This window comes from Lynx rufus, unplaced genomic scaffold (assembly GCF_022079265.1).
Source record: "Lynx rufus isolate CCGP_SWC_20201006 ecotype Redwood Valley unplaced genomic scaffold, mLynRuf1.p SCAF_2, whole genome shotgun sequence".
Lineage (NCBI taxonomy): Eukaryota > Metazoa > Chordata > Mammalia > Carnivora > Felidae > Lynx > Lynx rufus.
Window position 1 is genome coordinate 18542304 of NW_025814834.1, and position 126935 is coordinate 18669238.

At 47.1% G+C, this 126935-nt stretch overlaps 4 protein-coding genes across 7 annotated transcripts in view; all 4 read left to right on the forward strand.

Annotated features, from left to right (window-relative positions):
• The window catches only part of CNPPD1 (cyclin Pas1/PHO80 domain containing 1), a 6277-nt gene extending 4503 nt beyond the window's left edge, over nt 1–1774 (forward strand). For both annotated transcript variants that reach the window (XM_047083088.1, XM_047083089.1), the window contains exons 8-9: nt 191–308; nt 535–1774. In XM_047083088.1, coding sequence (XP_046939044.1) covers nt 191–308; nt 535–1080 — 664 coding nt within the window. In that variant the 3' untranslated portion in view covers nt 1081–1774. The remainder of the gene's footprint in view (nt 1–190; nt 309–534) is intronic.
• Nucleotides 1775–3526: 1752 nt separating this feature from the next.
• SLC23A3 (solute carrier family 23 member 3) lies at nt 3527–9991 on the forward strand. Of its 2 annotated transcripts, XM_047085853.1 has the most exons (12): nt 3527–3726; nt 3895–4052; nt 4220–4341; nt 4529–4602; nt 4809–4990; nt 5305–5428; nt 5567–5681; nt 6643–6896; nt 7463–7568; nt 7875–8039; nt 9036–9131; nt 9224–9991. In XM_047085853.1, the coding sequence occupies exons 1-12, from the start codon at nt 3547–3549 to the stop codon at nt 9511–9513; spliced, it is 1866 nt and encodes a 621-aa protein (XP_046941809.1). In that variant the 5' UTR covers nt 3527–3546; the 3' UTR covers nt 9514–9991. The 2 variants fall into 2 exon arrangements, with proteins under 2 accessions (XP_046941809.1, XP_046941810.1); XM_047085854.1 differs by lacking the exon at nt 6643–6896 and having other exon boundaries at nt 4220–4317; nt 5336–5428; nt 5636–5681.
• An 812-nt stretch (nt 9992–10803) lies between these two features.
• NHEJ1 (non-homologous end joining factor 1) lies at nt 10804–92509 on the forward strand. 2 transcript variants are annotated; one of them, XM_047084142.1, is made up of 8 exons: nt 10804–10891; nt 13810–13986; nt 14399–14611; nt 21239–21377; nt 21953–22011; nt 90744–90861; nt 91458–91576; nt 91993–92509. In XM_047084142.1, exons 2-8 carry the CDS (start codon nt 13810–13812, stop codon nt 92065–92067), a joined length of 900 nt encoding a protein of 299 aa, XP_046940098.1. In that variant the 5' UTR covers nt 10804–10891; the 3' UTR covers nt 92068–92509. The 2 variants fall into 2 exon arrangements, with proteins under 2 accessions (XP_046940098.1, XP_046940099.1); XM_047084143.1 differs by lacking the exon at nt 10804–10891 and adding an exon at nt 11066–11254.
• A 14941-nt stretch (nt 92510–107450) lies between these two features.
• IHH (Indian hedgehog signaling molecule) lies at nt 107451–112904 on the forward strand. Its single transcript, XM_047082182.1, has 3 exons — nt 107451–107870; nt 110299–110560; nt 112246–112904. The coding sequence occupies exons 1-3, from the start codon at nt 107559–107561 to the stop codon at nt 112902–112904; spliced, it is 1233 nt and encodes a 410-aa protein (XP_046938138.1). The 5' UTR covers nt 107451–107558.
• The last annotated feature ends 14031 nt before the right edge of the window (nt 112905–126935 follow it).

The following is a 126935-nucleotide window of genomic DNA, read 5'->3' on the forward strand; positions in this document are numbered from 1 at the left end:
TTGGAAGGGTGGTAGAACCTTATTTAAAACACAGATCTTAGGCTCGCTCTCCGTTTCTGGACCAACAGGTAGTTTAGGAACCTGTGTGTATAACAGGTTCCCCAGTGTGGGTCCCCAGGGGAGTGAGGGTGCCACTGGGCCAGCAGCAGGAGTGTTGAAGGTGTCCTCTGTCTCTCTCCCCTTCCAACAGTGTGGCTGAGCAGCAGGGACGGCGGCGGGGCTGGTACACCTACACAGACCTGTGTGTGCTGCTGGAGCAGCCGGCCTGGCAGTTGGCCCTGGGCTCCCTCTGCCAGCGGCTGGCAAAGGTGAGGAGGATTGGGAAAGATAGGGGCCTTAACTGGGCTGGTGTGTAAGGTGGGGTGAGCAAATGCTGAAAGTCTCAGGAAATGGGGTTTGAGAGTAGATGGCGACAGAGAGCTCTGACTTGAGCACAAGTTTCCAGACAAGGGATGGATGTGTTGAAGGCAGTCAGAAGCAGGTTTTGGGGGAAGGGTATTTGGGCACTGACTTTTCTTATCTTTGCTCCCACAGCTGTCTTGCCTGTTAGCTATGGCATATGTGAGCAGTGTGGCCTTGGCTGTGGCGTCACTGGCTGTAATTCACCAGTCCTTGGGGCTGCCCTGCAGCCCCTCGCCCGGCCCCCCGGACCTTGGACTGGCCTCCAGGTGCCTCTTGGAACCCTGCATACCTTCTCCCGTGCCACAGTGCCTGCCATGTCCTGTTAACGTCTCCAGCTGCCTGGATGGTGACACAGGGCTGCGTTCACTCTGGGGCAGTCTTCTGGCTTCACTGACTCCTCCACCATTGCCTCCCCCAGACCCTCCTGCCCCTCCCACTCTTTTCCATAACTGTCCCCTTTGCCAGAAGCTCCAGAGAGACTCCCCAAGCTGCCACGCCTGCCACCACTCCAACCATACTGTCTCCACTGGGTCTCCCAGCCCTGGGTACCACTCCCGTGGCCTGGCTCCACCCTGGCTCTGGAGTCCAATGCCCCCCCTGCTCCCCCCGCCCCAGCAGTGTTCCCTTTTCAGTGTCATGGAGCTAGCCCGTCTCAAGTCTTTCATTTTCCCGGGCTAGGCAGGCATTCAACAAATGCATTAAGAGGATTTGGGAATCCCTGAGAACCTAGAGGGGGGAAAGCTTGATTTAGATCCTCTCTACCTCTCTGGGTCCTTGGCTGGTCCCCGTCCTCCTAGGTAATGGAGCTTAAGGGGTTGTGGGGTAGAAGGACTGAAGGTCACTCACTCTCCTAGACCTCAGTGGCTGGCTGCTTGGCCAGAGCAGCGATGGTACCAGGGAAAGCTCCAGCTTGGTGACCAGGGCCACATCACAGCCAGACAGAGGAGAAGCCCCTGTCTCTCCACCTCCCTGGGTTCTAGACTTTTGCTTTTGAGTTCCCTATGACGGAAGGGGAAAAGTGGGGTGAGGGAGGGAGGAAATGTTGATTGGGGGCCTGAGTGATGTCCCTGAAGCAGGAGAGCGAGGGACTGATAGGGCCAAGGTGGGATCTGCCGAGGGAAGGCGGGGTCAGGTGGGAAACCCTCTCCACACCCCATCCCTTGGGTGTAGCCTAAAGGAGCCAGGGACTGCTTCCGCCTTCAGCCCTGCCCTTTTGTCTTCCAACCTCTTCTTAGTACCCTGCTCCTGGGCTTCCCTCTCTTCCAGTTCTTCTCCTGGGTGTTCTCTTCACAGGCCTCTCTGGCCACTGCTTTGTATTTGGGTTTTTCACGCTTTTGTAGAACTGAGGTTTCAATAAACAATTTCAGTTGCATGGCTGGGATTCTTTCTTCCGCGGCAGCCCTGGAAGAATTTCCTTCCCATATCTAGATTCTAAGCTTTTCTACTTCCTGAGCCCATCGTCTTGCAACTCATTTGCTCTGAGCCCCATTTTAGAACTTCCCTGTTGTTTGATGGTTACAGGATTCCATCTCAAACTTACACTCATCCGTGCTCCCAGCACTCAGGGGCCTGTAGCACTGCTTTGACTTGGGTGCTCTGGGTCACAGATGGTGACTCTATCATGCCTGAGGTTGGCCCTGTCACAAGTTCTGGGTGGGCTCCATCCTTGTGGATCCTGAGAAGCCAGGGCGAGTGTCCTGACTTCCAGTCTGGTCTGACACATGGTGGTAGTTGGTGTTAAGTCTAAAGCTGGGTTATCACTGGAAGAAAGTAAACTGTTCTGGCACCTGGACTGAGAGTATTTGGGTGGGACTCCTTAAGATGATCCACAACACAGGTAGTACTGTCCCCTAGGGGGCAGTCGGGAAACTTATGGGGCATTTTTTGATTGCAGCGAAAAATTGAAGGGATGATACTGGCACTTAGCTGGTATGGTCCAGATGCTAGGCATCCTGGAATGCTTGAGACCCCTCCCTTATGAAGAGTTCCCAAGATAACTTTCGAATGCCCTGCTGGACATCATGTATACGAAAAGCCTGTTTATCTGAGCATAGAACTATTTTTAACATGTAAACACGAAATCATTTTTCTACATTTTGGAAAAGACTCAAAGTTTGCCAGGAATGTACCTACGTGTAAATTAAAACTGGACTTTGCTTTGTTCTGCACTTGGCCAAGAACTTGTTCACTACTTTGGAACATCAGGTCACCAATGGCAACACTGCTTGTGATACATGAGTCGCCAGGAAAGCACTAGTATCCGTTGATGTTGTAGTTATCACATCCATGGTTATTCTCTATATGGGGTAGGCAGTGGATGACATTGTCTTCTCCTTTAGCTGGGCCCAAGTTTCACATATGAAATACTTTTTATTTATTTATATTTATTTATTTATTTATTTATTTATTTATTTTTATGTTTATTCATTTTTGAAAGATAGAGACAGAGCACAAGCAGGGGTGGGACAGAGAGAAAGGGGGACACAGAATCTGAAGCAGGCTCCAGGCTCTGAGCTCTCAGCACCAGAGCCCCATGTGGGGCTCAAACTCACGAACCACGAGATCATGACCTGAGCCGAACTGAGCCACCCAGGCACCCCACAAAATACTTTTTATTATCACTTACCTTGATTTCTCCTTTCTGTTGTTACAGTGAGAAAATTATATAGGGTTGTGGTCACTTTTGCCATGCATGATGTAGGGACATTACCCATGCATTTCCTTCCCAGGTAGTCCTGGGGGCTTGACCCTGAAAGGGTTGAGAACTGGTGTAACCATGATCGTTTCAAATGCTGGTGGTGAGGAGGGAACACTAAAACCTCCCCAGGATATTTGATAAGTCTCCTCCCCACCTCTCCTATCCTACTTTCCAAAGCATGAAACAGGGGATCTACATGGGAGATTCTTGCGGGGGAGGGGTCCAGAACGTGGCTCCCCAGTTAATGGGTGATGGAATTTGCACAAGAGCTGGGCAAAGGTGAAAGGGCCTGTCCTGCCCCAAATCCCTCATCCCTTCGCTCCGCTTCACTGATGCCTCCACCCCCTCCCCACTCCAGGCAGCTAACTTCCTCCAAACTCCAACCTCTTACTCTCTCTACTTAACTCTGGCCCAGGGCAGCCAAGACAAGAAGAAAGGCAGTCAGCATGAGCCGATCACACCTCCATCCCGTCCAACTCCAGTCTATGGGCCCCCAGGATGCCCTGACCACACTGCTGCCACCACCACTCCCACCGCAGCCTGCTGTCCGAAATCCCTCCTCTCACCCTTGGGCCTCTCAGTGTGGGCCTCCTCCCTGGGGCCTCAGCTGTCTTCTGGCTCTGCAGGTAGGAGGCAGAGGTGTAGGAGTTAGTCCTAGCTGAAGGGGTGATGGTGGGGGGGGGGCGGCGACAGGTTGGGGGGGAGGGGAGAGTAGGCGTGGCATGAGAAACCCTCGGGAAATAGGCATTTCCACCTGTTTCTGAAGGCTCTCCTTCCCATTTCTTCTCCTGCAGCATATCTTGGTGCTGGCTTCTCTGCTCTGTGTCTCCCACTTGCTCCTGCTTCAAAATCTCCCCCAAGGAGAGCTCTCATATTCCCCTGCCCAACTCCTGGCCTCCAGCCTCTTTTCATGTGGTGTGTCTACCACCCTGCAAATTTGGATAGGCAGCAGGTGAGGGGAACTCCCTGGAGAGAATGGGGCGGGTTCCTGCAAGCGTGTGTGTGTGTGTGTGTGTGTGTGTGTGTGTGTGTGTGTGTGTGTGTGTGTGTGTAGGAGTGGCCTGAGGAGTCCTTTTGGCTGCCACTTGTCTCTAGTAGCCAGGGCTGCTATTCCTACAGGCTGCCTCTTGTCCAGGCTCCGTCCTTAGAGTTCCTTGTCCCTGCTCTGGTGCTGACCAGCCAGAAACTACCTCTGGCCATCCGGACACCTGGAAACTGTGAGCACAGAGCAAGGGCACAGGGTGAGGGTGGAGTGGAGTGCCAGTCTGAGCCTCCAGACCTGGGTGGGCACAGGATTGAGAGTGGGCAGTGGTGGGAACTGCTAGGCTATGGGGTCTTGGAGCTGTGCCCCGGACCAGCAAGGACTGTAGAACAATGGGGCTCTGTCCCACTTACCTCTCTCCTCTCCACACCCCCAACTTTCCCCAGCCTCCCTTGTGCTGCGCCTGTGTGGGGGGCCTGGCTGCCATGGCCTGGCGCCCCGGAACACTTCTCTCCGAGAGGTGAGTGCCTGGGGATGGCGAGCAGGAGGGCTGAAGGTGGTGCCAGGATGGAGGAGGTTCCTGTTTCCATTTGCTGGGGCCTGAGATGATCTGGGGGAAGGAGTTGGGACAGAGACCCACCCCCTGGGATTAGTTGAGAAGTCCAGACTGAGGTCAACTTGATGGAGCAGAATGCATCCTCTTTGTCTTTTTCTCGGCTTCTCCAGGTGTCCGGGGCTGTGGTGGTATCCGGGGTGCTGCAGGGCACGCTGGGGCTGTTGGGGAGTCCCGGCCGTTTGTTCTCCCACTGTGGGCCCCTGGTGCTGGCCCCCAGCCTGGTGGTGGCAGGGTTCTCTGCCCACAGGGAGGTGTCCCTTTTCTGCTCTACTCACTGGGGCCTGGCCTTGCTGTACGTAAGTCCTGAGGGGCATGGGGTGGTGACCAGTGGGCTGTGCGGGACTGGGGGAGGGCAGAGCAGCTGGCCCTACCCGATTCAGCAGCCATCTGAGCAGTGACAATGCTTTGTGGATTTGGAATCCAGGACTTTCGCTGGGTTCATGTGGTCTCCCTGGCTTTTACACCGTGCCCTGCTGCCCCTCCAAGGTGTCCTCCTCCTTCTCTTCTCTGGGATCCCTGTTAGGGAATTCTGCCCCTCCTCTACCTCCCTTACCCCCCTCAGGATGCCTGCTTCCTTTTGCTCCTAAAGCTCTTTCTCTCCCCTAGGCTTATCCTGGTCATGGTGATCTGTTCTCAGCACCTGGGCTCCTGCCAGTTACCTCGGTGCCCCTGGAGGCCAGCTTCAGCCTCCTCGCCTCACACTCACATTCCTGTCTTCCGGCTCCTCTCGGTATGTTGGGGTCTGGGCAGGGCGAGTTGAGGTGAGAAGGGCTGGCATGGAACGCTTGATTGGCCCGCTACCTTTTTGGTTTCTGTCTACCCCTCGAAGGCTGGTTTGGAAGGTTCCGGTCTCAATCTCGCCCCTCAGGTGCTGATACCAGTGGCCTGTGTGTGGATCATCTCTGCCCTTCTGGGGCTGAGCGTCATCCCCCCGGAGCTGTCTGCCTCCCCCAAGGCACCATGGGTTTGGCTGCCTCACCCAGGTAGGTCTGCTCTTCGTCCTTCAGCCTCTTACTCAAATCAGAGGTCTATTTCTTTGAACTCAAGAGTTAGCGAATTTCATTTCTGAGTTAAATCCTGTGCTTTCTCAAAACACCCAGGGGAGAGAAATTGCCAGTCCGAAGGGCAACACCAGCCCCTCACCACAGGTGTTTTATTTAGTGTTAAGAGACATCTGCAAGCCCATCACTCCCTGTTAATAATCCTCATCCGATTTACACACTTATGCTACCTACCCTCACAAGCATTGGAGTTGGTGGCCCTACATATGAAGTTTGCTTTGAGGCATTGTGTACAAAAGTTGTTCATTCGTCAACTTAATAGAGGTCTGTTGAGTGCTGATTATGTGCTGGGCATGTGATAGGGGACGTGGTGTTAAATATGACAGACGCAGTACCTATACTCAGGAAGGTTATATCTGCTAGGGAATGCAGATACTAATTAAACAATTACCCAAGTAAATTGAAAATTACATGTGGTAAGTGTAACAATGGGGAGATGCATTGTGTAATGACAGCTTATAACGGAGAATCTGACTTTACCAGAGAGATCACCAAAACTGTTCTTGAGAAAGTGATCTTTGAGCTGAGATGTGAGAGGTGAGGAGGTGCTAACAAGGTGAAGGCAAGGGAGAAGAGCATTCTAGGTGGGGAGAGCAGCATGTACAAAGGCCCTGTGGTAGCCAGCAACACAGCAAGGATAAGGGCCTGAAACAAGGCCAGTGTTATCTGGAGTGAAGAGAGCAGGGCAGAGTGTGGTGGAAGATGAAGCCTTGTAGACCATGATAAAGGGATGAGTCCTTATCCTGAGTTTGTTGGTTCTGTCAGAAGACATTATCTTCAAAGACAATGGGGTCTCGAGGATTCTTGTGGCGCAGGCCTTTGGAAGCAGGGGGATGCTCCAGACTTGAGTCTGGCCCCAAGGTGGCTTCTTCTCCCTCCCCAGGTGAGTGGGACTGGCCCTTGCTGACACCCAGGGCTGTGGCTGCAGGCATCTCCATGGCTTTGGCAGCCTCCACCAGCTCCCTGGGCTGCTATGCCCTGTGTGGCCGGCTCCTGCAATTGCCTTCCCCACCTCCACATGCCTGCAATCGAGGGCTGAGCCTGGAGGGTCTGGGCAGTGTGCTGGCCGGGCTGTTGGGGAGCCCTCTGGGCACTGCATCCAGCTTCCCCAACGTGGGCACAGTGAGTCTTATCCAGGTATGTGGACAGGGGTGGGGCAGGGGAGTGGAAGTACACGAGAGGGAAGGGAACTCACGCTGACCGGTTGCCATCTGTGTCCAGCATTCTGCCAGGCACGCCTCCTCTATGATCTCATTTAGGGAGGTGCCTAGAAGTGGTAACGGCTAGGACCGTGAGGAAGACACTAAGTCACTACTAAACTCCCATACCTCCGGCACGGTACCCTTGCTGGGGCGTCCGGCGAGATCAAGTCATACAAAGTCCTTGCTCTCTTGGGCACTTCAGAGAGGGAGAGGCAGACAATTAAAAAAAAAAAAAAGTAAGATAAATACAGAGCGTTAAGTGCTATCAAGAAAACAAAGGTAAAAATTGAAAATAAACTCTTAAAAAAAAAGAAAAAGAAAATGAAGCAGGGTAGTAGGGGGATAGTGGTTGAGAAAAGGAGTGTCCTTTAGGTAGAGTGCTTCTCGGAAGGATCACATTTGAGTTGAGATCCAAATGATGAGAAGGGGCCAGCCAGGCAAAACTCTTGAAGAGGCAATCAAGGAGGTGGCTGTGTTTTCTAGCATCTCTGCTTCGCATAGGCTGGATCTCGGCGAGTGGCCCATCTGGTGGGACTGCTCTGCGTGGGGCTTGGGCTCTCCCCGAGGCTGGCCCAGCTCCTCACCACCATCCCGCTGCCTGTACTTGGTGAGTGGACGTATCAGCAGGACTGGTATTGAACCAGTACCCCCCACCCCCACCCCAGGATGGCCAACTGGTTGCTTGTGGCTGGCCCCCTCTCTTTCTGAACAGCACGCCTGACCTACGGGGTGTCAGCTGTGGGTCAGCTGCCCTCATTTTCTCAGCCCAACATCTTGGCCTCTTGACTGGGCTTCCGACATAATGGGAAAATGAGCCTTTGGTTGTCTCTCTCCATCACAACCTGCCCCACCCTGCAATACTCTCTCCTTGCCAGCCCTTCCCAACCCCTTTGATTACTTCCCTACGAGACAGGTGGGGTGCTTGGGGTGACCCAGGCCGTGGTTCTGTCTACTGGATTCTCCAGCTTCCACCTGGCTGACATTGACTCTGGGCGGAACGTCTTCATTGTTGGCTTCTCCGTCTTCATGGCCCTGCTGCTTCCGAGATGGCTTCAGGAAGCCCCTGTGCTGAGCACAGGTGGGGGTGGGGACGGGAAGAGGAGTTGGACAGTACTGGGAAAGCAAGGGCTGGAGGCTGGAGGCTCTCTAGACTCCAGGTCCCACACCCTTTTCTGTGATTTGGTGTAAATAGTTCACCCATTCGTTTAGCAAATATTTATTGAGCACCAGGCTAGCCCCTTCGGATATAAAGAGGCCTCCAGATGTTACGGTCTAACAAAAGAGATGACATGTGTAGGAATGTAACAGAAAAGGCTTAGATAAGGAGCTGGCTGGGGTGCTTGGCAGTGAGAAATGGTTTCTGCTTAAGATGATCCAAGTAAGTTTTACAGAACAAGTTAACACTGAGCTGGTTTAAAGGATGGTAAGATTTGAACATATTTAGTGAGAGGAAGGTCATTTCTGGCGGGGGAACCGTCATAAACAAGGACACAGAAATAGGGTCATAGGGTATGTCTGAGGAGTAGCAAATACATTAGTTAGTGGAGATTAGCAACAAGCAGTGGTACTCAACTGAGGATGATTTTGCCCCACAGGGAATATTTGACAATATCCAGAGATATTTTTGGCCATTACAAACGGAAGAGGGGATTGTTATTGGCATTTAGTGGATAGAGGGATGATGCTAAATATCCTACAATGCACAGGAGAGCCCCCCTCCATCAAAGAATTATCTGGCCCAAAATGTCAGTAGTACTGAGGTTGAGACAACCAGGCTACAGCATAGAATATAGGAAGTGGGAAGTAAGGTTGGGACTTTTAATACCAAGCTTTCCAGAGCCTGGAACTACCAAAGCATATTCAGAGGGCATGTGGATGCTCAGAAGACAGGATGATAGGCAGGGACCTTGTGTGAAGGGCCTGGGTGGGGGAACTAGAGAGTAGGGGTAAAAGGTGGGGGAGATGGGAAAAGATCTGTCCTTAGCCCAAGACTTAGATTTAGGTCTAGAAGTATGACCCATTGGCCTTGCATAGGATCAGAGTTCCCCTCCTGCCTGGCCCCAACTTTCTGTAGGCTGGAGCCCCTTGGATGTATTACTGCGCTCGCTGCTCACAGAGCCCATCTTCCTGGCAGGACTCTTGGGTTTCCTCTTAGAGAACACCATTCCTGGTAAGCTGAGGCCAAGCCCCAGCACTGGGGAGCAGCCCGGATGTTATCACTCCCTGGGTGGTGCAATAGCCTGACCAACCTTTCTTTTGCAGGCACAAGGCTTGAGCGAGGCCTAGGTCAAGGGCTGCCATCTCCTTTCTCTACCCAAGAGGCTCGGGTGCCTCAGAAATCCAGGGAGAAGGCTGCTAAAGAGTACCAACTTCCTTTCCCCACCCCAAATTGGTCTCCCTGTATCCCCCAGCCCCTCCGTTGCCTCTGCCCTCTGCCTGAAGACCCTAGGAATGAGGAAGGAGGGGCCTGTGAGCCAGGAGAGACAGCAGACTTGTTGCTTGGCTTTGGGGAGCAGTGTCCTGAGTCTAGCAGAGAACTTAGGTCCCAGTGATTACCAGGACTCCTACCCCTGTCCTGGTTAGTTTAGCCCTATCTCCCAGCTTGCTGTGTGAGTCAGCTCCCAGGCTCTAATTTCTCCTAGGAAGAAGGGGTGTGTGTGTGTGTGTGTGTGTGTGTGTGTCTGTGAGAGAGAGAGAGAAATGGACCCACCTAAAGGTCTCACTTCCTAATAGGTGTGTTGCCTTTCCTTCTCTTAATTAGGCCTAACTGTTCTGGGCAGGGGCCATGGTTTAGTGGACCATGAATGAATGAATGAGATTTTGTATGTGAACTATCTATAGTCGAACCCCAGCATTCACTTAACAAATATTTATTGAGGGCCTCCCATGTGCAAGGTCTTGGAACTACAGATATGGAGAACACAGGGTCCCTGCCTTCTTAAGGTACCTACCATTTAAAAAGCCTTATGTAGGGGCACCTGGGTGGCTCAGTCGGGTAAGTGTCCAACTCTTGACTTTGGCTCAGGCACCATGTAGGGCTCCGTGCTGAGCGTGGAGCCTGCTTGGGATTCTCTCTGCCTCTCCCCCTGCTTGTGTGCTCTCTCTAAATAAATAAACATTAAAAAAAAAAGACCTATGTAATTATTAATTAAAATCCAAGCCAGAAGGCAGTCTGTATTAAAGATTAAAACAATGCTATGGGAGCAAAAGAGAAGAAACAGTTAATTCTGATTGTGGATCGTGGCAAAGACCTTATGGAAGAAGCAGCACTGAGGCTGGCCTTGAGGAGAGGACTCTGGTTGTGGAAAGCGGATGGGGAGAATATGTCAGGCTCAGGCATGCAGCTGAAGCAAAACCATAAACTGTACAAAGTACAAGATGAGTTGAGGGATTTTAAATTTCTCCGTGGTGATGGAGCAGAAGCATGGGGGTAAAAATGGAAGGAGAAATGAGACAGGAGAGGTAAAGGATGAGGTCAGACCATGGGATTTATGCATGGAAGAATCATCTCTGAAACAACTTGAGCGCTGGTGAGGATCAGAAAATTAGTGAAGTTCAATTTCCTCATTTTATTACAAAAAAAAGGGGGGGGGCTGGAAAGGTAGGGGAGGGAAGTGACCTGAGTTTATTGAAGGGTCCAAATCCTGGGACCCCCTCTCCCGCACCTCATCTGCCACTCTTCCTACTCGGCCAGCGCGATTCCGAGGGGCGCCACTACTACTCCACTTTCCCAGCAGCGGGTCCAGCGGCCCTTTTCCCGCTCTCCCCGAGCGGCGGCCCCCCAGCTCGCTTTCTTCGCCGCGAGGACCCAGATGCCCCGCCCACGTCGGGCCTCGGCCCCGCCCCTAGGTCCCGAAAGGCCTCTACTCTAGGCCTTTCGGTTTGCGCGGTCTGCTGAGAGGACGGTGGGAGCTCTCGCGGCCGCTCACGGTAGGTGGTGTCGGGTTCGAATCAGGGCCGAGGCCTCAGCCGGAGCCAGGCGGCGAGAGGCCCCCCGGGATCCCGCCGGCGTGCCGGGAGCCGCGCGCGGCCCGGGTGCTGCGGCAGGCCTCCGTGGGTGGGCGGGGCGCGTGCGCAGCGCGTGCGCAGCCCGCCTTCCGGTGGCGAGGCGGGTTTGTGTGGCTACTGGTTGGCGGGCTCCTCGGAGCTGCAAAGCGGCCGGTGGTCGGTTTTGTTACCCCCGAGGGGTCCCGAGCCGCGCCTCGGTGCAGCCACAGCTGTCAAAGTGGAGAGGCAGACGGCGAAGTCCCTCGCGGCGAGGGCGGATGGAAACTACGTCAGGCGACTCCTGGGGTGGGGCTGTGGTAAAGGGAGCCAGGGTTGGTCCCCACGGAGGGACGAGGCGTGGTCCAACCCGGACGGTGGCTGGGGCCTTGCTGCCCTCTGCAGGATGGTGGGGGAGCTGCGCCGAGAGAGGGGCTGGGCCGAGGGGCGGGACTCGGTGCGGACCCGGATTCTCAGACTATCGCATCTGACTGTCGGCGCTCCTAAGCGTCATTCAAGAATAATAAATGGATGAATCTTGTTAACATGAAGGTTAAAGACGGCCTTGAAGGGGGGCGGGGGAGGTGGGGAAAGATAAGATTCAGAGGCCTTGAACTCAATAGGACGCGCGTGGTGGGAGCATTGCCAGTCCCAGGTCTGGTGCTGAATGTCTCAGACCTTCCTATGGGGCCTCTTGATCCTGAGCACGTTTTTTTTTTTTTTAATTAAAAAAAAATGTTTATTTATTTTTGAGAGAGAGGAAGAAAGTGACAGAGCGCGAGCAGGGGAGGGGCAGAGAGAGAGGGAGACAGAGAATCCGAAGCAGGCTCAGGCTCTGAGCTGAGCTCTCAGCGTAGACCCCAATATGGGGCTGGAACCTATGAACTGTGAGATCCTGACCTGAGCGAAGTCTGTGGCTTTAACCAACTGAGCCACCCGTGTGCCCCATACCCTGAGCGCATTTTAGACTCCTCTCCCACCCCCAAACAAGACAGAAAACAACTATACAGTTTGAGGGTTTTGAGCTTCCAGGCTTTCTGAAGTGTTAGGCGAGGAGAATCTACCCAATTTTGGCACTCTTAGAGGGTGCACTGAAGGGCTTGGCGACTTCACTTGTTCACTTGACTTTGTGACCTTTGGCAATGTGGAACTCTGGTCTAGTGAGGGCTAGCTTAATCATTCCAAGATCTCCTCCCTGTGGGAGCAGCAGATGGGAAGTGACTGCAGTCCCATCCTCCAAACACAAGGCTGCTGCAAATAAAAATCACAAAATATATTTACTTTTCACCTAACTATTGACTGTACAAATTGAGTTTTGTTACAAGACCCCTCTTCAAAAGCGAGGTTATGGTTGTAAGAATAACGGCTTAGACTGTGATGGAAATGACAGGAGGAATAGAGCCATGTTAATCATGTTAATGAAATCCAAGGAATTTCATTATTTCCTTTATATTCTAAGACGACTCCCTCACTTCACTTTGTATTTATAGACTGAAATAATGAAGGAAATTGTATCACTTTTTTTTTTTTTTTACCCACAGGAAAAATGACCAGACTTCCTGTAAAGTAACCATAGTTACAGAACATCTACTAAGTTAAGACTACAAATTTAGTTGTTGAACTAGAAAAGTTGGCTTCCAGGAGTTCCAGGATATACAGCAGGGCATGACAGTACCTTGGGTTGGGGATCTGGGGGGATGAGTGAAATGGAAGTTAATGAATTGTCTCTACCTCTGTGAAATGCTGTGCCTTGTGTTTATGACTTCTTAGTCACCCATATTCTTCTCAAAATGGGATTTGGGCCTTTTTTGTTTGCTTCTGGACAAACAAAAGAGTTTATTAGGTCTGTATATGTGTGTCATTGATCCCTTTGAGAATTTGACGTAGCTGTGGACTTCTTCCTCCCAAATGGCTATACGCATGTTTGCATAGATTATGCATATAATTTGAGAGGATTCACAAGCACAGACGCTAGATTAAGAATCCCTGTGTTGAGGAATGTTTGTATGTGTATATAAATGTGTATGTATGTATATGTATATGTTTATATGTATGTATATATCTATTTAGAGAATATAAATATATATTTGAAATTCTGAGAGTTTCTAGAGTTTTATTTCTAGATAATGATCAAATAAGTTGAACTTCCTGCTCATGACACTTATGACTTATGATGTTTTATAAGACAAGAACTACTTCTAGAAGTTCTGGGACAGGGTAGCATTGATGTTTTTGTTAGGAATGTGATAAAGATGCAACAAGAGGGGCGCCCGGGTGGCTCAGTCGGTTGGGCGTCCGACTTCAGCTCAGGTCACGATCTCACGGTCCGTGAGTTCAAGCCCCGCATCGGGCTCTGTGCTGACAGCTCAGAGCCTGGAACCTGCTTCAGATTCTGTGTCTCTCTCCCTTTCTGCCCCTCCCCTGCTCAAGCTCTGTCTCTGTCTCTCTCACAAATAAATAAACATTAAAAAAAGAAAATAGATGTAACAAGAATGGTTCAGGTTTCCACATTAAGTTATAATGTTAGCAAGCAGAAATACTCATACCAATATACCAAAGCTTGAACACTATGGAAGAAAGATATTTTATGCCCTTTAGGAACTTAATTAAAAAAAAAATTCTAAATAGGTCTGTAGTGGCCAGGAGGTAGTAAGGTTGTCCAGCTGGTTACATGTGGGGCAGGGGATGGGAGGGGGGGGGTTGTGTGTGTGCGGGGGTGGGAGAGGAGATTAGTCCGTGCCTTCTGTCTTATGAGGGAGGAGTCTTTCACAAGGCTTATTTGATATAGAGCTGTTTGAGTGGTGCCCCCACCCCCAGGCCTGCAGTACCCCGGGGCACTTTCCTAAATTAAGACTTTCCTGCAGATGGAGGAACTGGAGCAAGGTCTGTTGATGCAGCCATGGGCGTGGCTGCCACTCGCCGAGAACTCCCTCTTGGTCAAGGCTTATATCACCAAGCAGGGCTATGCCTTGCTGGTTTCAGATCTGCAACAGGTGTGGCATGAACAGGTGGACGCTAGTGTGGTCAGCCAGAGAGCCAAGGTAAGTGTGACAAGTCCGGCGGTAGGGCGGTCGTGGGTATGATTTCTGTCTCAGTGGAGGTCAGGGTACATTCACACCAACCAGCGTACTGGCCTGTAGGTTGCCAAGGGAGGTCGGATCAGGTTGAGACAGTTCCAATGAGTGTCCTGCACTTCTACCCAAAGCCCTGGGATCTTTCCATTTGGTTGTACGTGTGTTAGTTTCTGCACGGCATGCAGTACACGCACGATTGTGAAGGAGGCCAGTTGCTCTCTCTTTTTGTTTTCTTCTTTCCTGTTCCTGTGTCTTTTTTCCCTCCCTTCTTCTCATGCCCACTGTCTTCATGTTAACGAGCTTTCCTTTGCTGTTACGGAGTGGGGAGTCAGTTTCCTTTTAGCAGTCTCACTCTGTACGACCCCTGCTGTCTTTTTAGGAGCTGAACAAGCGCCTGACTGCCCCCCCTGCAGCTTTTCTCTGTCATTTGGATGATCTGCTTCGCCCATTGTTGAAGGACACTGCTTGCCCTGGCAAAGCTACCTTTTCCTGTGATCGTGTGGACGAGGCAATGATACTACGGGTGCAGAGTGAGCTCTCTGGTCTCCCCTTTTATTGGAATTTCCACTGCATCCTAGCTAACCCTTCCCTGGTGAGTGCAATTCAGATATGGGGTGGGGAAGGGGAATGCCAGCTGCTTTGAAATGAATCTTTAGGTGCTTTTATTTTTTTTGTGGACTCCATTTGAAATTCTTCTCCAGTTGGAAAACTTTCCTTGACTAGACAGAAGGCAAAATGGATTCTTGACTGGTGTATCCTTTACTTGCAGAGTTTGGGTTTACCTGCTTTATTGTGTGTCTTTATTCATTGCTTTATTCATTCAACATTTATTAGGTGTTTACTATGGGCTAATTGTTGGGTGTTTAGATCTAACACAATATAGCCTATTCCTGGAGTTCATAATCTAGTGAGAAGACAGATGGAAAACGGGATAAAGTATGGCAAATTCTCTGATTGAGGTAAGCTCAGGATGATCAAAGGTCCGAAAAACCTTTTTTGGAGAGATGGTTTCTGAGCTGATTTTGAAGGTGAGCAGGAAGTAATTGGGAGAAGATCAGGAGGTCATTCTAGGCCAGAGTGTATTTTGAGAAACAGGGAGATATAGAAGTGTGGGCAAGTGGGGGAACTTCATGACTGCCGGGAGTTGTGGGAAATGAGGTGGGCAGTGACCAGATTTTGAAGGATTCTAATGAGTTTGGATTTTAGCCTAAATGCAACAGGGATACACTGAAAAACTTTAAGCAGGGGTTTAACGTGATCCAATTTGTAATTTATCAAGATCAACCTGGCAACAGGGCAGAGTATGTACAGTGTCATGTACCTTTCTGAACCCTTCTTGTCACTTAATCCTCACCGCTGCCCTGCAAGGTAAGTATTCTTATCCCTGTTTTCAGAGTAGGAAGCTGAGATCGAAGGCAGTCCAGAGTCTTCCAGCTTATAAATGAATGAGCTGGAATTTTACTCCCAGGTAGGTCTGATTCAAGAGCCTATTTTCAGCCGCTAGGAAGATAATGTTCTTTGCTCACTTGTAGCTTTCTAGGCCCCAAGAGCTTTTATTAGGAATTAGCTTGAGAGTAAACACTAAACTTGTTTGCAGGAATTATTGCCACTGGTCCCTTCTACCCTTTTATATAAACGACTTGTTTCAGTCAGTAGCATTAGAGGCTTGCGTCTTCTAAAGGAGGTCTCAGGGTGTAGGTTTATCAGCAGAAGGACCTGAAGACAAGTGGGCATCATTTCCTATAGCCCGTTTTTAGTTTTCCGGAGATGATGTGATGCTTTGGCATCAACAGAGTGGATGTGACAAAGTGCTTTTTGAGAAGCTGTTCTCTCATGTGTTTAAAAAAATTTTTTTTAAATGTTTATTTATTTTTGAGAGAGAGAGAGAGAGAGAGAGAGAGAACGTGATCAGGGGAGGGGAGAGAGATGGAGACACAGAATCCGAAGCAGGCTCCAGGCTCTGAGCTGACAGCACAGAGCCCAAGACAGAGCTCCCACTCACAAACCGCAAGTAGATCATGACGTGAGCCGAAGTCAGATGCTTAACTGCGTGAGCCACCCAGGTGCCCCATTGATCTAGAATCCAGTAAAGCTGGGCTTGGGTGCTGCAGAGAACTACTTCTCATTCACCTCAGACTTCTTAAACATTTTTTTATGTTTATTTATTTTTGAGAGAGAGAGACAGAGTGCGAGTCGGGGGAGGGGCAGAGAGAGGGGGAGACACAGAATCTGAAGCAGGTTCCAGGCTCTGAGCTGTCAGCCCAGAGCCCGACGGGCTCGAACTCATGAACTGTGAGATCATGACCTGATCTGAAGTCACTCGCTTAACCGACTGAGCCACTCAGGCGCCTCTCATCTCAGACTTTCTAAGGTCCATCAGCAGTGCTTAGCAGATAGCAGTCATTGATATCTGTTGTTTTTAATTGAAATTTTTGATGAAAATTTCCATCCTTCTTTAGACGTTGCTCTTTTGTTCAAAACCCTGTTAACTTTTTCTAAGTAACACCAGGGGGCACTGTTCCCTTGATAATGCCTGTTCCGGGACCAAAACATTAAAGCTGCCTTTGGGAAGCGCCAGCTCTAGCTAGTCTCATTTTGCGTCACACAGCCCTAGAAATTCAGAATAGTGAGATTTCGGAGGCAGGTCTCCTAGGAGGCTGGTGGGCTCAAATGTTTTTGTTTTTTGTTTTTTCTCCCTGAAAGAATAAAGAGCACTTATATAATGATATTAGAATGGAAAATACCATGTAAAGGGAAAACTAGCTGTTGTAGGCAAATTTCTCTAATTGGGCAGCTGCAATAAGGAAAGAAGCATTAGTGTTTGGAGTGCAATCAGTCCTGACTGGCCACAGGGAGACGTGAGTATGGATCAGTTGGTGAACAATAGTGCTTTACGGTAAAATAATATATTTATTATTAAAAAAAGAAGAGGCATGCCATCCCAGGGAAACCCCTGAACCTGAGGAGGCTTTACAGGGAAAAAGTTAGAGCCAGTGGACACTGTCAAGGGTGTAGGCGGATACTATTTCAGGCTCGTGTGTGTGTCTGTGAGGTCACACAGTCATAATTTTTGTTTGTTACTCATTGTTGTGATAGTTTTTATTTCATTTTTTTTCAATGAGTAATTCATGCAAAAGACAAACATTTCAAATAGCATTTAAAGGTCTAGTGTGAAAAAATAGGTCTTTCTACTCCTTTTTCTAGTCGCTCCTTTTCCTTCTTTAAAGCAACTACGGATGCCATCTTGTGAATTCTTAAAGCTATACGTAGGTTTGCATATATGTAAGTATATACATACTCAGTCAAATACGTATCTGGGTGTGTGTGTGTGCATTTTCACAAATGGCAGCGTGCTACCCACATAATCCATCACTTAATTCTAGAACTTAGAAATCATTCATAGCAATATATTGAGAAGATCTGCCTTAATATTCTTTAATGGTAACAGAGTTTTATTTAATGAATATATCAACGTGTATTTAATTGATATGCTACTAGTAGACTCTTAAGTTGTTTCCATTCTTTTGTTGTTATGCCTGGTGACTGTCCTTGTATTTACTTTTCCTATGTGTAAACGTGTGAGTAAACTAGCAGTGGAATAGCTAAATCGAGGAATATTTGTAATTTTACTCTTGCTCACATAATGCCAAATTGTCTTCCAGAGAGATTACGCAGCTTGACTCTTACTAGTCATGCAGGAGAACAGGAGGGTACAACACAGGATGTTCACACTAATGACTTACTAGTTCTCAAGGCTCTGCGGGATATCATGGAATATGTAGAGCTTTGGGTCACCGCTTCCTAGCCCATTTCTGCTTCCAGCCAACTCCCTTTATCCCTTCTTCCTTCGTTCTTCCTAGTATCTAATGTAACTTTTTAATTTTAATTTTTATTTATTTTGAGAGAGAGACAGAGAGAGCAAGCAGGGGAAGGGCAAAGAGAGAGGGGGGAGAGGGAGAGAGAATATCTCAAGCAGACTCTGCCCTGACAGAGCCTGCACTCCAACTCATGAACCCTGAGATCACGACCTGAGCTGAAATCAGGAGTCAGACACTTAATTGACTGGGCCACCCAGTTGCCCCAATAATTGAATTTTTACGAGACTTGGTTTCTTCATCTCTAAAGGGGAGATGCCAGTCACAGCCTTACTATGGACTCGTGAAGAGTAAATCGAGAACATATATAGTATTACTGAACTTTTAGCATTATAGTGGACCTGTGAGAGCAAATACTCTGACTCCGTAATTTTCCCTTGAAAAAGATAAGGACCTTGAAGGTGCTTGGGATTAAGCCATTTTCACATCTAGGTGCTCTCAGAACCAGAGCTGGAATCTAGATGTCATTCCCAGTCTGTTGCACTCTTCACTATATCCAAACCTGATAGAATTCATCTCGGGATTGATAACTGCCATTCTGCTCTCCTGCCTCTGACTTGTAAATATTTCAATGGCAAATATGAAGACATCGGGGGAAGTTATAAGTAGCTTTTCCTCTGGAAAAGATCGGCAGCTCCTGCCTCTATATCCACCACACTTCCTGGCCTCCTTAACTGTTGTGAGCTCTTTGAGGGTAGAAGCCTCAAAGGGTCAGAATATGTATGAGGCACACAGTAGTTATTTGTTGAATTGACTTATTGAACTCCTTCTCTTCATATATTGTTGTCTGTAAATGAAGGGGTGGGGTGTTCCTGACCTGAAGTACGTCAAGATTTTTCCTTGTAGTATCTGTGGATTTGCTCTGAAGTCTGTTACTTCAGCCACAGGCCTTGTCATACTTATCTATATTAGTGTTCATCTAACTTTGAAATGAGTTATACCCTGATAATCCAGAGTGGTGTAACCCAATCTTATGAAATTGTTGGAGAAATTGAAATATTTACTGATAAAAAGCTTAAATTTTTTATTTTTATTTTTTTTTGCTATGTAGACATTAGAGTCTGATAGATCATTTCAGATGCTTGGTATGGTATTACCATATTTAATTAGAACATGGCATTGGTTAAAAACAGTTTCTCATTGTGTTTCATGTTGTTATATTTACTACCACTCAAAGAAATTGCTATTAAGGTGGATTCCCAGAGAGAGGCTGGTTACTACGTTAGGAGTTTCTGTTATTTATTTATTTTTTAATTAATTAATTAATTAAAAAATTTTTATTTAATTTTTTTAATGTTTATTTTTGAGAGAGAGAAACAGAGACAGAACATGAGTAGAGGAGGGGCAGAGAGAGAGGGAGACACAGAATCTGAAGCAGGTTCCAGGCTCTGAGCTGTCAGCACAGAGCCTGACACGGGACTCAAACCCGGGAACCATGAGATCATGACCTGAGCCGAAGTCAGATACTTAACTGACTGAGCCACCCAGGCAGCCCAGGAGTTTCTGTTATTTGAAGGCTGTTACCAGATGGACGGTGACACTGTTTGGTTACCAATTGTAATTACTTTCACTTCAACCCCTGCAAACATTGACTTACTTTCATACAAGTATTCACCTATTTTTCCTCCTAATCTACCTTGAACAGGACCAAACCTAAGAAAATAATTCTTAGGAAAGAGGGTTGGGTCTAGAGCAGATTAATTTTCCCGAGGCAGAACTTCTGCCACATTTTGAACAGTACTTCCTGGAGGCTTAAGTTTATCCGAAGGACCTGACCTGAGAAACAGGACCAGGTTGGGATGTACTGTGTGATGGAAAGAAGTGACTGGTATTTACAGCTAGACTTGATTTCTGGCCTTCCACTCTGTGTCAGTACCCTGCACTTCTTGGGTCCTAGTGCTGGTACAAAAGCAGCTGCCACTAATCCTTGTCACCTATGCCTTCCCCCCCCCATCTCTTCTCCTAATTTGTCCTTAGAGAAAGGTGGGGGTTGGTGTACTACGGTCAGTGGGCCACCTCTGGCTTGCTGCCTATTTTTCAGGAGTTACATTGGAACCCCAGCACCCTGATGTATTACACGTTGTCTGTGGGTGCTTTCCTGCTACAATAGCAGAATTGACTATTGTGACAGGGACTGTATGAGCCACAGAGCTGAAAATACTGACTACCTGGCTCATACAGAAAATGTTGCTGACCTCTGATCTAGGGCATTTCTTCTTAGTGCCTCCTTTAGCTCATCTGCTTGGGGGTAGGGAGAGGAACTCTGATAGCATGCACTAGCCACAGAGAGATGATTGATTTTAGCTTTTTTCTTTGGCTATGGCTTTCTCCTTTCTAAAGCTACTGAATACCTTGCGTAGGTGAATTAAATGATTTTCCTATATAGCTGTGTATTATCATGTGAGAATACCATCTTAGCTGCTGGGTGGCGTGGCTATGCTCACGTCCTTCTTATCTCTTGTTAAGAGCAAGGTGTGCTAGTCGGTTTATTCCTTCCCAGGCTGGCCTCTTGGTGACTGGCTGGCTTCTGTTACCATGACCTGAGACTTTGGTGCATTTGTGGGAGCAAATTGAAACTCTGGGCTCATTCTGGGCTATTGGCAGCCCTGAAATGGCTCGTAATCAGTGTCTGGGTTTAATTTGAGACTGACCCAAGGCTCTCTACTCTCTGTTGGTTTTTGTCTTCTGTTATACGCCAGCTAGCTCACTCTGTTTAAGCCACACCTACTTTCCTGAAGGTTACTTGGGTTTCCACTTTTGTCCCTCAGTCTCTGAGGAGAATTGAGGCAACACCTTCCTCTTATCAACTCTGTCACATCCTTCTCTTTATTTTCTTCTTTTTTAAACAAATTTTAAGTTTATTTCTTTATTTTGAGAGAGAGAAAGAGAGAGAGACAAAAAGAGAGAGAGCATGAGTGGGGGAGGGACAGATAGGGAGAGAAAGAGAATCCTAAGCAGGCTCAGTGCTGTAAGCATGGAGCCCAATGTGGGGCTTGAACTCACAAACCGTGAGGTCATGAACTAAGCTGAAATCAAGAGACAATGCTTAACTGACTGAGCCACCCAGGCACCCCACGTCCTTCTCTTTAAATTGCCACTCCAGGTTATCTGTCCCTGTGTTCTCCTCTATTCTTCCCATCCTTTTATCTGTGCTGCGAAGAAAACCCTTGAACTTCTTTCACATACCTATTTAATTATTTTATTACTGTATTTGTGTAGATGGATTGCTTGCCTATGAAACTGTAAGTCCCTGTGAAAACATTTATTTTTCAATATTTTTTTCTAATTCCTAATATAGTATTAGGGAGTACTCTGTAGGCTGATGGATGTCTCTTCTATGAAAGGTCTCCCAGCATTTGATTCGTCCTCTCATGGGCATGAGCCTGGCCTTGCAGTGCCAAGGGAGGGAGCTAGCAACCTTGCTTCGAATGAAAGATCTAGAGATCCAGGACTACCAGGAGAGTGGGGCTGTGCTGAGCCGAGGTGAGAGGGTATTCTTTGGGGGTGTTGCGAGGGGAATGGTTCAGATGGTCAAAGGGCCTCAGAAAAGGGGACAGTCGTTTGCATTAGAGATGGGTTTCCCTGGGGAGATGCTGACCAGATGCTGGGTGACACTTCTCTCTGCCTTGAGGACTTGGCTGGTGTCCAGTAGCCATAGAAGCTGTAACTGAGTCCAGCCATGGCCTAGGTTATGGCAAGGGGGGACTTTGGAAAAGGGCCAACAGCTCTATACAAAATTGTACGAGGGCGACACAGACTTGGGACCTTAGGAAGTGCTAGAGTTTCAGCTTCAGAATAAAAACTCAGTTTGACCTTTGTCTTCGTGGCAGGAAAAACTCCTAAGAGCACATGCTGCCACCGAACATGTCCTGTGTGGCTAATCACCCTTTCCTCCTCCTGTTTGCTCACACACTCTCATCCCTTCTCCTGCTGGACTCTGGGTGTTGCATGTTTATGCTCGTTCCCAAGAAATCTTGGGCTCTGTTTCTTTTCCTTCTCACAGTCAAGAAGCTCATCCTAAGACTAATATTTCTTTTCTGTATCCCTTCTTATTACAGATCGGCTGAAGACAGAGCCATTTGAAGAAAATTCCTTCTTGGAACAATTTATGGTAGAGGTAGTGTATGCAACAATAAGAACTTTCTTTTTCCTTGCGCAACTTTGCTTTATTTTCTCACGCGTTTTGGGTGTTAGCTCGCTTGCGTGGTTGGGAAGTCCTTTCTCTGAAAAAGGTGCCTAGAGAAAATCTGATAAAACTTGAGACGCACATTGGGGAAGATAGGGTGAAATAGGGGGCAAGAATATAAAAGGCGAAAGTGGGCTGGTTAACATTTGTAAAACATCTCTGTTAACGTAGGGATTTCATTTGGAATTCTCTAACCTTGGAAAGTTTGGTTGACCAGTTGGTAAATTTTTGCTTGTTGAGATCAGATCGCAGGTCTGGATTATAGGGTGGGGGGCTAGTTATTATTACTTGTCCAGGCCCCTTCAACATCCCGCAGCAGAGGAAGGTGAAAAGCACAGGGCTACCATTTGGGAACTGTCTTGTGGGCACAGTAGGCTGTGGAAAATCACAGTGTTTATACAAGGGGACTGGCAAAGGAATGAATGGGGAGTAGATAATTGTGGCCTGTCAGAAGCTCCTGCCTAGGTTTCCCTTCTAAGGATTGAGCTTGGCCAAAAGAAACATCTATTAAATGCCAAACAGGGGGAGTATTAATAATAGTGACCTTTGATAATAACAGTCAATATTGATCTTCTCCTTCTCTAACTCTTTTGGGACTGGTTAGTTGTACAGTGAGTACCTTAGTATTATTGCCCTGTTTTCTAATTATATGTGTTACCCAAGTTGGTACTTTACTATGTAAGCAAATAATGCTATTATAATATTGCATTCTGTATAGATTATTCATATTTTTGTCTTGTCATCTAGGCTAATTTGTAAACTCTTTGTGGACAGGGACGGTGACTCATATTTCTTTTGAACATGAAATTAATGTTTTTCACAGGGCTAGGCCTAAAGCAGGTGTTCTTGACTTGGAACCTTCTGTTCTGCCTCTGTGCATTGGCCAAGCCAAGACGCCATGATGCTTGGGGTCTTAACACTAAGAGCAAAAAATGCGAGTTGAGTGCTCAGTCCACCTACTGAAGCAATTTAACTTTGGAGAAGAAGGAAAGCATGTTCTGTTGAGTCCTGAAGCAGAGGAGATTTCAAGTCTTTATGGGGAAAGAGAGACCATTACACTTGCCACAGAGAGATTTCCTAGGCCATTTTTCTGCCAGATAGCTTCCTCTGTCCATAAGTGTAGGTATTAAGGAGGTTAACACAGGCCGGGGGTGACATGCTAATTCCCTGCTTCAGCCCCTTAGTTAAACAATACAAAGCTTCGTCTTAGCCCAGCAGAGAGGTCCCTTCCTGATTTAGTGCCCACATACTTATCCATCTTGATTTCTTAACATTTTTCTTTATGAACTTTATACTTCAGTGACAGACAATGACTTTGAATTGCCAAAGTGCCTTTCTTCAGCCTTTATGTCTTGGCATACATTGTTCCCTTAATCTATAATGCCCAACGCCCTGGCCTTATCTACCTTGTAAACTTCTATTAATCTTTGAAGTGTCAGCTTTGGCTTCTTTGGGAGACCTTTCCAGACTCTCCTTGTAAAGATAGTCCTTCTTCCCGCCACCATAGTACCTTGGTTCCTACCTCTGTTTTACCACTTACAGCTTTGTGATATTACCGTTTATATGTCTGCAAGACTATGCCTTTCTCCTCCATTGATCTGTGGACAGTTTGAGGACAAGGACTGTGTTGAATGCTTTTCTGTATCCCCAGCACTGAACAGAGTGCCTGGGAGTCGTAGGTTCTCACTAAGTTTGTGGATGAAGATGTTGGTAAATCTGTGCTAGGGGAATTTCATGAAAAGTGTGGCGGTGTGGCCTGTGCATACAGTGCTGCTTGTGAGACCTATATTTGGGGTATTCAGTTATACTCTTGGTTTATTTTGCAGCTTCGGATAAATCAGTACTCAGAGCCTCCATTTACTCATTTGTAAAATTGGAAGCTCCTCTCTTCCATGCTTTGGGGTGGGGGCAATCCTGCAGAATCGAATGAGAAAGCATGGAGAGTCCTGGTGCCAACCCAGGAAGAATATTGGTGTTTTGGAACCAATTACTTCAGGAATACTGGTCTTCTAAGTACTGGGTGGATCACACCCAAACCACATAGACTTACGGAATTTTATATATCTGCAAAGGAGCTGAGAGACAAGTGGCTGTAGCTTTCCATTTCATAGATAAGAAATTGGGCCCCAGAGAGGTTAAATGACTTGCCTAAGGTCATGTAGCTGTAGCTGTAGCTGTATGTTTAGGACTGCCTACATTTCTTATCTGGATCATCCCTATTTTGTTTTGCCACGCTAACTGGCTGTATACACCAATTAGAGGAGGGTTAAGGGCTAGGACAATGTGGAATTCTTGTGACCTCTGGGATCACTGCAGTGTCCTCTGGGATCACTGAATGTCCTGCATAGCCGCTAGAACCCGTTTCCTAACGGGACTGCAGAATTTCTTAGGGCCACTGTACCTTTTCAGTTACTCTTCTTGCCTGGGGTCCTACAAACAGGACACAGAAGGGTCATGGGGTCACCCAAGACAGCTGAAAGGATGTGCCATCAAAATAAGCAACATAGGAAGATAAACAAACCGGGGACAGAGAGCTCGGGATGAAGGTAGAGGGGGGCCACGGCTGATGTCAGAGGGCCATGCGGTCAGTGCCTAGGGTCTGTTTTTCCTAGTTCTAGGCTAGGGGCCATAGAGATAGAGCACAGAGGGCAGTAGGGCAGGGAAGTTTCTAGGAGACTAAGGCCAGGAAAAATATTTAAGGGTTGAACAGGGGTTACATCTTCATATTTAGTTCTTTTGTTTTTCCTCTCCCGCCAAGAGCCTTCGATTTCGCATTTCCAGGGAGCCCCAGGGGGCCAATCGATGGTGGCCTGATCGGAGGGGGAGTACTGGCAGTGTTCCTCAAGTTGGCTGGATGGAGTGGCTGCTGGTATGATCTTCATAGAGGGAAGATCCCCATAAAGAGCATTTCTTAGGACTGGGGGCTGGGAGGCACCATCAGGAATGGAAGATGAGTCCAGGAATTGGGGACTATTACCACATGGCAGTAGGAACTGTGTTAAAGAAGTTTAGGAGGATGGGGCTGGCATGGCCCTCTCTCACTCTAGTCCACTGGAGGGAGTTCCTTCCCCTGGCCCTGTCCATGCCTCCCTCTCTCCATCTGGTTGCCATCAGGCTGTGCGGCTGCTGGCGGGCTCTTTATTTATTTATCCCAGTGTAATGGGGTGAGGAGGGAGCTGGCCTGAGGCTGGCATTCCGAGGCCGTGCCACTGAGCCACAGGCGGTTTGCATGGGTGTGTGAGTCACTGGGGCTGCATGCTGCTCAAACCAGACGCGGCCAGGCTCAGGGACAGCAGGCAGCCCAAAATAGAGCCCCGCCCTCTGCAGCTGGCAACCCCTGGCGGGGAATCAGCCCTTAACACCAAAACCTGAGCGGTTGCGTGAAGTTGGCTTCCTTAGGGAGGGGGCCTTAACGGATTCTCTCCTTCCCTATCTTCAGAGGAGAGTATTCAGCATAGCCAGTCATTCCCGTTGCTGCAGGCTGCATGCCTTGTAAGATTTAAATTAATCTGTTCGGTATAGTGCCTTCACCAATGTCTATTATATGGTTATAGTTATGTACCTATAGGTAGCATTGATTTGACTCAGCGTCCTAAATGTAGCCTTGTGTCCTGTCTAGTTTTAAGTTACTGTGTTCATTCTCTGGTTGCAGCCCGATGCTAGAGCAGATGCTTCAAGTTGTGAAGATACTCACTGCTGCTCTTAGAAAGCTAGAGGTTATATCAGTGATCCCTGGGGAAGATGATCTTTTAACCTGGAATCTGCTGTCCTGTTGAGTTCATTCACAGATAGCCTCTGCTTGGTTTCCTTGGCCAGTGTTCCATTCTTTACCTGCCCCTTAAATGTTAGCGTTACTCAAGATCCTGTCCTTATCCACTCACCCTTCCCTCTCTGGGGCATCTCATCCAGACCCCAGTTTCAACTGTCGCAAGTACACCAGTGAGTGCCAATCTTATGTCTCTACTATGCTGCAGCCCATATTTTTTTCTGCACATTTGACATGTCCACCTGGATGCCCCACATGCAATGCCCTAAACTTGTCCAAAAGAAACCATCTACTCCCCTAAACCCATTTCTCTTCCTATATTCCTTATCTTGGGGAATCGTACCAGTATCCGTTCAGCTTTCTAAGCTAGAAACTTGAGAGTTACCCATTTTTCTCTTTGTCCTTACTTTCAAAGCCTAACTTGTCAACTCTCTTTTGAATCTGCTCTATTCTATTCCGGCGTTCATTGCCTTAGATTAGCACCCCCACCCCCGTCCCCCTTTTATTGGTTTGACCTTCCAGTAGCGTCCTAGCTTGTCACTCAGTCAGTCCTTATTCCCCTCCAGTTGAATTTGCGTTCTGTCAGAGTGATCTCTTTGAAACGGAAACAGAAAACTAGATTGCTTAGAGTCATTTAGGGGTTCCCGGTTGCCTACAGGATAAAGTTCAAACTCCTTGCATGGCACACAAGGTCATTCACACAAGGTCATGACATATGATTTGGTCCTCTTGACCTCTGCAGTCTGATCCTCTGTCACTCTCCCACACTGAAGTCTTTATTTTATTTTTTTTATTTAGAAAATTTTAAAAATATTTATTTAGTTTTGGAAGAGTGCAAGCAGGGGAGGGGCAGAGAAAGGGGGACAGGATCCAAAGCGGGCTCTGCACTGACAAGCTGACAGCAGCCAGCCCAATGTGGGGCTTGAACTTACGAACAGTGAGGTCATGACCTGAGCCGAAGCCGAAGTCAGACACTCAACGGACGAAGCCACTCAGGGGCCCCTACCACACTGAAGTCTTAATGCCCATACATCTCTTGACCAACTTGCCTGGTATTCTTTTCTGTCTCATCCTCGTGGCAGATTCCTATTTAGCTTTCCTGACTCTGCACAGACATCACCTCTTTTGTGTTTTCCATGACAGTTTTTCCTTTCCGCAGTCTGCTCTCCTTTCAGGCACAGGGACACTATCCTGCTATTCCCACAGCCTCTTGTACATATCTCTGCCGTGGCATTTGGCATAAGGGAGGATATGGAAATGAAAAAGAAGGATGGGGGGGCAGGGAAAATTGAGTTCGCTGATCTTTTCTCATTTAGGCTTTTCCTTTATAATGCTTGTTAATTCTGCGGCACCTGGGTGGCTCAGTTGGTTACGTGTCCAACTTTGGCTCAGGTCATAATCTCGTGGTTCATGGGGATGAGCCCCACGTCAGGCTCTGTGCTGACAGCTCAGAGCCTGGAGCCTTCGGATTCTGTGTCTCCCTCTCTCTCTGCCCCTCCCCCAATTACGCATTCTCTCTCTCTCTCTCAAAACTAAATAGACATTAAAAAAATTTAAATATAATGCTGGTTAATTCCTTCTCAAGATTTTCTTCACATGGCTTCTGTAGTATGATACTGTCCTGTCCTTCATCCTACTTCATTGGTTGCTCCATCTCCAAACCGCTTGCTGGTTCTTCTCCCTTATTACCTCTTCATGTTGGAGTGCCCAGCATTCAGTCCTTGGTGCTCTTATATTTTTTCACTCACTCCTTTAGTGATCTCATGTAGTCTGTGGCTTTGACCACCTTGTTGATGAATCCCAACTTTAATTTTTATTCTTAGACTTTCCCCCCAGACTCTGGGCTGCCTGCTCAACATATCCGCGCGGAAGTCCGCCAGAGTGTCAAACTCAATGTGTCCAAAACTGAACTCCTAATCTTACCCCCAAATTTGCTTTTCCAACAGCCTCCTCACATCTTAGTTGATGGAAACATCATTCTTTCACTTGCTAGGGCCATAAACTTTGGAGTCATCCTTGACTTCTTTCTCTCACATCCTGCCTCTAGTCCATCAGGATCTCCTGTTGGCTCTTCCTTCAAAACACATGCATACTTTCACCTCTGCTGCTACCCTTCTGGTCTGAGCCATGTTTGTCTCTTTCTTGCATTATTGCAGTAACCTCCTTACTGGTATCTGCTGCTACCTATGCCTCCTTCTGGCCCATTACCAACAAAGCAATCTTATTAAAACACAGATCACATCATGATACTCCCCTGCTCAAAGTCCTTCATATTGGCTTCACATTACACTTATAGAGCAAAATCCTACATGATCTGGACCTTGTTACCTTTCTTTTTTTTTTTTTAATGTTTGTTTATTTTTGAGAGAGAGAGACAGAGCATGAGCAAGGGAGGGGCAGAGAGAGGAGACACAGAATTGGAAGCAGGCTCCAGGCTCTGAGCTGTCAGCACAGAGCCCGACGTGGGGCTCGAACTCATGAACCACAAGATCATGACCTGAGCCGAAGTTGGATGCTTAACCGACTGAGCCACCCAGGTGCCCCATGGACTTTGCTTGTTACCTTTCTGACCTCATCTCCTACCACTTTCTCCTTCTTTTACTCCACTGCATCCACACTGGCCTTGTGCTGTTTTTCTAACTCTCTCTGACTACCACCTGATTTTAGTCCTCTTTGCAGCCTGTTTCCTCTGCCTGGAATGCTCTTTCTTCAGATATTTGTGTGGCCAACTCTCTCACTTCCTTTTTGTCTATATTAATTATCTACTGGGGCGCCTGGGCGGCCCAGTTGGTTAGGCGACCGACTTTGGCTCAGGTCATGATCTCACGGTTCATGGGTTCGAGCCCTGCGTTGGGCTCTGTGTTGACGGCTCAGAGCCTGGAGCCTGCTTCGGATTCTGTGTCTTCCTTTCTCACTGCCCCTCCTCCGCTTGTACTCTGTCTCTCTCTGTCTCTCAAAAATAAATAAATGTAAAAAAAAAATTTAGTTATCTACTTCTTTATAACACATTACTCCAAAATGTCATAGTTTAAAACAACAAACAGTGTTGAGGGTCAGAGATTTGGAAGCAGCTTAAGCTGAGTGATTTCTGGCTCAGGGTCTCCCATGAAGTGGCAGTCAAGGTGTTGGCTGGGAATGCCATTATCATAAGGGGCTGGAGGTTTCACTTCCAAGCTCTCTCATGTGGCTGTTGGCAGGAGGTGCCATTGCCTTGTCATATGGCCTCTCCATAGGGCTGCTCACATTACATGGTCCTGGCTTCCTCCAGAGCAAGTGATCCAAGAGACAGACTAAGACCAAAATGGAAGCTGCAGTCTTTTTACAACCTAATCTCAGAAGTGACAGCCCATCACTATCTTACTGTAATCCCTTCATTAGAAGTGAGTCACTAAGTTCAGGCCACACTCAATGGAAGGGTAATTAAGTTACACCTCTTAAGGGGAGGTGTCTCAAAAATATAATACATGGTTTTGTTCAAATGTCACCTTCACAATGGAGTTTACCCTGAGTATCCTATTTAAAATTGCAAGCCACATCCTTGCCCCTCTGTACATGGCACTCTCATTTTTACCAAGCTCTACTTTTAATTTTTTCCATAGCACTCACTTTCAACATATTACAAAATTTCCTTATTTCATTATATTCATCATTTATGGTATCTTCCCCCTGTTAGAATGTGTAAGCTCAGCAAAGACAAGTATATATGTTTTGTGCACTGGTTTATCCAAAGTGCATAGAACAGTGCCTCTACACACAGTAGGCATGAAATAAATATTTGTTCAATGGATGTATGAATGTTATCTTCCCACTCCTCTTTATTTTCCCTACCTTATGAATAGGCCGTGAAATGATCACCTGTTGGTAGCCCGAGATCTAGATAGCCCTACTATAAATAGATGAGGAGCCTAAGGAAAGAAATGCTGTCTGATTGCCATTCTCTCACCTGCCTGTTTATTGGGAGATAGTCCCAACTTTGGGATGAACTATCAACCTTGAATCTTTCCTTACTGAGTGACCCCAGAACCTCTTTTTTAGACCAGTTAAGAAATTAAATATCACAAAAACCAAAAGAATAAGAACCTACCAAAATCCTGGAAAGAACATTAGTCATACAGCCAAAAGTAAGTTCTTAAGTTTCCTCTTTCCTCAAATTTTCCTCTCTCTGGGCTCTCCCTCCACAGTTAGAAGGGCTGCCCTGCTACCATATGCCTGGTATTCAGTATGTAGAGGAAGGCACAGGACCCAGTATGCCTTCATGGGCATCGTAAAGAAGGATAAGTCTAGATGAAGGAGACTGTCCTCCCTACCAGCATGCATGTCAGTTCTCTGATTGAGAGAACCCTGTGGTTAATTCATTCTCCCAGTATTCTCCGTGATGTATATGCACCATGCCAGGTTCTGTGAGCAGACAGGGTATGAGAATATTATCGTCAAAGAGCTTTTGCTATGCTTAATGAATGGTGATAGGGGCCACAGTAGTGGAGTGATCGGAAGAAGCTTCCTGCAAAAGGCAGGACTTGATCTGGACTTCCATGTTTGTTTTCGGCTTCGGTTTTGCTAGGGAACTCAGTGGAAGACATTTTAGCTGGGAAGCACATGGGTGAAGGCTGTAAAATAATGAGTGGGAGAGGATTAGTAGAAAAAAAGGTTAGCAAGATAATAACTTCAGGCTAGGTTGTTGGGGGGCCTTAAATGCTGCTCTGGAAGATTGGTACTTCATTCTGAAGGTAAATGTGTTTCAGCTTTTTTTTTTTCTGCCGGCATTCCATTTACTTGCCAGTTTGTGTTCAGTTATTAACATCTATCATTACAGGCAGTGATTCTCAAACCGGCACATCTCCTAGGAAGGAGGTGAGCACTTCCTTCTTGTAGTTACTCATTTCTGTCGTAGATAGTGGGAAGCTGTGGAAAGTTTTGGCTGGAGAATTGACATAGGAAAGTGATCTTTGGGAAGATTAGTCTGTCCGTGGTATGCCTATGTGAGCTCAAGAATAGTGGTACTGTTGACAGACTAGGAAAATCATGGGTGGGGCTCAATTAAATCTAATCTTGGGCATACAAAGGAATGGTTTTCCTTATTTAAAACACAAATCCACCAGTATTTGAGCTCTGGAATGAAAATCTCCAGAGAGGAAGGAATGGCTGCATATGTTTCTCAGCTACATTTCTTCGGAATTTTGCCTCCTCTGGGGTTTTCCCAATGTGGTTCCTGTAGTCACTCTTGAGCCCTGCTGCCACCGGCCACCACCTCTTTTCTTTTGGGCCCAAGGATGTATTAAAAGGCCTGTTTCTTTATTTTCCTTTTACAAAGCATTACAGGGGTTGATACTTTCCAAAGAAAATTTATCAAAAACCTGAGGGAAAGCAAAAAGGAAATCAACATAACAAATACAAGTGGAATAAAATCACTCATTTCCAAGAGAAGATTTCTGATTGTGGCAATCCTAATAGTGAAGGACTTCATCAGCCTCTAAATTCTCATATCCAAAAGCCTTGAAATCAAGTGTTACTAACTCCGATGACTACAGGGGACCAGCGTTCAACATAAATATGCGTATCAGGCTGGATAGAAGACAACAGAGATTTGTAGGGGTCTGTGGAAAACTGAATTGCGCATGCCCCCTGTGTCTAGACCCAGATAGGCTAGCACAGTTGAACAGACACTGCTCTGGGGGATTGTGTATCGTACTTCATTCAGAGGAAGTTACCAACTCTTCTAAAATGAAAACTGTTTTTGTTTGTTTGTTTAGCTCCACTGAATCCACCATTAGTCTCTTATTTGGTTTCATTCTTATTTCCAGTCTGAGAAATCCACTTAGTTGAGAATTGAGTTGTGAGGCAGTGATGATGGATATCTTATTTCTGGCAAACATCTAGCCTTCTTAGGCCTAAACTCTAAGCTTCTCATACCTCTGGGACATTTGGCAATGATTCACACAGTTGAATCTCTCTCCTCTTTCCCCAGTAGAGGAAAGGTTTCATCAAAGTCCATTCATTACATTATGGCCATTAAACAGTGCTTTAGTGTATAAAAAATGATGACTTATATATGATCAGAGTTAATGAAAAAATATAAGATGAAAGTCTTTTTCACATACGTGTTGGATTTAAATTGATTGTAGGACCTGTAAGTGGTAATGCTCAGGAAAGCACTGACAAAGTGGGTTTGAAGCTTAGGTTGAAAAGACCTATAGAAATAGATCTGGGAGTCTGCTGCAGAGGAGAGATACCTGAAGTCATGAGAGTGGATGCCTGTTTTGCTGGGAAGAGCATGAAGAAAAGAACAAAAGTCCAATGATTGAGATTTGGAGAAGAGTCATAGTTGGAAGGAGTAGTAGGAGCCAGTGAAGGAAGTGTGAGCAGATAGGAGGAGAATCTGAACACAGTAGTTAATTAACCCAGAAAGGGGAACAGACAGTTATCAAGTACATACGTACATGTGCCAAACACAGTGCCAGGTGGTTTATCTAACTTACGATCCTTAAACAAACCTATGAGGTTGGTGATATTATTTTCATTTGAAAGATAAAGAAGCAGAGGCTCAAGGGCTAAGGAATTTGTTTCAAGTCAACTCACCTGATTTTCTCATATTTGTCTTTACTCAAATCCCGTGCTCTTCTCGTCACCCCAGAGGGTGATCCAGAGCGCCGTCTGCGGGAGAGAGACCAAAGTGAACGAGTGCCTGCCTGCCTGCCTGCCTGCCCTCCAGAGGAAAGTCCATTAGGCAATTTGTGATCTTGGGCAATATCAGCAGATTGCAGGCAGCTAAAGAAGGATCAGTTGATAAGGCAATGGACACAATGGGTATAGAACTCTCATTATTTCATTTCACAATGAAAAGGAATTGAGAGCTGGCTGCTGAGTTAGCTGTGGCTTAGCAGAACCCCTTCTGAAGGTGAGAAGATGCACGTGTGTTTGAAAGCAAAGGAGGAGCCACTGGAACAGCAGCAACGTAAGCTGATAAAGGGAAAATGATAGAGGGAAGCAAGGACCTGTGGAGTTGAGCAGAGTGGGAGAATTAGTACTTCCTCTGAGATTTGCGGATGGCCTGAAGGCGCAGGTGATGTTTTGAGCAGATGACTTGATCTCGGCCTATTTCCATCCTCTTTCCCCAGGAGATGTTGCCTGTTCATTCAGGAATTTTAAATTCCTTCCCAAGGACTTTTAGCATCAGATGGTTCCATGACTTTTCTGTTAATGACCAAAATAGTGAAACAGACAGCAGTGAAAGTATCAGCTGTATTCTTTCCCTCTTCTGAACTCCTGTGTCACTTTGTGTCTTTTCTGTGTCACTTATCACCGTAGTGCCTTGTATATAGGAGGCACACAGTGATGAGTGGTTATAGCTTAAAGGCCGTGGCATTGGAAGATCCTCTCACGTGGGTAAATGTTGTCTCCGGTTATAGAAATGTGGAGGAAAAACAAAAGAATCAAATGACTTACCTTTAAGCTTTCCTGATGTGTTGGCTTCCTAAGTTTAATTTTTTTTTAATGTTTTTTTTGTTTCTGAGAGAGAGAGAGAGAGAGAGAGATAGCACACGAGCAGGGGAGGGGCAGAGAGAGAGAGGGAGACACAGAATCCGAAGCAGGCTCCAGGCTCTGAGCTGTCACTACACTCTGCTTGAACCCACGAACCATAAGATCGTGACCTGAGCCGAAGTCGGATGCTTAACCGATTGAGCCACCCAGGCACCCCGGCTTCCTACCTTTAGCCTTATGCCTAAAGTGTTCTCTTATTATAGCCTTACTCATGGGTGATATTTCTTTTGTATAGTGAGCCACATTGAAAAGTGAGAGACTGAGTCCTGTAGGTTAGCAGTTGAGCAGTCCAGTGTGTAGGGAGCAAGATGTTAGGATTCATGGGTATCCTTGCTTTCTCCCATAAAGGAATTGTCAAGGGAGAGATTGCCATTAAAAATCTCAAGAAACAGTTTTTTCATTTTGTATGGGAAATCTTTAGTCTATTTTTTAAAATTTTATTTGAGAGAGAGAGTGTGTGTGTGAGTGGGGCAGAGGGAAAGAGAGAGAACCTCAAGTAGGCTCCACACTCAGTGCAGAGCCCAATGAGGGGTTCGATCCCATGACCCCGGGATCATGACCTGAGCTGAAATCAAGAGTCAGACACTCAACCAACTGAGCGACCCAGGTGCCCCTAGTCTATTTGTTTTTATATTTAGAGGTTTAAACTCTATGTAGATGGTACATTTTAAGCACCATTGGAAATATGAAACATTGTGGAATCATGCAGAAAAGTGAAAACGTGGTTTCTGCCCTTGAAAGGTGGACTTTTGAGGGAGATCAGACCACTGGAATTTGCATATATACAAAGGATATTCTAAATACTTAAAATATATGTCACCTCAGAGAGAGAAGAAACAGATTCATTTGCATAGCAAGCTAGTTTGGAAGAGGTATTTCCGGAGAGGTAAATCTTTTATTTATTTATTTATTTATTTATTTATTTATTTATTTATTTATTTATTTATCAATGTATGAAATTTATTGTGGGGCGCCTGGGTGGCTCAGTCGGTTAAGCGTCCGACTTCAGCTCAGGTCACGATCTCGCGGTCCATGAGTTCGAGCCCCGCGTCGGGCTCTGGGCTGATGGCTCAGAGCCTGGAGCCTGCTTCCAATTCTGTGTCTCCCTCTCTCTCTGCCCCTCCCCCATTCATGCTCTGTCTCTCTCTGTCTCAAAAATAAATAAAAAACATTAAAAAAAATTTAAAGAGAAAACCTCTTAAAAAAAAAAAGAAATTTATTGTCAAATTGGTTTGCATACAACACCCAGTGCTCATCCCAAAAGGTGCCCTCCTTAATACCCCTCACCCACCCTCCCCTCCCTTCCACCCCCCATCAACCCTCAGTTTGTTCTCAGTTTTTAAGTCTCTTATGCTTTGGCTCTCTCCCACTCTAACCTCTTTCGGAGAGGTAAATCTTGAGCTAAGAGAATGTAGGGATTTCGTGCGGTGAATGGCTACTGAAGGAAAGACACAACTAGGTATTTTATTCAGTTACACAATCTGAGAGGCTCTCCCTAGGTGTGGTGGTTTGAGGGAATCCTTCAAAACACTTTGGCTTCTGTTACTCTTATCCTTGAAGCTTGAGCACCTCTGAAGCTGTACACTGTCCTCTTAGGATCTTTTACTCCACAGAACCCCTTCCAATTTAGTGTGAGTGAAGCTAGGAATGGGGAGGATCTTTGAGATATGAAATGGGTGAGATTAGCTATCTACAGAAATGATTTACCCTACTGTTTGTAAATATATTGCCTATGAGACTAGGTTACAAGTCTCAGCAAGGGCGCAGGCTAGAAACTTAACAAAGGAAATCATGGCGTTTCTAGTATGTGCAGAGAAGATTAGAGCCATAGAATTTGGGGGGCTGGAAGGGTCTTTATCGATTTAAGAATATATCAAATCTCTTTGTTTTACTTTTGGGGAAATTATGGCCTGCAAAGATAAAAGAACTTTATCTTTACCCCTGTAGACCAACTTTACCCCTGTAGACCAACAGGGGTAGGTTTTGGCACCAGGATCCATGGCTCTGAACTTCAGGTCCGGTATTATTCCATCATATTCTATTGCCTTGCCACGTGTTACACAGCGACACTTGGAACTTTATGTGGGCAGTAGGCAGGACTGAGACCCATTTGTGAGCATTATGGAGACCTAGCCTACGTAAGAGATGGGAAAGTGGTCCGTGGCTGGAGTGCTCTGCCTGAGTACTCCTCTCTTCCTCCACATCTTTCTTGTAACCCTTGGTCTTGCACACCTCTGGGCTCTCATAAGCAATTAGAGAAAAACTTATATAATGTATTCATGAGGTCCGAGAAGATGTTCTAGCAGAGGAGCAGAGTTGTATAGAATTTGAAAAAAGAGAAACTAAGGAGTAACAATTTATTAATTTATCTACCACAGTGCCAAAGCAGTGAAATAGAATGGGGACAAATGTCTAGTTTTTTTCCACAGTGTATATGAAGTCTCCCATAAAGTCATTTGCTGTCTTCTGCCTTTTTTTCTGTGTTTGACCAATAGCACTCAGTGTTTATTTGGCTTCCCAGGAAAAATCAGCTGAAGATAGTTCAGTCACTGGAATGGTATAGCCCCCACCTTATAAACTAATACACTGGCATTTTAATTTCTAAAGTAGTGTTCTGTGATTTTAGTTGGCACTTGTCAGTCCTCTGGAATCTGATTATCCCTAAATGAACTAATGAAAACCAAGTTGGGGACTCTGGACTTTTGGTGACCCCTACAAAGTATAGACTTCCCATGAGATGCTGCTTCAACAGCTTCTCAGGGTCTCTCAATCTGTATATCTGGCTGTTTACCTCCCCTAACATTTCTTACTGCAAACGCTGAATCCTGGGGCTCCTCTAACCATCTTAGAGGATCGCGCTGGGTTTAAAAGCACCCAGCTAAGTCCTCAGGTAGTGCTTATTGGACGCTGACCCTCTTGGTCATTGCAGTAGGTGGGCCCGGCCATGCCGCCCCTTTCATCAAACCTGGAAGCGTGTACTTCCAGAAAACGTGCCATCCATTTTGGGGCTTTGCCCAGCTAGAGAAGCCCTTTGGGTGGTGAGTGAAAGTGTGGAAGTTCTGCCTTGGAGGGGGACTCTCTCAGAGCTCTCTAATTTAAACTTTCTCTGACTTCATCTGCCCGTGGTGCAGAGGAAGATTGGCCCTTTTGCTCTCTTTGTTTTCTCACAGCCGTTTTGAGGAAATTTAGTGTCAGAGGACTTCCCAGAGTTTTGTTCCCCGGGTCTAGAGAGCCCTAATTCTTCGCAGTCCAGGGGTTGGTTCTAGTGGCCCTGAACTGGTCAGACCCTCTTGGATCAACCAGCAGTGATATTCAGACCAGTAACCTGTCTCACCTGAAACTGCTTCTCAGGCCTCCAAAGCCTGAATCAAGTGACCATTGTACCAATCTTGTATCGGGGCTCAGAATGTCAGTTTGCCGCTTCTCCTCGTATATAAATATAGGTCTCTCTAGATATAAAAAGTGAGAGAGTCTGTAAGTTGCTTTTTTTTTTTTTTCTATACCCCCTTTCATGGGGCAGGCTAATGAGATGCATATCATTAAAGACCCGATGTTTTGTGGGACGGAGTCTTTTAAACTGGATGTGCCTGGCTTAGTCATAGCAAATATTTACCAAAAGAAAAAAAAAAAAAAAAAAAAGAAAAAAGAAAAGAAAAAAAAAGGGACATACCATATAAAATTAGAGTTCTGAAAATAGTACTCAGAGAGGGAGAAAGAAAAAAAAAAAAAAAAAAAAAAAACCAGGACAGAAAATACAGGCCAGTCTGTTTGGGGAAAAGGGAAAAAGAGATAAAATGAGAGAAACCTCGGCAGTAAAAACAGCATCTTGGTAAACAGACTATAAAAAAAAATTGTGACCTGCTTTCTGGCAGCCCTGGCGGCTGTCGAGCGGGTGAAGGTGGCAGAGCTGGCGTCTGTGTGGACACACGGTGCCCGGGGCGCACGGCTCCCCTGGCCGCGCAGGGCGTTAAATTTAGCCACATAATGATGGGCCTGAGGACAGCCTCTTGTTGACCACACCATAATTACTGCTTCGCTTTATGAATTTTATTTTGCTTATTCTGTTTCCTCCTTCTCTGGCATGAAGGGGGCCTGGAGTGGGGGGAGTCCCGCCCCCACACCCCTCCCCTTTCTGGACAAATGAGTCTTCATAGAAACCTGGGCTCTTGGGCCATTAGGGTAAAAACTAAGCTCTCTTGATTAATCGGAAAGGGAGGAAGGTTTCTGGTCGCGAAGGCTCTTGATTTAACATAGTAAAGTCAGAAGTGGAACTCACTAGCCCTGCTTCTCAGAGCTCTCAGAGAAAATACCCTGAAGTCTTTAGTCTTAGAAGGCACTTTCGTGTGAATCTGAGAGGTTGACACTCTTACTCTGTTTATAAAACCCCAAGAGCTGGCTCCCAAGTGTTGTTGGATTTTTTGGTCTTTGGTCCTAAGCTCCCTAGCTAGCTACTTAGACATTTACTTTTGACAACATTCTGCCTCACAAAGAGGTACATTGTTTTATATATATCTTAGTCTTGGTGATAACTGGGTTCTTGAAGCCGAGGATCTAACATAACTCAACTCTGTTCAGGTAACATATTCTGTTTAGAATGTGTTTAGAATATTCTGTTCAAACCTCAAATATTGTTCTTTTGGGGCACTTGAGTTGATGCTGATCTTCTCAGTTTTGGAGTTAAGACAGCACAGTTCGTTAGAGCACACCCTGGCCTGTGTGAGAACAGTGCCCTTCCTAGCTTTATCTGTTAACTCTAGGGAAGGGGCCAGGAGCCTGTGGTCTCAGACCAAAAGCACCATACTGGGGAGAGAAAGTAAGCTGTGGAAAGAGCATCGGAAGACTTGCATGGCGTAGATACTGGGTCATTGGGGGTGAAGTTCTTGAATGGTGACCTAGGCTGGCAGCTACCTATGGCCCCACAGTGGCCCTCCAACTGAGGAAGTGGTGGAAAAGGAAAAGCAAACAGGGGTTGTGGTCAGGGTACTGGCTTGTCTGTCATTGGCCAGGACTGTCCTGTTTGTGTGTGAGGGGTGGTTGGGCTCCTCCCGAAGCCAGGCAAGAACGTGTCAAGGAGAGGCTTCTTGCGGCTCTTGTTTTCCCCAAACAAAGGAAACTCCTTGCATTGCTGGAAGTCGCGTGCTTGGATGCTGAGTTTGTTATTGCCTGATAACCTGGCCACCAACTCCTGCCCTCCTCTTCACCCCATGCAGCCAGTGGCTTAGTGGGAGCAGCTTCCTGTTCCTCATCCCAGGCAGCAGATTCATCCCTATTGTACCCAGAAAGTGTTTGAGAAAAGGAAGAGTTAGCCCTCCTGTCCCCAGACCTATCCTCTTCTCTTCCCATGGAACCTTCTAGAACAGTGCTTTTCAAAGTGATCTGACCCATGGTCTTACTGTGCATAGCTAATATGCAGCATGTGTCCCATGTGATGATAAGTTCAACAGTACTCAAACCATTTTATACCCTGTTCATTGAGATGAGTCCTCTGAACTAGTGTGTGGATATCATGGCAATGTCAGATGGCTATGAAAATTTTTAAATGCTTATACTTGATTTCTATACTTACCCCATCATGGGCTAGTTACAAGGAGTTCATGGGCCAGCACCAGTTTGCTGATCACACTTTGAATAGCATTGTCCTAAAACTGTAAGACCTAGTGAGTTTGAGCTATTTCCTATTGGTCATAGAGGTCCTACCCTTATGTTCAGTAGGGGTTCAGTAGGGGATGGATAGAAAAAGAAATTCTTAAGGAAATTTCAGGCAGTAAGAAGCAATCTGATCTCAGTTGCCGGGTCATGCCAAAGAGTTCTGGTACTGAGCTGGAAGCTTGAACTTAGCTGATTAAAGGTTTCTTTTCCTGGTGCCAAGGTTCTGTGATTCTAATGCTAAATGATAAGGCCAAGAGGTAAAGTTAATGGTCTTGATGAATCTTAAAAGAGTAGCTTTCGATGACTTACCAAGGTAAAGAAAGAAAAGGAGGGGGATGTTTTTCATAGGGTTCATTTACTAGTCTGTCATTTTCATCTAGATATGAGGTCTTTCTTATACAGATCGATCATGTGTTTGGTCAGCATTATCTTTGTCTTCTGTTAGGAGGCCACCAAATTGTTTCCAGAGGTTGAGAGATCTAGGATTGAGGAGAAAAGTAAATATTGGCAGAGTTGGTGGAATTCAAGTAAGAGATAAGAACTGGGCCTTGGATTAGAACTGTGGCTTACTGGCAGGGTTACTTAACATCCCTAGTTGGAGGGTGGGGGTTCACAGCCCAGGTCTGCAGGACGGCTGGGTAGAGGGGACTGGCCACACAGTGAAAGGTTTGTCTTTGCCAGAGAAAGAGGAATAGGGCACTGAGAGAGAAGACTGGAAAGTAAGCCAGGAATTTAAAGGACTGGAGAGTTCCATGAGGGAGGGAGTGGGAACCTGCTGGGTTCCACCCTTGTTAAGGGAAGAAGGAAGAGAGAAGTCGGCCCAGACTCACCTCTGTGTCTTTTCTCTTTTTAACACCCCACTAACCCTAGGGATCTGCAATCAGGAAGAGAAACCAGATGGAAGCTCCTGATTAAATCTGGTCACATGTCCCTGCTTAAAACTCCTCAGTGGCTCCCTATTGACCTTAGGATAAAGTCCAAACTCCTTAATAAAACCATTAAGGCCCTTTATGATCTGGCCTCTGTTTACCTCCCCAGCTTCTTCTCCCACTCTCCTGCTAGGCCACACTTACACTCCCCACCCACACTTCTACCTTCCATCCCAAATCTACACTTCAGGCACAGTGACCTGCTGTCAGCTCCCAGAGCCCATTATTTTCTCTCTTATCTCTTAGACTTTGGCACGCGTTGTTCTCCCTGGAAAATCCCTGCCACCACAGACCTTTTCACCTGGATAACTCCTGTTCATTGTTTGGATTTCAGTGAAGATGTCACTTCCTTGAGGGAATTTTCCTTGGCCCTCTAAGTTCAGTTTAGTTGCCTTTCTTTAGAAAGCCTGTATCATAGGCCCTATCACACTGCATTGTAATTGCTATTTTTTTCTGGCTCCCTGCCCCCGATGGTAAGTTCCCCAAGGGCAGGGGTATGATCTGCCTTGTTTAACTTGTCTGATCCATTGTAGGTACTCAGAGAAATTTTGCCTTTATTACTTAATTTGATTCACTTATTTTTCTTTTTAAGTCATGTTTTTATTTATCTTTGAGAGAGAAAGTGTGAGTGTGGGAGGGGCAGAGAGAGCAAGGGATAGAGGATCTGAAGCAGGCTCTGCACTGACAGCAGAGAGCCCAATGCGAGGCCTGGACTCACAAACCGTGAGATCATGACCTGAGCCAAAGTTGGAGGCTCAACTGACTGAGCCACCCAGGTGCCCCTAATTTGATTCACTTGTAACTAGCAGGTGAAATGAGCAGGCTTTGCTGAATAAAATTCAACACAAATCTATTGATCACCTATTCACATAAAAAGAAGAAACAAATGCACATACATTTTTTTAACCCCACAAGGGCCACTTCAGGATGAGGAGATACGATGGCTTCATTTGGAGAAATTATGTGGCCCTGAGTCCCACAGGTAATTGCAGTTGAAACCAGAACCTCGTCCTGCAACTTTCTAGCACAGAGCTTCCCACCCCCTGTCCCCTTCTCCCCTGGTTTCTCACCCTGTCTCAGAGGCTCTGTTCTAAGGAAATATATTTGAGAAGGGAGGATACCCAGAGAATAAAAAAAGCATTCCTGTAACTCTTCTTAAATCTTCCCATTGAAACGTAGGTCTGAAATTCTAGGAAAATGGCTGAGCACCAAATTAGATTATCATCACATAGGAGGTCGAGGAAAAATGTCAACACCATGAGACATGAAAATGAGCTGAGACACACACAGTTGGAGGGGAATCCTCAATCTTGGAGAAGGATCTGAGAAACACTGACATTTTCGGCTGCCAGCATGTTTTCTTTGGGGCTGCCCTGAGAACAGGACAGCCAAGTGGGATGAGGACAGAACTGAGGGGCTCGGGGGGACACTTGCTGGCCCTCTTCCATCTCCACCAGTTTCTCAGCCACTGAACAAGTAAAGTAGATGAGCTAGAACGTTTAAGGCTGCCTCTCAGCCCTTTTTATTCTTCAGCTCTTGGGAGCTGGAAGGAATTGGTATCACCCAGATCAATGGAAACCTAGTCTGTAGGCAGAGCTCGCCACAAGGCCAGATTCAAAGTTACTCCTGAGCCCTGGCCTTCGGGCAGGGAAGAGCGTGGCCTGGCTTCTCTCACCAGCAGGGATCAGTAAAATCGAGCCACGCGGGACCCAGACGTTCTTTGTCCGTCAGTGTTTTCCCAGTGTCTCCTGGGGAGTGATTCAGGGCCAAGGTGACAGTGGGTTTGGAGCCCAGATGAAAGGATCGCAGGGACCACAAGACAAGATCCCTTGTGTGGTGGCCGGCTGGAAAGAGGAGGGAGTGAGTGTGTGTGGAGGTCAGTGACGCAACTCCCCTGGCTTGCAGGGATGGAGGAGGAGAAGGCTCGCCGTGTGTCTCCTTATAAAGAGGCCCTTACCACATGAAGCAGGGGGTGAAGGTGATCCCGCAGTGAGTCACCCAGGAAGGGACGCCGTGTGCCCAGAGCCCAGAAGAGAGGACTTGTGGATTTCCCACTCTTTCCTTCTATGATTTTAGGCGTAATACGAGTTGCTTTAGTCACTCAGACTGCCGCGCTGCTTCTCCTTCTGTCTTCTAACCCATTTTTTCTCCTCGATCTTCACTATCCCTGACGTGCATGGATTTTAATCTATCAATTTGTTCTAGATTTCTGTAGTTGGTTTTTTTTTTTAATCTAAAGCTTGAAATCTTTTGAGTTCAAGAAACTCTAACCGTACTTCTAATTGTATTTGCCTTTGAGAAGATGGCCTGGTGGCTCTTTGCCAAGCATGGTTGTTCTTAGATTGTGTCTGCTTTCTTCTTATCTTCAAGGCAGGTATCATATCCTGGACTGGAATCTGAAGAGATTCTAGGGGGCCCCTGGATCCAGTTGCCCCCTCAGTTTGAACGCAGCTCTAGTCTGGCCTTTATTGAGGTCTGGGACTGCAGAGAGCTCTGGGGAGTGTCCCTGTAATCAGCCAGCCACCAGCCCCACACTGCCTTGTAATAAAGCAGCTCTATATTTGTTCTGTTTATAGTCTCCTCTGTAATAATGCCACAGCCCTCATTGCTCTCTCTCTTTGGGGAGAATTTTCTGGGTAATAGAAAATTTTGAAATGTTAAAGAGGGTTGTAGACTCAGAAAATGTTTTTATCTAGGATGTGTCTGAGGTTGGGAAGATACCCAGGAAATCCAGGCAGCCAGTGAGCGCCCTCGGGGAAGAGCGTGTTGTGGTGAGCGTGTTGTGTGTGTGTGTGTGACACTGTGGCTGCAGGGCCCATGCGTGCGGAGGGGAGGTGTGGGAAGCTGCGGGTACGCGCTGTGTGGTCACGGTAGGTGTGGCGTGAACTTCTCTCGTGGTGGTGGCAAGTGGAGAGCATGGTTGGAAGTGGGGTGAAAGGTGTGCGGAAGGGGCTAGCGCAATGATGGAAAACCCTGTTTTGGCAAATTTCAAAACTCTCAGGTATGTAGGATGGTGAGATGGAGAAGTTTAGCCTCAGAATGGAACCTTTTAGCGCTCACGTGCCATTCATTCTTTCAACTGTGTCCCCTTTGCTCTGGACCCTAGCCTTTCCGGACCTAGGCGCCACACAGTTCTGCCTTCCTTGTTCTGCCTTCTTTTCTCCCCAGCTCTTCATTTCTTTCTTTGTCAAGCGGGAAGAAGTCAGAGACAGACTGTTACGGAGAGGGGGTGAGCAGTCAGCCACCTTGATCTAGGTTAGTGAGCGCAAGCCTGATGTCCCAGGCTTTGAAGTTTACCTGTGTGATAAGTCCTGGGAGTTATCTTCGCCAGGGCTCCTGCTAACAATTCTGATTCCTCCTTTTCCCTCCCGGTCTCTACCTCTGCCTACCCCCACCCCCCGGATTCTATAAATACTTTATTATATGGCACTAGTAAAACTTCAAGTATTTCTTTTTATTAGAGCTACATAATATGGTAATTGTGTGACAGAACACAGCTCCCGTGAGCGGCCCCCACCCTCTTCCTAGGTGTGGCCTCTCACCGCCTCGGCTTGGGCTAGGCCCACAGGCCTCTCTGTTCCTCTTGAGTGTATGCAGAGGGGGCTGGGGACAGCTTTTCAGACAGAAGTAAGGGGTCAAGGCCTTTGGGTAGGATTGGGCCAGAGGAGTAAAGAGGTGCTTTTCTAGTTTTCAGCTGTATCTTGGTGTGTGAGTTCAGCAGGGGTCTTATCATTAGCATTGATTCCAGTTTCTGCACGAGGCCACTCAGCCTGCCTTTCCTTTTATTTATTTATTTATGATTTTTTTTATTAAAAATTTTTTTTAAATGTTTATTTTTGAGAGATAGACACAGAGCATGAGCAGAAGGGGCAGAGAGAGAGGGAGACACAGAATCCAAAGCAGGCTCCAGGCTTCAAGCTGTCAGCACAGAGCTCGATGCAGGGCTCGAACTCATGAACCACGAGATCATGACCTGAGCCCAAGTCGGATGCTCAACCGACTGAGCCACCCAGGCGCTCCATCCTTTTATTTTTAATTTAATTTTATTTTTATTACATAGGCTCCATGCCCAGCATGGAGACCAGTGTAGGGTTTGAACTCACAACCCTAAGATCAAGACCTGAGCTGAGATCAAGAGCTGGACACTTAACTGACTGAGCCACCCAGGCACCTCAACTTGCCTTTCCTTTTAATAGCGTTGTCATGTGCCCATCCATAGAAGTAGGTTTTGAACTGAGACTCGGGGCCAAGGGTGCATGGGTTTCTTTGGTCGGCTCTGGTTCACAGTACTTTTTTTTTATTTACATTTTTTTTAAGTTTATTATTTTGAGAGAGACAATGCAAGTGGGGGAGGGGCAGAGAGAGAGACAGACAGACAGACAGACAGACAGACAGAGAATCCTAAGCAGGCTCTGAGCTGACAGCTGCAGAGCCTGACGCAGGGCTCCAACCCATAAACTGAGATCATGACCTGAGCTGAAACCAAGAGTTGGATGCTTAAGTGACTGAGCCACCCAGGTGCCCTTATTTACTTTTTTTTTTTTTAATATTTATTTATTTTTGAGAGAGCGTGAGAGGGAGACACAGAATCTGAAGCAGGCTCCAGGCTCTGAGCTGGCAGCACAGAGCCCAATACAGGGCTCGAACCCATGACATTACCCATGATGTGAGCCGAAGTCAGACGCTTAACCAACTGAGCCGCCCAGGCGCCCCATATTTACTTTTCATAACACCCATCATTCTTTCTGATGTCTCTTGGTTCCAGAGTCTGTAAGTGCTAAAAGAACCTGATCCCTCCCATCTCTTGCTGCTTCAACCTTAGGACACCTCTCCTCTTAAACCCAAGTCACTGGTCTCTGTGTCTGCTAGCCTCATGGGAGGTGTGGGGCTGGAAACGCTACACTCTGTAGTTCTTTCATTACTGTCAACATGTGATCTGTTAACTGTGTATTTTGTTGTCTGATTGAGTCTTATTATTTGATTCTGGTTTTTGTCCACTGAAACTGATTTTGAACCTCCCTTACCCCCCTGTAGGATGTAGTTTCGGCATCCTTTCTTCTGCAAAGCTTGAGAAGTGGGGATTTCTGCCCAGGTAGCAGCTACAAGAGCCCTTGGTGCCAGGGACAGGGGGCACAATGTTTAGTCCTTTCTTCACTGCCTCTGTGCCCAGTGTTTGCCTAGGGGCCAACCCCCAAACTAGGCTCTGCCATGCACTCTTTACTCCCCATGGAGACCTATGGGTATATGCTCTTCCCACATTTTGGGCCTAGCCAAGGTTAATATTAGGCCTTCTAGCCGGGCTGCTGTTCCCGAAAGCCACAGGGTGTTGTTAATATTCATGTGACCGCAGAGGCTCATTAATATTCATGAGGTATCTACAGTCTTCCTTTAGGCCCTTAGCTCGGAGAAAACAGGAATAATTAGAGTTTCTAGAACTTTAAAACTAACCCTATTTCCTGAAGTCTCTTGAGGAGGAGACAAACCTTAAGAGTAAATGTCTGGGCCAAGAGAAAAAGGAGTTTTCATGCCAATATCCTAAACTGGTCTGACAACTTAGTGGAGTTGGGCTGGATGGCTGTTAATGTTATCATCCTTATCCAGTGTTTATTGAATACCACTGGGTTTGGGTTCTTGTATGAGGCACTGTGGGGAGTAGGAAGCTAGCACTGCTAAGTTTTCAGTGATACCTGACATGATTCCTGCCCCAAGAAGCATATGGAAGAGAAGGGGACACAGGTGTGTATATACCTCTAATCCCAGGTGAGAATGCCATGCTAAATAGAGATGTACACCAGGTACTTAGGTGGGGACAGATGAGGAAGTCCTTCTCTGTGGGGAAGGCAGTGAAGGATTCCCAGGGAGCTCTTGAAAGAGGGCAAATCTAAGGGAAGTAAAGGAGAATTTTCTGTGACTCTTAATAACCTTCAGTAAGGCAGAAAGCTACTTTACACGCCCCTCCGGGGCTTCCTGCTTACCAACCTCGCCTTTGTATCCTTTTATCAGATGCTTTAGCTATTCTGATATCTTATTTAATAGAACTTCTTTCCCATAAAGTATCCTTCTACTTCCTAGATGGACATTTTAACCTTTTTTCTTTTTTTTTTTTCTTCTGAAAAATGTAACTAGTAAGAGCTCCCAACTGTGATATAGTCTTTGGCAAGTTTGGCTATTGTAAAAGATGAACATAATTCCAGATTGTATAATTAAAAGAAGAGCATGAGAGGCCACATCACCCTCCTGTTGTATTTAGCGGTAGTTGGCTTCTTAGGATTTTTGTGTCATGTTTGAAAGATACAGGGGGCCTTGGTGCCATAGGAAAATCAGGACAATAACAAAAGGGGTATAACAGAATTTTTAAAAAAGTATCCAAGGAAAATGGGATTATTTAATTCAGAAAGTAGGTTGGTAGCTCATTCGTTTAAATATGAATATTGGTACATGTACGATGGTAAAGAACTTTTCCACATTTCATTTAAGATACTGCAAGAAAGGATGAACTTGAATTATAGTGATAAGGATATAGTTGAAGTAGAGAGAGAGAAAAAAATATATATATATATATTTTTTTTTTACTTGACTGGAATGTTACCAGGGAAACTTGGAAACTCCCTTCCTAGAATTCTTTGCGTCTTTCCCTCACAACAGGTGTAGTATATTAACAGTTCTTTTTCAGGGTCCCTGGGTGGCTTGGTCAGTTGAGCATCTGACTATTAATTTCGGCTCAGGGTCGTGATATCGAGCCCCACGTTGGGCTCTGTGCTGTCAGTGTGGAGCCCACTTAGGATTCTCTCTCTATCTCTCTCTCTGCCCCTCCCCCATGCACACTCTCTCTCTCTCTCTCTCTCTCTCCCTCTCTCAAATAAATAAAATGAAAAAAAATTAAATTAAAAAAACCTGTTATTTTCCACACTCAGTTGTTACTTCCTCTGTACATCTTTCCTCTTCTGTCCTCTTACATTTCTTCCTTCTGTTTCTTTACAAAGCCTGTTCATGTTTTTTTGTCTTGGTCATTGCTGTTCACACAGGTATTCTTTAAGATGGGTGAGAAATTGCTAGACTACCTTCACGAATCAGGCAGATGATGCTGGGGTGGAGGCTGTGTGAGAATAGGAACCTTGTCTTATTCACCCTCTACCTCCAATTTGCTCCTGGTTCATGGGAGGTGCTACAGAAATATTTGTTAAATGGATGAACAAATGTTTATATTTGTGAGATGAGCTGACTTCTCAATGAGCGTTTTGCTTATTAGAATGTTTGCCCAGACCATATTAAGGACCACAGGAATGGGAGAGCAGTGTAAAATGTCTAAGTCCTTGCTGTTGGGTGACAGTGTTTTCATTCTACTGCTTGATGACAAAGGATCATGTCATTTTGGTGCAAAATTAGAATTTCTACCTAAAACCAAGAAAAACCAAAACAGGGTGATATAGAAATAATTTTTTTAAGTTTGTTTGTTTGTTTGTTTTTAATATTTATTTTTGAGAGAGAGAGAGAGAGACAGCCATAGCAGGGAAGGGGCAGAGTGAGAGGGAGACACAGAATCCAAAGCGGGCTCTAGGCTCTGAGCTGTCAGCACAGAGCCCGATGTGGGGCTTGAACTCATGAGCTGTGAGATCATGACCTGAGCCAAAGTCTGACGCTCAACCAACTGAGCCATGCAGGTACCCCAATATAGAAATAATTTTAAAATATAGGGGGAAAATATAGGGAATCTATTAAATAGAGAAAAGCTTTCTTAAGTATTCACGGCTCTCAAGCCAGCAAGATGCTTGGAGAATGAACTTCACAGACTAATGGCTGTTAAGACTGGAACCAGAAACCAGGGACAGGGGTTTGGCTAATTGGATTCTCAAGACATCAGTCCCAGGAAGCCTGGGAAGGGTGGAACACTGGATCTGTCCATTGTGCTACATTGGAATAGTCCCTTTGGTGGGAGTTATGGTTTCTCTTCTCTTGGGTTCCATTCCTTTCAGGCTTATGATGAATTAAAGGTAAATTTGAAGTTCATCTGGTTTTAGGATCTATTCTACTCATCTGTCAGGAAAGGACAGCAGGTGGCGCCAAAACATTGTCATACTTGTGCTGGCTTGGGAAAAGACTCCAGGTGGAGAGGATTCTCTTTTGAACTAGGGACAGAGAGGGAGACTGGCTATCTTGGCCCTGTTGCTCAGGTAAGAGATCTTTGTGGGCTCGGTGCCTGCCAGTTCCTTATCATCCAGGATCTGTCCCTACAGTGTTCTTCTTTGGCAAGAAGATTGTTTGGGGTGGGGGTGGGGAGGTCCCAGCAGATCAGAGTGGAAGAAGAGCCCCTTCACTTTCTGTCTCTGTCACTGTGTCTCCTTTGGGGCCTGATTCTGCCAGGTGCAATGGTTTCTGAGGCTCTTGCCTCATACTGTCAGCCTCTTTTTCCTCTCTGTGAATTTGTTTCTAAATTTTGACAGTTGTTTATCTTGAGATACTTTTCTTGTTTCAGGACACTCTCCTTATGGGTAGATTTCTTTTTCTCACGTCCCCCCCTTCCCAAGTTTCTCTGTGGGGGGTGGTGCTGGAAGTGGGGATCAGGGAGTAGGGAATGGAGAACACTGGCCCCTAGATGAATTTAAACTAGAGGTGCTGGCCGGGAGAGCGGAGGAGGACAGGGCAAGCCAGTCCATTAGAGGCTCTCTGGTTCTGAGAAGGAAGCAGAGCACTGTCCAGACTGCAGGACACCGAAGCAGTGTTAAAAGTCATGTCAGGATGGACTAGAACTCAGAGGCTCTTTTGCAGCCGCGCTGGGCAGGCACGGCTCCCTCAACCCTGAATGATTCCCACCACCGCGGAGCCATTAGCTCTCTTCCAGTATTGTCCCTGACGCCCCCAATTTCCCCACTCCCTTCGTAAACCCGCCGGGCTGTCTCCAACCTTCATTCCTTGAGCTTGTTCCTTGGGCCTCCCCCCTTCCCTAGGGCGGGTTTAAGGGCTGGGCGGAGCTGTCCGCCTGAATCCCCTGTGGCCCCTTTGGTTCCTGGTTCTATATATATCCCTGTCCTTCTCTGCACAGGGTTTGATACGGCTTTATGGGCATTTCCATCCGCTTCACAGGCACAGCCATCACAGAGGCGTGTTTCACCCGAGAAACCTCAGCGGAGCCTGGCCTGTGGCGGACTCAGTCTGGCCCCTGAATCAAGGCTCTCTTCTCTTCCTGCCCTCCCCCGTCCCTCCCCCTCCATCTCCCACTAGCTACCCCCAAGTGAATAACAGAGCTCTGGGGAGCACTCAGCCTCGTTGGCAGAGCATTTTGGAACTCCAGAGACTCGTGGAGAATTCTTTAGTGTCCGTTTCTCCGCTAAGCTAGGTGGGGAAGGTATGAACCCTGACTTCTGGCTGTCAGAGGGCATGCAGGCATTTCTCAAAAAGAATGGAACCCAGTGGGTGCTGGCAGGTTCTCTTGAGGCAAATGAAGAGAAAGAAGAACCTTTATAAACTGAGGCTGGAGGAGCCAATGGGGGCCTAATGAGGAGGGTCAGGAGCAGAACTGGATTGAATGGTTAAAAGTGGCGAGGGGACAAGTGTACCTAAGACAGTGGGTAGGAAAGAATACTCGCCCCCCTGCCCCCGGGACTCCTTTTGGCTCATTCTCTGGCCAGGAGAGAAAAAGGTGAAATCTGGTCTAGAAAGGGAAAGTTTGCATAGAATAAAGGAGAAACCTGTTAAGTGGGCTAAAATTTGCATAGGGAAGCAATAGATAGCACCCCCCCCCACCACCAATTTGGGGATGTCTAATATCCCAAGTAATCAATAGCAGCAATAACTTTTTAATACCTATTGAGTGCCAGCCCAGGCCCTCCAGCTGTAAATCTTGTTCTTATTGTTCACAACATTTTTAGGAGTTGGTATTTTCCCCTGGGATGGAGAGCAAGCCTGAGATCCAGAGGATATAAGTTGCCCAGAGTCATGGAGCTAATCAGCAAACGATGAAGCCAGGCTTCAAAGCCATTGAGCTAAACCCACAGCCCCTGCTCTTTCCACGACACCGTGCTACCTCCCTAAAGAGCCCATAAGAAGGTGACAAAGCTGATTCTGACTTAATTTGTGGTCTGAATAATGTTTAGTCTCTTTCCGTTATTTAAAACGTTCACATTTCCACATGGTCTCTAAACCTGACACCTGTGTTTACTTGTGAGTCTCCCTGACGTTTTGGCTGCTTCTTTGAGCCTGGGAATTCCCAGGGCACCGGATGCTTGGCTGTGCCCCATAAAGGACTGGCACATCTGTGCGGCGTGCGTCTCTTTGTTATTACCCAGCGGAGCTCGGGCAAGAAGGCAGCTCCCTGTTGTTGCCTAGACGCCTTCATCCCTGGCTCAGAGACCTCAGTCCGTTTGTGACTCTGCTGTCCAGAGTGGCCTGGCTAGGTATTTTCTTTTCCCTACGATGTTTACTGTTCTTTCGTGGGATTTCAGATTTCCATGATGGCGGAAGGCTTGTAAAATGCAGGGGTGGGGAAGGGTTACTGTGGCAGGAGCCCGGGCCAGGCCAGGTCGAGCCAGCAGCACAGACAGCTTTTATAATGGTATGCAGGGCTAGGAGGCTTGTAAAGGCGATGCAGGCAGATAGGGGGATAAATCATGCAAGCAGTGGGCAGGGTGGTGAGCCGAGGTTAGGAATTAACTTTGTGTTGGATGGAGCCCAGGTTGTGGGATGGGAAAGGAGGCCTCCTCTCTTTTCCTCTCCTCTCAGCTCTCTTCTTTGCCTCTCCTTTCTGTTGGCCCTATTCACTGCAGGCTGTGACATGTTTGCCCTGGCCCTTCCTGTCCCTCCTTCAAGTTGCCTGAACTAAATCAACAAGGGAGAGGGTACCCCAGAGCAAGGGAAGAAAGTCCTTCATGTATCTACCAATCAGACTCCTTTGTTTTATTGCAAATAGGGACTGGAACTAGTTGACCCGTTCCTTCCTCTAGCCAGGTGTAAGGGTGCCCATCCTTAGTGCCTTTCTGCTTGTCCTCAGGGAGTATGGCCTTTACCTAGAAAATGGACCAGAATCCTCTGGGATCATGAAGAAAGCAGAAAAGGCCCTTCCAACTATTCTGAGATTCCCCATCTTGGTGTAGGGTCTCAGTCTATCCACGCCAGGGGGTAGACCTTGACTGGCTTCTTTTGAGGGCTGAGGCAAATCCAGATAGCTTCGTTTGGGGATTATTCTTGATGATGGCTCCTTTTTCTCTAGGGCTTCTGTGTGTCCCATATGGAGATGCGGAAGGAGCTGGGAGAAATGCAGAGAGACGCCACATGAGTGGTCACACTGGACGTTGTGTATAAAAAGAAGCCGAGGTTAGATTCTCTCGGAAGATGTGTGCAATGTGTATATAGCAGCTGAGTGTTAAGAGGTGGGTACTTAGTGCAGGGACAGTGTTTATAAGCCTCTTCAGGTCTGTTAGGATCTCTGTTTCTCCTTTCAGCCCTTCACGCAATGCTTTGCACATTGTGGGGGATCAATAGATGTTTCAGACTCTGCTTTGGCTTGTGACAGGCACGCTGAACCAGCCCTAGGCCCTCTTCTCCTATTCCCTACTCCCCTCCAGCATCTCTCACCATAAATTGTTCCCCTAATCATCACAGCTTTCAAGTGGACGGCTCAGCCCAAACTAAAGTCATTGACTGCATTTCTTCCTCCCCAGATCTGTAATAACAGCACTGCCACTTTCCTTTCTAATTAGGCCCTAATTGAAAACTGGTTGCATTTGGACTTTTCTTCTTCTGTTCTGCTTTTTAGTTCCAGTGGTGGAAAAATATGCAGCTGAGTTTTGGGTTTTTCCTTTCTCCCCCCACCAACCCCTTTCTTTCTCCTCCTCTTCCTCCTCCTCCTCCTCCTCCTCCTCCTCCTCCTCCTCCTCCCCCTCCTCCTCCTCCTTCTTCCTTCTCCTCCTCCTTCTTCTTCTTCCTCCTCCTCTTCTTCTTCTTCTTCTTCTTCTTCTTCTTCTTCTTCTTCTCTTCCTCCCCTCCTCCTCCTCATCCTCCCTCTTCTTTTTTTTTTTTTTTAATATGGTGGGATTCTTTTGGAAAAACTGTCCCCAGCCTGTTGGAGCCCCACTCACAAACCCCAGCCTTCTCCTAGAAGACCGGGTCTTTTCAAGTGGTTTGCGTTGAACACGTTGGAGGCCCCCAATGCCTGTGACAGTTTCTGTTAATTATAGAGGCTCTTTCCCCCTCTCACATTAGTCAAAGGAGTTTTGTGTGTTTTAACAGCGTTTTCCCTTGGCTTGAATAAGACTCTGTTCAGACATTTCCTAGGGCTGGTGAGTCGGCAGCAGTCACTGGTACCCAGTAGCAATGTTTCCTTATTGGCTTCTCTCTGGGCTTTAAAGATTACGGTGGAGGGATGCTTCCTTGTGTGCTTGAAGTTTAGTTGTTTCTGGATTATGGACATAGTTCCTACACCATCAAAAGCTTCTGCAGTGTCTGGGCTGCAGATATAAGATAGGCATGCACTTGTGTGTGGAGATGTTCCCCAGGTCTCTCTGCTGCACTCTGTTCCCTGCCTTAGCCAGTCCCCGTGGAAGAGTCCCCTTCTTGTCCTTGCTGTCCTTGTTGGGACATCAGAGCATTTCTGGGGACCCTGGCTTCCATTCACTGTTTCTCAGGCCTTATAAGCATTACCTCTTTTAGGCCTTAGGAGCACTTATGTTGCTGTTGTCCAAAATATTAAGGTGCCCTTTCTGTCTTGAAGCCCCCAGGAATGACATGTCACTTGCTTGGGCCCAGGCATTCTAAACAGAAATCAGCCCTGTCATATGATCTGCTTAGGGACTTCTCTGAGAGACCAATCTACCAGTTAGGCAAAAAGAGAGCAGGAGATTGCTGAAACAAGCAGTATTCAACTAGAAATCCTATGTGGGGCTGCATTTTACTGCATTTTGTTGAACTTAGGCAGCTTGGATTTTGTCTGGGAGGGTATCAGCAGGGTCTCATAGATAGAGCTGTGGGTAGGGGGTCAAGAGAGCCTTCATAGGCAAAGCATCCTTGGAAGCATGACTTCTAATTGCTGGGTGATAATTGCTTGTCCTGCTGTGGGCTTTATTGTTTGGTTTTTTTGTTTTGTTTTGTTTTGTTTTGTTTTGTTTTGTTTTTCAGAGATCTACTGAACCCTGTGTGTTTTTCCTTAAGAATATTTTGCTTTTTTTTTTTTTAAAGATTTTCTTTTTAAGTAATCTCTATACCCAACGTGGGGCCCAAACTCACAACCCCAAGACCAAGAGTTGTATGCTCTACCAACTGAACCAGCCAGCCACCCCAAGAAAGTTTTGCTTTTGAAGGGGATTGTTTTCAGCTCCTGCGCTATTTTCCTAGCCTAGAAACCTCCCTGTCTGAGGCATTGATTTTATTTGGATAGGAACATGATGGGAGGAAGATCTTGAGGAGTGATTGACTCACTGGTCCTATTCGGGGCTACTCCTGTGAGCTTGGGTGTTTAGAGGGAGAGAATGAACTTTTTTGGAGTATTAAATGGGTGACAGTCTTAATTATGGTAGTTCTCATTTCCCTTTTTCTAGAAGTATGGAATACTTGAAAATACTATCAGCTCTGGCTACAACTTAACAGGTTTGGCAGGGAATCTTAGGCTCATCCAGGGAAGGTCAGCTAGCTCAGGTTCTCTGTTGTTTAAAAAAGATGGAACTAAGACCTAGGGAGGGGAGTCCCTTGCTCTTGGGGAAGATGGGGGTGGAGTGAGGAGCGGACTGTTACTCATGTTAGAAAAACAAAACCCTCAGAAGCCCTGAGTGGCAGAACCTGGAGGCACAGCACTTCCCTGTAGGAGGACAAAGCCATAGAAAGAGAGTTCTAGAAATTCAATGATTACTTTTTAAAAATAAATTCTTGGATCGGAATTCAAGGAAACTGGTTCCCCACATGGAGTATAATTTCCCCATTTTCTTCCCCTTTTCTTTCCTGTCTGTCTCCCCCTCCCCAATTTGTTTGGAGTCTATGCTTCAGCACATATTTGGTGCACCAAATGCAAAACATCTCCCTGCCTTGTGACCGCAGAGACTGCAGCGTTGGGAATTCTTCCTGAATTGCTGACATGGTTGTGCTGTACGTTGCTTATATTTTATGGCACACGTTTAACAATATAAACTGTAATATATTAAGGTAAAACATTGAACAAGCGAAACAGAGTCAAAAGACACTAGCGACGTGTGTTTGGTTAGCAGTGAGGAGGTAGAGGACTTTAACTTCATCACTGCCCGTTTCTTGTGCTGTAAGTGACGCTGGTCTGTACTTTTAAGGTATAGAGTGTAAGCCATGTATCGCGTAAAGGCACAGGAGCTTTCCATGCACTCGGGCGAATCATTTTGGCAAAATCTTTTCATACATTTTTTTTGAAGTGTTTTTATTTGAAATACTTTTAGATTATGATTCCTGGTGGCACAACTACAGAGGTGCCTTTCTATATAGAGACTGGATCCAGATTGTTTTATACTTATTATTATTAATTGTGGAAGTCATGAGTATAGGGAAAATGCAAAAAGAGAGTGAAGTCATCAGAGGTTTGGAACAGAACTGAGTTGCCCAGCATCTGTGATGTTTGTTCCTAAAAAACGTGGGTTGCCAGAGATCAGCTTTCAGGGAAATAGTATTGATGCGTCCCTTCTCTCCCGTGGTATCTGGACCTTTGAAGCTGGCGGTATGGCTTTGGGGGCCTATTTCAGCAAACTGGCCTCCCTGTTATCCTTCCGCCAGGGAAGGAGTTAGTTGTATGCCTGCAGGAGGCTTTTAGCAAGTTCGGGGGAAGCTCAAGTTCTCCTTCTGACCCCTGGCTTTGCTCTCAGAGAGACTGAAGTTTATTGGCCAGTTTGGAGTGTAAAGGTGTACAGTTAGCTGGGATAGGATTAGTAAAAATAATGATCTGTATCTGTGTGGCGTTTATGGTCGGCCAATCGCTTTTGCTTACATTGTCTCCTTCTGGTTCTGTCTTTGCGAATTCAATTAGTGTTTTTGTGTCATTGTCCCTATTTTATAAATGAGAAAACTGGGGTCCTGAGTTTCCCAAGGTTACACAGCAAGTAGGCAGCAGAGCCAAGGCTCAAACCAGGTCAGTTTAGACTGTTCCATTAGGTTAAGTTGGTCACCTGGTCTTCTACCTTATGACTCTTGGTTTGACCAAGGGCCAGGGTTCAAAAGGGTAAGCTCCCCAGTGTTCCCTCCATTCTGTTTTAATCTCTGTCGTATTTCTCACTATTTTTAGCAATTCTTTTTCTTTCTGACACTTCCTTTTTCCTCTCTCTCCCTACTTCCCTGAACCCCCGCCCCCCTTTCAGAGACTGCCTTATTTGCTTTCTTAGAAATTCCTCTTGTAAGGCTTTTGGGAACTTTGACCTACCTGTAGTAACTGCATTTCAGAGAGTGTTTAAAATGTCTCCTTCCCCTCTCCTTCATTCCCCCACCCCCAAAGCATGGCCTCGCCCCATCCTGCCATCATGCTGGCCAAGCGCGTGGGGCAGCTGTGGTCAGTCCCATTTATAAAACTGGTAAATATGGGACCGGTTTCTGTCCCCTCCAAAGGTCAATATTTGTGCAGAGTTTAATTTTAACTTAACAAGCAGCTGTTTTCTGCAGCTGCCCTGGTGTGTTGTGTTGTGTGTGCTTTCCTTCCCTCCTTCCCACTGGCTGTGTGTGTCTGTGTGTATGTGTGTGTGTGTGTGTGTGTGTGTGTGTGTGTGTGTGTGTGTATCTGGATTCACACTGGAGGCTTGGTTCTGGTCTTCCGAACCTGCAGCCCACTGGCTTGGCCAGCCTCTGTCTCATGGAGGACATTTGGGCTAAAGGGCGTTAGATAAAGGGCAGTGGGCCTGGCATGTGGAAATGGCCCTTTTCCTGGGGTCAGGGGACAGAGAACACTATATGGTCTTCAGGAATCCTAATATCACCACCATATCTGCCTTTACAGGAGAGATTCTAGAATGCAGGATTGGAGAGAAATGGTCCCCTCTTGTATAATCTGCACCGTCCCCCTACCGTGCTTTCTAAGGAGTGTTAACCCCTTATCCAAGAACCCTGGGCTCTAATTTCGCCAGCTGCTTCTCGAGTAAGGTGAGGGGAGTATATAAGATAATCTCTTTAGTGCCTCCTCCAGGTTTTACTATCCTGTGATTTTATGAAAAAGCATAAAGCATTGGACTGCGTGTCAAGAGGAAATTCTATTCCAGCTTCTAGCTTTAAAAACAGTTAAAAACTGGTCCTTGAACAAGTCGTTTTTATCCTCAAATGAAGAGACTTTATTTAAAAGAAGTCTGAGCTGTTTAAAGAAAGAGAAGTACTTTAATACTAAGTTCATCTTACCTACCCGTATCCCCTTGCACCAAGCTATATATGCTTTTTCTGCTTGTGAGCATGTGCCTGGCTTGGACAGTTTAGTCCAGCAGATGATCCGCCTGACTCCTCAGAGCCGTGGGATCTGAAACAGAAGGAGAGTATGTGAGTTCCCGCTATGGTGGCCACCTCCCAGCTCTTCCATGAACATATTAGATGTGAACCCCACCCTAGGGCCTTCACACTTGCTCGTCCCTTTGCTAAGAATGCTCTTTCCCCAGATATCCACATGGCTCGTTCTTTCTCTTCCTTCAGGAAGTCGAGGACTTCCTGGCTACCCTATCTAAAATTTCATCCCCACCTCCCTCCCCGCCCCCATCAGCACTGTCTGTCCCTTCCCCCTGGACTCTGTTTTTCTCCTTAGCACGTATCATTACCCAGCATGCCACAGATTATACTTTTTTATTATGTTGTTTTTCTCCCCTGCGAAGGCATGGATTCTCAATGAGGGCAGGGAATTTTGTCTGTGTGTTCATTGCTGTCTCCCCGGTGCCCGTAGAACAATGTCTGGCACATGTAAGCTCTCAAAACGTATTTGTTGAATACATGGAAGGAAGGAAGGGAGGGAAGGAGAAGTAGGCTCCCTAAACTGATGATTCTTCACAGGGGGTACATAGCCCCTAGGGGAGGTGGTCAGAATGATTTGGAGGTCTTTTCAGACTATTCATACCCTTACCAAAAAATTTCTGATATGCACTCCCTCTGCCCCAGGATGGTTAAGAATCACTGCATAATGACCCATAGTTACTGATGAAAATATGTGGTATGCCTCATGTGTGTTGGGTGGAAAAAAAAGTTGAGAACCACTGTCCTCGGCAGCCCAACAGGCCTGTCCCCTCCTGGCTTGTGACTTGCAGAGAGCTGTGCTGGCTAGGAGGAGATTTGTTCTTTCTCACCCCCTACCCACCTTCCCCTGCCTACTCTATACCCCCAGCCCATGCCTCCCTGCCCCTCCCCTTTCCTTCATTCTCAGCCAGACACCCACCCACCTCCACCTCCTGCTCACAGAGGCGGCGTGGCTGTAGTCAGGACACAGAGAGCCCTTGACGGCAGTAAGCGCTTCTTGTGACATCAACTCTGTGGCTTTAGGGGGAAGGCTGTGGCTCCGGGTCCCCAAGGGAGGGGGCTGTTTTTCTCTTCTTGATCGTTCATGTTGGTGCCCGTCTGACTTATAAACTTTAATGGCCAGTTTTAAAGGTTACTGCCATGGGGCACCTTTGTTGCCAGTTTTAGTTTTTTAATTTGGAAACTTTTTTTCCCCTTGTGGTCTTGGGAGGAAAGATTTGGGGCCATTTGGGGCTGGGAATTGGTATTTGTGGGTGATGATGAGATAGCACAGCAGCGTTCTGGCTCTGGCTCCAGTAAACCAGAATCCTTGGCATGTTACCCAGTGGCCCAGATGAACCCCAAAACAAGAAGGAGAAGACTGACACTGGCGTGCGTAGTCTTGGGCAGTCGTGGTCAAGGACGTAGGGGCCTATGGGTTTGTTGGACTGTCTGAAAAGAGAGGTAAGCCTAGCTAGGCACTGGGAAAGGAAGGGCACTTCTCCCTTTTGCCGTAACCTGTAACTGTCCCCACACCTCCGGTCCCAGCCCTTTGCTCTGAAGACGAACATCCTTGACAGTGGGCTTCACCAGGATGGAGACAAGGCTTCAGATATAGAATTAATCGTCAAGTATATGGCCTGCTGGGGGTCACCCCAGTGTAGCATAGATACAGAACTGACAGAGAAAGCTTCGCTGGGTCTTTTTGCCAAGCTCCCCACCCCCACCCCCACCCGCCATGCCTTTATGAAAAAAAAAGCCTTTCTCTACTCAGAATAACTTCACAAAGTCTCATATGTTAAAAAAAAAAAAAAAAGTCACTGCCCATCTCAGAGTCGTCTGTACTCTTAGGGGGAAAACAACGTTATAGAATAATATGCAAATAATAGCATCTTGGAATCAGAAGCGATTATTTATAGTGCCCTAATAAAACTATCATATTCAGGGCCTCTATCTGAAACTAAGAATGTGGGGGATTTCAAATGTATTTGGTGGGTGCTAGAAAAGAATTCTGAGAGGTTTAATACTGAGCAAGCCTCCGCCCTGGGTACTTTTCTTGTGGTAGAGTAGTAAAACAAATAAACAGGTAGGTCATCTAGCAAATAGACCCCAAGAAGGGGCAAGATACCAATCTATGGGTGCTTAAGCATTTACTCAAAGACATACGCTCTTGACTAGACTGTTTACTGGTGTCCTTCGTGGCCTAAACCCATACCTCCCCTCTCCAGTATTTGAATGGGGTAGCCTGAAATTAGGATTCAAGTTTGGATGAACTTGAAGAATTCAGGAAAGGATGCTTGCTCTAGAAGGAAGGGATAGTGCAGCTCTCCAGGATTTAGAGTGTGAGGGCAGACCTTTCTGGACAGTTTTGATACGTTCTACAAGATACATAATATAGGGTCTTGGATTCAGATCTCACTCCTGGCTGTTCTTCCTGGGCCAGACAAAACTGGATTTGCTTCTTTTTCCCTGTGTTGCCAAGGCGGGGGAGGAGATGGGGGGATTGGCTCGGGGCTGGGCCACAATTAGTGACCTGGAAGCTGGGCTGGGCACCCAGAGGCTATAAATAGCAGGCATGGAGCAGTCGCTGAGCGGACTCGAAGCCCAGCCAGACTAGCCGCGTTTCAAGTGGTCTGGGTGGGATTTTTTCTTTTTTCTCTGTTAACCATTTGTACATCTGGTTTCCTCCGTGTTGGTGGGGGCAAAGGAGGAGGGTGGGGTTGTGAGCAGAACCAGAAGTTCATATGTGGAGTAGCTTCTTGGTTAGTTTGTATCTTGGAGCTTTGGGGGCCCTTAGGACTAGATGGGATCTGGGAGTAGAAATGGTAGCTGCTAGGAGCTGAGTCTAGGAGCAGGGCGTGTGGTATGGGAAATGCAGAAGTCCTGCAGGGCCCCTGTCACTAAGGTGTGACGGGTGCTCCTGGAGGGGACAAAAGTGCAGTCTCACATGGAACTACTCAGCTCATTTGGCAGTAGACTGGGACTTACCTCTCAGGACCCAATGAAACAGTCCCTCTGTCACAGCCAGCCCATCTGTGGGAACCTTCTTCCTCACAGGCATTTGCCAACTCTTGCTCCTGTTGTCTGCCCTGGATTTGAATTTTTTTTAACGTTTATTTCTTTTTGAGAGAGAGAGAGAATGTGTGTGTGAGCAAGGGAGAGAGAGGGAGAGGCAGAACTCGAAGCAGGTTCCAGGCCCGGCACCGTCAGCACGGAGCCTGATGTGGGGCTCGAACTCACGAACAGTGAGATCATGACCTGAGCCGAAGTCGGATGCTTAACCGACTGAGCCACCCAGGTGCCCCTGTCTGCCCTGGATTTGAAGACAGAATACTTTGATCTGCATTCCGTTTCTTCTGCTTATCTCTTTGTCACTGTGGACATATTACTTAAGCTCCCTGGGCTTCTGCTTCTTCATCTGTCAACGAGCAATTTTGATGGAATACACCCCAGCGTTCCTTCTAGCTTTTATAAACCCATACATCATTTCAATCAGTCCATTTCAGTTTTTCTTTTCTTTTTTTTTAAGTTTATTTATTTATTTTGAGAGAGAGAGAGAGAGAGAGAGAGAGAGAGAGAGAGAATCCCAAGTAGGCTACACACTGTTAGCACAGGACCTGATTCAGGGCTGGAACTCACAAACTGTGAGACCATGACCTGAGCCAAAATCAAGAGTCAGACACTTAACTGACTGAGCCCCCCAAGTGCTCCTCAGTTTTTCTTCTTCAGGAAGAAAATTTACCTCTGCCAGGAAGCCTTTCCTGAATTATTGGGTCTGTCTTATCTTCCTCTTACTTCACAGACCATTTGCAGTTATATAGTTTATCCTATTTTTTCTTGCATATGTCACATGTTTCTTTGCAATTATTTTCTTGCGATTCGCATACATTTATATTTTGTCTCTTCAAGTAGATTGCGAATTCTTTGAAGCGGGAAACCCTATCTTCTCTGTTCCTACCACTCAGCACTTAGTATTAATGTTGTAGGCACCATTGACCCCCACTCAAACTTCCTGAGAGCGGGCAGCCCAGCTTGGAGTGGAATGGGAAATAGGAAGAAATGAGTATGTTTTCAGCAAACACCACTTTGAGAGGTGTCTTTGTTAGACTAAAATGGAAAGCAGCAAATGAGGACCCAGAAGGGAGATTTCATGTGTTTTACGGAACCGGGGGATGCCAGTCCCACTGCTGCACTGATTCCTTTCTCTCCCTTCTTTCCTCTTCTCTTGAAGGTGCTTCTCTTAACAGTGCAGTCTGAATTAGTGGTGCTTTTGGGCACTGCCTAATAACATTGGAGTGTGGGGCTCTATCTTGCAGAATGGTAAAAGGACTTCGTGTTGCAAGCATAGGCTCTTTGTTTTAGGTTTCAGTTGTTCCCATTTCAATAATCCGTCTGTTTGTAGACCTCCTTTATGCCTGAAGATGAGGATAATAACGCTAGTTGATATCTGTGAAAGTGTATGTGACGTTGTTTTCCGAGTCCAAGGAGAGCAGTGTCTCCCCTGGTTGGCTTTCCTGTCACAGGGCTTTGATCACCCATCCCTTGTTTCATCCTTTCTCCTACTTTTAGCTCTTCAGACCAGGCTAAACAATTCCTCCCTGCTTGAGTGTTTACACTCTCCCAGTGTTAGCAGAAGATTATCGTATGTAGTGCCAGACGTCACTTAGGCCATCTGCCTTGCACCCCTCATCGCTCGCTCCCTCCTTTTTCATCCTTCCACCCCCCCCCCACCTCACATCAGTTATGGTCCTCTTCCTGGCACTCCCGGAGACTTATCTCTGCAGCTCTGCTGCAGGAGAACCTGATCCTGGGCACGTGAACCAGGCAAGTCTCTCAGAACCAGGGGAAAGAGACCTCTTCTCTATCTTCAAGGTATGCCCTCCAGCATTGGGATTTGGGGCACAGAACTTAGTTTTGTTGGTATCTTTCTTTCAGTTCATTCATATAATAAACATTTATTGAGCACCTATTATATGCTGGCTTTCTATTAGACACCAAGGATGTCCTTCTGTCCTATTAAACTTACCAGCCATTTAAGTAATTACATTACGCATTATGTTAGGCATTATGTTAGAAGGTGGGGGTTCCAGAATAACCGAATCTCTCAAAAACTTTGCCCTCAAGGAGTTTATAACCCATGTCTGAAGGGTCAGACATGCAAAGACTAAATTACAGCACAATGCAGAACAAAATGAAAGCAAATATAAGTCCAAGTGATGTGCTTTGGAAGCAAAGAATAAAAAAGGTTTAATTCTGGCTTTTTGAAGAAGGTTGGGTGGTGGGCAGCAGGAATGGATCTCGGGGAAGACCTTAAGAAAGAAAAGAAATTTGAGCTGGACCTTGAAGGATGAGAATTTCTCTAAGTAGAGAATGTGGAAAAGGATATTAGAGTGAATAGCATTCATTCTTTCTTTCCAGAAATATTTTTTTTCTGTCAGGGTGGGGGAGTGGAGAATGGGAAAGGGCATTAAGCAGGACAACATTTATTCTTCCTTTGAGTATTTTTTGAGTGCCTACTATGTGCCAGTCACTAATCTAGATGCAGGGATAGAGCAGTTACTGAAACAAAGTCTTTGCTCTCATAGAAATACAGTCAAGTGAGTTGTCAGAGTGAACGTGGCATTGTTCTTCTGTGCCCCATTATCGTTCACCATACTTCTAAATGTACTAAGTCCTTTGAACTAAACCCTCTGGGCATATTGTCATCTCCTAATTTGGTGCCATCTTTCTGGATTCTTTCCTCTTAGCCAGATTTTTGGCAGGTCAGTAACTGAGACCAGATTCTGTACAAACCTTGGGCAGTAGTGAAATTGATACTTTTGATAAACACCCAACGTCACTGGAAGATGATGAGGTGTCTTGTATTTTAGTGTTATTTTTATTTTACAACATACTTGTAAATTCTTTGAAGATTGATAACCTATGTAAGTAACAAATGGTAAACATGAAACTAGAAAATGCGCTTACCCAGAATATCTCCTTCCCCATCAAGCAAGTGATTGGCACTTGCTCTAATCATGTTTACCTTGGCTGTATCTCCTCCGCCTCTTTCGTTTACTGTGCTGATTCTCAGGGCCCATCTTCTGCCCAGCTGATGTATGTTTCTGTTTTACCCATGGTCTCCTCATGGCTTTAAGCCATTTTAATTTGGTCAAGTTAAGCCTTTCTTCCCAAGTCTGCAATTGCCTTTGCCTCAATTCTAAGAGAGGCTGACAGTAGGAATGAATCCAAAATTCCATTCATTTTCCATTCACCACATCTGGGTTTCTTTTAGCATCATTTTCCCCCTTGAGAACATTTTCAAGGTTCTCCTAATTTTCTAGTGCTTTTTTGGGGGGGGTGGGGGAGGTGCCTTTTGGAAGATTACTCAGAAGTTTCCAGGACTGATTATCTAGTCTTGAGTCTATTTATGTATATCCCCACCTTCTCCGGTTTAGTAAAATCATTTCCCTTTCCTGTCTTCATTTACTGTGTGGGCATCTTATTCTCAAGACCCGAGTTCTGGGTGATACTTTTCTTCTGTTCTCCTTTGTTTCCTGGAGGAACCATGGGCTCTCCAGAGTAGTCTTGACACATCTTGCATTCACTTGCACACTCCGGATACAGTAGCGATTCGTTTTTCATGTCTCCTGATTTCACTTCTGCAACCAGCCTCATTCTGTCAGTTCTGGAGATCTCTAGCTAGATGTTTGCAGTTGCCACACTGTTCTCAGCCACTAGGGGGCACTCTGTTTTCCTTAGCTCTTTTGGCCTGATTGTGGGGGGAAATCTGCCATTTCCTTTAGTCAGTCTGTATCTGGCCCAGGGCCACCACATTCAGCCCTGCAGGCTGGGTACCAAGCGGCTCCAGTGAGCATCATTCACGTCAAGTAGGATGCCTCTGAGTCATGCGATGCAGTGGCCCTGCCTTTAGTCCAGCCAAGGCAATGTCAGTATTTTTTTTTTTTTTTAACCTTAGGCAAAACAGAGCCAAAAATACCAAAACCAGAACCAAAAGAAAAAAAAAAGTTTAGATAGGAACAAATTTTTCCCTGCACTATCATTACATTATTCATATAGATGATGTAAGTTCTGCTAAACAAACAAACACCTTGCATATGGGTGCTCTGGAGTTAGGCAGACCTGGCTTTGAATCCTGACGGCACCATCTACTGGCTACAGGACTTTGCTGAGCAACTTACTTAACTTGTCTAAATGGGGGCTCCAGAGTCTGGTGGTCTGGGTTCAAAACCTGGTTCTACTCAGTTACTAGATGTGTGACTTTGAGAAAGTTACGTAACCTACCTGGCTCCAGTTTCTTTTTGTGGAAAATGGGCATATACATGTTCTCATGGAGTTGTGAGGGCTCAGTATGATACATACTTGAGTGCATTTCACGGTGTGGCACATAATAAACAATCAAAAGTATTGGTTATGTGTCTAATTATTGTTATTCTCTTATTTCTTTCCATTTAAGATTCAGTGTATTTAACAAAGACACTTCGTTTTTGGTTCAGTGTTGATGTATATAAGCGAATTGGAAAACAGTTCTCATTGTTCTCAAATTGATGTATCGTCCCCCACCAAACAGAACAAAATAGAGTTCACGTTAAAACAAGAATGAGATCCTCTTCTATCAGTTGGCAAAAATTGAAATCGATTGTTATATCTTTGGCAAGATTATGGGGAATTGGGCATTTTTCATACAATTTTAGTGGGAATATAGGTTGATATATTATTTTTGGAGGGCAATCTTTTGGCAGTATCAGATATATCCTTTAAAATTTTTTTTAATGTTTGTTTATTTTTTTTTTTAAATTTTTTTTTTCAATGTTTATTTTTGGGACAGAGAGAGACAGAGCATGAACGGGGGAGGGGCAGAGAGAGAGGGAGACACAGAATGGAAACAGGCTCCAGGTTCCGAGCCGGCAGCCCAGAGCCCGACGCGGGGCTCGAACTCACGGACCGCGAGATCGTGACCTGGCTGAAGTCGGACGCTTAACCGACTGCGCCACCCAGGCGCCCCAATGTTTGTTTATTTTTGAGAGAGAGAGAGTGTGTGAGCAGGGGAAGGGCGGGGGGGGGGGGGCGGAACAGAGGATCCAAAGCAGGCTCTGTGCTGACAGCAGCGAGTCTGGTGTGGGTTTCAAACTCACGGAACTGTGAGATCATGACCTGAGCTGAAGTCAGACGCTCAACTGACTGAGCCACCCAGATATACCCTTTAATCCAGCAGGTAGGAATGTAATCTGTAGGGTTATTAACTTGTGAACACATGTGCATGAGTATGTTCAAAGCAGCGTTGCTTCTAATGGGGAAAATTGGAAACAGTTTAAATGCCTGTTATGTAAATGTGAAAAAAATTATGGTTTATCCGTAAAACAAAATACAATGAAGCCATTAAAAAGAATGAGGTAGACCTGTATATACCGTGAAAAGATGGCCATCCTATACTAGTAAGTGAAGAAAGCAAAATGCGTACGAATATGTACTATGTGGCTCCTTGTGGGGGGAAATCACCTTTGTGTAGGTATGTTTATATATAAGAATAGGAAAGAGTCTGGTTAAGGATACACACCAAATTGTTCGCAGTGGTTACCTCTGAGAATGGGTTGGGGATGAAGAGAGGGGGCCTTTTACTTCTATACTTCTGTAGTGTTTAAAATGAAGTGTTAAATGGGGGCATCTGGGTGGCTCAGTCGGTTAAGTGTCCGACTTCGGCTTAGGTCATGATCTCACCGTTTGTGGGTTCAAGCCCTGCATCAGGCTTTGTGCTGACCGCTTGCTCAGAGCCTGGAGCCTGCTTCAGATTCTGTGTCTCCTTCTCTCTCTGCCCCTCCCCCGCTCATGCTTTGTCTCACTCTGTTTCTCAAAAATAAATAAATGTAAAAAAAATTAAAAAAAAATAAAATGAAGTGTTAAATGTATATCTAAGTGTTAAGTCAGTATATCATTTTGTAATTTTTCTTAGAGGAAGAGAAAGTACTGGATGAGTTTACCCAGTACCAGTTCCTTATCCTGATAGCGTTCTTTGCTATTTCTTAATTTGATTTATTTAGCTTCCCCCTAGTCCAGGTTCCTTTTCTCAACCCTGTCTGGTTTAGGGGGCTTCTCGGTTCATCTGGGAATTCACATTCTGCTTCTCTTCCACAGTGTAATCACTAGGTCAGGTCCTCTGGGCTCTTGGCCATATTCCATTGCTTCTTTAGAGCCACTTGCCCCTCTTAGATCGCCCTAATTTCTAATCCCCTAGTGAGGAAGGCACTTCCCTAATTGACCCCAAGAATGTCACTTAGGGCTTTAGGCCTGTCTGCACTAATCTTACTCAAGCTTTACCCTTCTTGAAGATTTCCTCAGCTCCTAGACTTTTGAAACCCTTGTTCTCATCTCCCGATAGATGTGTGTCTGTCTGGTTGGCCTTCTTGTATTAAAGCTGGTGCTGCTCCTCAGTGAAGCCTAGAAAATTACCTTCTTATTCTAGACCAGGTCTAGCCTAGGGTTGGTAATTATAGTGTCACTCCTAGTGGCACGTGCCATGTTCCCGGCAGATTCTTACCTTAGGTCCACCTTCTTGCTAAAATAACAGGAAGCTTTTTTCTTCTCTTGTTTTGAAGACCTGTGTCTGCCAAACCACCGCTGCCCTTAGTGGACCTCCCACCGGATTCCACCTTCCAGTTGGAGGAGCGTGTCTTGCACTTCTTCACTCTGTCGTCTTTTCCCAGCCTTCCCCGGTTCCTGAACCCCTTCCACTATGCCTTCTGGAATCAATAGTGCATCATCAGCAAAATGTCCTTCCTCTTCAGTCTCTTCTCTAAGCATTCCTTTCTCCTTGCTCAGAAACATGGCTTTTGCTGAGGATGCTTCTTTATCTGCAGCCCACTCACATGGTGGCTATTTCTTTTCTTACAGTCCTCTTATCACTGAGTATGGTGGTGGGATGTGTATCCTTCATGCTTCTAATTGCTGCTTTCTGACCATTCTCCTTTTCCTTCCCTAAAAAGCCCGGTTTTCACGCTCTCGTCAGTTTATATCATCCAGGGGCGCCTGGGTGGCTGAGTCAGTTAAGTGTCCAACTCTTGATCTCAGCGCTGGTTCTGATCTCAGGGTTGTGAGTTTGAGCCCCACATTGGACTCCACACTGGGCATGGAGCCTACTTAAACAAACAAACAAAAAACCCAAACCAAACCAAAACAAACGATTCTATCATCCACTACTCTTTATTGCTATAGTGCAGTGACTCTGACTCATTCCTATCTGTTTCTTGAGGACTTGAGCTGCTGATTCACTGCCACTTTCTCCAGTCTTCCTGAATTATTTTGACCTCTGCTATATCTCATTCACTGATTTCTGTGGTCCTACTGTAGAGCAGTGCTTCTTAACAAGGAGGGGTTTTGTCCACGGGAACATTTGGCAGTGTCTGGAGACATGTTTGGTTGCATAACTTGAGAGGCACTACTGGCATCTGGTAGTAGTGGGTGGTATCCAGGACTCTGTTCAATACCCATAGCGCACAGGATGCCCCCACCCCCCACAACAAAGAAGCTGTCCAGGCCATGGTGCTGCTGTTTAGAAGCTCTGCCTTAGAGCCTACTCTAGACCTTGCCATGGCTAATAAATGCAGCCCCTCCATAATCTCAATTTTATACATCTCACTTTCTAGCCACTCATTCCTTTTACTCTTCCAGGTCTCTTTCTCTACCTTGACTCAGCTTTCCTTTAATCCTGCAGGGACTTGCAGTCCATTGATCTTACCCTCCTTTTTATTGTCCTGGCTTCTTTGATGTCCTGCTTCCCTTCTTTACTCAGCTCCTGTGGTCAATCATTATAATCACTTCCTTGCATACGTTTTGATTCTATTGCCCATCTCTTGTCTTGTGTACAGTTAAACCCGACTTTTTGACCTCTTCCATACCTGCATATGTAGCCAAACGTGGTCAGAAAAACAAAACAAAACAAAACAAAACAAAAACAAGACATAACATCTGTGCTGACTAGTTTCAATTTAAATTCTTGGCCATGAACTTCAAATGCACCCTAATACTGCCAGGCAGTCATATTGTGTCTTCCTGACTCATTCACTCTCCCGTCCTTTTACACCTCCTCTTTCCCCAAGCCACCTTCACTCTGCTTCCTATTTTGCTGGGGGAAAAAAAAGAAGAGTCATCAGAAGTGAACTTAACAGATTTCCACCACCACTTCTCCTCACTGCCAACATATATGCTCTCATACACTGCCTTTCTACCTTTTTGCATAGGTAAGTTTGCCATCTGCCCGTCTACAGGCAGTTCCTCCATTTGTGCATTAGATTCCATGTCACGTTATCAAGGAAATTGTTCCAGCGATTCTCCTCTCTCTAACCTATTGCTTTCTTTAGGTTTATCACATGAGCATACACATGTGCTATTATTTTTCCCATCTGGAAAATCCTCCCCTTGATATCTTACTTTGCCCACCAGTTACTAGTCTGTTTCTTTGCCCACTCTGTTGCAAAACTCTTTACAAGAGCTGTCTGTTTACATTGTGTTCAGTCCCTCTCTTCCTGTTCTCTCTTTTTAAAACCACTTCATTGGGGTTTTGACTCGTATCACTGTACTGAAGTTGTTCTTGAAAAGATCACTGCTGACTTTCTCATTGCAAAATCCAATAGGTAGTTCTTAGTTCTCATCTTATTTGGTGTACAAGCAGCCTTTCATACAATTAGCCAGCCAGTCCTTCTTGATATACTTTCTTCACTTGACTTCCAGAGCTGTGCACTCTCCTGGCCTTATTTTCTGTTTCTTGGTTACTTCTTCCCAATCTCCTTTGATGACTTCTTTTTTCCTGTACTATCTCCAAGGCTTGGTTCTTGGTCCTCTTCTGATCTCTACATACATTTCACTCTGTTGGTAATTACATTCAGTCTCATGGGTTTAAATACCATCTTTATTCCTGTATCTCCAGTCCAGATCTTCCCAGACCCTAGACTTGTGTTTCCAGCTGCTTGTCCAACATTTCCCATTGAAAGTCTGTTGGACAGCTCAAACTCAACACATTCAAATTGGACCCCTGATTTCCCTCTGTCTCCACAGCACGCATATGCCAAACATGGGCCTCCCATAACCTTTCCTTCTCAGTTGATGGCAACTCTGTCCTTCTGCTTGTTCAATTAAAAATCTTGGAATCATGTTTAACTCTTACCTTTCTTCTCTCATCCAGTCCATCAGGAAATTCTGTTGGCTCCTCTTTCAAAATAGATACAGAACTTTCCACTGCTTCTTCCACCTTGATCTGAGCCACCTTCAGTTTTTGCTCAGATGACTATAGTAACCTCCTAACTGGACTCTGTGCTTCCACCTGGCTCTCCTATAGTCTGTTCTCAACTTCGAAGCTGGACTGATCCTTTAACGTTCTAAGTCAGTTGATGCCACTTCTTTGCTCAAAACCCATCTCACTTCAAGTAAAAGCAGTCCTTTGAGTGACTGATAAGGTCCTATATTATCTGACCTCCATAACTACTCTCTGACCTCTCCTACAATCTCTTATTCCCTTACTTCACTCTAGACACATTGACCATCTTATTATTCTTTCAATACACTGTACACACTCCCGTCTTAGGCCTTTGCACTAGCTGTTCCCTCTGTTTCCAACACTTGTCCCTCAGATATCCATGAGCTAAATCTCTCAGGTTCTTCAAGTTTTTTGCTCAGATATCATCTCTTCAAAGCCCACCCTGACTACCCTATTTAAAACAGCAATCTGGGGTGCCTGGGTGGTTCAGTTGGTTGAGTGTCCAACTCTTGATTTTGGCTCAGGTCATGATCCCAGAGTCATGGCATTGAGCCCCACATTGGGATCTGCGTTGAGCATGGAGCCTGCTTGGGTCTCTCTCTCTCTCTCTCTCTCTCTCTCTCTCTCTCTCTCTCCCTCTCTCCCTCTGCCCCCCCTCGCTCTCTCTCTCCCTCACATATAAATAAAATAAAATAATAAATAAAATAAAATAAAATAAAATAAAATAAGATAAAATAAGATAAAATAAAATAAAACAGCAGTCCACTCCTCCATCCCTACACTCTCAATTCCTTACGCTACTCTTTCTTTTTTTCCCTATAGAATGCAACATCCGCCAACATACTTACTATTTTATATTACCGGTCTTCTACCACTAAAATATAAGTGCCACAAGGGCTGGAATTGTTTTATGTTTTGTTCATTTTTGTGTCTCACTAACCAAGAACAGTACCTGGAACACAGTGGGTCCCAGTAAATATCTGTTGAATTAATGCCCATCTAGTGTTAGGCATGATCACAGAGCACAGGTGACTGACCAGTTGAGTCCAATGAGCAGTAATTTTGTGTGTCTCTGCAGCACCTTATATTTACAGAATCTTTGCTGGCTTATTACCAACTCTTCTCCCTCATCAGGTGTTCCCCTCCTGGGGGACTAGTCTTGCAAAATTCTACCATTTTTATGCAATACAAAGTTCAAAGTCATTAAAAAAAAAAAGACCAAAATAGCAAGAAGTTGGCCCTCTCACTTTCCTCCTGCCCTGAATTATTTAGAAAGAAGGAAATCTTAGAGCTCCATGTTTCCTTCTTCTCCAAGTGTCCCTCTCTCAATATGGTTCTTTGATTTCTGGGCTTTGGGATCCAGTTTTAGGAAGGGTTTCTGGATGAGGCAAAATGCTTTGCACCAGGAGCCCCTCAGTAAGTGAGTCTCCACCTTTCTCCCCCAATCTACGTTTTGGTTTACTGAGCCTCTTACTTTTTGTCAGCTTCTCAAAGCTTCTCTTCTTGGGCCCAACCCAGATATAGTCTAACTGACTATACCTCTGGTTTTTTGTCTTCAGCACCCCTTATGACCTCAGTGAAAAGGTTTCTTACTTCCTGTCTGCCTTAAAACCTGCCCCTTTGCTCTTTTAACATTCTTCTGATGATGCTCCCTCTCCAGCTGCATTTATAATAGTGCCCATGCCCCTTCTCTCTGAACTAGATCCCAGGTTATTAAGAATTTGATTGAGAAACTAATTCCTGCTATCAATGGCGCCATTCCTATTCACTCTTGGCTCTTGCTGCTCTGGTAAGGCTCTTCCTGATCAGTCCTGGGCACAAGAAATGGGCACAGGCTAAGGGTCTGCATGAACTAAGGTTTTGATTATGTGGGGAAAGAGCTGGGCAGGGGACAGCTGTTAAGTGACCACCAGGTGTAAAGCATTGTACTGATATAGAAACACGTGCTAAGCACTGGTGGTGAGCTCCTTTAACACTTAGGACTCTTGGTGAAAGATAAGCTCCTCAAGACCTGGAGACCTGGCCTCTTGGGCTAGACGTCTACACGCTACATGGTCTCTTTTTATCATGGTTGGCTTTTACTTCCTTTCCCTTCTCTGCTTTATTCTCCCAACAGATCTTCCAAAAGCTACCTTGCTTGTTAGAGATAATACAAATGGGAATGGAGGAAAGCTGGCTTGGCCAAGTGTCTCCTTAGCCTTTCTCCCATGTCTACTATCTGCTTTCCCTTTATTAGGAAGGGACCCATACGGTCTCTTGACCCTTGGTCAGTCCTTCCTTTAGATTCTCCCTTAGGTGCCCTTGTGCTCTGGCTAGTGGCTTTTAGGGTGGCATTGGGGTGGGAGCTGTTATTCCCTGGGGTGGGAATCAGAGAGAATAAGATTCCTCTCCCACCCTCTTCCTCTGTTTTGGTGGGTTGGAGGGCCAAAGCCTTGACAGAAAATGTTTTATTGTCAGCAGGTGTTCAAGATGCCCTGTAACCAGAGCCTAGGTTTGGTCCTTCCTTCATCCCCTCACCTGGAGATGAACCCTGGAGTAGCTCTTCTGTTCCCTAGGGTCAGCCTGGTGTCAGGGCTGCCTGCTCTTGCCTCCTAAGTGAGCCTGGGTTTAGGGGTTTAGCAAACTCACTGGGAATCTTAAACCCACAAGATTATGGCTTCCTGCAAGGAAGTGGGGAGTATATCAGTAGGAAGCACTAAATTAGGTAACCAGGGCATCCTTCCTCCTCAGTGAAACCTAGATCCAAGAGAGCACGAGATGTACTATACCTAGAAATGATCTTAGAGTACCTGGGCTGCAGCCAGGAGAGAGGACAAGGAGTGTAGAAATCCTGGGCTGAGGGACTGAAGTCTCAGAAAACAGCTTTTAGCCTCAGGCCTGTATACATCCATTTAGGAAAATTTCCTCATCAGACCTGTCTTGACTCCTGTGCAGATTCACGCTTCTCTCTTTCTCCAGCCCCCTTCTCCCACCACCCACCCTCATCACGACCACACTCCTGTTCTGAGTTGAGGTCTAACTTGATGCATATCTTTTAACCCCCACTTTCGTCTGTCTCTGCTCCATCCTCCTCTGCTATCTCTTTGATGCCTCGTTAGGCCCTGCTCTAACCTAGGTAGGCACTGGATTTTAGAGCATCGTTGGACACGTTTAGGTCACGTCCCTCCACTGCCACCCCAACCAGGGGGTTAGCTGGTGCCCTGTTGTGAATGAGTATTTTGAGTTAAACTAGTAGCAGGTAACTGGGGCCTAGCAGTTGACCTTCAAGCACTTCAGCTTCCTAACCCACAACCTGCCAGTCTTCTTGTCTTTCTGGAAAGTGACTTTGTATCCAGAATTTTTATTTCTAGAATCTCAGAATCCTTGGAATCCTTGCCCTTCTTTAAACTCAGAGACCAGAAGGGCCAGGCACTGGCCACAGGTCTGGAGAGCATGTCCCTCAATGGACTTACCACCATGCTTGGACTTTGGTAGTTACTGCAGATATTGTGTTAAATAATTTTCACTTTTTCATGTTTTTGATGTTTGATTTGATCTGGTTTTCACTGTGTCTTTTATAATATTTTCACTATAGGGCACCTGAGTGGCTCAGATAGTTAGCTGAGCATCCAACTCTTGATTTTGGCTCAGGTCGTGATCCCAGGGTCATGAGATTGAGCCCCACATTGAGCTCCATGCTGAGCGTGGAGCCTGCTTGAGATTCTCCTTCTCTCTCCCTCTTTCCCTCATCCCTGCTTTTGTGCATGCACTCTCTCAAATTAAAAAAATAATAATAAAATAAAGTATTTTCACTGTAAAATAGTGGTACATATAAAGGAAAATATATGATGTACATAAGGCATAAAGGATAATAAAGCAAATACCGAGTACCCACCAGTCACTGCATTTTAAAGCAATTAACAGTAATTTTCAGCCCCATTCCCCTCCATCCCCTGTCCCTCTTTCCTGTTTACCCTCAGTGGGTTGAAAACAGTGGGCAAAGCAGCTGGGGAAGCCTGAGGGTCATTCTGTTCCCTTCTCCACAGAAGTGGCCCCAGACCTACATTCGTCTAATGGGAGTTTAGACATTGACCGTCAGTGTTATTTTTGTTAACAGGAAGGCTGATCAGGACACAGTTTATCCCTCTCAGTCCCTCCCTGCCCCCAATAAAATGGAATATCTATTTAAGATGCATTTCCCAAGAAGAACTCTGACAGCTTTGGTTTCTTCTTCTGGCTGTTTATGTCTCCCTCTTGCCCTTGCCCTCCCTAAACCTAAACATCTATAATGATCCAGATAGTTCCAGGACTTCATTGATTTTTCATCCTGCTTCATTTTGTCTGGCTCCTACTAGTGAAATATCTAAACTGCCCAGGTTTGCCTGCCAGGGTTGGTCACATAGACAGAGGACAGGCCGCTCTCCTCCTCCCTTTGAGCCCTTGAGCCACTGGACATTATTAGTGTCTTCTACAGCAGGCTCACAGAAACCAGCAGCTACAGGTTTTACAGAATTAAGATTGTACATAGTCTCAACTATTAAGGAATTCATAATCCAGTGGAATATTAATATACACAAATATACATAGTGTATTATCAACTCTCAGTAAGCTTATTTGTTTTCCTTTTTAAGTTTATTTATGTATAGAGAGAGAGCATGAGCACAAGCAGGGGAGGGACAGAGAGAGAAGGAGAGAGAGAATCCCAAGCAGGCTCCACACTCTCAGCTCAGAGCCTGATGCGGGGCTCAAACTCGCAAGCCACAAGATCATGACCTGAGCCAAAATCAAGAGTCAAATGCTTAACCAACTGAGCCACCCAGGTGCCCCTGTTTGTTTAAATATTGTCTCAGCAATTAATTGTCAGGAAGAAAATTTCATCAATTAGCTTAAGTGAAAAGGGAATATACTGAAAAGGCACAGAGAGATCTCTTTGTACCTAATTTCCGGGCACTTAACTGTGCCTCACAGGGGCTGGAAAGGTGGCTTCTTTCCCAGAGATCTCAAATCACTTTTTATCCCTCATGCCCGCCCCCTGGCCAGTTTGCTTCTGCTCCCACAAACTACTGACTGGCACGTGGCTTTGGTTTGACTTGTTGCTCACTCGGACTAACTCTACATGGCCGTCCTAACTAAGCATCCACTGTTGTTCAGTGAAAGTCCACAGCAGGGTTTTTTTTTTAACCAAGGGTCCGTGGTTCCCTTGAAAATCCATGCTTAGAATTCAGGGATTCGTGAATCGGGTGGAGGGGAAAATTGCAACCTTATCTTCATTAACCTGTAATTGAAATTTGGCATTTCTTTCTCTTATAAACAGAAACCACTACAGCATTAGCAGTGCCTATAATTTTTGTCACCAATAGATATTACAGATATTTTTATATCATTTTATATATGAAATAATTTATATACGAAATTTTATCAAGAAATATAGTTTATATTCACTGCTGTTTGAAATAACAAGTTATTAGGCCCATGGCTAGATCTTGTAGTTTAATATATTAATAAAGAAGCATACATATTAATGTATTACTCATTTTAAAAAATATTTTAAAAAACACCATTTTAATTAATTGGTTTTCTTTGTAATCTTATATGTCTTGTTTTTTATTTTCTTTAAATGTTTATTTATTTTGAGAGAGAGAGAGAGAGAGAGAGAGACTGTGAACAGGGGATGGGCAGAGAGAGTAAGAATCCCAAGCAGGCTCTGCATTGTCGGCACAGAGTCCGATGTGGGGCTCGAACTCACAAACTGGGAGATCATGACCTGAGCTGACACCAAGAGTTGGATGCTTAACCAACTGAGCCATCCAGACACCTTTCTTGTATGTTTTTTTGTACATATTTGGAAGAGTCCTCAGCCTTCACCAGACTTCATAGGAGTCCATGGCACACACAAAAAAGCAAAGAATGCCTGCTCTATGGCTTTTGGGTCACATATTGGATGGAGAGAATCTGATTGGTCTAAGGATTGAGTTCTCTTGGGTCAGATGTCCACCCTTGGTCTAATTAGCTGGGTTCAGGAGATCTGGGTCACATAGTACAGATTTGACCACCTCATCTTGCCCTTTTATGGGGGTATGTGGGTGAATAGAATACACCTCCAGAGAAGGGAGCTTAAGTGACCTGGCCACCTTAACTTACTTTGTAGTCATTTGTATTTGATATAGAGAACAGTTTTCTTCCTACTTGTATCATCTATCTAGGAAATGTGTGCTGTTGGAGTACCTGGCTGGCTCCATTGGTGGAGTATGCGACTCTTAATCTCTAGATTGTGAGTTCGAGCCTCCCGTTAGGTGTAGAGATTACTTAAAAATACAATCTTTAAAAAAAGAAAAGAAAGTATGTAGTGTTGGTTGTCAAAGGAACCAGTAGAATGTGGATAGATCAATATGAATCCAGAAAGAGATCTACTGATCGTCTAAGTAGTAGCATCATGTTAGTATGGCAAGAAAACACAGTTTGTAATTGGAATTAATAGTAAAGTTTTAATACTGAGTGAAAAAAAAAATTCTCTTCTTCCCCCAGCCAGGATCATGGATCCTGGAAGAGCCATTCTTTCCACATGCATTTTCTCCAAATTATAGCTTCCATGTTTAATCTGTCATAGATGTGCTCAGTGTATTCATCTAGGATATGCAGTCTTTATGCCAGGAAAACAACATGATACTTACTATCTGCTCAATGAGGAGCAAGGGAGGCTAATGCTGAAGACATGCATTCTTCTAACCTGGGGCTGAGTTAGGAATTTGAGTGCAGAGATTTCCAGAGAATCTCATTTTCCTGTGACAATATCACACAGATTTAGCTGCAAAATCTCATTCCCTACATGACACTGTTTTTCCTTGCTAGCCTTCCTTCAGTCATGCCACTAATTCTGATCAATCTGGCAACAGTGATTTGGGCTGGGGGCTGTTAGTTCGCTGGTTCCTGTAGATCTCCCCCCTATTTTCAATTCAGTATGCTGTTCTGAATTAACGGACATATATCTACCCCAGCTCCACCCTCCAGGTCTACCCCATGGCATTGCTTCCGTTTGTCTCCAGCGTAGGTTAAGAGCAGAGAGTTTGGGGGCAGAGTTTGGAAATCCCTGACAAGGGTGAAAAATCCTGCCTGCTTCCTGCTGTTCTCTCAAGGCAGACTGGGCACAGACCTGTATCATAGAACTTAACATACTTTGCTGAACCCATAATCATTCATTTATTTCTTTGGACCTAGCATAATCTGGCTCACAGAAGGTGCCAAGTAAGTGACTAAATTTATTTGTTTCTGTAGCTTGAGATTTTTTTCCTTGATCCTGCTTTCGGGAATTATCTCCTGCTATTAAGCAAGATTTATTCTGTGTATGTGTGCGTGTGCGCGCACATGCGTGTATACCCTTGTTTATTTAATAAAGAATTTAAAGCAGCTTTTTCAGTAACCCTTTGAATTTTATTATCTCCCGGTCCCCAGACCTGGAAAACAGTGTTCCCTTTACCTATTCCCAGAAAACTTGCAGCAGAATATATTTACTAGAGTCTAATTCAGCATCCCTGGACCTCAGACTGGCCTAAGCAGGAAGCAGACTTTGGGATGAAGTCAGGCTCAGTGACAGAGAAGCTCAGACTGTGGGAAGCTGCCATCAGAAAATCTCAGGGCATTGAATTTGAAAGGTGCTAAGGGCTCAGAACCTCTAGGTCTAGTTATTCCTTCTCCGCAGGACTTAGGGTGACCCTTGCCTCTCTTCCCCCCACCTCCCATCCCATCTCCTATCCCAATCAGTACATCCTTTGCCTGATACCAACAGTTTTTGCTCCTAGCAAACTGATATGAATAGCTTTAAAATTGTTTTTTAATGTTTATTTATTTTTGAGAGAGACAGAGACAGAATGCAAGTGGGTTAGGGGCAGAGAGAGAGGGAGACACAGAATCCGAAGCAGGACCCAGGCTCCAGGCTCTGAGCTGTCAGCACAGAGCCCGATGCGGGGCTTGGACCCACAAGCCGTGAGATCATGACCTGAGCCGAAGTCGGACACTCAACCAGCTGAGCCACCCAGGCGCCCCTGAATAGCTTTTTTAAATAAGAACTTGCAGAAATGGCTCTGAGGTTGTGCCGTGTGCCCTAACTTAAACTCTACTGGGTTATGGGAATCTAGGACTGCAAAAGGAAGAACTAAGAAGTCCCCAGAGTTCCAGCCTCTTGTTTTTTGGACTGAGTGAGAGATTGGCAGTCAAGGGCCTGTATCTAACTGAGCTAGTCAAAAGAATATCCTCAGCCAGGATTGGGAAAAACTTCCATCCCAAAACTCAGTGAATATAGGTTGTAGGCTCCATGAGTGAAGTAGTCATGTCTGTACCCCCAAACTGAATGCCCAGCACATACTTCAGAGCCTGGCACATAGTAGACACTTGGTAAATATTTGCAGAATGAACGTGAATTCTAGGAACTAACAGCTTGGTTGGGGAGGTAGGAAATTAGTAAACAAACAAACAGTTGAAAATTATTGTAATTGTTTGGAGGGAAAAGAACAGAGTTCTATAAGGACAAATACTTTAGATGATATGGTCCAGGGGCCTGAAGAAGTGACATTTAAACAGAGATCTAAAAGATGAGAAGGGACCAGCTTTGAAGCCAGCAGGGGATAGATATATAAGAGATGCTGTTAAAACCCTAGCCAGTTAGAAGTAATGCCGAGGAGGAAGTCTGCATGCCTATTTATCTAGATTCTTGTAGGCTATTTATAGAAAAAAAAAAAGGAGGGTCTACTGTTGATTCATGGTTAGTGTGTTCGCCGCTGCCCCCACCCCACACCGTTCCTTACATATCCAGCTTTGTTTTATAATACCTTAGACCTGGTGTTATTGACTGGGAATCAAAGGCTCTAGTGTGTGGCTGGCCACGAAGAACAATTATTTGTTTATGGGTCTGACTCCTCAACCAAAATATGAGCTTCTTGAAGGCAGTGAACTCCATCTTATCCTTAGGACATGGCACACTGTGTGGCATATTCAACAATTTTGTTGAATGATTGAATTGCTAATAACAGTTAATATAATATTTATTGAGCGCTTTCTGTGTGCCAGGCAGCGTAGCAAGCATTTCACATGCATTATCTCATCTAATCCTCATGATAACTCTGTAACACAGGTGGTATTATTATTCCTGGGGTTACAGTTGGAGAAACAAAGGTTACTAGCAAGATAAAGTGATGGATTGGGGATCCAAGTGTAAGCATTTCAACTCCAAAGCCCACACTGTTCAGCTGATTGAAGTGCTTCTTCTGGTTGCCTTCAAGGAACACAGATTGCTTGGAACTCTCAAAGGAATGTGATTAATACGTCTCACACATTATCTCATTTAACAATCCTCTCGGCAACTCTCATTGATAGGAATTATTTTTCTCATTTTATGGAGAGAAAATTGAGGCTCAAAGGGATTAAGGCACTTAGCTAAGATCATAAAATGGATAGGTAAATGGGGAGGGGCGTATTTTCAGAGTCGGGCGCGTGTGACTCTGGATCCTGTGTTCTGTCCCTGTTCTGTGCTAACTCCGGTCACTCAGTCACTAGGCAGGAGTCTGCTCCACTGACTGTATTAAAGCCCTTTAAAAGTTGTCTAAGCCTGTTGAGAGCCTAAGCGTCTATTCCTATTTTAGTATAGGTGTTGCCAAAGCGAGCACAAAGCGTCTATTCCTAAAAGAGGAAACAGAATGGAGAATGGCAAGAGGAGAGGGGGAGAGCAGAGACTTTATCTTTTTTAAAAACCCTTTTGGGGCACCTGGGTGGCGCAGTCGGTTAAGCGTCCGACTTCAGCCAGGTCACGATCTCGCGGTCCGTGAGTTCGAGCCCCGCGTCGGGCTCTGGGCTGATGGCTCAGAGCCTGGAGCCTGTTTCCGATTCTGTGTCTCCCTCTCTCTCTGCCCCTCGCCCGTTCATGCTCTGTCTCTCTCTGTCCCAAAAATAAATAAACGTTGAAAAAAAAATCCTTTTAAAAATTGAATTACAATTTGTATACTTTAACATTTACCAGAAGTGTGCGATTCAGTGGTTTTTAGCATGCTCACAGGGTCGTACAGCCATAGCTGCTATTGTGATTCCAGAACCTTTTTATCACCCTAAAAAATGAAACTCTGTGCTGATCCGCAGTCACTCTTTATTCCCCCCCCCCCCCCATCCCTCAGCTCCTGGAAATTGCTAAACTACTTTGTCTCTAGGTGGATTCGCCTATTCTGAATATTTTACACAAATGGAATTATACAATGTGGGGTATTTTGCATCTGGCTTCTTTCACTTGACTTGATGTTTTCAAGATCCATCTTCTGAAGCAAGTATCAGTACTTTGTTCCTTTTTATGGCAGAATAATTTGCCATTATATGGGTATGGCACATTTTGTTTATCCATTCATCAGTTGGTCGACACTCGTGTTGTTTCCACTTTGGGATTATTATGAATAATGCTGCTATGAACATTCGTGTAAAAGTTTTTGCATGAACATATGTTTTCAGTTCTCTTTGGTATAGACCTAGGAGCACAATTGCTGGGGCATATAGTGACTCTCCATTTAACTCTTTGAGCAACTGCCAGATTGCTTTCCATGGTGGTTTATCTTTTATTAACAAACGTTTTAATTGAAGTGTAAGATATATACAGAAAAGTGTCCATATCATAAGCAGATAGCTTGAAGAATCATTACAAAGTGAACATGGCCATATAATCAGTACCCAAATCAGGAACCAGAAACTTTCAGTTCTACTCAGTACATACCATCTCTAAAGGGTTGCCGCTGTCCCGACTTCTAATACGATAGGTTATTTTTGCCTGTTTTGAACTCCATATACATGGAACTATATACATAATATATACTCTTTTATGCCTGACTTCTTTCACGCAATAAAATGTTTATGAAGTTTACCCGTGTTGTGGAGAGCAGTGCTTTGTTAATTTTCATTTCTGGATAATATTTCATTGTAAGATCATTCTGCAATTTATCCATTTGCACTGGATACATACATAGAATTGGAATGGTCTCTTCGTAGTTACACATATGTTTAGATTTAGTGATGTTGCCAGTCTTCCAAAGTGACTCTCAGTTTGTACTCACACAAGCAGCGTCTGAGAGTTCTGGTTGTGCCACATCCTTGTCAACACATATCATCTGCCCTTTCCCTATTAGCCATTACAGTAAGTATGTAGCGGCACCCTATTGTGGTTTTAACTTCCCTAATAACTAATGGGGTTTTATACATTTTCATGCAATTATTGGTCATTTAGATTTGACCAAGCCTTTTGTCAATTTTCTCTTGAGTGATTTGTCTTTTTCATATTGATTTTTAAGAGTTTTCCATATATTCTTCATATATTCTAGAAATGAGTCCGTTATTGCTTGTATGTATTGCAGGTATTTCCTCCCATTCTGTAGCTTGCTGTTTTGCTCTTGGTGGTATCTGTTGGTGAACAGAAGTTCCTAATTTTAGTGTAGTCTAGTTTATCAATCTTTTCCTTTGTGATTTGTGTCCTAGTAAATCTTTACCTACCTAAGGTCATGAAGATCAGGCCCCTCTCATCAGTGTGTGTGTGTGTGTGTGTGTGTGTGTGTGTGTGTGTGTACTTATGTGTATATGGGGAGGCGGTGCATCACCCTCTAGAGTAAGATTCTGCAGGGTAGACAGGATACTGTGTTACCCTACAGGGAGCAGGCAGAAGGCGCGGTGGGCGGGGGGGGGGGGGGGCAGGGAGCCCATGAGGTGACAGCCGCCATGGGCTGTGTTCCCAGCTGTCAGGCGTGTAATCTGGAGTGAAAGAGAATCCCTTTAGTGGTAGAGGTCCTACAGAGAATACTAGCGGGTCCTCTAAATCACCTCTGTGTCCTGTAGACCCAGCTGACTGTCCTCTCTTCTCCACTGGAACAAGAAAGAAAATGAAATCTGCACTTCTGAACAGTTGCTCGTGGCACAGGGCAGGGATCCAGAGCTTTCAGAGCCAGGTGCCTGCCTTATAGCTGTGATTTTTGTTGTTATTAAATATGACGCTTTTTCTTTCTGATTTTTACCACATTGTTTCATCTCCGTTTGGGGAAAGGATGGTGAGGCGGCTGAACTTGAGAGAGGTGCTTGATGGTCATTCAGACTGGTTGTCTCCCCAGCACAGGCTGGCCGGAGTCCCCTCCCTGAGCCAGAGCTGACAGGAGCTGCTTGTTCTTGGAGAAGGAGTGGGAGCTGCTGCTGAAGTTCTGAGGGGCTCCGAGGATTCCTCCCCCCCAGGAAACCACTTTGGTCCCCCAGCCCCTTTGCCGCTTGTGAGGCGCTCCCCAGACTAGAAAGCCGCGGTTTGTGCTGGGGCTGGGTGGGGCTTTGGGACAGTTTAGGCTTGGCCCTGCAAAGGGGAGGGGTGGCTCTGGAGCGAGCAAAGGGTCACAGCTTAGGCTGTACCATTTGCTTGTCACCTTGAGAAGTTCCACCTTGTCTAGCAAAACCTCCTTTCAGAGGCAGCCACCACAAAGGGCTCTTATGAGAGCGGCGGCCCCCACCCCCCTCTTCACTTCCACTCCCTTTACCATTATTTTTCTTTTGGGGCAGAGCTGAGGGGCCTTCCTGCTATGACTTTGAGGGGCTGTACTTATTTTAAAAGGAGATTTAGAGTCTAGAGCCTCCCTGTACCAGAGACTCCTGTTTCTGATTTTCTAGTACCATCGGAGGACATGCCAGGGCTTGAGTAAGGCTTTCCTTCTCTGGAGGGCCTTCTGTCTTTTCCTTCTGTCAGCCTCTTGGGCTATTTGGGGAGTTAAGAAGTAGGTGAGGGCTAGCTTCTAGTACTGGACCTCAGAATGGGGACCAGCTTCCTTGTGGGGAATGGGTTGCGGGGGCAGAAGGGAGACATGCGTGTCTCATGGGGTGACTCTAAAAGGTATTAGAGCATAGTGGTTCAGGGGTACGTTCTGGAGTCCGGCTTCCCAGGTCTTCTACTTCCCCACCCTACCACTTTCTAGATGTGGCCTTGGTTAGGTTACTTAACCTCTCTGGGCCCTTTTTTTTCTCATATATAAAATGACAATGATTTTAGTGCCTTGCTGATAGGGTTACCGTGGAGATTAATTGAGATAATGCATTAAAATGCTTAGCCTAGTACCTAGTACATTAAAAGTGTCTCCAAATGTTAATCTTACTAATATTAGTTAAGCCATCTACTTGGACACCTCTTTTATAGTCTCTCTTCCCATCTCCCGTCTCTTCTAGCTGTGCAGTTCAGGGAGCTCACTAGGCCTCAAGTGGAACCAGAAAAATCTGAATAATACAAGTAGGACTGGACTTTATCTCGAACTGTTTTGAACTATGCGCGTATCTTATCTCCATTGCATTTCCAGCACTGTGAGAGAGAGAGAGGCAGCAAAATTATCCCATTAGAAGGGCAGGCCACAAAGCGATTTACTGATTTGACTAGACGGCATACCTGCGTGCCTGAATGTAAGAACGCGTGCACACAGCCATTCTCCCACCTCGCGTTAACGTGGGGAGGGGCAAGATGGACTGCACTTGATTTGCAGGGTCCCCAGTGCAAGATTTTTTTTTCCCCCAAACACAAGATTAAGTCCAGACCTGTCTGTGCTCTCTCCTTAGCAGAGCCCAGCGCTGAGTGGGCGGGTGCTCAGGAGCTAGAGGCTGCTGGGAGAGCACGGTGAGGTCAGCAGCGGCGGGCAGAGTGGTCAGGGTAGGCCCTGTGGGGCCCAGACCCAAACAAAGCTAACCCAGACCAAACACAGGAGCGGCCTCAGCCGTCTGGACTTGACATGCCGTCTTCAAGGGCAGCGTGCCTTGTGTGCTCAGGGTACTGTGTTCTCTCCCAAATCAGCAAGATTTGCAATCAGCGAACTGAGAGAACTCACAGGGGTGCTCTGTGAGGGACAAGACAGAGGCTGGATCTTGCTTGAAGCTCCAAAACTGCTCATCCAAGTGAGCTGCTGTGGAGTAACTGAAGTGCGGAGGAGGGAGAGCCAGCGGTTGTATTTGCAAAACCTGGATATCAATGCCATCTCTCTCTTTTTTCTGTCCCATTAACGTTTTTTTTTTTTTTTTCTCTCAGACTCTGAAGAAACAGAGATCAATCCCATCAAAATACATTTGTCTGTCAACTGTGGATGATGTATCTGCAGGTCATGTTTTATGTTTTTCTACTTTCCAAATAGCCTTTGTTGATTGAGCATGTGTTGGTTTAAAATGGAAATGGCGTGGCAGAGCCTTTTGCACCAGGCACATTAGGGAGCAGGAAGGGGTGGTGGGAAAGGGTTCCTGGCTGAAGCATCGTTGGACAAATTGGGCTAGTTGGAATGCTTTTGCTGAAGTTTTTTGGGGAGCAAGCTGCTTGTGCTCTGTGTGCCTCTGGAGAGGGTAGCTTTACTCTCCAGCGTCACACCTGCCCCACCAGAAAAAAAAGAGGGTGAGGAGGATGAAAAGCAAGACCTTGACCTCTTGGGTAGGTCCTGAACTTCGGAGATCAAAGAAGATCTTTGAGAAGCAACAGAGCAGTTTGGGGTAGATTGGGAGACATAATATATACCGAGCTGGCAACCTTTACATTATTGCGTGTGACCCTTCTAGCAATCTCATATGAACAGGTGTCACTAGGTATCCTTGCTTTTCTGGTGAGGGAACAGAGCCAAAAGAGGTTAGGAACATAGACGCTGACTGGCAAAGTGAGGATTTAAAGCCAGGACTTGTTGGTACAGAAGCCTTCTGGCCTTGGTCCTGACCAGAGTCTGAGGAGTGGGCTAGTGTGGCAATGGTGGGCAGTGAACTCCCTGAGGGTTACCAACCAGGGTTTCCATGACAGTGTGTCCCTGCTCTGGGCTTTGACTTGTCACTGAACTGTTGGAAGAGCAGTGGGGAAGGGTTAATAATTGAGTCAGACCTGGTTTCTCTGTCTGCACTAGAGCATCAAGACATTTCTTGAGCCTCCTTGGCACTGGACTTTTCCAGGCAAGAGAAGTCTCAGTGTGCCTTGCAAAGGGAAGGGACAGACATTTCTTGGGTCCTTACTCTACTCTCTCATTTAATCCTTCCATGAACCATGACCATAGTTGTTGTTAGTCACCCCGCCATCCCACCCATCTGTCCATCCCTCCATCTCTCTTTCTCTCTCTCTCTCAAGATCAGACATTGATTAAGTATAATAACTTGCCTAAGTGTTCCTGCTAGCAAATAGACCTAAGGTACAAATCCAAGTCTTTGGACTCTCAAGCCAGACCTTAAAGCTTGCTTCTACTTCTCTTTTTTCTTCTAAGAATTTATTTTTCTAATCCCTGGATAATCTTCCTGCTTCCTCTTTGAATGAGAAGCCACTTTGGGCTTTCTCTTTTTATACCGTGATACTTCCCCTGGGCATTGGATTCACCTTTCCTTCTAGTCTCACCCTTTTGCTACCACAGCTGGCTCTGTGTTGCAGACTTAGGGGTCATTTCAGGTTTCCTTTGGTCTGGGGATTTATTTTCGGTTTCTGGGTCATCCCTCTGTGACATCCACCTTCTGTTCTGGAATGGGGTGATTCTTGACTCCTTACGAATGCTACACCCACTCCATCAGCAGATCCTGTTGGCCATACCCTCAGACATACCCAGAATCTGGTCACTTCGTGGCCACCTCCCCTCTACCACCCAGGCCCAGGCTCTCCTGGTCATCCTAGCAGCCTTCTAGAAGATCTGCCTACTTCTTCTCTGGTCCTTCAACACTCAGAGTGATGCTTTCAAAATGTAAATCAGATCATTTCACTCCTTTGTAAACTCTAATGGCTTCCCATCCTCCAGAACAAAAGCTAATAAACTACATTAACTGCCGATTTCAAAAAAATACACAAACACACAGGCACATAGCTGCCATGCTCGTCCTCTGGTACAGGGCGACTGTCTAATTTATCGTGCAAACTAGGACTGAATCAGGGAGAAAGGGACCTCTATTAATAAACGGCAACAGGCATAAGCGGGGACTGGACCCAGGCAAACTGGGAATCTAGTCCCTTGACCCAGAGAGCCATGTGGATCATTCTCTCACTTCTGTTTGGGTTGTTAAAAAATATTAACCCTCTCAGTGAGGCCTTCTTTGGCCTCTGATAAAAATTGCAGCACAATCCTGCCCCAATCCCATAACGCCTGTGCTGATTTATTTTTCTCTGTGGTCACCATCTGATAGAGTGTATGTTTTAATTAGCTATATGTTTGTTGTTGATCCCCCTCTCTAGCATGTAGACTTCACGAGAGCAGGAGATTTTTTTCTTATCTCTTGTGCTCGATCTGCTATATCCCCAGCATCTCAATCATCCTGAATACCGTAGATGGTCAGTAAATATTTGTTGGGTGAATGGATTGAAGGTGGAGAGGAGCACAGGGGAGTTCTGTTTGTTAGAATCTTTCTTATTAGAGTCATCTTCCTAAACCGTTTTTCTCCTTCTTTGCTATTTTGGTAACCCTTTGGTAATGTGGGACCCTAGAAGAATTTTCCAATGTGCCCTTAACCCTAAGCGGAGCTAATGATGAAAATCACCATGATTTCCTAAACTGGGACTTGCTTTCTCCAGGCGAGGAAGTTTGTGAACATCCCAGCAGAGTTTACCAGGTTGCGTGAGGGAGGAGAGGAACTCCTACCCTTAGGAAATCATGCTTTGGGGGCTCTGCCCTGCTGTGTGACAGTACAGTCTGTGGGGGCCTGGGGGCTGGGTGCTGCACAAGCTTCTGGGCCTGGTGCTGGCACCAAAGACCTGCTCAGGGCTGACACTTGGTCTGTTCCCTTTTCTTCTTTGTCCCCTACGCCCAGTCTCCTCGGCTGTGGGCCCCTATTGAGTAGGGTGAGCTACTGTCAGTCAGGGTCCAGCCTTTCTTTACCTAGGACCCTAAAAGTTTCTTTTCTGAAACAGCTTCAGAGGAAAGGAGGGATGGAGTTGGGGCGGGGTGAGGGTGGGTAGGGAGGTGGGGAGTGAGGTTGGGAATCTGATCTGACCTTTTATTTCTTTTTTTTTTTTTTTAAAGTTTTATTTATTTTTGAGAGAGAGAGAGAGAGAGAGAGAGAGAGAGAGAGAAAGCTGGGAAGGGGCACAAAGAGAGGGAGACACAGAATCCAAAGCAGGCTCCAGGCTCTGAGCTGTTAGCACAGAGCCTGATTTGGGGCTCGAACTCACTAACCTTGAGATCACGACCTGAGCTGAAGTTGGACGCCCAACCGACTGAGCCACCCAGGCACCCCACCCCAGTCTGACGTCTTATTTCTAATGGAAAGAGACAATTGGGATCTCTCCAGCAGATCCTGCTGGGGTCAGAGAGTAAGAGGGAGCCTTGGAATTTCTGGACCCCTGGGAGTGAGTTTGAGGACTCATAGTGATGGGAACTACAGACACAGCTCCACGACAGAGGGGAGTTTGGGCACTGGGAACTGAAATGAGTTGCAGTAGGGAAAAGAAGGGGAAATAAAATGCCCTAGAGGATCTGTAGCTTTGGTTTTCCTAAAGCTTCTGATATGGCCAGATGGCAGGGGCCAAAGTCCCAGCAAACTGGAGATGGGAGAGAATTGTCGCTGTGGGACTCCTGAAGAGTCACAGTGTAATGGTTAGTTAGTGAGGAGGTGCTAAATGTTGCCGAAAGCCTGCAGAGGCAAACTTGGAGAATGCTTCTGACCCCTCACGCTTGATTCAGTATTCGTTTGGAGCCAAGCAAGCCTTGGCAAGCACGGGTGTAGTAGAGAAAGCCACTTTGTGAAACAAAAGGAAACTCCCACGGGCATACCCTTAATTCAAAAAACGAAGCCCTTAGCAATCTGGTGGGTATGAACTTCGCCTTCGGGTCCTGTTAACCATGAGATACATTAACATGTCTTGTCTTTTCACACCTTTGTGCCTCACATAGCTCCCCACCTTCACAGTCTAACCTTGCACGGCTAGCCAGGTGTCACCCTCCCCACCCCAGGCTTTTTGGGAGACTCTCAAATTCCTCCTCTTTCTTCTTCTCTGGGTTCTTAATACTCTTTGTTTATAACTCTGTGGTAACACAACACTTGGAAAAAACCCTACACTGCCCGTTCCTTGCACCTGAATATACTCTTTGAGGCAGGGACTCTTATTTTAAATCTTAGACTAGCTCAGTCCTATTCTGAGGAGGGCAGGGTACACGTCTTTCCCCCTCGCCCCAGTCCTGCAGTGCCTGGCACGTGGGAGAATGTTAATAGCTTTTTGCCGCGTAGCACTGATTCTGGGTTAATCGGATGAACACATTATACAGTAGACTGACCTGTCTCTTCTTCCCCTCCCCACTCTGGGCAGTGACCTGCTTTGTGGCTGGTACACCTTGCTCCTGGCTCCTTTGTACTTATGGCCGGGGGCACTGCTATTTGCTTTTCTTAGTCCTGACCCCAATGTTCTCCCTTTGATCTCTGCCGCCTGCCCTAGCTCGCCCCTGCCATTGTCCTGCCTGGAGCTAATGTTCCTCCTTCCCAAGCCGGGGCCTCTCCACCTCCTTCTCCTTGCATATTGTGAGGATGATGCCTGCGGAGTCAGTGATGATGGGAATGGCTGGAATGGAATTGAGGGATGGCCTCAGCCCCCTGAGGGTTCCAGGTGGGGCCAGCTTTTCAGGTAGAACGTCCATTTTCTCTGCTCATTCCTTCCTTGTTCCCTGAGAGAGTGTGTTCCTGAGCTGGATGGGAGTTTAGGCAAGTGAACTGTGATGTGAGGCAAGAGAGTGTTGTGATCCTGGGAAAGGCTGTGTTGCCCTTTTGACTAAAATTCTGCTGTTTCGGGAAGTAAGCAGGGTAGTCATTGTATGCACGGGCCCTAAAGCCCACCTCTCTGGGTTCTAATCCTGCTCCACTGCTTGCCAGTAGGCACCACCTCGGGAAAACGGGGTCATACTAGTGCCTGCCATGTTCATTCCTTCACAAATAGTTATTTTGTTTTTAATGTTTATTGATTTATTTTGAAAGAGAGAGAATGCCAGCGTGGGGATAGGCAGAGAGAGAAGGGGGGAGAGAGAGAATCCGAAGCGGCCTCCATGCTGTCAGTGCAGAGCCCGACACGGGGGCTTGATCCCACGACCGTGAGATCATGCCCTGAACTGAGATCTAGAGCCAGAAGCTTAACTGACTGCACGGCTCAGGCGCCCCAACTCACAAGTCGTTATTGTTGTTCTAGGTACCAGGGAGACAGCAGTGAACAAGGCAAATGGGTTAATACATTGACAGTATCTAGCACATAGTAAATATGCAGCAAATGTACCCATATTCTCTTTGTAGTACTTTTCAGGGAATACTCAGGTGGGGTGACTTTTGACAACAGCTGCCGAGACCAGATGTCCCTGAGACAGGGAAGGATGGAAGAGGTTTAAGATACAGATTCTGTATTTGAACTTAGGTTCAGGACAGCACTGGCTTTAGTGGCCTTTCATTTTGATACTAAATGCAGGAGCTGGCTAAAAATCACCCTAGAAAATTTATGAGTCTGCTTAGTTCCATAGAAAGGGCAGGAGGGGGTGACATGGGACTGCCTAGATTCTGCCTAGCCCATTTGTACAGGCAGCACCGTGCCTAACAAGCTGTGTGTGGAGGACCCTTAAGAGAAGCCATCTTTCTTTTCTTTTTTTAAAGATTTATTTTGAGAGAGAGAGAGAGAGCACGTGCACACATGTGAGCGGGTGAGGGACAGAGAGAGAGGGAAAGAGAGAATTCCAAGCGTGGGAGCCTGAGACTGGGCTCGATCTCACGAACCTTGAGATCATGACCTGAGCCAAAATCAAGAGTCAGACGCTTAACTGACTGAGCCACCCAGGTGCCCTGAGAGCCCCCATTTCTTGAGCAGTCTGGAAACATGAGACATACGGAAGGAGAACAGCTGTTGACCTCTCCACTGTCAGGGCTCTCTGGCTGTAGAGTAGAGGACGTTCTGCTGGAGGAGGTGGCTTGGGGAAGCTGACACTAAGAAGGAGAGTGAGGCGAGGTAGAGGTGTGTGGCCTGATAGTTTGCCTTCCCTATTTCAGTTTGTTCCTCAGGGCTGTTTTACTCCTGGGGTGATTATTGGCTAGAAGCAAAGTTTCAACTTAAGGCTCCTGATTCATAATCTGTGGTTTCCAGTGGAAGTCCAAGCCTGATATAGTCCTTAGGTAAATGGGATTGGAGTATAAATGTGTGTTACATTTCCTGGGCATCAACAAGTTTTCCAGCCACCACCCTACTCAGGGAAAGATAATCCTGACTGTGGTTCAGCAACTACTTCACTGCTTCTCCCACTTTCTTTCTTCCAGCCTTCTCCCATGGTGGGTTTTCAGAAACGAATGCCCTTATAGCACAGAGCAAGTGCCCTTGACACGAGATGTGGGTCGATCCAGGATGCTTGGATTGGTGCCCATGTGAGCTGCTGGCACAGCTTCCCTCAGAGACCTGCTAGCTTGGCTGGGACCATGACTATTTGCATGCACAGGGACAGGGGAAGTTACTCTGGGTCCTTTCCAAGATTCCGGAGTGCAGCCAGGCTTGGGACCACGGGATACCATGCTCCTTCATCTCGTTTTTATTGCCTTTCTTCCGTCTTCAGCCATTACTTCAACTCAGTTAAGCCAAGTGTACGAAACTTGAACTAGGCAAAGCATTTTCCTGTAGATGTAAATCCATGGTTCATTCACAAGGAAGGAAACAGAGTGTGATGATAGTGGTATTTCTCAACTTTTTTCTCATTATCACCTTGCTAAGGAACCTTTTTTAAATGTTTGTTTATTTATTTTTAAGGTGAGGACAGGGCTGGAGGGGTAGGGAGAGTGGGAGAGAAAGAATCCCAAGCAGGCTCCTCGAGTTCAGCACAGAGCCCCATGGGGGGCTCAATCCCAAGAACCATTAGATCATGACCTGAGCTGAATTCAAGAGTTAGACACTCAACTGACTGAGCCACCCAGGCACCCCATAAGGAGCCTTTTAAGACACTTTTTTCTAATCACTTCCTCTCAAGAAATTTTAATCCACAGACATACCAAAATTCTGTTTATATATGGTATGTGTTATCTTTCATACTTTAAAATTTTTTTAATGTTTATTTATTTTGAGAGAAAGAGTGTGCACACACATGAGCAGGGGAGGGGCAGAAAGAGAGAGAGAGAGAGAGAGAGAGAGAGAGAGAGAGAGAGAATCACAAGCAGGTTCCATGCTGTCAACATAGAGCCCAACGTGAAGCTAGATCCCAACAAACAGTGAGATCACTACCTGAGCTGAAATTGAGAGTTGGACACGTAATGAACTGAGCCACCTAGGTGCCCTGATCTTTCATACTTGAAAAGAGTAAGATGTTTTTATGCCTCAAGAATCAATTTTCAGGGCACCTGGGTGGCTCAGTTGGCTAAGCATCTGACTTCTACTCAGGTCATGATCTCACATTTCGTGAGTTCAAGGCCCGCGTCGGGCTCTGTGCTGACAGCTCAGAGCCTGGAGCCTACTTTGGATTCTGTGTCTCCCTCTTTCTCTGCCTCTCTTTCTTTCTCTCTCTCTCTCTCTCAAAAATAAATAAACATTAAAAAAATTTTTTTTAAAGAATCAATTTTTCTCCCCTCCTGGGGGAACCCCATTTGTCAGTTCAGGGATTACAGTAAAGCACCATGGGATTGCAGTAAGGAATGTAAAATGGCAGGGAAGCCTCCAAAGCTTTGCAAAATTTAGTTCTCCCATCTCCTCTAACTGAACTTCACAGCTCCATAATTTATAGTCTTATCTCTCAGTCTATCATTCCCATTCTGCTCTTTCTCCCCTTCCCTGGATTTCATCTTTTTTTCTCTCTCTAGTGTGGAATTGTAGGAGTGAATTTAAGTAAAACAGTCATCTGTACAGCTCAGGGACAATGTAGGGAAGATGATTTCCTAAAACAGTCCTTTAAGAGGTCATCCCTTTGGGAGAAAGACCCCAGAGACCCATGGGTACCCCAGGGGTATTCATGGGAAAACATAATAGACTTTAAGTATTGGGGGAATTAAAGATATACATTTGGAGTTGCCTTTCAGAGGAGAGGAGCTCACAAGAGGTCTTATATTGTTCCCAACAATATATGGATATGGATGTCCTATACTGGATCTAACTTCCCTACATAAATTCTTTTGGGTTTGATGCCGTTTCTGCCAGTGGAGATATCAAACTCCTTTTCTCTGGCAATAGAGTACAACCAATGACAACATCTTCTCTCCCCTCTAGAAACTACCAGAGGCATGCCATGTAGGTGACGGAAGACCCTTTGTCATGCATTTACAGAATCTGTATGTGGCAGTCACCAGACAAGAGATCCAAGTGAGACAGGAGCATCAAGGCACTGGTGAGTAGCTCCGTAGCTGTGGAGGTTCTTGGTCTCCCTGGGGTTAGAGTTAAGGTATAGGTCTGTGCTGTCCAATATGGTAGTCATGATTTAAATTTAAATTAAAAATGAATAAATGAAATAAAATGAAAAATACATCTCCTCCTTTGGTGTAGCCACATTTCAAATGCTCAATAGCTACGTGTGGCCACATGTGGCCAGCAGCTACCAAGGCGGACAGTGAAGATGAAGACATTTCCATTACTGCAGAAACTTCTATTGGAACTGGTCTAGGTATTTGGAGAATTAGTGAGAGGACCAGGAGAAAGATTAATCTCTCCACCTGAGACATGGTAGGAAATGTCTATTGAAGAGCAGTTGGCTGTTTTGAGTCAAAGAAGCTCTTGTCCTACCTAGTTAAAGTGGGCCTGGGGAATCTTCAGAGCAGACACAGAGCTTTCCAAAAGTCAGCTGGAAGTTGGATTTGTGGCTACTTCTGTCTGTTTATATCTTAGTACTAAACCCTGGCCTTTATCAGAACGCTTGGTAAATGCTAATGCCTTCCTGGTAAGAAGAAGACGTTTATCACTGTCTTCTCTTGATCTTTCTGATTTCAGGAGATCCTCAGCCCTCAAGCAGTACCTCCCCACAAGGAACTGAAAACCAACTTCTGAGCCAGCCGGAAGAGCCGGTCTCCTCAGCACCATCCCTCCCAGTGACTGAGAAAGACCCCACAGTGAGTCATGCACCTGTAGCCCCTGAGCCAGAGGCCCCGCGGCTATCACCTAGTTGATGCTGCCTTAACAAATACTGGAGGGTATTTGTGACCAGGCCTCTAGATTATGGATTTCTATATGGAGAATCATGGTCTTGTGCATCTTACTTTGGTATTTCCTCTCTGCAATTCCTGTACTGACTGAGGGACCTTGACTCCTTCTCTCCCTTACCCCACTTCCAGTGATAGTCTATGAGGTTGTTCCCTGCGGGAGAAGGGATGTACACATTGCATAGGGTCTTGTGTCACATTCACGGCCCAGCACAGACTTCAGACCACCTGTGCCAGCCACTCATCCCACCCAGAGTCAGGGGAGCAACCTAACCTAAGTGGAACTGTTCGAAACCTCTATTAACTTGGATTCCTTTTCTTTCTAGGGTCCTTCAGGCCCTGTGAAGAGACCTCAGTTGTCAAAGGTCAAGAGGAAGAAGCTAAGGGGGCTCTTCAGTTAACCTGTCACTGTCTCAACTGCTGAGGATGGACCTGGAGAATAGTGCCCTAATGTCAGCCTAAAAGGCACTCCCATGGCAGGAGTATCTCTGACACAGAGTTATATAGTCTGAGGCCCCACTGTAGGGGCAAGATAACTGAAGTCCATGTTGAAAGGCATGGGTACTGTTGACCAAGGGAATCTTGGCTCTAGCCTGTTGGCCATTGGCCTTCCCTATCCAAGTGGAAGCCAGCTTCTGAGAATCCCATACCTTCCTCTCTTTTGTTAGAGGTTCTCCAGACCCAGGGTCCTACCATGGACTTTAGATACATAGGGCAAGCCAGCAAAAAGGCACAACATGCTCAGGAAGCCTATCTACCTTTCTTAAGAGTCTCTAGCCAGTCCCAGGTGCTCCTCAGAGACCCACTTCTCTCTTAAGCATGGAATAAAAAGCACTCACACCCCCCTGCTTTCAAGATTGCTTATTCTATGTAACACAACCAACCTATTTCACTTTACTGGGCCCCACCCATTGTTGTCTCTAGATGAAGTTTAGGCCCTCAATCTGCTCCTTCAGATTCTTCTCATGCTTCTCTCATGTGGCCTATGCTAAGCCTCCATTTGGGAACTTTGATCTTGAGAACTCTTTCTGTGGTGGGCACAAGACAGAACAGATTGCTGCTGTTCTCCTTTGCCCAACTTCATATGGGGTGTTGTTTTGTTTTTTGTCTTTGTTTTTTTTTTTTTTTTGTCTGTTTCCAAGGCATAGACAACAGACTAAACCACAATATGGGATTGAAATTATAAAGAGCTTCGAGCACAAGGGCCGAGGTAGTTTCCCACTGGAGTGGGAGAGAAAGGAATTTTATTCTCCCGTCCTTCATGCCACTTCAAATAACATGGTAACTAGAAGAACTCGAGAAGATAGGACAGCAGGGAACAGGAATGGCCACAGAGTTCTCTGGGACAACTGAATTGGCCTAGGGAATGAATAGTGCTTAGCAGGAAAAAAGGCAAAATTTGTATGAGATAGGAAGAATCTTAGTTAAAAAGTCCACTCTTTGGACGGATCTGGAAAGATTTAGCAGACCAGGATTGGCAAAGTCCCATGGCCTTTTCTGCTAGGTTTTCCTCTATGGGCAAGACCATCTGAAACATTATTTAGGAGAGACAGGAAGGAAAGTAGAACTCCGATGTTTACTGGGAGCTGTTAGGTAGAGGAAGGAATGGGGGCAGAACCCATGGGGGCCTTTTCGGGCTTATTTACTTATGATGGTCAAATGCCTCCTCATCCCCACGTCTTCTCTGTCTGGGATGGGTGTTTCTGTCCTTATGTCAAGTCATGGGGAAGAGGACAATCCAAGCAACGATAAAGTAATAATAATTATAATAAGAACAGCAATAATAATAGGCAGCTAAAAGTTACTGAGCAGTTAATATATACTAAGTACTCTAATAACTACCTGGCATTGAATCCTCATAGCATCGTATGATGAAGATACTGTTAATCCATTAAGAAATACAGTCTTGAAGTGATTAAGTGACTTATCAAAGGTCATTCAGCTAATAAGTAACAGCCAGCATTTGAACCCAGACTTCTGAGTTCTTCACTGCATCCGTATGTACATTACAGAAAACGTTTTCCAGGAAGGGTGTTAGGCCTTTTCTATCTTCCACTGTAACTGCCCTTCTCCTATGACCCTGCTTCCTTTCAATAGGATCTTGTAGTTCCCATCACCTCTTCACAGCTGGAGCCTTTCAGGACTCCAGGACTTCAGGACCCCCATGCTTTTACTGACTAGCCCAGTCTGAGAGCTCCACCGGGGCTCATTCCCAGTCACCGTTGATAACTCTTCACCTCCAGATCACAGTGCCCCACTGTCGTGACTATCACTGATGCAAATTGGGGACTATGTAAAAACAATCTATCAGATGGCTCACTTTGTTCTTTAGGGATTTTTTTGGCATAATTTAGATAGCCATATTTCAGCATCTGTAAGGTATGAGACCACATGGAAAATGGGAAGACTTGCCCCAGCAAGCTGGGAGAAAATAAGGGTTCTTCACCCTGGATAATCCCTCTGCCCTAAGACCATGGTCTCAAGAGCTTGTACTTTTAATCAGAGGGGAATCAGGGGTTTGTGAACCCCCTAAAATTGTAAGAAAAATTCTAAGAGCATAACTTTTCCATGTTCTCAAAAGAATGCATGACTTTTTTAAAAGGTTAAGTAAGAGTATGCCTAATGATCTCCCTGCCACTGCCCCCCTCTACCCCAAAGGTGGCAGCCTCCATGGGGATATTGCCTGAACACATCCTTAGAGAAACATTGCTCCCAGAGGGTCTGCTTCAGGTATTCTTGCCCCGAAGCTCTTGCCCCCCAGAACGAGGGGTGGTGTTTGAGAATCCCTGGGCAATACCAGGGAAATCCCTGCCTGGACAAATTGGCCTAGCCAGGCTGTATTCCAGCCCTGCCCCCTGGCTTGGGCCCCTCCCCGAGGCCCCCAGCCCGGCCCAACCCCCACCCCACATGCACATAAAAGGGTCGAATTCTCGTGGCTGCTCCATAAATTTTATTCCGTAAATATTAGTTTTCCCTGTGTTTAATAAAGCAGTGGCCCACCTCCCCGCCTACCCGCCCGCTCCCCGGGGCCGGGGCTGGGGCCAGGGCTGGCTGGTGGGAGAAGGGACTCTTTCAATTGCTTTGGAGTATTTTTAGAAAAAAAAATAATATAAGGTGGTTTACATGAGCAAGCCAGCAAACCAGGAGCGGGACTAGGGACCTCGAGGAAGTTCCTGCAGCAACTTGACCTAAAAATAGGGAAATAGCGCCACCTAGGCTGCAAGGCCTACTTGGCCGGGCTGGCTGGCTCCCCTCCCCCCACAGTCAGCTGGGACAGGCAAGCTCTTTGCTAGAAGGGAAATCATCCCTCAGCACTCCAGCTGGGCAGCATCTCCTTTAGTTAGCCCTTACTGAGGGCTTTCCCAGCAGCCTCTAAGGCAAAGTCCCAGCCGCCTCCTAGAAAAATCCCATGGGGATCATTCTCTGTTCTGCTATGGGTCAGCCAGTCTCCCAGATCAAGGAGTGCTTCCAAAAACTAGCAAAGTGATTGATAAGGAAGGAGGGAAGGAGCTTCTGGTCTCCATGTTCCTACTGAACCCTGAGGAGCTTGCCCTGGAATTCCTAGGGTGTAAGGTAGCAAAGAGAGTGTCTTGTGTTCCTACACTCCAGCCCAGGAAAGAATCTGTCCCCGTCAGACCAGGGTCCTTCCACAGGTCTGATGCAGTGCACCTACAGGGAACACTTGGGGGAAGGAATGAGGGTCAACTCTCCTGAATACTCAGTGCTACTGCTTCTTAATCTTATCGGGTGGTACATTTCTTGCCTTCCTATTTCTTGCCTCCTTTTCTTGCCTTCCTATTCATTGAAAACTCCCATTTTCCCAGGCCCTTACCTCCCCTCGCCCTGGTCTGCTGGGAGATGAGCAGGAGTCTCGTGTGTCATTCTCTGGGGTTTCCAGAGAATGGGTTTCCAGCTGTACCCAACTGAGATGGCAGGAGGAAGGGGAACAAAAAAGGCAACAACTTAGTCTCGTTCTTGATATTGTCACTAGGGGCATCTCCTTCTCTCTAATCATTCTGTCCTTCATTTTCTTCTACTTACAAAACGGAAGATTTGCTCCAAAGAGTATAGGGGAAACCTAAGATCCTCTTGATAACCCTTCCTCATGATGTGATAAAGTCATGTTATCAGTTCTGCCTACTCCCTCACTATTTGTGCTATTAATACTATCTGTGTTATATACACATTTCCTATGTGCTTTTTGTTTTCTCATCCTTTCATTAGATTATACTCTTTGAGAACAGGGTCAGTTTTTAACCCTAACTCAGAAAATATCACCGTGGTGGTATTATATTACCAAAGGGTGCAACTTGATGTTAACTGGGTTTTGATAGGATCAGGATGTTTCCTTGCCTTGCCTTGCCTTGCCTTCCTTTCCCTTCCCTCTTTTCTTTTTTCAAGTAAATTTCTACACCCAATGTGGAGCTCGAACTCACAACTCCAAGATGAAGAGTTGCATTCTCTATGGACTGAACCAGCCAGGAGCCCCAGGATGTATGCTTTTCTAAGCTCTGTCCTGAAGTATTTTCTCTATTCTAGTTTCCCTGATGCAGAAACTGTTCAAAAGGAGAGGTGACCTTGCTATGGGAGGCCTCCAGATTCAGAGCCCACGACCCTGGGTTCCTAGTCCTTGTTATCAACTTCAGCAAATGCGTGGGCTCACCGAATTGCAATGGGTTATGCTGGGCACTCAGTTACAGAGAGGAATGCCAGAAGGGAAGGGAGCCCCACTTTGAAGGGAGAGCTTTCCCTAACTGCCATGACCTTCTGGAAACTGCTACCAGTTATTCTTGCTGTGTGTTCCTTATTGCTCTATTTTTCCCCCCTGTTCTGTCAGACAGGGCCTCAGAAGATCCCATCCTGTGGGGAAACCTCCAGACAGGGAGAGTATGAGGTAGCTTGTGTGTGTGTGTGTGTGTGTGTGTGTGTGTGTGTGTGTGTGTGTGGAGACCAGGGAGAGTATGAGGTAGCTTGTGTGTGTGTGTGTGTGTGTGTGTGTGTGTGTGTGTGTGTGAGGAGACCTGGGAATCCTTCACTACTTGACCTAGAAGCCCATCTATCCTCCGTCTTTCATCCCAGACCCTTGGAGGAATACTTTTCCATCTCCTGAGACTTTGTTTTATGGTGGTCCCTTATGCTTCTCCTCAATTCTGGGGTCACGTTACTTTGCCCTGGCACAAGGGGAAGTCATCAGGTGGCACCAAAGCATTCCAGCAAAGGCTCGATCATTCTTCCAAGCTGTTAACTCCTACCTGCCCTCAGTTTCTCTATCCTGAAACCCAGCAGCTTCTGCTGTGCTTTCTACACTCCTGGACCCTTTGAATGGCTGTTAGCCTCTCAGCACCTAACTCTCATGGGTTCCTGAGAGTCTGGGCCAGCTTAGGGGAACCCGGAAGAGGCACTGGAAGGACTCCAGGGTGTGGGGAGCACACAGCCATTGACTCACCTGGGAAGATTGTGCCAGGATTACTTGTCCTGCTGGGCCAAGGGCCAGGAGTTAAAGGAGCATACAGCACCACACTCTTCCTCCCCTTACTTGGGGGCCCAAAACAGAAGGAGGGTTAGAATTGGGGAGTAGGGCTTGGGGGCTTCTGTGAGTCCCTTCTGAAATCTGGGTGTTATATTTACTTTTTCATATTGGCAGCTGGAAGGGGAAGCCCATCCCAGCTCGGCATTGTTGTCTAACATGGTTAATCAGATCCTATAATCCTGCTGTGGAAATATTGGGCCTCACTCAAAACAATAGAGACCAAGAATATTGTGGTTAAACTTCAACCAACTGCCTCCCTGGCCTGTTTGCCTAACCCCTACCCCCCTCTCCCAGGCCAGAGTCCTCCTCGCTTTATGGACCCCTGATAGGATCGACAGCCGGTCAGAAATCGGTGACAGGAGAAGAGAGAATGGAGTAGGAGAAGGGTAATCCTGACTAGCCCTCCATCCTGTTCTTCCCCTCCCACCCAGGCCTTGAAGGGTGAGCAGGGTGGTGAGCAGAGTTGGAGCTAGGGTGGGGGGGGGGAGCCCTGCAGGGTCTGGGTCTAGGGTCAGGGGTCAAGAGCAGTACTGTTGGGGGTCCTGGGAGGGGGTAAAGAGATCCCATATTCAAGACAAAAAGACGGCTGCCACATGAGGAGGAAAGACTGCCAGTTTCATTTATGACTGCTGCCTGGCACTACCAGAACACAGAGCAAAACCAGTGGGTCCTTGTCGTGTATGGAAGGACCAGGGAGGCCCCGGGTGGGGGAAGAGGAATTGGTAACAAGTATGTCTGTTTCACTAGTAACTTGATATAACAGCAATGTAAATAGTAATAGTCTGATGATGTATGGAGGTGACACTGATACCCCAACTTGAGTGGTTTTCTGCCACTCAGAAACGTTGCCCTTCACGTTGCTGTCTTTAATAAGTACCAGTTCAGTGTGGCAGGATAATTTACACGATTAGAAGAGTAGAACAGAAGGAACAGGTAACCTGTACAATGGCATTTGGAATCAAAAAGAAGACGGAGTGTCTGGATTGTGCTAAAGGGAAAACTAGCAGAGTGATACATTCAGCAAAATGCAGAGGACGTTCCTCTTGCAGACACTAGAGCACCTGGCTGGAGAAACGGCCAACTGCGAGTTCGTACTTGGCCGTCATGCACCCAGGGTGCACTGGGCACGAGTCACAGCCACCCTGGTTACAGAGGTGTCACCAGGGAGGTGAAGTACAGGGAGGCCCCAGCTCCAGCACCTTGGACTATTGAACGGTCAAAGTGTATGTGCATTTTTAGGATTTGAAGAATGAAAACAGAACCGTGCCAAATGAAACTATATTTAATCTGCTCACGTAGGGTGAGGGTGAAGCAATACCAGAGAGCATTTGCTGTTTCTCACCGATGGTGCCATGTGATAATTCAGGGATGGCCATGGCTCCTGTGGGTCAGTCACCAAAACCATTTTGGGTTTTTTTTATTTTTATTATTTTTTAAAGTTTATTTTTGACAGAGAGAGAGAGAGATAGAGCATGAGTGGGGGAGGAGCAGAGAGAGGGAGACACAGAATCTGAAGCAGGTTCCAGGCTCTGAGTTGTCAGTACAGAGCTCGACGCGGGGCTCAAACTCACAGACCACAAGATCATGACCTGAGCCAAAGTTGGATGCTCAACCGACTGAGCCACCTAGGCGCCCCTCACCAAAACCATTTTGAAGCAGAAACCACTTGGTGGAAGCTGACCTTACCACCAGAAAGACATCTGGAAAATAGTTCTTTGGAATGAGAATCTAAGACATACGTAAGCTTCTGGATAAGAATCTTAAAAACACCTCGGGGCGCCTGGGTGGCTCGGTCGGTTAAGCATCCGACTTCGGCTCAGGTCATGATCTCACAGTCCGTGAGTTCGAGCCCCGCGTCGGGCTCTGTGCTGACAGCTCAGAGCCTGGAGCCTGTTTCAGATTCTGTGTCTCCCTCTCTCTCTGCCCCTCCCCTGTTCATGCTCTGTCTCTCTCTGTCTCAAAAATAAATAAACGTTAAAAAAAATTAAAAAAAAAAAAAGAATCTTAAAAACACCTTAATGGCCATCATCAAATGGAGTTGAAGCAGGTTATGAAATGGATGTCAAAATGATCTGAAGATGACGGGAAACATTTCGACAGTTGAGTAACTTGGACAACCAGTGTGGGAAGAATTCAATGGCAAGAAAGATCCCTAATGGAAGCTCCAGAAAATTCTGACCAGGAAGGGGGATGTAAGGAGCCAGGTTGGTGGGTTAAACCTTGTGCTGTACATAGACTTGAACTATAAATGGGGAAGTCCAACAGGGAAGCTTCAGATCATCACAAAGGAATTCAAAGAAAGGCACAGGTTTGTAGGGAATGTGTCAGGAATGAAACAGAAAAACCCATATCCAACAAGAAACAAATACAATTAAATTTTTTTTCAACGTTTTTATTTATTTTTGGGACAGAGAGAGACAGAGCATGAACGGGGGAGGGGCAGAGAGAGAGGGAGACACAGAATCGGAAACAGGCTCCAGGCTCTGAGCCATCAGCCCAGAACCCTACGCGGGGCTTGAACTCACGGACCGTGAGATCGTGACCTGGCTGAAGTCGGACGCTTAACCGACTGTGCCACCCAGGCGCCCCGGAAACAAATACAATTAAATGTGAATTAATTCAAATCCTGTACATACTGAGAGCTTACACATCAGCACCCCCACCAACAGGGCCACGAAGACATATCTTCTGTTTTCAAGAAGTCTGCAATCCCAAGATGATAGTTAAAAGATAGATTTTTTTCCCAACTGTATAAAGTAGAAAGCGAGAGCCATGCCTATGTCTGTTTTAAAAAGTTTAAAAGAATCCTATGTATAAATACTGTTTTGTTCCCTGATTTTATTTTTACTTGACTATGTTGTGTCCATATCTACATGTCAAACACAAATCTCTTTAAAGGGCAAATTATCTTCATTATGAGCTATATAAAAAGTTTGAAAATCATACTCGTGGTCAGCAAGCAGAAAGCCAACCTATTCCATTTTCCCCAGCTTCGTCTTCCATCATACTCGTCTCTTTGCTATTTCTTTAATATGCAAGTACGTTAGGCCTTTGCTCTATGCCTTTTTCTCTGCCCAGAATGTTCTTCCCCTAGATATCCTCTTGGTTGAAGACCTCACCTCTTTCAGGTCTTGGCTCAAGTCACACCTCAATGAGATCTCCACTCACCGCCCCACTTACCAGAACCTGCCTCCCAGCCTCACACCCTCCCCGCAAGGTGGCTGCCCTCCCAATCCTATCCTTCCCTTTTTTACAGTTTGTGCTCATAGGGCTTCGGGTCCCCTTCTAACACATTATGCATTTTCCTGATTTTTACATTATCTTTAATTGGTCTCCCTAATGCCTCCCCACTAGACTAAAGCTCCATCAGGGCAGGAATCTTTTTTTTTTGTTTTTCGGGTTCTGTCACATCCCATGCATCTTGTGCAGTGTTTGGCACTTAATAGGTGCTCAAAAATATTTATGAGTGGATATATGAAGAAAGAGGATCACACACACACACACACACACACACACACACCCTCCACACTGGCAGTATCTTGAAGCGATTTTCGAAATTTGTAGACACAAGTTACTGTAATATTTTTTGTTTACAGCAACCAGTAGTAAGGCAAGAGTGGTGGTTAAATGCCATTTTGTTAGCTAGGACCATAATGGAATGATGTCATTTTGCAGAAACTAGGAATACAAGTTATTAAAAGTAAGGGACAGGATACCTTCTTGCTTTCTTTGGCTATACATCTCCAGAATCCTTAGGATGCTATACGTACCAAGAGAGACTGGTGAGAGGGTGTGGGTGGACCAATCCAGACCCTGTTACAGAAAGCTGAGGAGCATGGCTTGAGTATTAAAGATTAGTACCCTCCCCTTTACTGACCATTCATTGAACTAGTATTTTCCAAGACTCTCTTTAAGCAACTAATTTCTTTCCTAATAGAGATGCTGGGGTGGAAATAAAGCGCATTAGTATTAGTAAACATGTTACTAACCATACACAAAAAATATATTTGTATATATGTCTTTTTGTCTATAAGAGTTTCCCACAATCTTTAGTTTCTGATTTGAGGGCAAAAACTCTTCTATGTAACAATCTGGCTACTTTTTCCTACCTTTTCAAAGTCATCAAAACAAGATCTTTAATGCCTGAATCTCTCTGAAGTGCCTTGTAATGAGCTTATTGTTAGGGCAAAGGTAACTTGACATTCCCATTTCTAATCAATAGCCAGCTTTCAAAGCATTTGAGTGGCTCTAATTGGATCTCCAAATGTGTTCTGGACTAATCTGAGGCTTGAAAGACAGCCTGCTTCCATTTCTGAATATGGGCCAAATTTGGTGGAGTTGCTAACCTCTTAAAAAAATCAACAGAGGGAAATCTGGCTGGCTCAGTTGGTGGAATGTGAGACTCTTGATCTTGGGATTGTGAGTTCAACCCCCACATTGAGCATAGAGCCTACTTTAAAAAAATAAAGAATTAAAAAATCAACAGTAGAGAGTCACCTAGGTGGCTCAGTCAGTTGAGCATCCAACTCTTGATTTCGGCTCAGGTCATGATCTCATGGGATTGAGCCCTGAGTCAGGCTCTGTGCTGAGTGTGGAGCCTGCTTGGGATTCTCTCTCTCTCTCTCTCTCTCTCTCTCTCTCTCTCCCTCTCTCTCTCTCTCTCTCAAAAATCAACAGAAGTGAGAGTGATCACAACCAGCTGGGGAAATGGTAAATTAAAGAGTATGAGGTCTTAAAAACAAAAGAGTCCCCTAGATTTGGAGAGAAAATGAGTGACCTGAACAGAGGTCAACAACCCAGCACGCTTGCCCTAGGAATCACTTACAAAGAAATGGGGTCATTATGGAGTCAAAATGGCCTGGATTCCAACTCCAACTCGCTCACTTACAAGCTCTGAACCTCAGTTCCTCATCCATAAAGTGAAAATAATGGTGTCAATTTCATAAGGCTTTTGTGAAGGTTACATCAGATAACACTGGGGTTTCCCCCTTTACTAGATCATCCAGGTTGGGTTTTCATTATCACTGGCGCCATCATCTTTGCTTGGGCCACTGCCCGTCACTGAGAATCCCCTTCATTCTTTTCAGGCATTCCTTTCCCTCCTTCAAAACTGATTTCTTCCAAGAGGTCTAACCCCATCATCAGATGGAATTGAAGCACATATGAAACGGATATCAAAATGACCTAAAGATGGGGGCATCTTGGTGGCTTAGTCAGTTAATTGTCCAACTCTTGATTTGGGCTCAGGTCAAGATCTCCAGGTTCATGAGTTTGAGCCCCATGTTGGGCTCTGCACTGACTGTCCGGAGACTACTTGGGATTTTCTCTCTCTCTTCCTCTCTCTCTGCTCCTCCCCCTTTCCCTCTGAAAGTAAACCAATAAACTTAAAAAAAATCTAAAGATGATGGAAAATATTTCAACAGTTAAGTAACTTGGACAACTAGTGGGAAGAATTCAATGGGAAGAAAGATCCCAGGCTAATCTCTTCTTAATTCCATATCCTTCTAGGCCAAGTTCATCTTATCTACTAACCTATCTAGCTTACTATATATGCATTATTCTGTACTCACTCATAAATGGCATTCACAGCTTTGCAACTGTCTTTTATTTTCATGATTTATTTTTAAGGTTAAATAGTGAATTTCTTGAGGACAACTGCGTTTTTTTACTTTCTGTTTGTATTCTGTATCCTTACGCACCTATCACACTACTGTTCACAAGATAGATGCTCACTAATAGAAAGGATCCTCCTAATCCCACTACTGTCTTGGGGCACACATGTATGAGCAACCTGTTGTATATTATTCCCCCGAGACGGGTGATAGGAATCATAGAACCACTGCTGCTAGTGAGCCCAGTGGAGGATAAAAAACAAATTACACATAAGCTTTGTACTTCACAGCTTATATTTTTAACCCTCGCAACAACCCTACGAGGTAAGTGATAATATTTTCGCCTTATAGATGAGAAAACTAAAATTTAGAGAAGTCAAGTGACTTGCCCAAGGCCACAAAGGTAGAAGGTATCAGGGCGCCTGGGTGGCGCAGTCGGTTAAGCGTCCGACTTCAGCCAGGTCACGATCTCGCGGTCCGTGAGTTCGAGCCCCGCGTAGGGCTCTGGGCTGATGGCTCAGAGCCTGGAGCCTGTTTCCGATTCTGTGTCTCCCTCTCTCTCTGCCTCTCCCCCGTTCATGCTCTGTCTCTCTCTGTCCCAAAAATAAATAAAAAACGTTGAAAAAAAATTAAAAAAAAAAAAGGTAGAAGGTATCAAAGACCATGTTCAGGCATAGATCTGACAACTCCAGGCCTAGAGCTCTTTCTATGAGCCAAAGCTGCTGTGCTCCGAGTCACTGGAAGATATTTGACTAACTGCATTCCAGCAACCTGTCTGGTGGTGGCTCAGCACCCATGGATTTAGAGCAGGACTGATCTGGCCAAGTGGCAGGATAAAGAGAAAAAAGATTAGTTGATTACAGAAGTATGGACCAGCACAGTATGTATGCATGTATTTGTCTGTAGATATACACATATCTGTATACACATGCACACACATATGAATATATGACTATAAGTACACTTTATTTGAACTATGTAGTGTTCAAATCAAGATTGAGTAAATATACTAACATAGTAGTCTAATAAACAGATATTTAATGATCAGGTTCTATGGTATATTTTCTTCCCCCCATTTTCTTTCCACCTATTTTTCCAACGTTTACTCTAGTGTGCAAAAGCTGAATCATATTATCCAAAGAAATAGATCTTACTTTGCTCTCTTCAAAATAGAGATGATTGAGGGTAGAAGGGGTCTAGAGGCGGGAGAAGAAAAGTGATTTTACCAAGAGGCCCAGGACTCAGATGTCAGGTGAGCCCCCCCCCCCCGCCACCGATCAGACTCTATCACTGCTGCTCAAACTCCAGGCCATTGGTGCCCCCAGAGTGGCACACCTCAGTTCTCCAGGTTTACTGCCGCAGGAGCCTGGAAGTGACTAGAAAAAGAACTAGGCTTTGTTTGATAGGTCTAATGGATTAGCCCAGCTCAAAATCTACCCTACAGCTACTAAACAGCTAAGAATATAGGCAGGCAAGAAATGACCCAAGGTTTCAGGCCCCAATTTGGATTCAAAATGCTCCAGGGTCACTGCCCTGGAAATTATGATGCTTCCAGTTCTGCCCTCTTCTCCCCCTTCCTGCACTGAATGAGACTGGACTCACGCAGATCTAAATTTGAGATTCAGATCTTGAACCATCAGGGGTCCTGAGGGGGAAAAAAAAAAGTATAAGTTTGGAATGAAAAAGCTCCAGAGTTCAAATCTTGACTGGGGGACCACAGGCAAGTTACTGTACTCGTACAGCCTTGGAGTTGTAGATTTGTAAAATGAGAATAGTAATTGCTGTGTACAGAGGGTTATTGTGAAGATTGTACTAAGTGCTTAAAGTACCTGTTATAGAGGAAAGACTTCATAAGTGTTATGTTCTTCTCCCAGAACACACCCTGATCACTGCTCCAAAGTTAGCCAGGCCCAGGAGGGGCTAGACTTGGTGGAACGCTATCTAAACCAACGAGGTCACACTGCTGTCGGACCACCCCTGATGCCAAGCGGTCTTAGCACTGCTCTAATGCTGATTTGACACGGATCAGATCTTTACCAGAGATTTGCATTCAACGGGATCACAGTTTAAGAAGAGAAATGAGAGAAAGAATGGCAACGTTAATAAATGGTTACAAGTTAGAGCCCCTAAAATAATCTTAAATTGTCTTTTACTCGGAGAAAAGAAGATTGAAAGTGAATTTAAAGAACTCTTCAGGACTGTGCACATGGGATAATAAGCAGGATAATTACCCTAATTTCTAAGACCAGAAGAAGAGGAAAGGAGTCGAATTTGCATTAGAGAGGGAGGAAGAAAGACTGAAATTAAGGCAAAACTTCTCTAGAAGATTATTATAACACACTGCAATAGATGACCCTGGGAACCTATGGGATTATCTTCTTTTGAGCTCCCTAAGAAGAGCCCTCCCCTCCCCCGTTTGCCTGGATTGGGAGAGGCACTGACCTGGTCTGCTCCAGAAATCTGAGCAGTAGAGAGGGAGGCGGGTGGGGAATAGTGCCGGAATAGTTTTTGAACCCTGGAAAAGGTAACTTAAAGCTCTTTGAGAGCTCAAGGAAAAGAAACAATGTTGGAGAGACCTGTGACTGGGAGACATAGAATTCAAATACTGAGGAAGGAAGAGACCCAAAGTGGAGAACATGGGGGGCAGGATGGTAGGGGGTCGGGGAGGAAAAAAGAAACAATCCACTGTGTTTCCAAGTGACATGCCACACTCTCCTCCTGGTGGCATCATCCTAACTTCCCTTCTGTGGGCCTCAGTTGCCTTTTCTGTAAACGAAGTGCTTGGATTAAGCACTATCATAGGTCCCCATCTAATTCCGAACTTATGTTCACAAAATCGATCCAGAGAAAACGTGAGGACATCTGTGAAAAGCCACCACAGCTCAAAACCCAGGAAAGAGGGCCAATGAACCGATGCATAGGTGAGAGCTGGGGCTCTGGGGTCAGACCCCCGTAGAGGGTAGAGGATTTGAATTTTCTCTCTGCTCCCCAGCCAGAAGCTAGTTGTTTATCTTCTCTGAGCTTCAAAATCTTCATTTGTAAAACGGGAATGAGAGCTCAACTGAGGTTGTGAGTTTGAATTAGATAATGCAAGTAGCATACTTAGTATAATCATATGGAAGAGCTCCCATGTACCAGGCACGTAAGAATCAACAAAGTGGTACTTAACTGGGTCAGTATTCTTGGAATGAAAAAAATGTTTAAATCTTTCTATTTCTCATTCTTTTATTTCTATCTCTATTGAATCGGTAGACTATACTGCGACCAAATCATATAATTTGTTGTGATGGCGGCATTTGTTTTCAACATCCTTGCCCTTTCTTGTTTTAGCAGAATAAATCCTAATTCATTCAGCTTTCCTGAGTGGCATATCAAAATAAACACACCGTCCGTGTTTACTTCTCTAGCTGCCTCTACGTATTCTCTATGGTTTTGAATTTGTAAAGTAGAATTAACAGAGGAATTGTGTAGCAGCCCTTGCACGCCAGCAGCTGTGAGTCGTTGTTGCGGTTCTCAGCAAGCCCCTGCCCCCCCAACCCCAGACCCGCGCTGCCGGGTCTTTAACGTGGTCAGTTCCTCCAGCTGATGTCATCATTTAGCTGCTCTTCTCCACACCTTGGCCCATCCCTTTGTAACTTCATTTTGCTCTTTTTTTTAATAGTGTTTCCAACTGAAAAGAAAAAACAAAACCCACCAAAAAGCCCGATTTGACTCTTCATGAGGCTGGGTGCCCCACTCCCAGCTTCACACCCGGTGGCCGTGGGATGTGCACCGGGTTGATACAGAATTCAGTCCACCACGCTGAGAGGGCGCGTCTCCCGGGCCAGGGTGGGGCACCAGGTTAGGGGCGGCCTCCCGTCTTCTGGCTTTACTTCCCCGCAGGGGACACCGTAGGCGGCTGTGCGGTCCGGCCACTGCCCCCCGCCCCTCGCGTCCGGCCGCGCCGTGGGTTGCGGTCTCTGTGGGGGTGGCAGCTCCTGTCCGGGAGGTTTGCGCCTGGCGGGGCACCCCGGAGCCGCGGGGAGCCCAGAGGCGAGGCCCAGGCGGGGTGGGGCGCGTCCGGGCGGGGAGGGCGAACTCAGGCAGTGCAGGGGGCGCCGAGGGCAGCGGGCGGGCGGACGCGGCGGAGGAGCGAGCGGGACGAGGGCTGGCTGGTGCCGGGGCCGCCCGCCCGAGGGGGAGGAGGCTGTGCCGCCCTTGCTGCAGGTTCGCTGTCGAGCGCACAGGAGGCAGGGACATGGGTAGGGTGCGGTCTGCGCGGGGCCCGAGCCCGGATCTCTTCCATTTCCCCTCTCACTCGGCCCCGAGCTGCGCCGCAGACGGCAGCAGCTCCCGCTCCGCCAGAGCCGCCTGACCGCCGGGCCGGGGTGCTAACCGCGGGGCCCGCCAGCCCGCCGGCCCGGCCAGCCCAGCCCAGCCCGGCGGCCCGCAGCCCCGCCGCCCGCCGCCCCCCGCCGCCGCCGCGTTGCCAAAACAAACGGGCCGGCCTATTTATTGGCGGCCGGCGAGCCGGGCAGCTCAGAGTCGAGGCGCCGAGGGGGACAGCGCGCCGCCACCAGCCAGGGCCCCGGGCCCCCGCCCCGCACCTGAGTCCCGCCGGCCCTGCGCCGCGCCGCGCAGCCCATGGCGCCCCCACCTGGAGCCCCCCGGAGCCAGCCGGACGCCTGAGCCCCCGCAGCGCGCCCGTCGACTCGCCCACCCACCAGCCCACCAGGCGCCCTCGCCCGCCCCTCGCCCGGGCTCCCCTGCCATGTCTCCCGCCCGGCTCCGGCCCCGACTGCGGTTCTGCCTGCTCCTGCTGCTGCTGCTGGTGCCGGCGGCGCGGGGCTGCGGGCCGGGCCGGGTGGTGGGCAGCCGGAGGCGGCCGCCGCGCAAGCTCGTGCCGCTCGCCTACAAGCAGTTCAGCCCCAACGTGCCGGAGAAGACGCTGGGCGCCAGCGGGCGCTATGAAGGCAAGATCGCGCGCAGCTCGGAGCGCTTCAAGGAGCTCACCCCCAACTACAATCCCGACATCATCTTCAAGGACGAGGAGAACACGGGCGCCGACCGCCTCATGACCCAGGTGAGCGCGACCCGCCCTCGCAGGGCGCCGCCGCTGAAGCACCGCCACCTGCCCGGCCCTCCCCGCCCCCCTGGCACCTTTTCTCGACTGGCTGGCACGCCCCCTGGCACCTGCCCCTCTCGCCAAGCCCAGCCGCCTGCTGCCCAAGATGGGCCGGCCAGGGGTCCCGGCGGCAGTGCGGACACCCGCGGACCCGCCGGAGGTGGGAGAAGAGCGCCCCACTGCCAAGCGCCACGGCCGAGCCTGGTGGCGGCAGCCCCACTGCCCCAGAGCGCCGGCAGCTGAGCTCAGACTCGGCACCCGGAGGTACCTCGACCCGGCCGCCTCCCGCGCCTTCGGGACCCACGCAGTCCCTCCTGGCCTAACCTTCCGCACCGCTGCGCCCCTCTCCATTCGGCACCCCTGAGGGCGAAGAAGCTGCGGGCGCAGAGGGCCGTTCCTCCCCGCGCGCTCTTGGTTCGCTGCGCTGCCCTCTCTGGAGCGGCGTTCCCCACCCCACCCCAACCCCCCCCCCTCCCGGGTCTGGGGTTAGGGACAGCCGGGAAGAGCTGAGCCGGGAGGCGGAGGTGGGAAAGGGAACTTGCCCGGCGAGCCCACGTGTCTGTCCCGGAGAGCTGAGCCGCGCCGCTGCGGTTAAGGGTGGGGTGCCGAGAACTTCGGGCTCTGGGACCGAACTTGGGGGACCCCTGGGCTTGGTGGCAGGGACGGGGAGTGTTGAAAGAGAAGAGCTAGGATGCCGGGAGAGGGAGGGAGCAGAACTAACGCTAGCTAGTTTCCGCAAGCTCCAAACAGGACCCGCTCAACCCAGGCACTGGGGAGCAGACTTTCTTCCCTGCATCTGGGGTCCCAAGGGGTCAGAAACCTACGTCCCCTTCCTCGGTGGTCTCCCGGGGCTTCCCCCGCATGCAGGCAGCCTGCTCCCTAGGTGCTTTGGGAAGAACAGCTCCACCACAGCCCTCAGCCTGCGCCCTGGCGCCGGGGCTGGCCGGCCGGTGTCGGGGCCGAAGGTTGGCTGGTGGCCGGGCCGGGCCGGGCGCCGAGGAATGCAGATAAGGATCCGGGCCACGGGCTGGGCAATCATTGACAGCGCTCCCCAGCTCTGGACCCGGGGGAGGGGGAGAGGGGCGGGGAGCAGGGGCCCACGGGGCCGACTTAGCTGGAGGGGGGGGGGCGGCTAGAAGCCTGGAGGCAAGGAGCACACGGAGCTCCCTTCCTGGGCAGTGTGCTCCCCAGCTAGGCTGCTCGCCCAGAGGACGGCCAGGCCTTGGGCTGTAGCCGCTGTTGGCTCCTGGGAGACCGAGTCCAAGGGTCTGTGGGGCCCCCTTTGTGCGGGATGGGGGTAGGTTGAGACATGGGCTGTCCACATTTGGCGGCGCCTCGCACCCGAGTCACGGACTGTGAAAGGGCCGGCTCTCCCGCAGTCCCCTCCCCCCAGCCAACTGCAGGGTCCTTTGGGCTGCAGGCACGCGGGGAGTCATCACAGACCGTCGATCTCTCTCCTCCTTCCCGCAAGGCGCGGCTCTACTCCCACCCCGTGTGAGACAGAGCGTGGAGCCGGCTCGCTGAGATCAGAGGCTCGGTTTCTCCAGCCCTTTCCCTGATAGGGGCGGCGCAGAGGTGCTGAAGGCTCTGGACTGAGGGAGAACCTTGCCTGGGATTATCAGCCTTGCGTGCGCCCCTTGCTGCGGGGGACGCTCCGCGTCGCCCTCCATCTGGCCCGGCTGGGCGCTAGCATTTCCACAGGCTTCTGGTTTCCAGGCTTCTGCATCCTCGGATTGGGTGTGGGTCACTCTTGGATCTTAAGTCCCAGCAGGAATACTCTGTGGCGCTGGAGAGATCCAGGCGGCCCGGGATTCCCCTCCCAACACGCCCCCACGTTGCTGGGGCGCTCTGCACCTGCCGCGCCTCCAGACGAGTCGGGGGGCCTCAGCCCTGAGGCTACGGTGACACCTACTGGGCACCTCCGGCCTTGCACGCCTAGCAGGCCAGCCGCAGGCGGTCGGCTCCGCTACCACCCCCACCCTGCGGGCAGAGGGTGGTTTCTGGCCTTCAGGTGCCTTGGTGGGACAGAGGGACTGGGCGCGGGAAAAGGGTAGCCGGGTCTGTGGAGGGATCGGTACCCCGATCTGAGGGGAAAGAGCGTGGGAGGGAGGGACCACTTATCAGAGGAGGTCGCCCCAAGGGTGCACCTCCCAACGCGCCCTCCAGATTTGTGGCGCCACCGTGCGGTCCAGGTCCCTGGAGCAGCCAGACGCTAGAAGGGAAAGAAGCAAGTTAGGGCTCTCTGTTCCTAAAAGAGAGGGACAGAACAACCTCCCTGGTTTCCTAACTCCAGCGGATGCTCTGGGAGAGGCCGGGGGCGAGGCCGCGCCTCCACCTGCACGCAGGCCGGCATCTCCCCCTAACTCTGCTGGCTTTCCGCTCCTAGCGCTGCAAGGACCGCCTGAACTCGCTGGCCATCTCCGTGATGAACCAGTGGCCCGGCGTGAAGCTGAGGGTGACTGAAGGCTGGGATGAGGACGGTCACCACTCTGAGGAGTCGCTGCACTATGAGGGCCGCGCGGTGGACATTACCACTTCGGACCGCGACCGCAATAAGTACGGACTGCTGGCGCGCTTGGCAGTGGAGGCCGGCTTCGACTGGGTGTATTATGAGTCCAAGGCCCACGTGCACTGCTCCGTCAAGTCCGGTGAGCCGCTGCCTGGGGGCTGGGCCCGGGGCCGGGGCCGCAGGGCATGGGCAGGCACAGGGCTCACTGCTGCCCAGAAGGTGAAGAGGCCCGCCAGGGGATGGAGGCGGGGACCCCAGGGAAGAGGACGTCCGCCTCGCTCCCCACTGCTGCTTGTGACCACCTGCTCACCCCCTGCCTGGTAGTGTCATGGCAGGAGCCTAGGGAGACAGGGCCCTGTCCCAGCACTGCTGGGGGCCGACCTCGCGGTCCACAGTCCAGAGCCTGCAGCAGGAGGTGCAAGACAGAGCAAGCTGGACAGATGGAGGAAGCCAGGCTGGGACAGAGATGGCTTTCCCACTCAGATGACTCAGAATGGAGGCGGGCGGTGGGGCCAGGGGCCAAGGGCCAGCTTATGCCCAGACACCAGCATGCCTCACCAGGAGCCGGGAGCCCAGAGACTCAGAACCCACGGCCCTGCTGCAGGTCAGGCCCTTCAGGGCACTTTGTACGCTCCTCCAGGGGGTGCAGGCATCCCCAACCTCTCCCTCAGGGCCCTGAAGCTGGACAGTTTGGGGCAAAGCCAGCCACGAGGGGCAGAATAAACAGTGGACTCAATAAAATGGATTTTCCCAGATTGGCCGCCTTGTTGATCCGAATGGGCAGGCATTGGGGCCTTGCCCCTCCCTCAGATCTTGTCAGCATCCCTGTCACCTACACTGAACCTGATCACGGATGCTTCAGATGGTTCCCGTGTGACTGCCAGTCTGGTTCCACCTGGCTTCGGGCACAGCCCTCCATGCTGGCACCACGTAGCAGTCACACCTGAAGACCTGGCACATGAGACCAGGCCCACTGCTTACTATTCCCGAGCCCACCTGGGCACACTGTGGTGACCCACCCCCATCCTCCCCTCCAGCACTTTCCTGCCAATTGTATCTACTTCAAGTCACGTCCACCCTTCACCTGCGAACACTGGCCCGACACCAGCTCCCCGAGTGGCCACTTCCGTCATTATTCCCACCCACAACACTGCTCACCATCCCGCCCACCAATGCCACCGTGTCCTGTCCCCGCACAAGGACCCAGCACATGAACTGAAGACGGTGACTTTACCCTTGCCACTGAGTCATGCCCTGGCCTGACCACTCACTCTGAGGCTCCCCAGAAGTCTATAGCTGCCCACCGCTGGCCCTCCTCTCACTTCTATATGGACTCCAAGGGCCAGCTCTGGGACAGAACTCGGGGTGTCAGCCTGAGAGTGCAATTTTTGGGGAGTGTCTGAGCAAGGAGTGAGAAATGACAGGACATCCAGACCCCAGAGGAGCTAAGTGCCTTCTCCACGAGACTGTAGCTTTCGAGTTTCAAGTCACAGCTGACCACCACCTGGCTCAGTTCACCCCTGATCTCTCTGCTCCACAACATTGCTTCACAGCGAGCAGACAGGGGCTTGGCCTGGGCTTCAGCAGGGCCCTTTCCTTCTCACTCATGGGTCTTGGAGCCACAATATGCTCCTCTCACTGGCAAAGGATTAGACGGGGGAGGAGGACAGATCACATCGTGGGTTGGGGTGTATTCAAGGCTGCACGGGAAGGGGGGAGCAGAGCCAGAATATGGTGATGGGAGGGCTCTTTGGGAGCGAGAGGAGCTCTGGGGAGGGGTGCCGTGACACAGCAGTAACACCTTCATGTCCCTTCTTCCCACAGAGCACTCTGCTGCGGCCAAGACAGGTGGCTGCTTTCCTGCTGGAGCCCAGGTGCGCCTAGAGAGCGGGGCACGTGTGGCCTTGTCAGCTGTGAGACCCGGAGACCGGGTGCTGGCCATGGGGGAGGATGGGAACCCCACCTTCAGTGACGTGCTCATTTTCCTGGATCGCGAGCCAGACAGGCTGAGGGCCTTCCGGGTCATCGAGACCCAGGACCCCCCGCGCCGCCTGGCACTCACGCCCGCCCACCTGCTCTTCACCGCCAATAATCACACAGAACCAGCGGCCCACTTCCGGGCCACATTTGCCAGCCAAGTGCAGCCTGGCCAGTACGTGCTGGTGGCCGGGGTGCCGGGCCTGCAACCTGCCCGAGTGGCAGCCGTCTCCACACACGTGGCCCTGGGGGCCTATGCCCCACTAACAAGGCATGGGACGCTGGTGGTGGAGGATGTGGTGGCCTCCTGCTTCGCGGCCGTGGCTGACCACCGTCTGGCTCAGTTGGCCTTCTGGCCCCTGCGACTGTTTCACAGCTTGGCGTGGGGCAGCTGGACCCCGGGGGAGGGTGTGCACTGGTACCCCCAGCTGCTCTACCGCCTGGGGCGGCTCTTGTTGGAAGAGGGCAGCTTCCACTCGCTGGGCATGGCTGGGCCAGGGAGCTGAGAAGACCCCTTCACTGCCCTCCTGCAGCTGCCTAACGTGGTCCAAAGGCCTTCCCGCCGAGAGGACACTGGCCCTGAAAGGGACCCGAGTGGGGGGCACTGGTTCCCACCATCTCCTCTTTCACAGACACACCATGGAGACTTGACTGGGCAATGCCAGTGTTGACCACCCCACCTCGATGTAGGGACAGAGCTACAAGCTAAGCTGGTTGGGAGGGAGTGGTCTATCTTTCTATTCTAGAGACCTCTTGAGGCTGGCACAGTGGATTCCCCCACCTGGCCAGCTCTCACTTCGATTTTTCATACCTGCCTCCCCCAATGGGGAGGGCCCATTCCATCTGTCTGAGGCCCCTCGTAGGTGGGCTTGCACCTCAGTCGATGCTGCTAGATTCCCTGGGAGCCAGCAGGGAGCTGGCTGGACTCAACACCTGCTGCCCAGAACTGAGAAGGCCGCAGGGTGGGGCAGCCAGTCTGGCCATCCTGAGGCATGACCTTCCTCCCTGGCCACACTCCTCGGGACAGAGACTGTTGCTGTCAGTGGGCAGAGTTCCTTGTTCCAGCCAATGTGATCATAGTGCCCAGGACCAGGGGAGCAGGCTGGATGTCCTTCTGCCCCTGCCCAGGCTACGCTCCCTGTTCTGCTGAACCATGACCCTCACCCCCCTCTCCGGTCAGTCTCCCCCACCTTATTTATTGGCTCGGAGGGGGAAGCCCATGGGAGAATTTTGGGGATGTTTTGGTCTTTTCTTCCTTTTGTAATAAAAATTATTTAAGTTGTTAGAGCCATAGAGTCTAGGATGCTGAGCAGGGCCAACACAGAGTCTGGAGCCACGGGTGGGTCGGTTCAAGGGTGTGCTCACCTTCTTCCAAGGACAGAAACTCCCATGCTCCCACCTTTACTACAGGCCCTTCTTCACCCAGAAGCCCAGCAAAGTTGCCACAGAGAACTGGGCTCTGTGCCAGGCAAGGCCTTCCCATGCTGATCTCAAAGTTTGCCCTAAACACTGTTGGACCAGAGAGAGAATGGAGGTAACTAGCCCATGGTCACTTCACTCATCTAGAACCACCTCACTGGGCCTGTCGAGGCACTTTTCCTGCTTACTCAAGTCTTTCTCGGGGCCTGTTTCTCATCCTTCAGTGTGAATAACGGACCAATGGTATGAGCAGATTTTGTAGAATTCACATCTGCCTTGTGGCCCCTTCTGACTTCTTGGAGAACTCAGGAGTCCCTAACCTAGCTGTTCTCAAACCTCAGAATCACCTGGGCAGTTTGTTTAAAAGTGATTCCTGGGTCCATTCAAACAATTCTGCTTTAATAGATCCAGAGCGAGGCCCAGGAAATTTTTACAAATACCGAACATGGCGGATGGTCCATGGACCACACTTTGAGAAACACTGCTTAGTCTAGAAAAGGCCCAGTTTATTGTCAAGACAAGGTGACTCCCTTCTTCATTTTTTCTGGGTCTCTCTATGCCAAGGCAGGTTTTTCTGTACTTGCTACAGATCAGCTGAGAGTCCCAGGTCCAGCGTTATACTTGTTAAATTCTCAGAAATTTCATAAGCCAGTTGATATAGGGCATGGTGGGAGTATTCACACCGTCAAAATTGGTGTATGCTACAAAGTAGAGTTCTCCCGACTGTGAACAGCCCGTTGCTAAAACATACCACTGCCCAGCTTCTGTCCTCTTACAGAGATTACTATGTTAGGGATGACTGCTCAGACTCTTACCTCCTCCTTCCCCCACCTCCATGGAGGAAAACTCCAGAGAAGTTGCTCTGGAGACTGTGTCATCTGGGAGGAAATAGGCCCCCACAAGCTATAATGACAAGTGCTGTCATTCAATGAAGACCAACTATCACCAGATGTTGTTCTAAGTGCTTTATATTTAGAGCATTATTTCATTCTCATACAACACTATGTGGTGTATGTTTTCATATTGCCATGTTCCAGACGAACACAGAAGCTGGAGGAGGTTAAGTAACTTGCCTGAGATTACACAGCTAGTGAAGAGGCAGGATTCACACCCCTCCATCTGGCTTTTGGGCCCACTGTTTTGACCACAAGGCTTTTTCTTTGGTGAACTTGGGTCCTCTCAGCATTTCAGGCCTGGAAGTCAGCTTTGTCAGCACATCTAGAATGGACCCATGGCAGAGGTTCATGGACAAGGCTCAAAAGAACCAGAATGTCCGTGAACTCCTTTACAGTAAAAAACAGAAAAATGGAAGATTAAGGTCAAGATACTTTTGTCTATTCATTTTTACATTCTCTCCCTTAATGACATTCTTCATGGGTGTGGGGGAGGGGGTGAAGGGAGGGGAAGGATGACACAGACCCTTGTATGCCACACATTTGGTGAGTGAGAAGACGAGAGAGAGATTTTCCCCTATGGGGGTCCAGCTGCTTCTCCTACTGAGCCTGAGTACTCTCCATCCTGCAGACCCAGAACCATTTGGTGTCCCCAAATCTTTCTGTTCTAGATGGGCCTCCTTCGGAAACACACTTATTCTTCAGATAGAGAAGGCTGCAAAGACTCAGAAAAAAACCCAACACTGATCCGAATTCAGACCCTCAAAAACCAAACTTGGAGTGGAAGTGGGGTGCCCAGTGGCTTTTCTGGGAACCCTGGGACCAGATCTGAGTAGACTGTGTGAGCAGGGAGATATGGGGAGACAGCCAGGGAAGTCATCTTCCAGCACTGCAGTATCAGAGTCCCAATCCCTCCCACCAGAGCCTACCTCACCCCGATGTCTGTAATGCCAAGGCCCAGAGGAGGGCCAACTGTGCTTCCCAGGCCCAGGCATCTACTGACCCAATGCCTGCCTCTCCTCTCAGGGTCAAGTACAATCCCCAAGGCTGCTGTGTCCACAATTGTGACCTGCATTCACCTGTTCAGTCATTGTTTACTAGACATTCTTGTGTCAGGTCCTGTGCCAGAGTGAGGGAAAGCAGTAGTCCCCCCATCAGTGAATTCTTGGGTGGGAGGAAGAAGCATGGGGAGACATATCCATGCTGTGTGCTGAGTGCTTTGGATGACCTCTCACAGGGGCTATGGGAATGCCATGAAGAGGCTGAGAGCTAGGAAGATTTCCTGGACAGGTAGGTAGGAGGGTTTGCATGGCAGGCAAGTAAAGGAAAGGATCCAAGCTGAGGACACAGTAAATGCAACAACGTGGGGCTTGAGTGAGCCTGGGGGCTTGGAGGAACTGCCACCAGGTCAGCCTCACAAAGCTATGTGGGCTTGACAAAACTGAAGTAAAGAGGTAGGCAGGGATCAGATGACACACAGCCTTGTATACCACACATTTGGACTTCATCCTGAGGGCTTGGGGAGGGCCTGAGGGTTTGAAGCTGGGGAAGCTCACGACTAGATTGTTTCAGAGAGCTCGCCCAGGTGCAGTGTGGAGGACGGTCAGAGAAGGCAGCTGTGGAAGCAGGGAGTCCATTTACTGGGGAGAGAAGTTGGTGACCTGGGTTGAAGAGGTGGCTCGGGGGTCAGAAAGAAGGTGATGGATTGTAGATTTTAGGAGTAGAATGGCCAGGACTTGAAGCCAGTTTGGGTGAGCTGTGAGGTTGAAGAAAGGGCTTAAGTTAACTTCAGGTGTTTAAACATGAGATCTAGCTCCCCCCGTGCCCAGAGTCCTTGACCGTGGCTCTTCTCTGGCCTCAGTGTCTGCACCTGTAAGGGAGATATCCAGGGCTTTCCCATATAGATATCCTCTCTTCTCAATGCCCCACGCTGGTCTAACGAGGTTCTAGGAACCCTCCAGACTCCTGCTGTCTCTGCCTGCCCATCCCCCAATCAGGAGTGCATAGGGAGGAGATTCAGAGTAGCCCTTATAGCCCAGTCTAAGCAAATGCAACACTGGTACCTGAGTCCACAAGTCCTCCGGGAGACGTGGAGATAGGGAGACCTGGAGTGTTGGGGTACAGGAGACAAAGTGGGGGAACCTGGCTGGGAGGCCTAGAGAGCCGCCTGGACAGACTGCCCTCAACACAGAGCCACTGCACCCTGGTCTCCTACTTCTCTGTGCAGACGTGCCCTCTCAGGCACCCATTCCCTAGCTGTCCCTGCAGCCTTCTCTCTCTTGTTTGGAGAGACCCAGTCATCCTGGGCATGGCTCTTCCCAAGCTGCGCAGGACTGCACTCACCTGAAGACACTGCCTTGGGGATGGTTTCTGATAGTCTGCATTGCTGTGCTGTGAAGGCTGGAGCTGAACGCATCAATCCTTTAGACAACCAGGCCTGTTGCTAGCACTGGTTCCTCTGCAGCCGGTGTGTGTGAACTGGAAATAGGAGCCCCTCCATTAAAAAATTTAGCAAATCCCTCCCTGCCCCCCATAGAGATCCAACTAGAAACAGCAACTCTTCTGGCGTGGTGCCAGCAAGCCCATTTAGGAGAGAGCCTAGTGCAGGGGGCAGACTGGGGTACCAACACATCTGGATTTCAGCCCTGGCTTGCCTGCCCAGCCTAGAGCCTGTACGTAATGTACCCCGACAGCCTCTGCCAGGCTCAGCTGATTCCAAGAGTGATTAAAGTTTGGAGTTCCCTACAGTGTCACACAGGAGCTCAGAGCAGAGTGCCTAGACGGGGGTGGGGACATGATGAGTGACAGGATGAGGGCAATGACCGGGGACTTCTGGAAGTGGTTTTGGGCTTCTGCCTTCTGGACTCGAGTGACTGGGGCAAAGGTAAATGGACGGATTATTGGGAACAGATCGTGGAGAGGCGCAGGGCATGCTCAGGAACTGGGAGACGGTGTGATTGGGACTAAAGGTGCCAGGAAGGGAAACGGGAGCTGGGTGGGGAGTGAAGGGATGGGGTGCGAGGGTAGGGGACACTGTGCCCCAAGGAAGGGGCGGAGCTGCGGGCCTGGTGGAAAGTGCTGGAGCAGGAAATGCCCCAAAGAAGTCTGAATGGTGGCTCATGGTGGAGGGTAGAGGCCCCTGCTCCCCACCTCAGAGGGGGCCTTGCCTCCATGGGGAAACCTCTCTGGTAGGGGTTGGCGGCGACTCCCCTACCCCGTGCCCTCTGCCCCCTGAGTGGAATGTGCCTGTTGGGGCTTGGCCCCACGTCCCACACCCCAGCCTGGATCTCAAAGCCTCTTTGTTCCATGGGGCTGAGTTGTGGCCAGCCCGGATCTGATAAGGCCGGTGGGGCAGATAATGGCTCGCCCTGTGTGCTGCACCACCCCAAGCCACACCCCGGCCACCTCGCACGCACGTACATCGCTTGGGGCCCCAGAAGGGAATAGATGCAGGGGGCTTCCTGGCCAGGTTAGAGTCAGGAAATCTCCACCTCTGGGCTGACCCTTCCTGCAGTTCATTTAAGACCCTCTCTCATCCGCATGGGAGATTGGGTTGAGAGAATTATCCCCATTTCAGAAATAAACTCTCCAAGAGGGAAAATGCCTTGCCCACAGTTATTTCTTTCATAATTAAGAGCATCAGTTGTGCTAAGTTTTCCATTTACATTATCTTTTAGAATCCTAGCAGCCTGGGGGCACCTGGGTGGCTCAATCAGTTGAGCATCCAACTCTTGATTTCAGCTCAGGTCATGATCTCACGGCTGGTGGGATCGTGTCCTGCTTGGGATTCTCTCCCCCTCATTCTCTGCCCCTCCCCTCCCCTGCTCTCTCTCTCTCTCTCTCTCTCTCAACTTTTTAAAAAGCTTATAAAAAATAAAATCCTAACAGCCTGTGAAGTGATGTTTCTAATTCCTACTTTACAGAGAAGAAACTGAGGCCCTGAGAAGTGAAGTTACTTACCCAAGGTCACACAGTAGCAGGGTCCAGACCAGAACCCAGATAGCCCTGCAGCAGCAAACTGAAGGAGGTGGGAACTGATGAGTCATCAATCCTAGAGGAATGGGAGGAAGGCATTTCCAGCCTCAACCTAAAAGATTTGATCGGGCTGGGGTGGCCAAGAACCGGCCAGGGAAGAACTGGAGGAATAATGTTCTAGAAGCTGTGAGAGGATCCCATGGTGGGAGTGGCAATGGTTAAAATATGTCCACAAATTGTTTGACACTTCCTCTCCTTTTGAATCTGGCCAGAGGCTAGGTCAGGAAAAGGCCATATAGCTCTGAGATTGCCTAGCTGAGAGGCTACAGATAGACTAGCTTCCAGACCACAGCCAACATCAACTGTTAGCCATGTAAGTGTGCCATCTTGGGTGTCCAGCCCAATGGAGCCTTCAGGTGGCAGCCCTGGCCAACATCTAAATGTAACTACATGAGAGAGTCCAAGTAAGAACTGCCTGGCCAAGCCCTTCCTGAATTCCTGAAAAAAAAATCATAAGCAAAATAAAATGTGTGATTGGAACTCTGAAGTTTTGGAGTGATTTCTTACACAGCAATAGTAACCAGAACAAAGGGCAAAGAGGAACTTATGAAGGCATCTTCTGAGGCCTTAAACACACTTTTACACAAAAGTTTTTAAAAATGGAGTCACCATTGGGCTGGAAGAGGTGTGATGCCTCTTAATCATCATCTCCTCCTCCTTCTCCTCCCCCTCCTCCTTCTCCTCCCTCCTCTTCTTCTTCTTCTTCTTCTTCTTCTTCAGTTCTCATTTATTTAAGTAATCTCTACACCCAACATGGGGCTTGAACTCAAGTGTTGGGTAAATAGATCTTTCCGCAGTCAATTGATTAGAAGAATGTTATGTATCTGCTTTAGGGGCAGGATCTCCCATGATAGCAAATTCTTGGAGAAGTGAAGAGCCTTCTGGAAGGAAGGAAGCTCATGGATTTGAGCTAGTGGGTAATAAGGAGTCATCCATTGCCAAATAAAAAGCATGCTATTAGAGATTTTTAAAAACCCAAAATGTTAGGTGTTGAATAAAGTGCTCAAGAGCTGAGGCCAGATCTGGAGATAGTCTGGACATTTCTATGGGCATTTGCTGGTCACATTTTCTCTGAGTGTCCCTGCACACAGAAACTTGCAGGGTCTCAACAAGAAGGTCCCTGAAGGGGCACTTGGGTGACTCAGTCGGTTAAGTGTCTGACTCTTGGTTTGGACTAGGATCATGATCTCATGGTTCATGAGTTCAAGCCCTGCATTGGGATCTGCACTGACAGTGCAGCCCACTTTGGATCTTCTGTCTCCCTTTCTCTCTGCCCCTCTCTTGCTCACTCTTTCTCTCAAAAATAAACATTAAAAAATCTTAAAAAAAAAAAAGTCCCTGAAAATGGACTGGAAGCACCCTGTTGTCCTTATAAACTCCAGGTGTGTTTGGATTTGGCTACTGAGCTTGCCTCCAAATGCCCAACTTAAGAAAATGCAGAGGGGGCGACTGGGTGGCTCTGTCAGTTAAGTGTCCGACTTTGGGTCAGGTCATGATCTCACCATTCGTGAGTTTGAGCCCCACATCGGGCTCTGTGCTGACAGCTCGGAGCCTGGAGCCTGCTTCGGACTCTGTGTGTGTCTCTCTCTCTGCCCCTCCCCTGCTCACACTGTATCTCTGTCTCTCAAAAATAAATAAACATTGAAAAAAACATTAAAAAAAAAAAGAAAACTCAGAGGAAAGTGACCAGGCAGATGATAGGGAATGGGTGTGTTTTGGGGAGTGGTTGGGAGTGTAAGGGTAGAAAGTTTACTTGAGGAGAGGCTTCTTGGTTTTTGAACTCTTAATCCTAGAGATGCACATGCAAAATCTAATAAATAGAGAAAAATAGCAAGTTAACAGTGAACAATCCCGACACTACTTTTGTCAAGTAATCAAAGTTAACATCACCAATAATGTATATTGACACCATGTGCCCTCTGATATGATGCACTGAGAAGGGCATATCACCTCTGTATTAGGCTTCCCTATAATACATACCTTATTCATATCACAAGAAACAAACCCAAGATTGAGGAACATTCTACAAAATAATTGGCAGTACTCTTTAAGAGAGTCAAGGTCACGAAAGACAAGGAAAGACTCAGAAATGCCCCAGGTAAGATCCTGGATTGGATATTAAAATAAGAAAAGGATATTAGTGGACAAACTTATGAAATTAAATAAATAAATTCTCTACTTTCATGAATACTGTGTGTTGTTCCAAGGCTAATTTCTTAGTTTTGGTAAGTGTTCTACAGTCATGTGAGATGTTAACCTAAGGGGAGGTTGGGTGAAGGGTTTATGAGAACTCTGTACTATTTTTGTGATGCTTCTATACATCTAAAATTAACTCAAAAATTTAAACATACAAAAAAGTCTAACAAAGTCATAACATCATGGATCAAAGATGGGCTCCCTTACCATCCTTGAAGTTCCAAGGAGGCCAGCTGTACTGAGCCAGTGATCACGTTATGGCACTTGCACTTGAGAGGGAACCCTGGTCAGAAATGGATTGGAAAAGGGTTTGAGGAATTAAATAGAATGGAAAGTCACAAAATAATGTGCTTCCCTTATTTAGAACATATAATAAGGCAAGCACTGTGCTAAGTTCTTTAAATCTTCTATCACACTTATACCTCACAACCTTTCAGGTAGCTGTTAGTTTTCCCTGTTTACAGATGAGCAGACTGGGTTTTGCAGAAGCAAAAGAACAAGATCATACAGCTGAGAGTTGGTGGAGTTGGGATTCAAAGCCAAACTTCTTTACTCCAGAGTTTGTTTTTAATCACTGCACTGTACTGTCTCCTCAAAGATGACCCACTGGGGTGGGGCAGAGAAGCGGGCATAGAAGTCAGGAGGAAGGGGATGGGCTGGTCAGCCAGAGCTGTCCATGGTGCTGGCCAGACAGGCATGTAGCTGGAGAATAGGAGATGGTCTAGGGGAAGACAGGTGGGAAAGCTAACAGAGAAGGAACACTGCTAGACTAGAAAGAAAGAGCAGTTAGATGTGGTGACAGATCCTTCACCAATGAGGAGGAACCAGAGGGGGAGACACTTCAAGTTTTGGCTTGAAATAAATATCTGTGTGTACAGTATCCAGTGAGGTAGGATTTTTCCTCAGGTCTCATTTGCAACCAGTGCTATCCAGTATAGTTATACTGGCTGTTAAAATCTGGAAATACTTTTGTACCAGTTGGGAAATAGTCACTGAGTCCTCCACTGCTGTGGCTGCTTTCCCTGTCCCCTCGCCATGTTTCCCCCATGACCCAGCAACTAAAGGGTTAAAGCCTGGCACAATGTAAGCCACCAGGACCTGTTCAGCTCTAAGGCCAGCTGGTATCCATTCTCATATGTCGGCATCCATACCTTTCCAATTGTTAAGAATTTTGAATACTATCCCTGTTTGCCCCCATTTTACAGATGAGGAAAGTGAGCATCTGGAATATTTAATAATTTGCCTGAAATCACTCAGCTATCAAATGGTAGAGCCCAAGCTTCAACTTGAGTCTTCTGGAATTAAGCCTCATGTCCTTTTCCCTCCATCCCCCTAATGCTGACTTTTATGTCTATCTACCATTTGGTAGGGACAACAAATAGAGGGAGGAAGTTATCTAGGGAGTTTGGGTTGGCACAAAAGAATTAGAAAACCCTATGTGGGAAGTGGGGAGGGGTCTTAGGCAAAATGGAACTCTTTCATTTGAATTCTCTTGTGATATGATAGTCTTCTCCCAAGTCCCTGCCAGTTTTGTGCTCTGGCCGCTCTTTCAGGCTGGAGGTGCCATCAACCTCTTAACACATGCTCCCCACCCCTAGCAGCTTCAGAGGACCATGGCACTCTAATACAGAGAGAGCTCCATGCCTGCTCCTAGATCCAGCCCCCAAACTACCCCCAATGACCCTCTTAGTTACAGCTTTCTCTCACTCTTCACCCATCAGGCTGGGATTGGAAGACTTACCTCACTAATTTCAGAGGTCAGAAATTTCTGTGGGGATACTCACCTCCTCCTCTCCCTCCATAAGTTAAGTATATCTTGGATTCAGACCTTATTTCAGAACCAACACTGGAAGTGGAATCAGAGTTGCAGGAAAGGAAGGTGGAGAGGACTTTGCATGTGCGAGTTGGGCTGACTTGCCAGCTGGACAGGAAATCACCCTGGAACCTCCTTTTGTTTTTCTCCATCCCAGAGCACCAAGGCAGCCTCCTTCTGTAGAAAAAAAATGAGGGAGATGTGGAGAGGAGAAAAACTTTCTGCCTCTCCAGTATGTAGCAGAGAGGCTGGGAGGGGGTAGGAGGGGAGGGTGCACAGAAAACCAAGTGGCTTAATTATACGGGCCTTCCACTTAGTGTCAGTGACCAACCTCTGTGCATGCATGCACATTTTTTTGTTGATTGCCTACCATCTGTCAAATACTTCTTACATGCCAGATCATTCAATCACTACACCAGCCTTTTGATCATTATCGCCAGGTAACAGTCGAGGAAACAGAGGCTCAGAAAGGTTATGTGACTTGTTCAAAGTCACACAGTCACAGTCAGGATTAATCTCAGCCTGACATTTCTCGGCCCAGAATCTCCTCTATTCTATTCAGCTAGGGAAGGGGGGATGCTTAGAAAAAATATTTTTTAGTGTGCTAAAGCCAAAATTACTGAGTTTGTGCTTTATCTTTATTACACCCAACCACAGTTTCCAAACAAAAGGATGCAAGTTTGTCTACTATCCATCCTCCTTCCTCCTTTTCGCCTTCATCCTGGTCTTCATCAATTTCCTGAATCATCACTCACCCCCTGTTCACAGTCTTGAACCAAGCAACACCCACCCTGTTGTCTTTCTTGGGTCCCTGGAAGATACAGTAACCAGGACCTAGCACCCATTTTTTCCCATGGGTTCTGAGTTCCTGAAAAGTGGGACTTCCAAAGCAAACCCAGCTTCCTCTTTCCTCCTGAGACTCAATCATTTGTCACACCCCTTTCCATGTCATTTGCCTCTTGGAGTAAAGTCTGGCTTGGATCCCTCCCTGGGAGTCCACTATGTCAGTCAAGGTCACTCTCCAGCAGAGCTCTCAGGAGGCAGCCACAGCTCCACAGAAGAGGAACCCACAGGAGCCCTACTAAGAATATCCTTTCATTGTCCCAAGCCCAGAATCTACCAAGGTTTGGGCACACCAGAGCTCTGGAGGGACACTCCTTCAGTGAAGAAGCATAAGGACACATGGCTCCTAGCGTGAGCTTTCCCACCTTCTTGAGGTTTTATTGCTGGGATTCCTGAGGTCACTACCAAGCCTTGCCCCCAGAGTCACTGCTCCCATTTCTTTTTGGCCTAAGAGTGGAAAAACAGGTCCCTTTCCCTGTCCTTAAGGTCCAGCTGAGTCAGGTTGACCATTTCAAAAAGTGTGTAGAGGAAAACAAAAAGGAAATCATTACAGAAACTACAAATAGCATAGAAGTGGTCATGTCCAAAGTGCAGGTTTCAGATTCTGAAAATAATGTTAAAACTGTTGAAAAACTCACTGAGTTCCACATTCCTTGATCCCAAGAAAATTCCAAATCTAATGGTGCTGACATAAGTTAATGAGCCCTGTGGCCTGCCCCTTCCCTCCAGTTCAGCCAGCTTCTGGCCATGTGATCTCCCAGGCCAACTGGGGCCACATTGTCATCTTAGTCCATTGTTTACTTTCACAAGCAAATGCCAACTTTCCCAAATGAGAATTTATTTTCTGGGTTCCCCCCCCCAGACTCACTAAAGTCTCTCCCTCTAACACCGCACCCCCCATCACTGTCCTGGATAGTGAAACATCTTTAATTGTCCATGAATGAACTTTGAGGCTTTCAGCTCACCCACCTAAGAAGTCTTCAGCAAATGAGTTCTGTGAAAAAGAAAACCTCAGGCCCAAAATGGGTGTCACTTAGGCCAAGTTTCAACCTCCCCCTGAAATGTAGTTCTAACATGTAAGACAGGAACTTTCTGGTCAGCACCAATGAGGTAATATGTCATGCCACATGTGCCTTCCTCAACCCCCAAAGGAAGATGAAGTAATTTGCAATAAGACCCCTTGTCCTTCCCCATAAGGGAAGGTGATCTTGCTTGAAACAGTCCTTTTTTTTTTTTTTTTTTTTGCTAATAACATCTTGTCCCACCTTCCTGTCTTTAAAAACCTTCCATTTTGCACAACTCCTCAGAGCTCCTCTCTATTTGGTCTATGGGATGCTGCCCACTTCTCGAATCGATTAAAAAAGCCAAGTGGATCTTTAAAGTTTACTCCCGGGGCACCTGGGTGGCTCAGTTGGTTACGCGGCCGACTTCGGCTCAAGTCATGATCTCACGGTTCGTGAGTTCGAGCCCCGCATCGGGCTCTGTGCTGACAGCTCAGAGCCTGGAGCCTGCTTTGATTCTGTGTCTCCTTCTCTCTCTGCCCCTCTGCCTCTGGAGCTCTGTCTCCGTCTCTCTCTCTCTCTCTCAAAAATAAATAAACATTTTAAAAAATTAAAAAAAAAATAAAGTTTACTCCCTTGGCTTTTTGTTATTTAACAGACACTTTCCCCAAAGCAAATGCAGACAAATCAACAAATGGGCTTCCAAAAATCACTTTAGTACAACAATGCTTTCTTCATACATTAACTTCCAGACCCCTAGAAAAGAGTTAGCTTGGTGCTTGGGAGGAGGAAAAACCGGCAGGAAATGGATAGGACACATTCTCTCCCACTGGCAAGAAGAATCCAATTGTAAAGTAATAGACAAATGAGAAATGACTACGGGGTGTTTTTAAGTTAATAATCGCAATCACAGACTGAAGTTCCGGTTGAGATTCTGACCCTATGTCACCATCGCGCGTCCGGAAAGAACTGGAACTGCTCCTACTCCAGTGAGGAGCCAATGGAGTTACCTCCTATGAATTTGGTCGTCGACTAAATCAGGATTGCAGGGATGTCACGACAATTGGAGAGCATACATTACATGCTGCTTTTGGTAGAAGCGCGGTGAGTACTATGCAGGGAAAGTCAGAGAATAAAAAATAAGGTAAACATTAAAATTGGACTGCGCTTTCGCCTTCTTTGAGCCTTGACTCATTCGGCTTGCCGTCGTTGTCCTGGGATACCAAGAAACGCTGTGCCTTGAGCGTCCTGTATCTAGGGAGACGACAACATGGAGGCGGAGTGAGTTCTGAGAGTTGGTCCCAGGACCAGGGGAACGGCGCGAGCGGCCAAAGAAGGTATCTGTCCTGGAAGACCGCCTCCTTTGGGAAGTTGTGGCCAAGGGTCCCCTCCATGTCCCTTAGAGACCCCCTGTGGGACCGAGACTGAGGCGAGATCAGCCTGGGATCTCTTAGAGAAAGGAGGAACAGCTTTAAGTATTTTGATCACTTCATTTTACCAATTTCTTTCCCACTCCACACTACACGACGACCCACCACTTTTCCCACTGATCATATTAAGATTGTTTAGGTTGGAAATGAAGCAGATAAAGGAAGCTGATTATATATATATATGTAGTTTATGTATATACAGTTTTTAAGTCCTCAAGTTTCGAAAATTGGATTTAAAAACAACCCCTACCTTGGCCTGTGTCTTCACAATGATTGCAGATGTGTGTCTTTTGAAAGGGTAGCTCAAGCTAGTATGGAAGTTATGATTGTTAATTACGATTGTAATTATGATTGTAACATTGGTTTGTCTAGGGCTTTTTCAAATTCCCTATTTCATTCCGGGTTCACATCAACTTTATGAAATAAGATAATCCCCATTAGGTGAGACGACTGAGACTCAAGGAGATTGAGAAACTTGCCCATCTCAACAAACCTGAGCAGGTGCTGGAACCCAGCTCTCCTTGCTTCAAGATCATTGTTCACTTCCCTAAACCCTAAGACCTGATCTGGACCAGATTTCTACTCCATTGTCTCTAATTTCTTCTATATGTGATGATTGGAGACTTTTTCAGAGCCCCAAGGCAGTGACTATCTATAGAATCCCCTGAGGTCACAGACAGTAATGAGTCTGGCAGGACTACAAAGCCATCCAGTAGCAGAAAAGTAATGGGACTCTCCTCCCTGTCTCCCCAGCTTGCATTTCTTTGATTCCACCTGAACCGTCCTCCTTACAATTGAAGGTAAGGGTCTTGCCTGTCCATTGCCTAGCACTGGTACGTAACAGGTACTCAGTAAATGTTTTGTGAGTGAATGAATGAATGAGTGAGTGAGTGAATGAACCTGAGAT

Excerpts from the sequence above, each read along its gene's own strand:
- NHEJ1 (XM_047084142.1), top strand. The coding sequence starts at position 13,810 with ATGGAGGAACTGGAGCAAGGTCTGTTGATGCAGCCATGGGCGTGGCTG. Across the intron at positions 14,612-21,238 it reads TCCTAGCTAACCCTTCCCTG|GTCTCCCAGCATTTGATTCG; the intron begins GTGAGTGCAATT and ends CTTCTATGAAAG. Across the intron at positions 22,012-90,743 it reads TGGAACAATTTATGGTAGAG|AAACTACCAGAGGCATGCCA; the intron begins GTAGTGTATGCA and ends TCTCCCCTCTAG.
- IHH (XM_047082182.1), top strand. The coding sequence starts at position 107,559 with ATGTCTCCCGCCCGGCTCCGGCCCCGACTGCGGTTCTGCCTGCTCCTG. Across the intron at positions 107,871-110,298 it reads CCGACCGCCTCATGACCCAG|CGCTGCAAGGACCGCCTGAA; the intron begins GTGAGCGCGACC and ends TTCCGCTCCTAG. Across the intron at positions 110,561-112,245 it reads GCACTGCTCCGTCAAGTCCG|AGCACTCTGCTGCGGCCAAG; the intron begins GTGAGCCGCTGC and ends TTCTTCCCACAG.
- SLC23A3 (XM_047085853.1), top strand. The coding sequence starts at position 3,547 with ATGAGCCGATCACACCTCCATCCCGTCCAACTCCAGTCTATGGGCCCC. Across the intron at positions 5,429-5,566 it reads CTGTCTTCCGGCTCCTCTCG|GTGCTGATACCAGTGGCCTG; the intron begins GTATGTTGGGGT and ends CTCGCCCCTCAG. Across the intron at positions 7,569-7,874 it reads CATCCCGCTGCCTGTACTTG|GTGGGGTGCTTGGGGTGACC; the intron begins GTGAGTGGACGT and ends CCTACGAGACAG.